This window comes from Manis pentadactyla, chromosome X, assembly GCF_030020395.1.
Source record: "Manis pentadactyla isolate mManPen7 chromosome X, mManPen7.hap1, whole genome shotgun sequence".
NCBI classification, from domain to species: domain Eukaryota; kingdom Metazoa; phylum Chordata; class Mammalia; order Pholidota; family Manidae; genus Manis; species Manis pentadactyla.
Genome location: NC_080038.1, coordinates 147,564,655 through 147,708,833, shown reverse-complemented (window position 1 = coordinate 147,708,833; position 144,179 = coordinate 147,564,655). Strand labels below are relative to the sequence as shown.

The following is a 144,179-nucleotide window of genomic DNA, read 5'->3' as shown; positions in this document are numbered from 1 at the left end:
CTGAAAATGAGAAGGCTGTGCAGGCATAAAGGAGTGGATCTCAAAGTTTCTGCCTGATGCAAGTCCAGGATTTTTGAGGATATGAGTAATTCTGTGTCTTTTAAAGGGCAATCTATAAATATAGAAGTATCTGGCTAACAAAACTAGAATTTAAGGATGAAATTCATGGGTAGAAGCTATGACCTGTTGCCTTTGTGGGTCAAAGCCAGTCTGACCCCATGGCAGCCCTGAGGGCGTGTGTCTCATAAGAATCATTACCGGGATCAGAGGAAGATGAGTCTCAGGGTCATTGCCAGAGTTCTAGGAAATCCATAAACTAGGACTTGTCAGCCAAGTTATATATATTTTCTTAATTACCACAGGTACTATTTAAGGTGAGTATTGTTTTACTCATTTTTTTCCCATGCAAGAGATTTTATTATCTGAAAGAGAAAATGGCTGCCCCCAGAGAAAGGGAGCAGCCTGTTTTCCTCATTTTATATGTGAGAAAATTAAGGTTCATACAGGCAAAAGGAATTGCTCATAGTGAATAAATGGCAGGCTTTGAAGTTGAATTCATCCCATCTGACCTCAGAGCCGACCTCTTTACACCACACCTTTAACCATCATTTGGCTAAAAGAGCTTTGCTCCTTGAGTCACTTATGCTGGCTTCAGTGGTGGTGTCTGTCTGGGAGAAATGTATCACTGACCACAAAGCCTACCAATCATTAATCACATCAGGGTTCAGCCTGTCAGCTCCTCCACCCTGCCCTGCTCTGATGGGGGAGGCTCCGAGTCCTTCACTGTGAGATCAAGGACCTCAGCTTTTGGATGGTCTGAAACAGTCTGGCAGTGCTTGATTACCTGTTTCTCATCAAACTGTAATGACATAGACTTTAGCCAGTGACAACTCTGGCTAAACATTAAAAAACAAAAAAAGTATATACATCCCCACCCTCTCCAAACATACCCCAAGATAGATTCTGAGTTATTTATCCTGTGGTAGGTACTAGGATTCAGTATTTTTTTTAAGTTTCCTACATGATTCTAAAATCATGAGATTTGAGAACTGAGTTTTCCATTACAGCAATAAGTGCCCCGTCTTGTTTCAAAGCAACTATATTGGCAAATAAAATTGGTTAAAAGAATGCAAAAGGATTACTTTTAAGTCTGAGATAAGTTTTAGAAGACCATGGTATGTTAGTTGCTTCCCCATAGAAACAAATAAAACAAAATTGTGGAAATTTGATTCAATTCAATAAACATTTATAGGTACCACAGAGGATGCATAAACCAATAAGACTTTCTTTAAGGAACTTATAACCTAGTAGAGTAAATAAAATGTACACATAAACAGCTACACTTTTGTGTAAACTTCATCAAGCCTGCCAATAACTGTCCAGTGGATTCTAAGATGGACAATTATTGTTCCAAAGAGAAGGGAAGGCATGTGCAAAAGATGTGGGGAAGGTAGGTATGTTGGGAAAAGCCGCTAGGCCCATGCGGTGGGCATACAGGCGTCAAGGAGAAAGGCTGGAAAGGTCAGCACCAAGCACACCAGCTCCTGTGTTTTCTCTCTCTCATGTATCTATAAAGATTTCTTTCTCTTCCTTTTGCATGGTCTCATTTTTTCCTCTTCCATCTTCTCTCTCTCTTCTGTTTATAATAATTAGGTTATTAATAAAGACCAATAATAATATAATAATAGTAGTAACTTTTTCCTTGGCTCTTTCTAAGTGCCAGGCACTATTACCTCATCACATTTAATTCCCACAACAATCCTAAATATTACATAATATTATTATTCTCACTTGACATATGAGGAACCAGAGGCCCAGGGACACAGAGTCAATAGCAAGAACTGGGGAAGCGGGAAGCAGCTCAGGCTGTTCAGGGACCAGAGACCAGGCAGCATCTCAGGAAACAGGAGGACACCGGCCGTGCCCCTCCCCTGCCTGCCTGGCTCCCCCTCTCCGGGCTCCCCGGGCCGCAGTGGGAATGAGAGCACAGACCTGCATGCATTCTGGCATAAGTCGTGAGTCGGTTTTGTGACTGACATTTGACCCCAGCATATGTTAGCTCTTCGTGCTATGCCTGTATTGTACCGAAAGGAAGAGGACATTTTACTTTTATGGATGGCAGTTAATAAAATATAATTTGGAAGTATGTTGAGGTGTTAATGGGAACGAATGGCAGATGCAGTTGTATTGCTCTGAAGAGCAAAGAGCCTGTGGCCACCGGCCATCTGCCTCCTGCCTTCTAAGCCACAGCTGGGCTGAAGCCCAGTTCCAGCACTAACCAGTGGTCAACCACTGACTGCACGAGCTCATGAGGCTCGAGTTGTCCTCACTGTAAGGCGGGGACTTGACCATGTTCCCAGCATGGCACCATCAGGCCACCGCAGCCCATCCAGAACATAGGGGCCAGGGAATCGTGGCACCTCTTAGCTCAGGGCCACACACTGCACTGTATTGCTGTTTAAGCTCAGACCTCTAGGCCAATAACGAAGGAGGAGAGTCTCCACACGCCCCTTCTCTGAGTGCTAAAAGCCAAGAAGCAGAAGAACAAGAGCCTCTCATACCTCCTCTGGGGAACTCGATTCCTGACACTTTGCCTGACACTTGGCCGGACAAACTGATCTTCCTGATTGCGAACCAGCTGGTCCCAACCTGCAGCATGGACCCTCTGTGGAACCCAAGAGGAACCCAAGAAAGAAATAATATATTTGTTTTTCTAAGAAAAGAGGTATTTGACAAATGTCCCAGAAATAAGCTGCTATCATCTAGGGCCTCTGGCAGGTTAGCTCCAGGAGAACCCACTCAGACTTTGAGATAGCTCAAGTGTGGAAAAGTTGACAAAGATAGATGGGTCATGCAGCTGGCCCTTCAAATTGAGCTGCTTTGTGGCTGCCTTATACTTTAATAGCATATGAAGATATACATTTTAATTTTATTAAAATTTTAAAAATGTGTATTTTTATAGTATGTAAGTATGGAGTATTTTATAGTACTTTACAGTTTACAAAAGGTCTGCTTATACATTATTTATTCCCCTAAAAATTCCCAAGGGCGGAGCCAACATGGCGGCGTGAGTGGGACAGTGGGAATCTCCTCCCAAAAACATACATATTTTTGAAAATACAACAGATACAACTAATCCTAAAAGAGAGACCAGAAGACACAGGACAGCAGCCTGACTACAGCCATGTGTGCGAGAGCCCAGCACCTGGTGAAGGGAGTAAGATACAAGCCACGGCCCAGTGGGGCCTGAGCACATCTCCCCCCAGCTCCCAGTGGGAGGGAGAGGGAGCCCAGGACTGCTGGGCATCCAGCCCCGGCCACCCGCACCACAGCACAGACATAGTGCATGCGTGGAGGGCTGGAAACTGGAGAAACAGGGCAGCAGGACCTCTGAGTGGGTGCCGAAGCTGATTCTCCTGTGACAAGGAAAACCCATCACTTTTTGAAAGTCTTAAAGGGACAGGGATTTAACAGCTAGACAGAAACAACACAGGTCACAGCCCACTGGCTGGAAATTACAGCGAAAACCAGGTGCACTAACCCCCTGGGCAGCATCTCTGAGACCCCTCACAGAGGTAAACAAACAGCCCCCCCATCCATTACCCCTCCGGGCGCTGCGAAAGCAGAGAAACAGCCTAAGGCAAAACGCCCACAGAAAGGAAAATTCCGACACATCGGCCGGGCAAGACACAGAGACCCAACCTACACGCAATTGCCCAGCACAGGCCACTAGGGGTCGCAGTTGTCCCAATAGGGAAAGGCCAGTAGCAAGTGAAAAGTTTGACACTCCCAGATAACAGTCAATAGCACCTGTCAACATGAAAAGGCAAAGGGAAGTGGTCCAGACAAGACTAACCCAGACAGCTTCGGCATCTGCTACATCTTCTCCTGGGAGGGAACCTGGGGAGATAGATTTGGCCAGCCTTCCTGAAAAGGAATTCAAAATGAAAGTCATGACCATGCTGATGGACTTGCAGAGAAACATGCAAGAACTAAGGAAGGAGAATATAGAAATAAAATAAGCTCTGGAAGGGCTTCAGAACAGAATGGACGAGATGCAGGAGACCATTGATGGACTAGAAAACAGAGAACAGGAACACAGAGAAGCTGATGCAGAGAGAGATAAAAGGATCTCCAGGAATGAAAGAATTTGGGGAGAGCTGAGTGACCAATTGAAGAGGAACAATATATGCATTATAGGGATACCAGAAGAAGTAGAGAGAGAAAAAGGGATAGAAAGTGTCTTTGAAGAAATAATTGCCAGAAACTTCCCCAAACTAGGGGAAGAAATGGCCTCTCAGACCACAGAGGTACACAGAACTCCCATGACAAGGGATCGAAGGAGGGCAACACCAAGACACATAATAATTGAAATGGCAAACATAAAAGACAAGGACAAAGTATTAAAGGCAGCCAGAGAGAGGGAGGGGGTTACCAACAAAGGATAACCCATCAGGCTGTCATCAGACTTCTCAACAGAAACCCTACAGGCCACAAGAGAATGGCATGATATACTTAATGCAATGAAACAGAAGGGCCTTGAACAAGGACTACTGTATCCAGCACGAAATCACTTAAATATGAAGGAGGGATTAAACAACTCCCAGACAAGTAAAAGATGAGGAATTTGCCTCCCACAAACCAACTCTTCAGGGCATCCTACAGGAACTGCTCTAGATGGGAGCACTCCTAAGAATAGCACAGAGCAAAACACCAAACATATGAAGAAGGGAGGAAGAGGAATAAGAAGGGAGAGAAATAAAGAATCATCAGACCGTGTTTATAACAGCTCAACAAGCGAGTTAAGTTAGACAGTAAGATAGTAAAGAAGCTAACCCTGAACCTTTGGTAACAACAAACTTAAAGCCTGCAATGGTAATAAGTTCATACCTTTCAATAATCACCCTAAATGTAAATGGACTGAATGCACCAATCAAAAGACACAGAGTAATAGAATGGATAAAAAAGCAAGATCCATCCATAAGCTGCTTACAAGAGACTCACCTCAAAACCAAAGACACGCACAGACTTAAAGTCAAGGGATGGAAAAAGATATTTCAGGCAAACAATAGAGAGAAGAAAGCAGGTGTTGCAATTCTGGTATCAGACAAAACAGACTTCAAAATAAAGAAAGTAACAAAACACAAAGGACATTACATAATGATAAAGGGCTCAGTCCATCAAGAGGATATAACCATTATAAATATATATGCACCCAATACAGGAGCACCAACATACCTGAAACAAATATTAACAGAACTAAAGGAGGAAACAGAATGCAATGCATTCATTCTAGAAGACTTCAACACACCACTCACTCCAAAGGACAGATCCACCAGACAGAAAATAAGTAAGGACACAGAGGCACTGAACAACACACTAGAACAGATGGACCTAATAGACATCTACAGAACTCTACATCCGAAAGCAACAGGATACACATTCTTCTCAAGTGCACATGGAACATTCTCCAGAATAGACCACATACTAGGACACAAAAAGAGCCTCAGTAAATTCCAACAGATTGAAATCCTACCAACCAACTTTTCAGACCACAAAGGCATTAAACTAGAAATAAACTGTTCAAAGAAAGCAAAAAGGCTCACAAACACATGGAGGCTAAACAACACGCTCCTAAATAATCAATGGATCAATGACCAAATCAAAATGGAGATCCAGCAATATATGGAAACAAATGACAACAACAACACTAAGCCCCAACTTCTGTGGGACACAGCAAAAGCAGTCTTAAGAGGAAAGTATATAGCAATCCAAGCATATTTAAAAAAGAACAAGCCCAAATGAACGGTCTAATGTCATAATAATCGAAATTGGAAAAGGAAGAACAAATGAGGCCTAAGGTCAGCAGAAGGAGAGACATAAAAAAGATCAGAGAAGAAAAAAATAAAATTGAGAAGAATAAAACAATAGCAAAAATCAATGAAACCAAGAGCTGGTTCTTTGAGAAAATAAACAAAATGGATAAGCCTCTAGCCAGACTTATTAAGAGGAAAAGAGACTCAACACAAATCAACAGTATCAGAAACAAGAAAGTAAAAATCATGACGGACCACACAGAAATACAAAGAATTATTAGAGAATACTATGAAAATCTGTATGCTAACAAGCTGGGAAATCAAGGACAAATGGACAACTTCCTAGAAAAATACAACCTTCCAAGACTGACCCAGAAAGAAAAAGAAAATCTAAACAGACCAATTATCAGCAACGAAATTGAACAGGTAATCAAAAAATTGCCAATGAACAAAACAACTGGGCCAGAAGGATTCACCTCGGAATTTTATCAGACATACAGGGAAGACATAATACACATTCTCCATAAGGTTTTCCAAAGAATAGAAGAGGAGGGGATACTCCCAAACTCATTCTATGAAGCTAACATCACCCTAATACCAAAACCAGGCAAAGACCACACCAAAAAAGAAAACTACAGACCAATATCCCTGATGAACGTAGATGCAAAAATACTCAAGAAAATATTAGTAAACCGAACTGAAAAATACATCAAAAGGATCGTACACCATGACCAAGTGTGATTCATCTCAGGGATGCAAGGATGGCACAACATTCGAAAGTCCATCAACATCATCCTACCACATTAATAAAAAGAAAGACAAAACCACATTATCATCTCCATAGATGTTGAAAAAGCATTTGACAACGTTCAACATCCATTCATGATAAAAACTCTCAGCAAAATGGGAATAGAGGGCAAGTACCTCAACATAATAAAGGCCATCTATGAAAAACCCACAGCCAACATAATATTGAACAGCGAGAAGCTGAAAGCTTTTCCTCTGAGATCGGGAACTAGACAGGGATGCCCACTCTCCTCACTGTTACCTAGCATGGTAATGGAGGTCCTAGCCATGGCAATCAGACAAAACAAAAAAATACAAGGAATCCAGAATGGTAAAGAAGTTAAACTGTCACTATTTGCAGATGACATGATACTGTACATAAAAAACCCTAAAGACACCACCCCAAAACTACTAGAACTGATATCGGAATGCAGCAATGTTGCAGAATACAAAATCAACACACAGAAATCTGTGGTTTCCTATACACTAACAATGAACCAACAGAAAGAGAAATCAGGAAAACAACTCCATTCACAATTGCATCAAAAAAAGTAAAATACCTAGGAATAAACCTAACCAAAGAAGTGAAAGACCTATACCCTGAAAACTACAAGTCACTCTTAAGAGAAATTAAAGGGGACACTAACAGATGGAAACTCATCCCATGATCATGGCTAGGAAGAATTAATATCATCAAAATTGCCATCCTGCCCAAAGCAATATACAGATTTGATGCAATCCCAATGAAATTACCAGCAACATTCCTCAATGAACTGGTACAAATAATTCAAAAATTCATATGGAACAACCAAAGACCCCGAATAGCAAAAGCAATCCTGAGAAAGAAGAACAAAGTAGGGGGGATCTCACTGCCCAGCTTCAAGCTCTATTATAAAGCCATAGTAATCAAGACAATTTGGTACTGGCACAAGAACAGAGCCACAGACCAATGGAACAGACTAGACAATCCAGACATTAACCCAGACATATATGGTCAATTAATATTTGATAAAGGAGCCATGGACATACATTGGCGAAATGACAGTCCCTTCAACAGATGGTGCTGACAAAACTGGACAGCTACATGTAGGAGAATGAAACTGGACCACTGTCTAACCCCATAGACAAAAGTAAACTGAAAATGAATCGAAGACCTGAATGTAAGTCACGAAACCATTAAACTCTTGGAAAAAAACATAGGCAAAAACCTCTTAGACATAAACATGAGTGACCTCTTCTTGACCATATCTCCCCGGGCAAGGAAAACAACAGCAAAAATGAACAAGTGGGACTATATTAAGCTGAAAAGCTTCTGTACAGCAAAAGACACCATCAATAGAACAAAAAGGAACCCTACAGTATGGGAGAATATATTTGAAAATGACACATCCGATAAAGGCTTGACGTCCAGAATATATAAAGAGCACACACGCCTCAACAAACAAAAAACAAATAACCCAATTAAAAAATGGGCAGAGGAGCTGAACGGACGGTTTTCCAAAAAAGAAATACAGATGGCCAACAGACACATGAAAAGATGCTCCACATCGCTAATTATCAGAGAAATGTAAATTAAAACCACAATGAGGTATCACCTCACGCCAGTATGGATGGATGCCATCCAAAAGACAAACAACAACAAATGTTGGAGAGGCTGTGGAGAAAGGGGAACCCTGCTACACTGCTGGTGGGAATGTAAATTAGTTCAACCATTGTGGAAAGCAGTATGGAGGTACATCAAAATGCTCAAAACAGACCTACCATTTGACCCAGGAATTGCACTCCTAGGAATTTACCCTAAGAATGCAGCAATCAAGTATGAGAAAGACCAGTGCACCCCTATGTTTATTGCAGCACTATTTACAATAGCCAAGAATTGGAAGCAACCTAAATGTCCATCAATAGATGAAGGGATAAAGAAGATGTGGTACGTATACACAATGAAATACTACTCAGCCGTAAGAAAGGGGCAAATCCTACCAATTGCAGCAATGGATGGAGCTGGAGGTTATTATGCTCAGTGAGACAAGCCAAGCGGAGAAAGAGAAATACCAAATGATTTCACTCATCTGTGGAGTATAAGAACAAAGGAAAAACTGGAGGAACAAAACAGAAGCAGAACCATAGAACTGAAGAATGGACTAACAGGTACAAAAGGGAAAGGGACTGGGGAGGATGGGTGGGTAGGGAGGGAAAAGGGGGGGGAAGGGGTTTATTAAGATTAGCATGCATGGGGGTGTGGTAGAAAGGGGAGGGCTGTACAACACAGAGAAGACAAGTAGTGATTCCACAACAATTTGCTACGCTGATGGACAGTGACTGTAAAGGGGTTTATATGGGAGACCTGGTATAGGGGAGAGCCTAGTAAACAAAATATTCGTCATGTGTGTGTTAATAATAAAAAGAAAAGCAGTCCCTCTGTGGTGACCTCCAATGAGTTCTACAGAATGATATAAAGGGCATATAAAACTGTAGGCAAAGGGTCTTTTTGTGTTTATACAGAGGATCAAAGCCTAATTTGTCTATCCCGGAAATGAACTAAGATATGATATGAAAAAGAACTTCCAACATCAGCACTCTCGGGAAGACTCATGACAGAAGATGATCATCAAAATACCCCAACAAAGATCCACGCACTGCTACAGCTGTAGATGCACTCATCCCACCAGTTCCTGGACTTGCCATGGGAATGAGGAAGGAGATATCTAAGCTGGCCTGTGCATACAGTAAAACAACAAATTTGACTGGATTTATACTGTTGGAACTCAACCAAGAATTAGGAGAACTGAAAATTGTAGCTCTCCAAAATCTTACAACTACAGACTATTTACTGTTAAAAGAACATATGGGATGCGAACAGTCCCCAGGAATGGGTTGTTTTAATTTGTCTGATTTCTCTCAGACTGTTCAAGTTCAGTTGGATAATATCCACCATATCATAGATAAGTTTTCACAAATGCCTAAGTTGCCTTACTGGTTTTCTTGGTTTCACTGGAGATGGCTGGTAATTACAGATATGCTTTGTTTATGTAACTGTACTCCTATTATGTTAATGTGTGTGCACAATTTGATTAGTAGTTTCAAATCTATACATGCTGAAGTTACTCTACAAGAAGATATGTCAGAGAAATAATCAATCTTCCCATGTTTTCTTCTGCCTGCTACTTCTATAGCTTTTCTTCTTCCTTCCTAACTACATCCCTTAAATAGAATTCATGCCTCATATCGAATTTACCGAGTATCATAATTCTTCCAAGTGGTAAAGACACCTCAAGACAAATGCTGGGCATAGAAGCCACAGGGCATAAATATGCAAAGAAGAAAAACCTAACCTTTTCAAACAATAAGGCTTCTCTCTCACTTACCAACATAACATTTCCCTGTATTTCCCCGGAAGATGACTGGTTAGCCACAGATGGGTAAAATCCCTCAAGGGAGGAACAACCCAACACAGGCACAGTCGCAGGGGGGCCATCAGGTGAGAAAAAAGGGGGATCAACAGAGCTGAGGCTTAGAACCTCACCCCCCGTTCTGAGAGAAATCTTCTGCATACATGGATGTTTTATGGCCCTTGTCTAGCTTAGATTAACACATAGTCTACAGGCACACACCTGATCATCTACATTTGCTCTCTTACAACACTAAACTATGTTTTCTACCTTTATATGTATCTGCCTACCACTTCAGCATTTTATTAATAATAATAATAATAAAGAGAGAAATGTGGTATCCACATATAAATCAAGTATAAAAATCAAATGAGTATTCATATTTGGACTGACTGTTTATAGTTAATAATGCATGAGCAAAACCGAAAGCTTCTGTGATGACTGCCCTTGTACTGTTCACTATGTAACTTATTCACTATGTAAGAATTTGTTCTCCATGTAAGAACTTGTTTGTTATGCCTCGGAAGATTGGAGACTGAGGAAAATTAGGCTTGGGATTTATTAATGACTGTGCATTGAGCATTGACCCCCTTTACAGAATTTTATTGTTGTTAACAACCATTTGATCAATAAATATGAGAGATGCCCTCACACACACACACACAAAATATATATATATATATATATATATATATATATATATATATACATACACGCTTCCAATTGTAAAATAAATAAGTAACCGGGATGTAATATATAGCATAAGGAATATAGTCAAAATATTGCAACAACTTGCTATAGTGATAGCTGGTATCTAGAATTATCATGTATATAAATGTTGAATCACTGTGTTGTACACCTGAAACTAATGTAATACTGTGTGTCAACTACCCTTCAATAAGAAATAATTATCTAAAAAAAAAAAATTCCCAAGAAAGATGCAGGGAGGTGCAGGTGTGCCCTTTTAAATGAAGAGAGACTGAGGGAGGTTAGTAGATTTTTCTAGAGCATCTCAGCTCTAGAAAAAGGCTAAATAGGAAACTGGTGTATCTGGAAATGGAGCAATTTAATAATGTACTTGAGGTGCCTTTATTCTTTTTTGTTTTGCATTCCTGAAACTCTGAGAAATAAAAGGAAGATGACAAGAATCTCTCCTGTGTTACTAAAAACTACTGTTTGCATATAACATTACAAATTACAAGTCAAAGTAAAACCAAGCACACTTAGATTCATGTTGGACACTAGAAATAAACAGTGATTAATTTGCCTCAAATCAATTCACTGAAAGTCAGATGGCCAAATGATCATTTTACTGATTTTTATTAAATATTTCAACTGTGCTGTTTACCTAAAAGCTTTGAAAGGAATGAAGTCAAAATATAAAATACATTTTTTAAAACATTAACAAAAATGGTGCTTATGTGCTCTCAAAGAGAGGGAAGGAATGTAAAAATACATGTGCATATTAGTGTAACAGGATTCCATAAAAATAAATATGTCCCATAGCTAATGCTGTTTTTCCCACCTGGCTTTCAATGTTTATAGGGAATGGAAATATTTGAACTATTTCTAGCAAATTAAAACCAAATGTAACTAGAGAGCACAGAATTTATGTTGGCAAATATCTGAAAGGAATCAGAATTTTTAGTTTAATGTGTATTTAAATTTTCAACAAATTAGCCAAGCACTCTGGGAATACAAGAGACAAGCTTAGTCCCTCCTCCCATAGCTCAATAGTCTGCTGGAACAGGTAGATCTTAAACAGTCACCCCCATGCATGTGAAATCATAAATGGAGCAAAGGAGCAGCAGTGGCACAAAGAGGAAGGGGGATGGAGGTTTCCCTGCAGCAAGGACAGGCTGTGTGTGAGCTGACTGAGGGGGGCTGGAGACACATCCAGAGCATGAATTGGATTGACTTTTTAATCCTTTCCTTAGCTTGGTCTGGTAGCTTCACTGACACTTTATTTGTATTTATACTAAATAGTTCTTTCTATTCTGGCCAGCAGCACACACTTCTCCATTTTCTCTTTACCCAGGATTCTAAATGTAAATTCACTATGGATACTGGTAGAAATCATTTGCATTTCAGCAGGTAGGTTTCTCACAGGGCTGTACTAACTTGTTTAGACTCAACATGGAAAGGTAGACTGAACACATCTACTTGGCTGAATTAGATTCTGAAGTTTGATGATAATCAGTTCAACCACTGGTTTCTTTAAACCATACTCAAGCTTTATAAATTTTCTATATTTTTGCTTCTCACTTAAAATAGAGTTAAATGTATTCCTTTCAGATTTGTAAAAGTAATAAAACAAGGTATAGGTAACAAAATAAGGAAAACTGAGGCTTTATAAGAATTGTGTACCCATATTACCAGTAGGATATTTTGTCTATAATATTTGAATCCACAATCTTTTTTACTCAGGAAAAGAACTGTCTTTTTTAATTTAACATTCGGAGAATGAATTTTCTTTTATTTCCCTGAGTTTCAGGAACCCAAAACAAAAAAGGATAAAGGCACCTCAAGTACATTATTAAATTGCTCCATTTGCAGATACACTAGTTTCCTTTTTAGCCTTTTCCTAAAGCTAACTTGTCTTTAAAATAATCATCCTTTCATTGGCAAGATTAATGTTTACTGAAGTTTGCATGCCTTCTAGGCTTCCAGCAAACGTGAAATACAATTTTCTAAGGGAGAGGTTAGAACAATAACATAAAATACACTAGTGTGGGAGGGTGGAGCCAAGATGGCGGCGTGAGTACAGCAGCAGAAATCTCCTCCCAAAACCACATATATTTATAAAAATATAACAAAGACAACTCTTCCTAGAAGAGAGACCAGAAGACACAGGACAACATCCAGACCACATCCACACATGTGAGAACCCAGCACCACACAAAGGGGGTAAGATACAAGCCCCAGCCCGGTGGGAACTTAGCGCCCCTCACCCCAACTCCCAGTGGGAGGAGAGGAGTCAGAGCGGGACGGGGAGGGAGCCCAGGACTGCTGAACACCCAGCCCCAGCCATCCGGACCAGAGCACAGACAGAGTGAATGAGTGGGGTGCTGGATACCAGGGAAACAGAACAGCAAGTCCTGTGAGCAGGTCCCTGAGGCTGGCACCCTGGGGACAAAGAAAAGCGAGTGCTTTCTGGAAGTCTTAAAGGGACAGGGAACCCACGGCCGGACAGAAGCATCCTGGGACACTTAGTCCAGCAGCAGGGAATCTGGGGAACTCTGGGCACTCTAACGCCCTGGGCAGCAGGGAGCATGGAGGCCCTGCACAGAGATAAATAGCCTCCCAGCCGCTCCCCCTCCAATGCAGCTCCACCATATCAGAGCAGCAGCCTGAGGCAGGCCATGACCACAGCAACAGCAGAGATAAACTCCATAGCAGCTGGGCAGGAAGAAGAAACCCTGTCTGCACGCAGCTGCCCAGCACAAGCCACTAGAGGCCACTGTTCTCTCAGGAGAGGAGGGCCACACACCAACAAGAAGGGAAGTTCTTCCAGCCCGTCACTCGTCCCAGCTCTGTAAACTATCGCTATCATTATGAAAAGGCAAAATTTCAGGCAGACCAAGATAACAGAGTCAACACCTGAGAAGGAGACAGACCTAACCATTCTTCCTGAAAAATAATTCAAAATAAAAATAATAAACATGCTGACAGAGATGCAGAGAAATATACAAGAGCTAAGGGATGAAGTCCGGAGGGAGATCACAGATGCCAGAAAGGAGATTGCAGAAATGAAGCAAACTCTGGAAGGGTTTATAAGCAGAATGGATAAGATGCAAGAGGCCATTGATGGAATAGAAACCAGAGAACAGGAACGCATAGAACCTGACACAAAGAGAGATAAAAGGATCTCCAGTAATGAAACAATATTAAGAGAACTGTGTGACCAATCCAAAAGGAACAATATCCATATAATAGGGGTACCAGAAGAAGAAGAGAGAGAAAAAGGGATAGAAAGTGTCTATGAAGAAATAATTGCTGAAAACTTCCCCAAACTGGGGGAGGAAATAATCAAACAGACCACAGAAATACACAGAACTCCCAACAGAAAGGAACCAAGGAGGACAACACCAACACACATAATAATTAAAATGGCAAAGATCAAGGACAAGGAAAGAGTTTTAAAAGCAGCTAGAGAGAAAAAGGTCACCTATAAAGGAAAACTCATCAGGCTATCATCAGACTTCTCAACAGAAGCCTTACAGGCCTGAAGAGAATGGCATGATATATTTAATGCAATGAAACAGAAGGGCCTTGAACCAAGGATACTGTATCCAGCACGATTATCATTTAAATATGAAGGAGGGTTTAAACAATTCCCAGACAAGCAAAAGTTGAGGGAGTTTGCCTCCCACAAACCACCTCTAAAGGGTATTTTAGAGGGACTGTTCTAGACGGGAGCACTCCTAAGACTAAACAGATGTCACCAGAGAAAATAAAATCACAGCAAAGAAAGCAGACCAACCAAATACTAACTAAATGCAAAAAATAAAATCAACTACCCACTAAAACCAATAAAAAGGAAACACGAAAGAGCACAGAATAAAACAGTCAACATATAAAGAATGGACAAGGAGGAATAAGAAGGGAGAGAAGAAAAGAATCTCCAGACAGTGTATATAACAGCTCAATAAGCAAGCTAAGTTAGGCAGTAAGATACTAAAGAGTCTAACCTTGAACCATTGGTAACCACGAATCTAAAGCCTGCAATGGCAATAAGTGCATATTTTTCAATAGGCACCCTAAATGTAAATGGACTGAATGCGCCAATCAAAAGACAAAGAGTAATAGAATGGATAAAAAAGCAAGACCCATCTATATGCTGCTTGCAAGAAACTCACCTCAAACCCAAAGACATGCACAGACTAAAAGTCAAGGGATGGAAAAAGATATTTCAGGCAAATAACAGAGAGAAGAAAGCAGGGGTTGCAGTATTAGTATCACACAAAATAGACTTCAATACAAAGAAAGTAACGAGATAAAGAAGGACATTACATAATGATGAAGGGCTCAGTCCAACAAGAGGATATAACCATTCTAAATATATATGCACCCAACACAGGAGTACCAGCATATGTGAAACAAATACTAAGAGAACTAAAGGGGGAAATAGAATGCAATGCATTCATTTTAGGAAAGTTCAACATGCCACACACCCCAAAGAATAGATCCACTGGGCAGAAAATAAATAAGGACATGGAGGCACTGAACAACACACTAGAACAGATGGACCTAATAGACATCTATAGAACTCTATATCCAAAAGCAACTGGATACACATTCTTCTCAAGTGCACATGGAACATTCTCCAGAATAGACCACATACTAGGAAACAAAAAGAGCCTCAGTAAATTCCAAAAGATTGAAATTCTACCAACCAGATTTTCAGACCACAAAGACATAAAACTGGAAATAAATTCTACGAGAAAACAAAAAGGCTCACAAACACATGGAGGCTTAACAACATGCTCCTAAATAATCAATGGATCAGTGAACAAATTAAAATAGAGATCAAGGAATATATGGAAGCAAATGACAAAAACAACACAAAGCCCCAAATTCTGTGGGACGCAGCGAAAGCAGTCTTAAGAGGAAAGTATATAGTGATCCAGGCACACTTGAAGAAGGAAGAACAATCCCAAATGAATAGTCTAACATCACAATTATCGAAACTGGAAAAAGAAGAACAAATGAGGCCTAAAGTCAGCAGAAGGAGGGACATAATAAAGATAAGAGAAGAAATAAATAAAATTGAGAAGAATAAAACAATAGAAAAAATAAATGAAACCAACAGCTGGTTCCCTGAGAAAATAAACAAAATAGATAAGCCTCCAGCCAAACTTATTAAGAAAAAAGAGAATCAACACACATCAACAGAACCAGAAACGAGAATGGAAAAATCACGAGAGACTCCACAGAAATACCAAGAATTATTAAAGAATACTATGAAAACCTATATGCTAACAAGCTGGAAAACCTAGAAGAAATGGACAACTTCCTAGAAAAATACAACCTTCCAAGACTGACCAAGGAAGAAACACAAAAGTTAAACAAACCAATTACGAGCAAAGAAATTGAAGCAGTAATCAAAAAACTACCCAAGAACAAAACCCCCGTGCCAGACGGATTTACCTCAGAATTTTATCAGACATACAGAGAAGACATAATAACCATTCTCCTTAAAGTTTTCCAAAAAATAGAAGAGGAGGGAATACTCCCAAACTCATTCTATGAAGCCAACATCACCCTAATACCAAAACCAGGCAAAGACCACACCAAAGAAGAAAACTACAGACCAATATCTCTGATGAACGTAGACGCAAAAACACAGAATAAAATATTAGCAAACCGAATTCAAAAGTATATCAAAAGGATCATACACCATGACCAAGTGGGATTCATCCCAGGGATGCAAGGATGGTACAATATTCGAAAATCCATCAACATCATCCACCACATCAACAAAAAGAAAGACAAAAACCACATGATCATCTCCAAAGATGCTGAAAAAGCATTTGAAAAATTTCAACATCCATTCATGATAAAAACTCTCAGCAAAATGGGAATAGAGGGCAAGTACCTCAACATAATAAAGGCCACCTATGATAAACCCACAGCCAACATTATACTGAACAGCGAGAAGCTGAAAGCTTTTCCTCTGAGATCAGGAACTAGACAGGGATGCCCACTCTCCCCACTGTTATTTAACATAGTACTGGAGGTCCTAGCCACGGCAATCAGACACAACAAAGAAATACATGGAATCCAGATTGGTAAAGAAGAAGTTAAACTGTCACTATTTGCAGATGACATGATATTGTCCATAAAAAAACCTAAGACTCCACTCCAAAACTACTAGAACTGATATCGGAATTCAGCAAGTTGCAGGACACAAAATTAACACACAGAAATCTGTAGCTTTCCTATACACTAACAATGAACCAATAGAAAGAGAAATCAGGACAACAATTCCATTCACAACTGCATCAAAAAGAATAAAATACCTAGGAATAAACCTAACCAAAGAAGTGAAAGACCTATACCCTGAAAACTACAAGTCACTCTGAAGAGAAATTAAACCGGACACTAACAAATGGAAACTCATCCCATGCTGTTGGCTAGGAAGAATTAATATCATCAAAATGGCCATCCTGCCCAAAGCAATATACAGATTTGATGCAATCCCTATCAAATTACCAGCAACATTCTTCAATGAACTGGAACAAATAATTCAAAAATTCATATGGAAACACCAAAGACCCCGAATAGCCAAAGCAGTCTTGAGAAAGCAGAATAAAGTAAGGGGGATCTCACTCCCCAACATCTAGCTCTACTACAAAGCCATAGTAATCAAGATAATTTGGTACTGGCACAAGAACAGAGCCACAGACCAGTGGAACAGATTAGAGACTCCAGACATTAAGCCAAACATATATGGTCAATTAATATATGATAAAGGAGCCATGGACATGTAATGGGGAAATGAAAGTCTCTTCAAAAGATGGTGCTGGCAAAACTGGACAGCTACATGTAAAAGAATGAAACTGGATCACTGTCTAACCCCATACACAAAAATAAATTCAAAATGGATCAGTGACCCAAATGTAAGTCATGAAACCATAAATCTCTTAGAGAAAAACAAAGGCAAAAACCTCTTGACATAAACATTAGCAACTTCTTCATGAACATATCTCCCTGGGCAAGGAAAACAAAAGCAAAAATGAACAGGTGGGACTACATCAAGCTGAAAAGCTTCTGTACAGCAAAAGACACCATCAATAGAACAAAAAGAAACCCTACAGTATGGGAGAATATATTTGTAAATGACAGAGCTGTTAAAGGCTTGACGTCCAAAATATATAAAGAGCTCACCCACCTCAACAAAAAAAAACAAATAATCCAATTAAAAAATGGGCAGAGGAACTGAACAGACAGTTCTCCAGAAAAGAAATACAGATGGCCAACAGACACATGAAAAGATGCCCACATCGCTAATTATCAGAGAAATGCAAATTGAAACCACAGTGAGGTATCACCTCACACCAGTAAGGATGGCTGCCATCCAAAAGACAAACAACAACAAATGTTGTTGCGGCTGTGGAGAAAGGGGAACCCTCCTACACTGCTGGTGGGAATGTAAATTAGTTCACCCATTGTGGAAAGCAGTATGGAGGTTCCTCAAAATGCTCAAAATAGACTTACCATTTGACCCAGGAATACCACTCCTAGGAATTTACCCTAAGAACGCAGCACTCACGTTTGAAAAAGACAGATGCACCCCTATGTTTTTCACAGCACTGTTTACAATAGCCAAGAATTGGAAGCAACCTAAGTGTCCATCAGTAGATGAATGGATAAAGAAGATGTGGTACATATACGCAATGGAATATTACTCAGCCATAAGAAGGAAACAAATCCTACCATTTGCAACAACATGAATGGAGTTAGAGGTATTATGCTCAGTGAAATAAGCCAAGCAGAGAAAGAGAAATACCAAATGATTTCACTCATCTGTGGAGTATAAGAACAAAGGAAAAACTGAAGGAACAAAACAGCAGCAGAATCACAGAACCCAAGAATGGACTAACAGGTACCAAATGGAAAGGGCCTGGGGAGGATGGGTGGGTAGGGAGGTATAAGGGGGGGAAGAAAAAAGGGGGTATTATGATCAGCATGCATGGGGGGGTGGGAGAAAGGGTAGGGCTGTATAATACAGAGAAGACAAGTAGTGATTCTACAACATTTTGCTATGCTGATGGACAGTGACTGTAAAGGGGTTTATAGGGGGGACCTGGTATAGGGGAGAGCCTAGTAAACATAATATTCTTCATGTAATTGCAGATTAATGATAAAAAAAAAGGAAAGGAGGATTACTCCCTGATAGGATAATACTAACTGTAAACCAACGATTAATGCATGCTTTAAATATCCTTAACTTTGATCATTTAAAGGGTGTCAGATGATCAGCTATGGAAGTACATTTTTCTGATAATATTCCTTCCTCTTAAAAAAAAAGCAGTTCCTGTGTGGTGACCTCCAATAAGTTCTTCACAATGGTATAAAGGGCATATCAAAGGGTGAGCAAAGGGTCTGTTTGTGTTTATACAGAGGATCAAAGCCTAGTTTGGCTACCCAGAAAATGAATTAAGATACGATATGAAGAAGAACTTCCAACATCAACATTATCCGGAAGAGTCATTCCAGAAGATGATCATCAAAATCTTCAACAAAGATCCTGGCGCTGTTGCAGTTGTAGCTGCATTCATCCCACCGGTTCCTGGACTTGCCATTGGAATGAAGGAGATATCTAAGCTGGCCTGTGCATACAGTAAAACAACAAATTTGACTGGATCTATACTGTTGGAACTCAACCAAGAATTAGGAGAAGTGTAAGTTGCAGTGCTCCAAAATCTTGCGACTACAGACTATTTACTGTTAAAAGAACATATGGTATGTGAACAGTTCCCAGGAATGTGTTGTTTTAATTTGTCTCATTTTTCTCCAACTATTCAAATTTAGTTAGACAATATCCATCATATCATAGATAAGTTTTCACAAATGCCTAGGGTGCCTAACTGGTTTTCTTGGTTCCACTGGAGATGGCTGGTAATTGTAGGTCTGCTTTGGTTATGTAACTGTATTCCTGTTATATTAATGTGTGTGCACAATTTGTTTAGTAGTTTAAAACCTATACATGCTTAATTTACTCTACAAGAAGATATGTCAAAGAAATAATCAATCTTCCCATGTTTTCTTCCATCTGCTACTTCTATAGCTTTTCTTCTTCCTTCCTAATTACAATCCTTAAGTAGAAATTCGTGCCTCATATCGAATTTACCGAATATCATAATTCTTCCAAGTGGTAAAGATACCTCAAGACAAATGCTGGGCATAGAAGCCACAGGGCATAAATATGCAAAGAAGAAAAAGCTAATCTTTTCAAACAATATTACTTCTCTCTCACTTATCAACTTTACATTTCCCTGTATGGCCCCGGAAGATGACTGGTTAGCCAGAGATGGGTAAGATTCCTCAAGGGAGGAACAACCTAAGACAGGCACAGTCACAGGGGCGCCAGGTGAGAAATTGGGGATCCACAGAGGTGAGTCTAAGAACCTCACCCCCCCTGTTTTGAGAGAAATCTGCATCCGTGGATGTTTTGTTGCCCTTGTCTAGCTTGGATTAATACTTAGTCTACAGGCACACACCTGATCATCTACATTTGCTCTCTTACAGCACTAAACTATATTTTCTACCTTTATCTTGCATCTACCTACCACTTCAGCATTTTATTGCAAATAATAATAATAATAAAAAGGGACAAATGTGGGATTCACACATAAATCAAGTTTAAAAATCAAATTAATATTCATATTTGAACTGATTATAATTCACGATGCATGATCAAAACCAAAAGTTTCTGTGATATGACTGCCCTTGCACTGTTCACCATGTAAGAACTTAGTCACTATGTAAGAACTTGTTCACCATGTAAGAACTTGTTAGTTATGCTTCAGAAGATGGGAGACTGTTGAGGATTAGGCTTGGGGTTGATGAATGATTGCGCATCGAGTCCCCTCTACAGAATTTTATTGCTGTTAACAACCATTTGATGAATAGATAGGAGAGGTTCCCTCTCAAAAAAAAATACACTAGTGTGCTAAAATACATGGTATTATTGTATAAAATCACATTGTTTTTGCTTTTGTTATCTAGATTTTTAGCATTTATAATTGCATCTTTCAATGAAATCGTAGCTTCATAATTATCATGAGACTAAAATTTTAAATTCTATGCAAGACTATCAGTTTGTAATATATTTCTGGAGTTTAGCCTCATACTGAAGTTTTAAATTTTACAATATATTCCTTATTTGTGTAATTAAAGAATATTAATAGCACGACACCAGAACGCCTGAGACATCTTGCTGCCCATAGTCAGCAGGTGTTCATTACACGGGCAAGATGGCCCATGAGGAGTGAGGCCTGCTTTATAAGTGCCTACATTTCAGTTATATCTAAAGATCAATGTGGATTGCTGGGAAGCTGATTGATGCAGAAAGGACAATGCACAGGGAATAAAACTGTAATGTTTTTACTACTGTTGCAACCACTTGAAAAAAGTGTTCCATAAAAATCCTACCACAGAACCAAGATGCTAATGTTGTACTTCATTTATTGCCACCATATTCTGTGACATTTTATAATGTACATCTGTCATGCAGAGATATAAATGGATGAGGTGAACCATACAATTTACCCTCAGGAAGTTCCATTAGAGCCCCCGATATATATATAATATATATATACTATATATTATATAGTATATAATAATATATATAATATTTATGAGGTTGGAACCAATTAATCAGAGAGCTGTGTTTGTTTTTTTCAGCTCAGCAGGCTCTCTGCTCTACCAAACTGTTGCATTTGGAAATCTCGCATATTTGGCAAAAGAATGAGCTTGTGTGTCGTACATAAAAGCTATTTTTTAAATCAATTACTTTAGTAACAGAATGTAGTCAGTAGTAATTCATGGTCTAAGTGGAGAGAATGCAAAATGTGTTCTTATCAGAAATGTTTCATCTCAGCAGGGGCCCTGAATATTCTTTGTGAGCTACGGTGGTCTCACCTATCCCGCAGTTGACTGAATAAAAGGAGGTTATGAAAGAAATGCAGGCTTGTCTTTTTCAGCTCGGTAATTCAAACCCCAAGTGTGACAAGGTCACAGGTGATAGTGGTAGAAACAGCACATAATTGCTGTCAAAACAATCTGGGCAGAAATGGGCAAGCAGCATAAGAATTTTATAGTAGAAACGGCTGCTATTCTCATGAAGGAGAATAAGCACGTGGCAGTTGCTGTGTTTCTCACAATGAGCTTTTCACCCCAGAAAGCAGGCCTCAGAGCAATTTTAGAAATGGTTAATGAGTTGGAGGAATTCTGATAATAAAATATACTATCTCCTTTTTATATTTTAGTTGTTTGCATTAGAGAAGAGAGAACAGAGACCATGAGGACTGATGCCCTATTAACAAAAATCCTGGTAATAATTCTTTTCTATGGTTTGGCAACTCAGATGGACATTAAGAATTATGGAAAAGGATTGTACATAACAGAAAAATTTAGCTCAAAGACAGTATACTAACTTTATCAAGCCCACAAATTTACATCACACTCTTATTATTTGCTCAGCAGCCCTAGGTGTTGTGTGCGAGCGTGTGGAGGTTTGTGTATGGGTAGTTGGTGGCTGAGAACAGGATCTGTGAGCCCCAGCACTCATGGATGTCTCCAGTCTGTGGTCAATACAGCTTGCTCGCATAATGCAGATGCGCTGGGCTGCCTTATAATCACTCAGCATGTCACAGCATTAAAACAAAATGAAAAGCAAACACAAATGCCTTGTTAAAGAAGACAAACTGACATTCTCTCACCTGTCACCTTTGTGAAACAAGCTAAAAAACAGTAAAAAAAAAAAAAAAAAAGAGGAAAACCTGTCCTTCAATAAAGTAGGAATCCTTAAACTACAGCTTCCATCAAAGAATCTGTGAGTTTCGTGAGAGGACATCTTTTCCCCCTTTGGTTTTGCCGTGTTTCCCCGGGACCTGGAAGGTGGTGAGCAGGCATCTGGCAGACGGTGGGCAGCAGTCTGAAGCAGCACTTAGGGCTTTGAATCTCCTTTCATTGAACACAGCAGGAGGACAATCCTTTTCCTTACTCCCTTGACTTTCCCTTCTCCAAACAAATCTCTTGGTTTCCACTCAGAAGAGATGAAAGGACAAAACCGAAATGCAGAGAGAAACAGTCACAGTCAGTCATGCTCTTATCAGAGCCTACGTACTTATGTCCTGAAGACTTGGAAGTCACCGGAGTGTACCCAACTTTTGCCTGATGTGCTGACCTTAGTGCCTAACCTCACTTAAGCAGAGACAACACTTTGATACACAAGGATGGACACATGCTTAAACATGCAGCAGACAGGTTTCACCAAAACGAGGTGGCAGAAGTCTGAAGTCCCTGATACTTTAACCTTTTACTCAAAGGGCAACATTTAGAGGTTTTGAGTACCTTCTGAGCCTTGGCCTCGAGCCTTCCTACATACGGACCATGTTGGATGGTGGAGCTGATGAGGGAAGGGATGTCATCTGTGGGGAAAATGGAAGTTCCTATGGCTAGGAGCCTCACCTGACCCTAAGCTCCTTGATGATGCAACTGGCCTACTGCTAGGCTGCTGCTCCCACACCCGTAGGCAATGAGTTGTTACTGACTGAGTCACTGTATAAGGAGCTCTTCCCAGCGCTCTGGGGAGAGGCGGAGACAGAGGTGGGTTACAGACCTGCAGGCTGCTGTACGCAGGCTTGATTCTAGTGCTCGACCTATCCTCTGGGAGAACAAGCTGGGTATAGACCCTTTTACCCCAAGAATGTTCCATTATCACTCCTCGGTCTCCATAGTGAACCTGCCCAGGGCTCAAACCTGCAGGCAAGACATCCTCTCCCAAAGCAGAAGGCTGTCGGCATTGCAGGGAAGGCAGATCTCAGGCGCCAGCCAGCTTCCCCATGCTGAGGAGCAGAGGCCGAAAAGAGGGGGTTTAGGGCTAAATCACCACATGTACTCTGCACATACAACTCCGGATGCTGCCTGGCCACTACATCTCGCCACATGTGGGAAGCGTGGAGAACTGGCCCAATGCCTGCTGCCAGGGAAGGCACTGCCGGGCAGTTTGCACAGGTAAGAGGCCTACCAGATGGAGGCCCCTACTCATAGCTTTGGCCATCTTACACCCAGGGGAGGCTTGGATGCAAATGTCTCTGTTTTTAAATGTGCACACCAAGTTGTTTCCCTTACAGCAAAATATTCTGATCTTGAGGTGCTATGATTTTTCCAAATATTTTCAAGTTCCTGGCTGGAAAAATAATTAGCTTTCAGAGATGTTAGTATTTACTGTAGGGGAGACATCACATTTTTTTTTACCAGATGCTGTGATTCAAACTGTGTGGGTATCTTTCATGGTAAATTAGGTTATATTTCAATAGTTTTAACTTTTCCAAAACGAGTATGTCTTATTCTGTAGCAAGTATACAGTAACCCAGATTTGGCATGTTTTAATCTATTAAAATGTATAGGCTTGTATGAAGGTTTTCTACTCTGTCCCATTTGGAATTCTTTTTGCTTGTCCACATGCAGAAAGAAAACTTCTGGTGATGTGTCAAAGGTATGTGACGTTACTGCAGTGGCAGTGGTAGATGTCTAAATGAAAGGCCAGGATGGAACTGCTACCAACTGACCTCAGTGATCAAAATGCCAATGAGTGGGTGACATAAGGAAGGACAGAAAGTGGAGCTTCAGGAAGCAGCCCTGAGAGCCCACGTGCCAGCACTGTCTGTCCCCTGGTCCTTCACTAAGTAACAGAGAAACCCATGCGAGGACACCCTGGGCTCTCAGCCCACCAGGTGTGCCTGGGGTCAGGCAGGCATTTCCGTCTCTTTGCTGGACCTGGAGAATGTTTCCAGGTGGTCCTGACAGATGCGGTCGCCTTCACCTGTGGACTTTGGAGTCCATGTCAGGATGTGTGGGCCACAAGACAAAGGGGGTGATGGGAAGTGTAAGCTTTCTAAGGGCAGGGCGCTTGGGGTGGCACAGTGTGCAGAGGGCACATGAAGAGTGGTGGGGCAAAGAGGTGGCAGTCAAAAGGGCAGAAAAATTGGAGTGTCAAGCTTTTTTATCAGAGCAAGTTAAATAAAAGACTGAGTGAAGTTAGAGGTAATTTGAAAATGTCAATGTAAACTCGTGATCTGTCCTACAGGAAATATTCCCTCTGTTATGTTTTAGAGTAACTTGGTCCACTGCAAATACCTAATGGAAATTGCTTTCTTGCCACTGTTGACTCCCAAGTTTTGAACACTAACATCATTTACCGAGGCAACTCGAATGCCTGGGAGAATAGCTAATACTATTTCCTGAGGAAGAATAAATAAACATGGAGCTGAATTAAGACTGTGAGCAAGCAAAGACACTTTCAGAGCTGTTTGGGGTGGTGTTGCAAAGGACAAAGAGGCCAGGATGAAAAGAAGCCAGTGAGTGGCTCAGCTGTTAAAATCTGAGCATCAGAAAGACAAAAATCACAGCAGGTCGGAGCAGAGGATGTCAGAGAAGCCTGGGGCCCGGGATCGCACTGCGCTGGGGCAGTGCCACAGAGCACCGACGGGGTGGCAGTGCGCTGGGTCCTGAGGTCACCGCAGGAGGGGCTGGTGCCCTGCCAGCCCGAGGGCGTGCGGCTCATGCTGCAGTTTCAGTCAAAGGATTGTGAAATGCAGAGTTGGCTTTTTAAAATAGAAATTCAGAAAGACGTGACATACGGAGGGCGGCCTGTGGCGCGGAGAATCGGTCCCCTGGGCTGCCCGTGGCCGGCGTCTGGCCTGTGACCCCGCCGCCCTCCGTGCGATGAGAGCTGATGGTCTTGAGAAATGTCATCAGTTGTCTGGAAACTAGGGTTTCCTTGGAGAACCGGGCCCGGGACGGCGGGGCAGCGAGTGCACACCCGTCAGGGAGGGGCGGCCCATGGGCGCCGGGGCAGGGCCCCTGGGTGACAGCCTCTGGCCACGACAATCTCGCGGCCTCGTCCATAGGCTTGTGTAGCCGGAGTGCGCTCCGAGGCCGCGGGTCCCGGGGCAGCGCCCGTGGAAGGCAGAGCGTCTTGCAGGGAGGAGGGCAGTGGCACAGGGGGTACCCCGCGTCCTCCTGCTGACGGTTCCTTCCGAGGGAAGGGGCGCTCCTGCCGGCACATTCCTGCTCCCTCCCTGCCCTTCACTCCGTGCCTGGGGCCGGGGTGAGAGGCCTGCTGGGGCGGGGCGGAGGGTGCCCTCCAGGGGCGGACCACCGGAATGCCCAGCTCCCTGGGGGTGCCCTGCTCCAGCCCTGCTGTGGCCGCGCCCGGGCCGAGTCTGTGGCTCAGGGCAGGCAGGGGCGCCTTGCCAGGGACAGAAAACACTTTCTGCCGCCGATCCTTTGTCAGGAATACAGATGTCGGCGCACTTCAACCTCCATGATGTGCTTCTCACAGTCATCCTTTCTGACACTGCCAAACGCCGCACAGTCCTGAGGGTTTTGTTAGCTTTTTGAACATCAAGTATTTTGCTCTTTCACTTACCGCTTCATCTTACCTCACCACCTGTTCAGATCCAGAGAGGAATAAAGGCCGTGAAGGCTCCAACATGCCTGTGCAAGCGGTGCTAGTCAGGGAACCTGAGCGGTTTGCCTTGCAGGAGATTCTCCCCACACCGGGGGACGGCCCCAAGTAGCAAGAGAGCTTGAACGGATTCCCGCACAGCAATGGAAATACACCGGGAGACGCTGGAGGGAAATGCGGCCTGATGGGACACAGGGAAGACGAGCAGCCCCCATCTGTGGAATTCAAACAGCATTGCTTCCCAGTGAGAGAAGGGGCTGGTCAAGAGTATGCTACACGTTGGAGGGATGAATTGGGGCACTGATACTTTTTGTAGTTTACTAAGAGGATTACAATAATAGGGTATATGTTTTTTTCTATTAGCGTCAAACTAATATTGCAAAGTAATATTGTAAAAAAGTGAAGCAAGAGAACAGTTACAATATGCTTTTATGAATGGAGAGGTAATAAGAATGAAAGGACTTTCAGAGGTTGAGGCATATTGAATTGGGAAACTGATCAGATGTGAAATTCAGAGGGGGAATATGTTTTGTAGGGAGCATAAAAGGCATAAAGATTAGCTAGTGGAAATGTGTAAAGTTAAAAAGTAATTTATAAGTTCAGGGGAACTGTATATTCAGCCCCACCTTGAGGAAAGATAGAGAAGGGAGAAAACTCAAAACAACAACTGAATACACACCAACAGAGGAAATGGAAGCACAAGGGGGCCACCAGGTAACAGGCAGGACGTGTCGGCTCTTTGACCACACGCTCTGTGACTCTTACAGGCTCAGGGAGAGGTTTCAGTGGGACCCCGCTGGCCAAACCCTCACTGTCACTGGGCACAGGGGTCAGCCTGTGGCAGGGCCATCGTACCGAGGCAAACCGCCTGCAAACACTGAGAGCTGGAGTCCCAGGGGCCTCCTGCAACCCACCTGGGAAGTCCAAGTCTGTGCTTGGGAAGGAGTTTTGCCACAAAGGATGGAGTCATGAAGGAAAGACTGAGTGTGTAAAGCTGTCTACATAAAAACCCCTTGTGCCTCACAGACAAGGTCAGAATCACCTTGGACCTGCGAAGTCACACTGTTTTACCTCTTCTGTTCACTACCTGCATCTGGAAGGAAGATGGACCGAGCAGACAAGATCTCTGCTCAGTCACTTGATTGAGGACCAGAGGCGTAGAAACCACCTGCTTTTGCCCAGCAGGACCGAGTCAGCCAAGCATTTCCTCAGGGTAGGATGGAGCTTGCACAGAAATCACATCTCACTTAACTGGGTTGCTCCCAGAATGGCGTGTCATGGAAGTCGCAGTGAGTTAATGTATATCTGGTGATTTGACTTAGGTGTCAGCAACGGAAGCAGCACGCTGAGGGAGTTGGGAGCAGGCTCGTGTGCTTAGTGGTGGATGGAAGGCAGGGTCTGTTTGCAGGAGCAAGTGTCCCTGTAGCCCTGGCAGGTGGATGAACGTCACTGAGTGGGTGGGCTGTAACGTGTGTTCACCCTGCCTCTCTCACCTTTAACGAGGACCTGCTCACTGATGGGTCAAGGTAACTACTGTGTTTAAAATATCATCTCATCACTTTTAGAGAACCATAGAATCAGTAGTCAATGACCTTTTCCTGTAGGCAGGACTGTAGGCTTTCTGGGTTGAACAAAATGGGCAAAGCCATAGTGTGTAGAATGGAATTTGTAGGCAAACCATTTGACATTATAGCCAATTACAGTGTTTCTGGGGAATGGGAATTTTGGAGCAAGAGGTTGTATCTGGACAGAATGAGTTACTAGGAAAAAGAGGCTAGAAAGAAGGCTCCTTTTATGATTCTTCTTCAGGAAATTATTATTCGTTGGGAAAGATGTGTTTAAGACGTTTTTCTATTCTGCCATGGTTTCTGTTTTATAGGTCTTAACAATTCCTTTTTCCCCAATCTGATACCTCCCTTGCCACTGATCAATGAGATTTATAAAATAATCTTTGCCTGAACAGGGTTTAACACGGCTACAAAGTGCCATGTGAAGATACTCAACTCTGAATTTGTTGATAACATCAGTGAAACCAGAGCACTGATGTGAGAAAAAGGAGGAAGGGAGAGTCAAATCAGACCAAGAATGGAATGCTAAATACTGTCTATTTAGGATGCAGTTACATTGAATCAAGCTTGGTGATTGTGTTTTCCAAATCTTCGATATCCTTATTGACTTGTTTCCTGCTTATCTATTACTGATAGAAGTGTGTTAAAGTCTTTCTTTCACTATGATTGTGAATTTATCTGTTTCTCCTTGGCCTGCTATCAGTTTTTTTCTATATATACTTTCAGGCAACATTATTGAGTATCTTCATATTTATAATTGGTTTCTCTTTTTATGAGCTGAACATTTTATTCAGCAAATGTCTTTACATATAGTAATGTTTATTGTTTTTTAGAATACTTTTTAGCTGTTAATAATATCCTAATTGCTGCACTAATATTCTTTTGGCTAAAATTTGGCATAAACTTTTCTGTCACTTTATTTTCAACTGTTTTCTTAAGGTTTAGATGTACCTTCTCAAAATAGCATACAGTCGGATTTTTAAAATCTGGTCAGACAATCTTTTGAGCACTTAGTCTGCTTATATTAAGACTATTACCGATTTCTTTGGAGTTCCACATAAGGCTTTGTTCTGTGATCCATCATACACACCTGTCTCTTTGCCCAGAGTGCGCTGTGGCTCTTTGTTCTCTCTTCTTTCACTTTCTTTAGATTCCTTATTCTTAATTCCATTTCCCTCCTCTACTGGTTTGGAGGTTTTACACACTTACTCTTCATTTAGTGGTTATCCTAAAGTTACACACACAAATTCAACATATCAGAGTCTAAGTTAATAATAACAAAGGCCTTATTACTCAACGAATCCATTAACTTCTTCACGTTATGTGCAGTTGTTTTCATGTATTTTAAATCTGTCTTGTTGTTTTAAAGCTCACACTACATTATTATTTTTATGCACTGTTCCTTTACATTTTCTTTGCTTCTTATTCATCCTAGTATGTTGTATGACTTGCTATCTATTTGATACATATCTTTGAGAATTTCACTTAGTGAGAGTCTGCAGGTAGTAAACTTTTTGTTTATATTTTTTGGAAATTATGTTTATTTTCATTCTTAAAATTAATATTTCTGGGTATACAAATTTTGGTTGGTACTTTTTCTCACATTGAAGACCAGTACACTAATTGTCTCTAATTTATAATACAACTATTGGGAAGATAGTTTTACATCTATCATTTTTTTAAAGGTAATCTGTCCATTTACCTGGGAGTTTTCCAGATTTTCTCACTGTCTTTGATGGTCTTTTGTTTTATGATAAAATCTTGATACAGATTATTTTTAATATCCAACTTGAGATTCATTGGTTTCTCTGAATCTGTGGATTAATTTCATTCCTAAATTAGTACCCAATATTTCTTCAAATATTGCCTCTGCCATACTTACTGTTCATTTCCATGTAGACGTCAATTCAATGTATGTTACATTTTGTCCTTCAACTTTTGTGTCTTAACTCTATTCTCTTTCTCATCTTTGTGTTTTTCTAATGTTGTTTATTGGATAACTTCCTACTAAAACCACACTCCAATTTATTAATTCTCTTATCAGCTGTATCTAATCTGTTATAAATTTATACATTTAATTTTAAATTTCAGTTATGCTTTTTCTTATTTTGTTATTTTTATCTGTTATTATGCTTTTTTTATTTTGTTACTTTTATACACATTGTTTTAAACTTGTCTTTTGCCCCTTTAAAGTTTATCATGTAAAATTATTTTGTGTTTTATCCTTACTTTTTACAATGCTCAAAAATCTTTGTAGGGCCTCCTTTTACTTACTGTTTCTGTTGGTTCTCACTCAAGTCAAATTTTTCTCCTTTGCTTTCTGAATTTTAATTCAGAGGCACTCATTTTTCTTGGAAAAATATTTTTGAGTGTTTTTAAGAGCTAAGGTGGTATATTTTCTGCATATGATATTACATTTATTTCTACCTGGCACTTTTGGACAGTAAAAATTCAGAGATTTCTTTGAATTACTTAATGACTTGAGATTATTATGGGTGAACAGGTGATATGATTTGGAATTTCAAATCTTTTTGAGGGTCAACTTGTAGTTACAACTTTTCAGGTTGACACTTATATCCCAGAACCCAGCCATGTTCTAGTGCCAAGGCAATTTCCTTTGCTGTTTCCTGGATGAGGAATACATCTGGGTTTATTTCTGCCTCACATTTACACTGAGGTTACAGCATTTGGGGATTTCGGCTTTGTAATGCAGGATCTCCTTGTTAGAACTGCCATTTGGGGGCACTAAACATTGTCTTTCTAAGTATGATAAGAGACTCTTAAAATATGAAGCAAATTTATCTAGATTTGAAAAATGCTTTTAGATTGTACCTGACTTCAGAAACATGTTTTCCTTTCCCTGGATTTCTAGCCTTGTTGTACATTGTACAAGTCACTCCTTACATTTTGCAGCACTTTTAAGCTTTGAAAAGAAGGTGCATGTATTTTGTCTAGTCTGAGATTTCCATTGTCTTTGTTTAGCAGGAAGGTGTATCTAACAGTTCATATCGTCCCAGACAATGCTGGGGAATAGGAAGGTGGATGATGACAAGGAATCATTTCACTTAAATGAAAGTCTGCATTTTAGTGAGGATGTCAGTCAGGGCTTTTTCTCTTCTTAATCCTTCATTATTACAGATAATTGAATGCTGAAGCATTTTGATTAGCACAGAAGTGAAGAAGTGTCCTTCACTAATATTGGTCATCAATATAAAGGGCTTTTCTTAAATTTCTTATTCAAAACCTGTTTATTTCTTTAAATTATTTGTGTGGCCCAAGTTTAATCCTTCCTCATGTCTGCCTTTAACTCATTTGTCAAAAGAACCCAAACCTTCTGGAAAAGGGCAAGAGTTCCAGCAATATAGCATAGTATTGCCAACAAAGAGAACTCTATTTCTATGATTATCTGTTTGTAGGATTGTTAATATTGCATGTGTGCACTTTGTTCCTGGTGAATATGTCAATGTAAAAGGTTCTGTCATCTGTTTGTTTTTGCAAAAGATTTGCCCAGAATCTATGAGAACTTACATGGTTTGCCCTGGTCTATAATGGTTTTCTGCAAAATTATTCATTTCAGTTGTGATATATGTTTTCTATAACATGCAAGTCTTTGACTCATTTATCTTCATGTTCTTGACTTGTAGATATTTTCAAATAAAAATTTAAGTCTTTGTGGCAAGGAACATTGCTTTTTAGTTGTTAATATATTTGTCCAGAATAATCAACTAGAAGGGGATTTATTCCTTTTATTATTGCATTCAATTTCACTTTAACATTGCTCAGAAAGTAGACTTTGGTGTCTTGTTTTCATTCAGTCTGAAAACTCTTGGCCTTTTTCATTTGCTTTGTCCCCAGCCCTGTCATTCTCTAAGCTTCTTTAATTGCATCTTCTGCATTAATTTCCCATTGCTACTATAACAAAGTACCACAAACTTCGATGTTTAAGGCAACACATGTTTATCGTCTTATAGTTCTGGAGAATTCTGAAGTCAGCTTCTCTGGGCTAAAATCAAGGGCTCCCTTGGAGGTTCTGGGGGGATTCTGTTCCCTTGTCTTTTCTGTCTTCCAGAGTGGCATCCCTTGCCCCAGGCCCCTTTCTCTGTCACCAAAACCAGAAGTTCACACTGCCATCCTCTGTGTCAGATCTACACCTATAGAGATATTTGTTACTGAATTTAAGGACCACTTGAATAATCCAGAATAATCTACCCATCTCAGGATTCTTAACTTTTATGTATCTGCAGAGTCCCTCTGCCATATGAGGTAGCATGTACAGTTTCTAGGCTTAGGGCTTGTACTGTTTGGGGCCAGCATTCAGCAACATCCAGTTTGGCCCCGACACCACAGGTGCCAGCAATCCTTTCAGTTTGCTTTGTTCTAACAAGACAGAAAGCTGCTGTTAGAAGACAAACTTGCAGTAGTAAAAATTAACAATGATACCTTTATTTCCCCATTTCATCCTATGTGGAGCTACCTAGTTTTTTCTGTTCTCAGTTAATGTCTTATAATTTCAAAAATGGACTAGAATAGGTTTTAAAAGTTAAAATACTGAATACTACCTCCCCAATGTGGTTTCTGACTCCATTGATATCTATTACTGAAAACGGGGCTCAGAAAATCCAGCCACGATGCTCCTTTCCTCTCAGTTGAGACTCCTGCTTGTTTTGCATGCTCATGCCCAAGGAGTGGGTGCATGCAGGGCCGCGGTGTGTCTGTGCCAGGACGTGAACCTGGGGCAGGGTGCTATTAATGGGAGGTCAGGCACGGGCCCTGAGAGGAGGCGTGACAGCGGCATGTGCTGGCTTGGGTGTTGGCGTTCAAATCCACAATAAAAGTTTAACGATCTAGGTCCTTACTCCTCTGGGTGACATAGCAAAATGCAAACAACAGGAAGTCAGGTTTTCTAAAATACAGATTATTCATCCAAAAAACCAGAGAAGTTACTGGGCCAACTGAAACAAGTTGTTCACCTTTCTCATAACCCACTTTTCTTAACTTTCTGACAGCCTCAAATTCTAAAGTTCTCTAATTTTGTGAAAACAAAAACCATTCCATTTGGGAACTTGAGGGAAGGAGCCCAGATTCAAGGTTCTCAGGCAAGGCCTGGGGCGGGCTAGATCCTTGTGCCTGGTCATCTCTGCTGAGTCTGCGAGGAAGGTTTGGGCCCGTCTTCCTTTGCTGTTCAGGGCCTTTGGCCTTCCAAGAAGTCATGTAACTAGAGTAGTTTCTCATCAGAGCTTCTCTTTGTTATCTGGAAGAAACGACCCAGTTTGTCCAGAGTCAGTTATATATGTAACTCTACAGAGGGGTGATGTGGGGCATTAATGCTATAAAGCCAGAGTTAGAAGTGAATTTTCAGATCTCTAAGCCGCACTCTCCAATCTGCTTTTCCTAACTTCCTACCATCGAGTGTTGAAGAAAAGGGGTTCAATTCCTCCTGCATTTGATATCCTGCATTAAAGGCAGGATGTCTGCACATGTGAAAGGAAGACATTTAGTGTAGGAAGTAGAATATGGAAGCTTGGAAACCTTAACTGGAGTGGATTATGAATCAGTCCTGGGTTCTTGTTTTCCTTAATGGACATACTTTAACCTCACCTGCATTCCATTTATACTTGGAATGTTTCATGTGTGTTGAATTATTGTTAGCATAATACATACCTGAGAAAAATAATCATTCTTTTAAAATATATTTTATGTTTTGTTTTTATCTGAGAAAGCCACATTTGAAATTAGCTTATTCTGGTAAAGCTTGATGTTTTCTGTATCTTTAACTTCAGTTAATCTGACAAAACAGTTTAAAAGTGTTGGAAGTGAGTTTGAGAAAATGAAACAGGTATGATGATTGGAAAGGATAAAGGTATGTAGCTAAGGGGGACATAATAGAAAAGCCTTTGTCCTTAAGAATTTAGGAGGCCTCTCTGGTGATTGACATATTCCCATCCTTGCAAGTAGCTACATGGTGAGTAAATAGGTTCCAGGAAGAGGAGTGGGTTGTAGGCATAGATGGATATACCTACTTCTCCAGCCAGAAAACTACTCAGAATGGTCAGGAGTGTTGTTATCAGGTGGATGGTCTGTTTAAATGACTGTAATGTATTGTTGTCCATTTAAAGGGAAGAAAGGACATGTGGGTATCTAGCATTACACTGACTCATAGAAAACACTGACAAGTTATAAACAAATAAAAAATTTTCGTTTAAGGGATAGTATCTGGAAATGCTTTTCTTGGTAAGTTACGGGAGCTGACAGAAGGAATTTAATAAATAAATGCACTTTTATCATGATGGGTTTATTTCATTTTTGCCTGCATAATTAGCATGTATTAACAAGAGGGGATAGGTGACTAAGTGAGCTGTGTCAATATATGAAAATATACATTGACAGATAGAGAATATGATACATTGCCATGTATTTACCACTGCTATTCAACGCATTAACCAATGGATGCTAAAATGAATTCATTTTACTGCCGTTTTTATAGAACATTACTATTTGTTTCCATAAAATAATTTAAAATAATATTATAATTTAAGATTTAAATTGTTTACATATTTACACTTATTATTTAAATATGTAAAAAACATTTGATAGTATATTTAGGGGCCTTATAAAAATACCTTAGTATTATTTTCTTCTAATTACAAGCACTTACCCAGTGTACTTTTTAATTAATTAATTCCTTATTTGTTAATTTCTTATGAATCCAGTGTTCCTTCCATTGGACAGTATTTTTGCAAAAACAGATACTGGGTGGACTAAATGGACATTCAAATCTTCTCAAGGGACTTTTAAGAATGATTTTTCTTCACTAAAAGACCAAGTCCTCTTAGTTGTCGAGACTTAAATGCCTTTTCTACCCTGGCTTCAGCTCTCTAAAAAGCATGCTCAAGAGAGAAATATTAGTAGACTTCTTGAGATGTACATTAAGTTTATGTCTTCAAAATTTGACACAGTAAGAAAATTACATAGAGCATAATGTCTATTATGAATGTGTCTCTATTTAAAGATCAGAATAATTGCAAATTATAATTTAAAATAACCTCACAAATGATTTAATTTTACCAAGACCTACTGATATTAAATTATATGCCTAAGCATATAAGCTAGTTTGATCAGAGCTGGGAGTAAATCTCAAATTTTCTTATCCTTTAGTACAATGCTTTCCCCATTATGAGTGATTTGTATTTAAGTTGATCTGTGCATTGTTATATTTAACATTTTGAGATTATTGAGATTATGTACTTGAAAACAATTGTCATCACATAAAATGCAGGAGAACATGGGGTCTTGCAGGAATAAAAGCTGAGCAGATAAATATGCTTGGGTGACAGATTGTGCTCAGAGCTACTGGTAGTTACAACGGAGAGGGAAATTACACTGAATTACAGAGCTCTCGTTTTCTGATGACAGAGAATCTACACAGACAACTAATTTTCTTGAAAATAAATTCAAAGTAGAGGATATGAGAAAAGTGGGAAGATAACTCATGTTTTCAGAGCACCTATGACCTTCCAGGGATTCTTGGCTGGTATTAAATGCCATCTCCTTTAACTTTCATAAATACCCCACAAAGTAAACATAATCACAGTTTTCTATATGGAGAAACTGAGCCTTTGAGAGGTGAAATTAATTACCAGTTACTTTCCTCAACACCTACTAATCCCCATCACCAGTAAGTGGCAAACCCAAGATTGGGACTCCACGGTGTCAGGTGAGCAATGGGGAGGGAGGGAGAAAAGAGGGAGGTGCTGCGAGGTTTGCTCCAAGCAGTTCTCTATGTAATCAATTTGCCCGAAAGCATTTTCTCCTTATTTACAAAATAATTCTTACGTCTTACAGATGTATGTACTATTTTTCAATGCTATTTGGCTTTATAAAGGTGCATATTCTCTATATGCATAATTAATACCTAGATTTTTTATTGTGTATTTCCACAATTAAGGATATACAATTACACTTACACTTACATAGAGGGTCACAAGACTGTGATGCACCAGAGGAGTGCTCAGAGATTAAGTACTGTTCACAAACATTAATGGATTATTGGTCACCTATTGGGTACCTACTGAACTGTACTGGGCATTCTGGGTCGAGATTATTATGTGAGATTATTTCCTCAACAAAGGAAGCCTAACATCTAGGTGTTAATGTAATAAACAATTCAGAGATCCATGTCAGAAAACGTACCATCAGTACAAACTGCGTGGTGATTATCAGAAGTTTATTCGAAATGTGAGCAAGGAAGAGGACAGGACTTCCAGTTATGGGTCCGGCATGGAAGGAGCTCCGAAGTCATCACTCCGCCCTAACGATCAGGAGGAAGCTGAATGAACAAGCCTCCGTGCTTTGAGTAGAGGTGAGATCACGGGCAAACTGCCGCCCGCAACTGGAGGCTCGGACAGGCAGTGACTGAGAAGCACGGCTCACCCGAGCGGATACCTGGAGGGACCCAGTGCTGGGCAGGACAATCCCAACTGCAGCTGACATGTTGCCAGAGGCTCAGTGTGGGCAAGTCTCAGCGTTAGAACCTCCAGAGGTCCTCAGTGATGGGTGGCCCACAGCTCTGGGAGCTTTGCCTTCAAGAGCTCGACAAGATTCTTGCAGTGAAGCCGACAAAAATCCCTCTGTACTTTTGTTAGGGAAAGAGGAAAGGAGTTATTCTGAAATCCTACAGAGAATTCTGTTCTTGACAAGACTTGTCCTCAGGAGAAAGTATCTGACTGGAGCCTAATCTGCTGGGTTTTTTTTCACAGCCTAACCAATCTGTGGGAAGGAAATAACCTCAGCTGACTGCAGCCTTCCACATGTGAGGAGGGAAGCACCCAGCTCCAGCCTTCCAGCTGCCCTGGGTCACCTAGAGGGGGACGTGCGGGGCACTGATGAAGCTCACAGTTCAGGGGCTGGATTCACCCAAGGAGGGAGGCTGATCCTCAGACAGCAGAATGCTTCCCTGCCCCCCACACATTATCACTACATTGCTAAAGGCCTAAAATGTCCCTTAACCTAGTACATCATGTCCACCAAAAAGCCATACTGCAATAAAATACACAATTTGAAGAGACTAACAAACATCAGAATAGGAGTTAGAAATGGCAGGAATGCTGGAATTATCAGACCAAAAATTTAAAGAGCTAAGATTAATATGCTAAGGGCTTTAATGGAAAAGTAGTCAGCATGTGGGAACTGAGAGATAATGTAAGGAAGAACAAAAGAAGAGCACTGGGGACTCAGGCATCGCAGCAGAAATGCAGAGAGCCCCCAGCAGGCTCACCCCCAGGCATGACACGCTGGGAGAGAATCTCGGAGCCTGAGTATATCTCAAAAGAAACCTTTAAAACTAGAAAGGAAATAAACAAAAAAGACTGAAAAAAAAAATAACAGAGCAGAATATCCATGAACTGTGGGGCAACTACAAGAGGTGTAACTTGTATGTCCTGGAAACAGGGGGATGAGAAGAAAGAGGGGGAGGGAAAAAAGCGATATTTGAGATGATACTGAATGAAAATTTTCCCCAAATTACATCAGACACAAAACCACAGATCCAGGAACCTCAAAGAGCATCAAGTAAGATAAATATTACAAAAGAAAAACAAGCTACACCTAAGCATATCATTTATAAACCTCAGAAAATCAAAGATAAAAATATATATATTGAAAGAAGCCAGAGGAAAAATAACACACATGCATAGGAACAAAGATAAGAATTATATCAGATATTTTCTCAGAACTATAGAAGCGTGAAGAGCATGGAGTGAAATATTTATGGTGTTGACAGAATAAAACCCCTCTAGAATTCCATGCTGTGAAATTATTTTTTCCAAAGTACAGGGGAAATAAAGACCTTCTCAAACAAATAAAATTTGAGGAAATTCATTTCCAGTAGATTTGCCCTATAAGAAATGTTGAATGAAGCTTTTCAGGGAGGACAATGATATAGATCATAAATTTGGATCTACATGAAGAAAGGGAGAATATCAGAAAAGGAATAAATAAATGAAAGACAAAAACTTTTACTTTTTTATTAACTAATCTAACAACAGTTCAAAATAATAGCAAAAATGTATTCTATCATGGATATACATATATGCTTGTTATAAGTATGAGAATTCCCACAATGATAGATGGGATGGGGGAAAGAAGAATTAGGATTGTTTCCTTAGTATGAGGAACTTGAACTATCCATGAAGTAGTGTTGAGTTATTTGAAAGTGGACTTGGGTTACTTGTGACTGTGTATTACAAGCTGTGTAGACCATAACTACTAAAAAGAGTAAAAAAAGAAATAAATTGATATGTTATGAATGGGGGGGAAATGCAATCTAATAAAATTCTCAGAGCCATAAAAGGCAGGAAAATAGTGGAAGACAAAAATAGGAACAAAGAATAAGGGTAACAAATAGGACACAGTAACAAATATGGTGGCTATTAATCCAAATATATAATCACTTTGAACATCAGTGGCCTGGAGGCACCAATTAAAAGACAGGGACTGTCAAGGTGGATCAAAAAAACAAGACCTAACTACATGTTGTTTACAAGAAATCCTCTTAAAAATAAAGGCACTTACAGGTCAAAATAAATGCAAGGCAAAATTATACAACGCTAAAACAAATCAAAAGAAAACAGGAGTATCTATATATTCCAGGAAGAACAGATTACACAGAAAGGAAAATCATCAGGGGTAAAGAGGTCATTACATAATGATAAAGAGGTCATATCTCTGAGAATACATAACAATCCTTAATATTTATGTGCTAAACACCAAAATCAAAGTAAGTAAGGCAAAATGACAGAATTGCGAGAAGAAACAGAGGAGTCCACTGGAACACCCCTCTCTCAGGAATGGACAGATCCAGCAGGTAGGAGCTCCGGAAGGCACAGCTGGACTCAACAGCACCGTCGAGGCACTGGGTTTATGGGCGTCCGTGGACTATTTCACTCACTGTGGCGGAACACACATTCTTCTCAGACGCAGATGAGATACGCACCTATCTGCCACATTCTAGGCCGTGGACAACTTTGACAACAGCATACAATTTCTGCACCTGGACTGCAATGGAATTAAACTAGAAATGGGTAACAGAAAGATAACTGGAAACGCCCCAACTTCTCGGAGATTAAACCACACACTTGTAAGTAACAAAAGGGTCAAAGGAGACATCTAAAGAAACAGTAAAAAATACTTTTGAACTAAATGAAAATGAAAATACAACTTAACAAAAGTCATGAGATGCAACCAAAGCGTAAGACTTACCATAAAGCTACAGCAATCAAGACAATACGGTATTGGTTCAAAAAAAGATAAACGGATGGAGTAGAATAGAGATCCCAGAAATAGGCCTACTTAGATACAGTCATGTGATCTTCGACAAAGGAGTGAATGCAGCAAAGAATATTTTTCAACAGTTGGTGTTGGAACAACTGGATGTCCACCTGCAAAAAAAGAATCTAGACACAGACCTTACACCTTTCACAAAAATTAACCCAAAATGAATCAGACTTTAATGTAAAATGTAAAACTATGAAACCCCTAGAAGAAGACATAGGAGTAAACCCAGAAGACATTGGGTATGGAAATGAATTTTAGATACACCACAAAAGGTATGAGGCAGGAAAGGAATAAAAAGTTAGGCTTCATTAAAGTTTAAAACTGTTCTGTGAAAGACAGTGTCAAAAGAATAAGAAGACAAGCCACAGGCTCAGAGAAAATATTTTCAAGAGGCACATCTGACAAAGGACTATTTTCAAAACTTTGCAAAGAACACCTAAAACTCAACTATAAGAAAATAACCTGAATGATTAAAAATGGGTAAAAGATGTGAACAGACACCTCACTAAGGTGTCATTTGGGAAATGCAAATCAAAACAACAATGAGATACCACCATGCATGTATCAGAATGGCCAAAACTGAGCCACAAATACCACCTGTAGGGAGAACCTGGAGCAACAGGAACTCGGATTCAGAGAAGGAAGCAAAACTGGCAGAGCCACAGCAGAAGGCAGTTCAGGAGTTTACTAGTAAGCCACACACACACTTGCTACACAACCCAGCTATCACACTTCTTATTTACTCAAATTAACTGAGAATTCCTGTCCACACAAAAATCTGCACATAGATTTCTATAGATGTCTTGTTTGCGATTGTCAAAACTTGGAAGCAGCCAAGATGTCCCTCTTGGGTGATTGATGAATATACTGTGGTCCACCCAGGCAATGGGATATCACTTAGCACTAAAAAGAAATGAGCTGTCAATCCATGAGTAGATATGGAGGAAGCTTAAATGCATGCTATTAAGTGAAGAAAGTTAAACTGAAAGGTCTTCTTAGTGGTCTGTGACATTCTGGAAAAGGCAAAACGATGGAGACAGTAAAAAGATCAGTGGTTGCCAGGGCTTAAGGGAGAGGGCAGGACAGCCCAGCTGAGCAGAGGGAATTTCAGGGCTGCGAGCTATGCTGGGGGGGCCATCGTGGCCGATGCCTGTTAGTGCACATCAGTCAGGACCATGGAACGTGCAGCGCCAAGTGTGAACTCCAGCAACACGCCAGCATCGTTTGTGGCAAATGTGCCCCTCTGCGTGGGGTCGGCTCTGCAGTGGGGTGGTGGGTGTACGGGAGGCTCTCTGCACTTGCCCCTCAGTTTTGCTGTGAACCCAAAACTGCTCTAAAAACCACAGTTTATTTGTTTTTAAAGAGGGAGAGAACAAAGTGGACCAGAATTTTTGAGAAAAGTGTTTGTGAAGAAAGGGGGCCTGGGTGAGAAAGGAAGGAAGACTTTTTTAAGTTCAGGAAGCTGCTTGAGCAGAGGACTGGAGTGAGGCTGGGCACGAACACAAAGGAAGGGGCAGGAAAGGACCTTCAGTGGAACATCTGTCTTATGGAAAAGGTGAAGACTAGGAACTGAGGCCCGAATCCCTGTACCCACCCTCGCGGAGCAAAGACAAGTAAGGCCGTGCCCGAGGGGCGGGGGTGGGGGGGCAGACACGGGGCTGGCCCCGCCACCGTCGCGGGCCTCCTGCCGGATGCCGACGCCAGAGCACGTGGGAGCCCCAGACTCACCTCACGGCGGGTGTGGCTTCGTGCTGGGTGTCTGTGTACCAGGTGCCCAGAGTATGTTTGTAAAATGCAGTGATTACCTCCGGCAGGTTTAGTTGTTCTTTTTAGCAAAACTGCACTTGCTAACCTAATGACGCATCTGGTGTTTTATGGGGGCGTCACCCACAGTGCGATCGTCATTACAGGTCAACGACATCCAGCTTGTGTTCAGTTTTTGGGGCTCTTTGTTCGGCAGCATCAGAATAGCACAAAGAAGGAAAACGTCATGGAGGTTTTCCCCAGAGAATTGTGGATTTGCAGTAGTGCCGATTTATCATCCAGGAGACCAGTTCATAAAATAAAAACGTAATAGAACATAACGGGAGGGTTTTCCCTTATCTCTCCGCATAGCTGCTATTAACATTAATGGGGGCTGTATGTGAGTTTGGAAAGGGGAGGATGCCTGGTATTTCCAGAAGCTTTATGTTTAGACCAATTCACTGAGAGGGTGTCATGTGCATTATTCAAGCACAATATAGAATAAAAGGAAGGACACAGAGCCTCCCTTCTGAGAATACTGAGCTCTTTGTCAGGGTAATTTGATTTATTTTACTGTTCAGAGATGTGGAGACAGAGCAGGGGAACCACAAGATGCAGAGAAGCATGCTGAAGCCTGATGCACTGGGAATGAATTCACTTGTAATAATGATTTCAAAACACACCCTTGTAAAACAGATCTATTTCTTCTTGATTTAGTATTCCATGTGGTATATTTTTCTCTACCCTCAACTGACAACATACAAAAACCTCTCAGAAGGAAAAAAGAAGTAATGATTTTTTATAATTTGGTTATCATTAATCTGTAATTATATGAAGAACATTATGTTTACTAGGCTCCCCCCTTCACCAAGTCCCCCCCACAAACCCCATTACAGTCACTGTCCATCAGCATAGTAAGATGCTGTAGAATCACTACCTGTCTTCTCTGTGTTGCACAGCCCTCCCTGTGACCCCCCCCCCCCACATTATACATGCTAATCGAAATGCCCCCTTTCTGGCCCATTTGTGCCACTTCCTGGCTATGTCATCTCTGTGTGTATGTTTCCTTATGTGAATAGGAAAATGAATATCTTCTAGACCTATTGTATAGATTTTATAATTGAATCAGAACATGAATGTTAAGAATTTTGAAAAAATGTTAGTGCTTATTAAAAAGCTTTCTGTTGCTAAATTTTTTCCAATAAGGAAATAAAATATTTGAACAGGATGGGATCTCATGAGGTTAGAATCTACCCCTCCACCCTCTAGACTTAAAAAAAAACTCAGACAGATGAGATACTGTCTTAATATTAAAAACTCCAAAAATGGGATTCCATGACGTCTTTGGGAATTCACTGTAAGGTTTAATGGCCCTTGCTGCCAGACTTTTCTTACTTCTAAACTATATTTATGATCCTTTATTAGGAGCCCATTTTATCTTTCCACAAAATAAAGACTCCTCACTAAAAATGAGTGAAAACAGATGGATAAAGACTTCTCTGATCCCGAAGTGGCTTTCACCAAGTCTAGCCACAGTTTTCTCTTTTCCAAGTAAAATCCTAAACCTAAAATACTTTTTTTTCTAAAAGTTCCATTTGACATCCTGAGAAACTTCTTGATTCTTATGATTTTCCCAATCCACTTTATCCTCAGAGAAAAGAACTGAACCCACTTCACACCCAACTAAGTTTTTGGCTAAGGCATCATCTGACGGAACTAAGTCTATAGGTGTATTAGTGAACTCAGTAACATAGGGGGGGTTTGTGACATACACACAACCAGGAGTGAGTCTTGACTTTAGACCGAGTTCCATAAAAATTGATGCTAATCTGGTTTAACCCCTTCTAGCTAAGACCTTGACTATTATTTTTAGCTGTAGTTGCAAAGATCTTGGAGATTTATGAAGATAACAATTTATGAAAAATGATTGAGTCCATTCTCTAGTGATGAAAATTATGTTCACTCTACTACTCACATTCCATTCACCTTTTCTTGTCATAATAAATTTAAAAATTTAGATGAGACTGCTCTGACATCCTGGATCCCAGTGTGGAAATAAATATGAGTATGTCTCTTGCTCTCCTAAAATGGACATGTAGTGTGAGCATTGCTTAAGACAGTGAGGTTTGATGGTTATAGCCCATCCTTAGGGAGGAGGTTATGGATGGTTTCTGATGCAGACAGAAAACATATAGGCTTAAATGTACATGTTAAAATTTACACATATTTCCACATACAGTAAGGCTGCAGAAAGACATGAGAGCATTATGCCTATCATAATAATAAGGAGAGTCTGTCTGATATTAAACATTTATATTCTTTAGCCCATCATAGAGCTCAAGTTGCAAGGCAACCAGGTAAACTCAGTTCTGAGGTGATAAGACCTTCTAAGGAAAATGGGCCACGTGAATATTTTATGTTTGGCCACTATGGGAAGGCAGAAGGCAGCTGCCATGAAAGTGGGTAAGGAAGCTATGAATAAAATGTTAACTAATTATTGAAGACTGAGTATGAGCTAAAGTGTTAGATTACTTTCTCCAGAAGTACCACTCAAAAGGGGATTCTGTACCCACTTCCCAGCCCTACCAAAAGCCCTACACTGGGTGAACATCAACAGAAATACACCCAGAGGTAAGCGCAGGAGTGTGGAGGGAGACCGCGCCGAATTCTGGGGGTGGAGCAAAGAAAATTCCTTAGCATTCTAGGCCCCACAGTAAGAAAATCCAGTGGTAGTCTACCACTGGAGGAATTAAATTTGGAAGACTGAAATAATTAGAGAAGCAATACACCACACACAGTCTAACTATAGACTAGAATGATTGAGCCAAGTACAGTAATGGCTTGACAGAAGAGGTTTACCAATTTTCAAGAATAAATACTATTTTCCTCAGTTCCTGCTACTCTTCTACTCATCAAATATAGCATCCAATAAAAACTTATGAGAAATGCACACATGAAAATGGCAAAAAAAAAGTAACTAATTTTCAAGAGGCAAAAGCAATCAACAGGACCATATTCAGAAATGACCTAGTTGTTAGAGCAGGGATTTAAAACTAGAATTAATAAGTTAAATGATATGAGAAAAGATAAACAGTATACAGGAGCAGATGATGAATTTCAGCAGAGAGATTACAGTTATACAATGGATCAAATGAAATGCTACAAATGAAAAATACATCAGAGATGAATGATTTCATCAATTGGTTTGCAAGTAGATTGGACACTGTACAGTAAAACAAATAAGCGAACTTGAATTGGTTAATTAGGAATTAAAACAACTGTACCACAAGGAAGAGAATTGTTAAAAAAGAAACTGAGTAGAGTTTCCAAGAAGTGCAGGATAAAGGACTTGTCACCTTCAGACTTGAAGTTGCAAAAGGAGAAGATAAAAAGAATGGGAAAGAAGAAAACAACATATAAAGAGAAAAACATGAAAGTGGACAAAGAAAAAGAATTTTCACACACAAGTCAAAAGATGAGAATCAGTGAAGTCTTGTTAAACCAGAAAACAATAAAACAATTTAATGATATCACTAAAGAATAATAAATCAACTTATAAATCTATCTTGAGAAAATATGTTTCATAAATTAATACAAAATAAAATCTTTTCGGAAAACACAAGCAGAGAGGATTTATTGCCAAAAGGCTTGACTTACAAAAATGTTAAAGAAAGTTATTCAGTAGAAGGAAAATGATGTCCAGATGAGACTTTGGATGTATACAATAAACTGAAGTACACTAAAAATAGTAAAAATGTGGGTAAACATAAAGGAATTACTTTTAACTTACAGTCTGAAGTAAAATGAGTAACAATGGAATTTTATGAGATACAAAGCAGTAAAATTTGACAACAACCTCACAAGGAATGGAAACCAGTAATGGTTTTCACATTACGTGAAGTAATATAAAATAATAATATTTGAAAGTAGGCTATAAATATTAAACTTATATGTTATACATGTCTACAGAAACTACTGAAAAGAATAAAATAAAGGGATATAGTTTATAAACAAGTAGTGGAGAAAAGAATTGAATTATAAAGATACTCTGTCCAAAAGAAGGCATGGAAAAGGGACCTGGATACAGAATAAGTGTAACAGATGAAACTCAGATGTCATATGTAAGATTTAACCCAAGTGTGGTTGTGATTCCATTAAATGTAAATGTCCTAAACAGTACAATTAAAAGGCAGGAATGGATGAATAATAAAGACCTTACTCTATGTTAACAGGTTTTCTTTTTAAGACATAGATTAGTAGTAAGTAAAATGAAAGATAGACCATATATATTAGCTTCTTGTAGTTTCTGTAGCAAATTACCATAAACTTGGCTTAAAATTATAGAAACGTCTTCTCTCACAGTTCTGGAGGCCAGAAGTCTAAAATCAGGATCCCTGAGTCAAAATCAATGTTGCGTGGGTACAGTCCCTCCAGAGGCCCTGCAGAAGAGTCTGCTTCTCGCCTCTTCAGTTCTGATGACTTCCAGCATTCACTGATTTGTGGCTGCATTGCTCTCACCTCTGCCTCTGGGTCACATTGCCTTCATGTCATCTCTCTATGTCAGGCCTCCCTCAGTCTCTCTCCCATAAAGACTATTGTGATTGCATTTAGGACTCACCCACGTAATTCAGGGCAATCTCCCTGTTTCAAGATTTTTGACTTAATTACATCTGAAAAGTCTTTGCCACAAAAAGTGACATATGTTGTAATATCTATGGAGTTTTAGCTTGGGACACCATGTATTACCTAATTAAAGTAAAATTTTCTGATATTAATATCAGAAAAAGTAGACATAATATGAAAGAAAATCACCAAGGTCCATAGGGGACAATAAAAAGGTCAATATTAAGAAGTTACAATAATCCAAAATATGCATGCCTCTATAACAGAAATTATATAAGAAATAGAAAAATCCTCAAGTATAATTAGAGATTGCAGCAAGCCTATCTCAGTAACTGGTAGAATAAGGAGGCAGAAAATCAACCATATAAACTTCAAAAACACTGTCAACAAACTTGACCTATGTGACATTTATTAAACACTCTACCCAACAATAGTGGAATATGTATTCATTTTAAATGCAATGGAATATCTACCAAATTGAATCGCTTCGTGGGAAATAAAATTGAAAAAGTTGAAAAAAGATATAAATCACACAAAATGTGTTTTAGGATACCAAAGAAATAAAACTAAAAAGCAAAACCATAAAGATGTTAAAACAATCCATGGGCTGTACACACACACACACACACACACACACACACACACACACACACACACACATAGCTAAAGCAGTGAGCAAAGAAAAATTTATAAGTTAAATGCTTACATGAGAAAAGGATTTATGAAATTACTTAAGGTAATACCTATAGAAATTAGCAAAGGAAGAGTAATTAAATCCAAAACCATCAGAAAGAAGGCAATAAGAAAGGTAACAGCAAATACTTATTGAAATCAAATACAGAAAAACAATAGAGAAAAATCAAACAAGCAAATCTAGTTTTATGAAAAAATGCATTTGAAAATCTTCATAGAAACTAATCAAGAAAAAAGGGAAAAGCTGAAAGTAATATTGAGATTGAAAGGAAAAATTACAGAAAATGCAAATATTAAAAGGGCAATATGGGAGTTTTATAAACAATTTTTTGTTAATATATTCCACTATTGAAAGATACTTATGGAAAAAGTTTACTTATGAAGAAATAAATAGCTCAAATAGCCTAAGGCCATTATATAAACTGAATTTGTAATTTAAAACATTTCAAAAATAAAACTTCAGGTGTATATAACTTTACTGTTGAATTTATCTAATATTTAAGGAATAAATAATTACATGCAACTTTTTTTGAGATTATAAAAGATAATGGTAAACTTTCCAACTCATCAGGAGGCCAGGATTACCAAGATAACAAAATGAGACCAGGGCATTACAAGAAACGAAGACTACAGACACCACATGATTAGAAAGATTAAAAATATCCTTAGCAAAATGTTCTTAAATCATAATCAGCCATGTATAAAAATGATTACCTTTTGTGTCCAAATAGGATTTAGCTCAGAAATGCGAAGCAAAGTTAGTTTAACGTGTGAAAATCAACCAGTTGTTACATGCACAAACTAAAAAAGAAAGAAAAAACTTTTGTCAGTAGAGCCAGAAAATGTATTTGACAAAATTCAATATAGATTTGTGATTAAAAAAATAATAACTCTTCACAGATAATAAATAGAAGGGGACTTCCTCAACCTCGTAAAATACATGTAGAACTAACATACTAATGGTGAAAGACAAAATGTTGTCGCCCTAAAATCAGGAAAAAAGCAAGGATATGTCACTCACCACTTGTATTCAACACTGTGTTGGAGATCCTAGCTGGTTTTATAAAGTAAGAAAAATAAATATTAAAGAAATATTAAAGTGTAAGAAGAAATATTAAAAGAAATAAAGGGCAACCAGTTTGAAAGACAGAAACAAAACATTTTGTAGCAAGATTAATCTCTAATTAGAAAAAATTCTAAAGAATCTACAAAAACTTTCTGGGGCAATATGTAATTTTAGCAAGGTGACAAAAGCCCAGTTCATACAAAATTCAGTCATATTTCTATATCCTAGCAATGTCCAGTTGGAAATGGAAATGAGAATGAAAACATTGGAATACATAAAAGACACGAAGTATTTAAAGGTAAATCTAACAAAACACATGGACAATCTCCACAGTGGAAATGTCAAAATACTGCTGAGATAAATTAAAGAAAATTTAAATTAGCGGAGTCTTGTACTTTATTCATGCACTGAATGTCTCAAAATCGCTATAATTTAACTTCTTCTCAATCTTCTCTAAAGAGTCAAAACAACCCACATCAAAATCCAGGAAGACTTTTTTGTGGAAATGGATGGATTTATTTTAAATTTATAGGAAAACAGCAGTTTGATCAATATGTGCCTAAATGAGATTTTCTTTGTGTTGATTCTGCTTGGTGTTTGCTGAGATTTTTGAATCTGTAATTTTATACCTTTCATTGACTTTGGTGAGTTCCTAGCCATTATTTCTTCTAATGCGTTTTCGTTGTTCTTTTCTGCCTTTCTCTGGGGCTCCAGTCACATATTCGGTAGATCTTCCAAGCATCTTGCAGGCCACGGAGGGACCTCTCAAAGGTCTTTCCTTTCTGTCCTTCATTTCTATTGAAGTATCTGCAAATTCATGGACTCTTTCCTATGTCATCTTTATTTTTGCTTTTAACCACATCCACTGACATTTTTTATTTTAAATATAGTACTTCTCAGTTCTTTAATTTCCATTAGCTTTTTTATAGTTTCTGTTTTTCTGCTGAGATTCTGTCTCTATGAGATTTTCTTTTACAGCTGTGAACATACAAATACTATCTGCTTATGTCTAGTTTGGACAGCTATGAGTAGAGGTGGTCTCTATTCATTGTCTTTTTTGCATGGACTGGCTTATGTTTCCCTATTTCTTCTTATGTTGAGTCTTTTTGGCTTATATCTTAGGCATTGTGAATGACATCTCATTAAAACTCTAGGCCTATTATGTTCCTCTAAAGAGTTCTGTGTTTTTGTAGGCTAGTAAGTTAACTTCACCCAAACTGAAAATTCTGTTTTGTTTCCCTTCTAAGTTTATTTTTAACATCTTTCCAGGGCTGCTTGTTGTTCACACAATGCATGTGTTTGAGTCATACATGTGTCATGCAAGGGTCAGCCAGAGACTCAGAGAGAGTGTCTATATGGAATCTGAGGCTTCCCTTCTCTGACTCTCCTTTCTGAATTCCTTTCTGGAATCCCACTTTGCAAGGGATGTAGTTGCTCCAAACTCCATTCAGATTCATCAAGCCAGCAGTGTTGAGGTTTTTCTACTGGAATCATACTTGTCCCACATTGACTACTGGGGACAACTCTCAAGGTAAAAGCTGTTGAATAGGAAACTCAGACAGTATTATTCCTGAATTAGCTTCTTAGTATTGCCATGCATATCACCTTAAACATGGTGGCTCAGAAACTAAACTTATTCTCATGGTTTCAGAGACTAGAAGTCCCAAATCTGGGTGTCAGTAGGGCCTGGCCCTCCCCAAGGGCTCTAGGGGAGGACCCCTTGCCTTCTCCTGGCCCTGATGGTCGCTGGGCATTCTCAGTGCTCTTTGGCTCACAGACATGGCACTCCAATCCCTGCCTCCATCACCCCATGTCATTCTCTGTGTGTGTCTTCATGTCCACATGCCCCTCTTCTTCCAAGGAGATCAACTGTGCAGTTTTACTTCATCTGAACTTGAGTACACCTATAGATCAAGTGCAGAGGAATGGAGATTAGAGCATGGACATATCTTGGGGGACACAGGTCCACCCACTACAATCCTCTTCTTCAAATGCTCCTTCTCCAGGCTTTGTCTCTTTTTGTTTACTGTCTGGTGCATTCAAGCAGTTACTTTCTATTTTTTTCCAGAATTTATAGTTATTATCTCTAGAGGGTTGGTTTTATAGGAACTACTAGGCTACACTTGAAGTGGAACTTTCTTCCCTCACAGCTATGACTGCTTACCTATCAGCCACCTATGTAACTGTCTATCTATCTATCTATCATCTATCTCTATCTATCTCTATGTATCATCTATCTTTCTGTATCTACCTGTATCATCTATCTATCCATCTATCTACCTATCTATCATCATCATCATCATCTATCCATCAATCATCTATCTCTGTCATCAATCTGTCATGTATCTAATCTATCATCATTTGTCTTCTTTCTGTCTTAGTCATGCTGTGTGTGTCTCTTTCCCTCTCTCACCACCACACAAATATAAAATTCAGGCCCTTGTGACTTTGAATACAAGACTTATGATTTCATTTAGGGCTGGAATACAGCTAAAAACACACATATTTCTTAATGACTACATGCACCCACCCCCCTAAAAACCCCTCACTTTGAAAATTTCATGTTTGATTTGGAAGATGTACAGAGAACTAGGCAAAAAGCCCTGTCTATAAATGCTCATGACCTTCAGAGTTATTTGACTGTTGGAACCTCAGTGTCCACATCTACACAGGGGCTATTGTGAGGCTGAAGCACATCATTTCAGTTCATGTGTCACATCTGAGCAAAAGGACTTTGCTTGGCCTCATGTTGTCACTCATACTTTCTCCTTGCTTTCGCTTCTGCTTAATACATTCTGATGGGACTTTAAAAATTACAGCTTAATATACACCGCAGAATAACTAGTTGAGACAAATGGAATCTTTAGTACATACGACTTGAATCATCCTTTGGCTTTGTCTGGGTTTTCCCCCGAAAGCTGCCTCAGAATCACCCTGAGTCCTGCGCTCCATGCAGTGGGCCTGTACTGTGCCTCCATTCCAGGGGGCCCTCTCCAAAAAGTGAGATTTTTGTGTTTCCTCTTGAAGACCTAGGATTATGTGCAGCTATCTTCTCTGTAAGTTTGTCTTATTAGAAGTACAGCAAGTCTTTTGTTAATTTGTGTTTTCAGGATTTATAAGCAGAGATTCACTTTTTTTATCCCTAGGCACTCAACTTTGCTGTGCCTACAGTGTGGATAACATGTGCCTTATGCATGCTTCTGAGAAATGCAGCCAAGTTAATTAGGAAATGTCAAGCAGCTCTCCAAGATCCTCAGAGAGAAGAGCATCACATGACTACGGTGTATCATTAGTATAAAAATAAAATCTTTCCCAGTCCCGTAGCTCTTAAAGGGCCTTTACACACTGCTGGTGCTTTAAGAAACAAATTACAGACTCACGGAACTGGGAATAATCTCACGCAGTCATGTGGTCCATTCCCTGCTTAAGGGGAGATCCCAGTCATTCCATCCCATATGACTTTCTCACCTATTTTTAAGGCTTCTAAAGAGAAACATCCCAAAACCTCATTTGATAATTTGTTTCTACTGCTTAATATATCTCATCCACCCAAGAATATTCTTTTAATCTAGTTTTTAGGAAATGTAGTGGATTCTAGTTGAAGGGAATATGACTCAAGACAGAGATTGAGTTTCTTAGTCAAGAATCATGGGCCTCAACTCTTTTTACATAGCAGACACGCAGAGTGTATATAAGGCAGAGGGCAGAGATGGAGTCAACATCCAATCAGGTCATTGTTTTCATTATAAACCTCTTTTTAAAAATTTCTTTCAAAGTTTTAAGAATCTGTTTGCTACATGAAGTTGCAGAAGATGTGCATTCTGTTTTCAATTGCATTGGCTTTATAAGGATTATACAATAAAACTCATTTTTAAAAAGAAGTTATAATTAGACTTGAACCAAAAAACTAAGCAAAACATACTTCAAAGAACCTAATGAGCTGACATTTCCTCAAAATTGTCCCTAGAATAGTGGGGATTGTAGTTTAAACAGAAATATTTCTAAAAGGTTACCAGGTCACTTTATGCTGTAGCTTGGGGTTTGGGACAATATATACATGGACCAATGGATTTATTTAAGGAATGAACATGTTTATGCACAGTTTGATTTACAGGTATGCGTTATTTCAGGTGACATACATCTGAAACTATAAATGATTGAATATTTTTTTGTTTTTGTAAATTCTAAAGACACTGTCCAGTAGCTAGGAAACTCACCGGAATATTTGTGCAAAGTGGACAATATACCTCTCCTCTTATAACGGCTTGGTGTGCCCTTCAGCCATGTACTACCAGGTTGCTTCACCCCCTGTTATCTTTCCTACCAATTTCTATTTCCCTTTGGCCAATTTCATAATGCCGCTGAAGCCCATTTGCTGAATTTGAGAATTCCATAGTTTGATCCAGGAGAGATGCCAAGCACACAGTTGCAAAGACCTTCAAAATGTATTAATTCAACAGAAATTATAGACCTCCTTGAGGTTCTGTACCAGTCAGGATCCTCTTGCAACAAATGCCATCAGCACATGTTTGCATAACAAACTGCGTTCAAAGCTTAGTAACAGCTACTGCTTTGGAGCAGTTTGATATTAAAAAAGTGGTAATGCCACAATAAACTACACAATGTAAAATTTATTGGAGTTTACATTGGCACCATAGGACCTTAAACAGGACATTGCTTCCCAGCTCTTTAGCTTCTATTCCTAGTTTGGATTGTAGGGGCATTTACTCAAAGGATCCAGACATTTATTTTCTTATTTCTGTGCACCTCAATCCTCTTGAAAAAGTACACATTAGAGAGAAAAGAATGAAATAAATAGAAGTAGCTGAATACAGAAATGCATGTGACTTTTTTTTCTGATGATGATTTGGAACTGAATTTTTTGCCCAAAAGGACATCAAAACTCAAGTTGAGATTTTTCCAGTAGCAGTGATTTAAACAAACATGTGCTGGGACTTATTTTTAGACATAAAGGTACATGGCCAGAGGTTTTATTCAGGATTGCTATTAATGAACTGCCCCCTCAAGCATGACCGACCCCAGCAGAATCATGGTTCTCACCCACCAAAGACCCTGCTGCTGTGATAGTCACCAAGAAGCATTTTAGAACATGCTTGCAGGTTGGAAGGCTGCTGCACATATATCATCCTATTTAATTTTTGCAGCAATTCTAAGAATGGCAGGGCAGGGTTTTGCTTTTTTTCTAATTAAAAAGTATATATATATATATATATTACTGGCTTTCAAAAACATATCTTTTAAAAGTTACACAAAAAATACATGCTCTTCTTTAAGTAGGAAATATAAGTATTTATAACTCATGTTATAGTTCAGAAAATTGATGTTTAGATAAAATAATGTGGTTGAAGTCATACACTTTGTTACAGACCTAATTAGACTGTGCACTATTGATTTCCAGTGGCTTCTCATGAAGCAAGACCTTAATATGTGAAAGACGATAGATTTTTCATAGCTACTGAAAATAAATGGAAAGGTTTATGATTTGACTCAAATTCTAAGGGGGCATTAGGATTAGCATGTATAGTGTTGTGGGGGGGTATGGGGAGGGCTGTGCAGCACAGAGAAGACAGGTGGTGATTATACAGCATCTTGCTACGCTGATGGACAGTGACTGTAGTGGGGTTTATGGGGGGACTTGGTGAGGGGGGCAGCCTGGTAAACATAGTGTTCTTCATGTAATTGTAAATTAATGATACCAAAATTTAAAAAAACTATAAAAAATACATTTCTGTTTCTTGCTCAAATTATCTGTGATAAAATAACTTTATAAACTAATAGAAGTTCAAGCACCCTATAAGTTAGTTTTTCCTTTCTAAAAATAGAAATGAAATAAAATGCTTACATTTGATTAAATATATGCATTCAAGAAGCATCACCCATTTCACTCTATTAAATGCCTCAGCTAATGAAATAATTACGGACTGAAGTTCGCTGAGATGCCCCTCCTGAACAAGAGGAAAGATGATCTTTTTGCTGACTTAGTGATGTCCTCTCAGTTACTTCTGGGACTAACAAAACTACTGAACATTGGTAGGGAAATGCAATATAGGAGATTTGCTTTCGTTAAGCATGTCATTTCCTAAATAAACTGGTTTACACTACTCTTGAACCCCAATATCCCTTTCTTTAAACTAGCACTTAGAAAAACTCCTCTTAAGGTCCATGAACCTATAATTTCTCAAATGTTCTAAGGATGGTGATTTAAATTTACTTCAGAGTATTAATAGCTAGAGATTGAGAATAACCAAGTATGCAATAATCTTTGTCAAATGTATAAACAAACAATTTCAGGAGACTACAGAGAAAAGGACATGAGGCTCAGGTAGAGAAGGCTTTTTTACATTGTGGCCAAAATGTAAGAACACTGCCCATCTAGCATATATACATATTCCAGAAGTAAACTTGCCAGAGCAGGCTGCACTTGCCTTTATAACTTTACATGCTCCAGAAAACAATGAGAAATCTTCAAGCCATGTAGGCTTCATGAATGAGGGATTTGAAGCATCTCATGTCATGAAAAGACACTATAAAAATATAATGGAGGCATTTTCCCAAATGAAGTTTTAACCTAGTCCTTTAAAATATCACTCATTCTTTTTATTAGAAAAAAATTTGCTTCAAAAGCAAACAAAAGTCAGGAGAGCCTAGATTACAATATCTATCAAAACATACCATGCCTGGAATCCCACTATTACCTAGTTTTTTGGCTTGAGAACATCTTAATATAAACTCAGATGGCAGTTACGGGTTTTAGAGATGTTTCTCTTCCATGTAGACTGACTTTTCCTTTTCACTGCAAATTTTATTTCTAGATCATTCTCAGTAAAAGTAAACAGATTATCATCTTACCATTGTGATCTCTACACGGGTTTGATCTTTACAACAATCCACTCGTAATCCAATAATTTCAACTTCAACAAAATGATCAATAATCTATGTAAATAAAGAGTATTATTACAACTGATAGATTTCTACACATATGTTAATTAATTTGAGAATATTGTTCATGATGTCCATATTTCAACAGCAACCTATTTCATGTGGTACTTAGTGGGAAAGAATAACTGCAGCGGGTACAACAGATTCAGATATATGAAACAGAAATAAAAGATTAAATTTTTGTTTGCCACTATTTATTAATACTACATAAACTTTATTCAAGGAACATATAACTCCAGTTTAAGATATATATCCAACACAAATGAGAGCTTTTGTCTACGTTCAGAGCAGCTGTATTCATAATAAGAGTCACACACTAGGAACAATCTAAGTGTCTATGATGAGTAGGATGGATGAATTGTGGAATATTTATTTAATGAATAGTACACAACAAGGAAAAAGAACAAAGTTCTGTTACATAGATATAATGTTGAGCAATTTAAACATAAAAGAGAACATATCATAAACCCATTGGTTGGGTTGGGATTAGATACTGTGAAAATAGACAGAAAAATGACTCTAATTCCACGCACTATGTATTAATACAAAGGTAAAGAGATTTATACAATGGAAAAATCTGGAAGAAATCCCCTTCTCCAAGTAGCATTATCAATCACAGGACAAACTAAAATCGTCTGGCTCCTGATAAAATGCACTGAACACTGCCCATGTAGTATTCCTACCAGATATTTATTTTGATTCTAATGATGACAAAATAGTCAGGTAAATTCAAACTGAAGGACATTCTGGAAACAACTGGCTTGAGATCTGTTTCTCTTCCATGTAGACAAATTTTTCCTTTTCACTGCAAATTTTATTTCTAGATCATTCTCAGTAAAAGTAAACAGATTATCATCTTACATAAATTTTCAAATGTCATTATGATGAAAACAAAACAAAAAAGTTAGAGAACTGTTTTGGAATTTAAAAGACAAAAGATAAATTATAACTCATAGCAATATGTGACCCATGATTAGATTCTGAATTCAAAAAAAAAAGATACAAGGACAGTTTGGGGAAAACTGGGGAAAGTTGAATACAGAGTTTATATTAGTAATTTTATTACACCATATTACATATCATGAGTGTAATGACTGGTTATGCAGAATGTCCTTGTTTTTAAGAGATAAACACTAAACTATTTAGGGGTCAACGGTCATGATGTCAACAACTCACTCTCAAATGACTGCAAAGAAAAGGAAATGTGTGTGTGTATAATTAATTTTTAAAATGTGTTATATTTTTCTCTCTCTCATGGGTATGTGCACATATATACATAGGTGTACAGATGTGTATACACACCTACATATACAAGAGGAGAGAAAGCAAATGTAACAAAATTTAATAATTTTAACTGGTGAATCTAGGCACTGGAGATATGGTGCTCATTTTACCATTCTTGCAATTTTTCTGAGTTTTAAAAATTTTTTAAATAAAAAGTATGGGAGAGGAAAGACAAAGTGAGTCTTCCTTTTTGCAGAAAATAGAGAAAAGGGAGAAGTAAAGGTAAACTTCCTGATACTGCCAAGACAATTACTCCTGCTGTAAGAGAGAATGGAAGCAGAGAGCCCAGTGAACTGGGAGCCCACTGCAGATAAGAGATGGTGGCAGCTCAGGTTAGCTGGGGACAATAGAGACAGAAGAAATGGGCCCATAGGAAGCTCTTACTTTCTGAGCAGTAGGACATGGTGCCATACTTTGAAGATGAAAAAGAAAGAGATGAGATAAGTGTGAGAGAAGAGGGAAGGAAGTAGCCACTGTGGAGAAGGGGACAAGGGCTAATACAGTAGAGCCAGACGGCAGCGCAGCATGAGGGCCAGTTGAAATTTGAGGCAAGGAGTTTATGGTGGGACCAGACTTCGGAGCCACATGTTCCCTCATTAACACTCAAGATCCAGAAACGCTGGTTTAACAGGTGGGAGTGGCAAGGAAATGCAGTGATGGACCCCTCCTGAGAGGAAGGACACAAGCACAGGAGGGGCTGGCGGGTAGGGAGAAAACAGGCCAAGCCAGGTGTTATGGGAATAATGGGATGAAAGTTCTGGAAAATAGGAGGCTGTGGCTACAGAAGCAGACACTTTAAAATCCTGCCTAGAGGTGCTGCAAGTGATGACAAGGGTCAGCATGTGGCCAGGGGGCAGGTGGCTGCTGTGCAGATATGAGGGTCGAAGGGGTTGAGGACTGTAGATGGCAGATTAAGATGCTCAGCTTGCAGTGTTTCAGGTAATAATAGAATTGCCCTGTGCACCTCAATTTTCGCATCACCAGCATCAGTCTTGAATTGTAAATTGGAATGCATGCATTCATGCCTCCAAAACAGATGGTACGCTGCACTACAGAAAGCTTTGCGGTACTTTGCCAGTAAGTCAGTTAATATTGGAGAGGTGAGTGCACACAACCCAGAAGACATTTCTGATGAAATGTAAACACAATAAAATAGCTCAGACACGCACACACACACACACACAACCCGGAAGACATTTCTGATGAAATGTAAACACAATAAAATAACCACATAAAGAATCACTTGGCCATACAAAGCTTACCTCGCCTTGGTCTCCAAACATGGAATCTGGGGGTTTGGGGAGCTGCTGTCCACTGATCACTTTCAGGATGAGCTGCTTTTTGGGGTTGGCAGGAAGTGGATCACCAGAGAAAGGGTTGAAAGTACCTAAGCCAAGTAAAGTGGATGTCAAACTCTAAGGTTGCAACACACACTCTTTCAGCTGTAAAATGCAAATACTACAAATGCTGAATTACTAATGTTTCTTAGAGCAAAGAAATTATCACACAACTACTACTGTGGTTTGCTTAAAGGCAACGCCAGCTGGCATTTCCACCCCATGGTTTTTGTTAGAACCCATGCCCCCGAAGGTCCGAGGAATGCACCAGCACCAATTTCAATCAGGTGTCTGCGTGATTATGAGAGGCAAGGGGAAAGAGGAATAATTTATTTGAATAATATAGAGAAGAGTCAATAGTATTGAGAAGGGGAACAGTTATATCAGATTCAAATAATTTTCTAACCTAAACTATTTCAAGTACAGATAGCAAAGCAAAAAACATACATTTACAAAGCATACAACCCAGATGGCATATCTGTCAACAATTTTTTACCTGAATTGTTAAAAATCCCATTTGGAGAATTTTAATGAGAACCAGAAGAATGTGTTTTTTTTAATCTAACACTAAGTTATCTTTTCTTTCTTATTAGCACTGTTTTGTAATTGAACTACACTGACTAAAAAAGCTTGATAAAATTATTTCAGGTAGTTATTTTAATTTTGCCATCAGGCTTCAGACTCACACACCCTAAGAGAGCATTGCTTTTGTTTTTGTTTTTTCTAAGGGTAGCTATAAAACTTTTTCTTCTTAGTGTGATCTCTAGTTCAGGACTTTTCTTATAAGAGTCTCAGAAAGATACGACTCAGGCCTTAGGAGGCAGTATGATTTTGTAAGTAATGCCCAGTGAATATCATGCCTGGGCACTGGATTTCAGATAACATCCCATTGCTATCCTGTCCATATTTATATGCATAACTTAATGAAAGAATTTTAAACATAATGCTAAACAGTTGTGTGAAAGAGTTCTAATTTATATTCCAACACCTTAACCTATCTCTTTGGTAAAAAATCAGGTTGCAAAATACTGGGACATCATACTTTACAGAGAGTTCCTTCAATAGAGGGCCCCTGCACTCAGACAAATGACTGCAAAATTGACACACACCTTTGCACATTTGCTGGGGTTTGAGGACGTAGCCACAGGTGCCATTTGTCTTGAATTTGGCTTGATTTAACTGCATCATTCATCCTTCAGACTGGTAGTTCAGTGCCACTGTGCAAGTTCAAAGTTTGAGAGAATTAGGCAAGACAGCAGCACCGAGTCGAGACAGAGAACTGTTCCTTTGGGCGGCATACACACCGAGCTGGCAACCAGCATTCCAGGAGGGCAGAGGATTGAAGTTCCTGGATTCAATGCAGTAGACGGAGGGGTAAATCCTTGTGAGCGGCTTTTGGTTGTAAATCATGAATTGCTCTGATTTCTGCTGAACCACCTGATGTGCTCTCGTTTCACTGAATGATAACACATTTCCTGTGGTTCCTGGCAGTTTTTAATAAAGAAAAAAGCAAAGTGAGAACTACAGCCAAAGAAACACTAGTCACAAAAGACCTCATAATATGTCAGAGTATACCCATAGTAAAAGGCAGAGCAAAAGACTGAATTTGAACACAATAGAGGTAGCTCTTCACTAAGAAAGACCATAAAATCCCATCTTGTGACTCCTGCCATTTTGAGGCCATATCAGAGTTGTGCATTGTGCTGGGATAACTGCTTATTTTGGGGGTCCTTATTCTCTCAAGTGTTCAATCATCTCTCTCATTCATGTCTATCTGGCTAGTATGAAGAAGGCAGGCAGGAGAATTATTTTCTAGGTGTATGATTCTAACAGAACAGCTTTGATAGATATAGGCAGTTACGGATAAATAAAATTATCTTTGTAACTTATTCCTGATAATAGGAAGATATTCATTGAAGGCATTTATCTAAAAAGCACATATGTGAAACACATCATAACAGACAGCATTCAGGGTCCAAGAAAATAAAGATAAAAATAAAAGCAATTCCAAAAGTCAAATATTGAGGTTTAACATTAATTTGAATAGAATTATGGAATCAGTCAAAATTTGTTTGGGAGAAGGAATAATGATAGAAAAGGAGCTCAAAATAATACAAAAAAATACAGTTTCAAAACAAGAACAATCATCCGCCAAGCCAGGCTTATAAACAATGGAAAAAAGAAAGGAGGGAAAGTTAACAGGAAACCTATATTCAAGTTTCTGCCTGGACTATCATTGGGCAGGGTCAATCCAGGGCCAAGGAAGCTGAAAGTTTGCAGGTCATGATGGAGTATACCTCCATATATTTAATATTCTACCTTTTCGTCCAACCCCATTTTTTGTACCATGTCTACAATGCCTCACACCTCCAACCCCTTCACTAAAAATCAACAGTCCACCCCAAAAATGACCACAGGTATGTCCTCTGGACCAGTCCGAAGAGGACAGGCTTTTGGCATACAGACCCAAACTTTCCCAGAGCCCCATCCCATTCCAGCGCATACTATGACACGCTGAGAGTGACACGCTGAGAGTATCAACCCAGACTGAGGGACACGGCCCACGAAACCGGGGAGTTGAACTTGAATCTTGCTGGGCCTGAATTGTACCCAGACTGCATGCTTATTAGTGAAAATAGTCTCCCTTGGCCCCTAATACCTTCAGGGATATATCCCCTCAGACAGTAAATGCTGTCTAAATAACTAACCCTAACCCTAATCCTAACCCAACCCTAACCCTAACCCTAACCCAACCCTAACCCTAAGCATAACCCTCATAACCCAAACCCGAACCTGAACCCCGAACCCGAATCCTAAGCCACCTCTAAGTTACCCTAAACCTAACCCTCAGCCTAACCCTGAATGCTAAACCATGAACATGAACCCTAAGGTTCACCCTAACAACCATATCCCCTGACCCTGAACCTCACCAACATGTTAGCCCAAAGCTAATCATAACACTCACCCTAACCCTAACCCCTAATCCTAACTCAAACACTAATCATAACCTAAGCAGAACCCAAATCCTATCTGCAACCCTAATGGCAAACCAAACCCTCACCCATAATCTTCACCCTAACCCTCACCCACTTGTTATCCTAAAAATAATTCTAACACTCAGCAAAACTCTGAATGCTAAACCTAACTCTAAAAAGTAAACAGCTCACCCTCACATGAAGACTAAATCTCACCCTAACCCTAACCATATCCGCTGACCCTCCCCGTCACCCACACCTCAGTGAGCTGAAAGCTAAACTTAAAACTCAACCTAACCCTAATTCTGAACCCTATCTCATATCCCAACTTCACACTAGCCCCAACCCTATCCCTTACACTAACCCACTCACTCCAACCTTCACCCTCACCCACTTCTAATGGTTACTCTAAAACTAAACATAACCATCAATCTAACCCTGAACACCAAACCTAGCTCGAAGCCTAACCAGAAGCTCACTCTCACCCTAACCCTAACCCAACCCTGTCCCTATCTGTAACTGAAAATTTAGCCCCACACCTTTATCCTAACCCTAACCCACATCTAACCATTACCCTAAACCTAAACTTCCCCCAACCCTAACTCTAAGAGTAACCATAACCAAACAGTCACCCACACCCTTACCCTTAGCTTAACCTTAACCCTAACTATAACCGTTAACTCACCCTCACCCACACCTCAGTTAGCTGAAACTAAACTTAACCATCACTCTAACCCTAATCCCTAGCCCTAACTCAATCCATAAACATAACTTCACCGTAACCCCAACACTATCCCTAACCCAAACCCAAATCCTAGCCCCTCACCTTCACCCTCACCCTCAGCCACATCTAGCCATTAACCAAACCTAAACCTATCCCTCCTAACCCTAAATACTTATCCTAATTCTAAGCCTAACCATAACCTCACCCTATCTTATCCCTAACCCTAACCACCAAACCCAAACCCATATCCATACCCTAAACATACCCCTACTCTAACCCAAACTCCCAGTACTAACCCATAACCATAACCCTTATACCTAACCTTCTAAATGGAACCCTATCCCCTCCCACCCCTAACCTCAACCTCTTACCCCTATCCCATCCTCTGAACCATAACCCCTCCTCTAAATCCTACCCTCATCCTAATTAAAACCCCTAAAGCCAGATCCTAATCCTCACTGTGGTCCAAACCTCTATCCCTTAAAATCTAGGCATTAGTATGCAAATCCTAATCTAAATCATTAAATCCCAAAGCTCTGAACCCTTAAATTCCAAAATTTAAGCTAGTAAACTACCTGAGCAAAGTTACAATAAAAAAGACCAGGGCACAAGCATGTTTTATTGGTACACATTCACAACGAGTAATCTCAAAGGCAATTTATTTAAATTCCGTATTTTAAAACATCAACATTAATAAAATACTTAGGAATAGACTTAAGGTGCAAATCTTGTACACTGAAAATTACAGAACACTGATAATTTAAAAACTAAAGAAAGCTAAATAAATGAAAGGTCCACCAACAGTGATGGAACACTTAATATCACTATGATGGCAATGGCACAAATGCAAACTACAGATTCAGTGCAATTCCTGTGAAAATTCCCAAAGGCTTTTGGAAAGAAACATGCCAGCTGAACGTAACACATATGGAATTTCAAGGGACCCCAAATAGCCTTTGAAATCAATCTTGAAAAAGAAAATCAAAGCTGGAGGCTCATGCTTCCCAACCTCAAATCTTAGTACAAAGTAACAGTAAATAAAACACTGTGACACCAGCAAAAAGATACACAGTTGACCCTTGAAACAGTGTGGACTCCGCAGAAACTCAAACATAGAATTAACATATGATTTATTCCATTTCAGGGCATTCGCCCAAATGACACAAAAGCAGGGACTTAGATATTTGCACACCCATGTTCACAGCAGCATGATTCACAGCAGCCAAAAGGTGGAGACAACTGGGTGTCCTCAGGCAAAGAGGTGAACAAAGAATTGTCTCTACACAGTGGAGTAAACAAGGAAGTCCTGGCACCTGCTGCACGGATGGACCCTAAAACCACTATGCTCAAGGAAATGCACCCCTCACAGAAGGACAAATATGTGATCCCACTTACGTGAGGTGTCTAGAGTCCCATTGAGGTAAAGTCTGCAGAACAATTTCATAAAAAGGAAACATAATCAGAATGGAAAACTTGTGCATACAGTTGGGGTGGGCGGTCACAGCTGTGGTGGGTCTGTGCACTGGATCATCATGTGCTGACCCTAATGCTTCCCTCATTTGGGATCAGGTGGTGGCTGCCTGGGAGCATGTCCCTGCTTTGTGTAGACATTGCAGCATTTTTTGTGAAGCCGCAGGTGTGATAAATTGGGACAGCTGGGGAATTCAGAGATAAAGAGTATCTATATCGACACTGCAAGTCCTCTGTACACGTGAAATTCCCAGAAAATAAATTACTTTGCAAAACAACCATGTCAGCCCCGCCCCAGAAAAGCAGGGCAGACATCACACCCGGTCCGAGAGGCCAAGCCCTCTCTGGTCCAGTTCACCCAAAGTGGGGCGCTACTCACCTTGCAGGGGTCCAGGGGTCATTAGGAAGCACCTGGAAGGAGTCCCCTGTGACTACGAGATCTTGGGTGTTGGTAAGGCCTGGGGCAGAAACAGGACGCAGGGAGGCCCTTCCGCAGGGGAACGTTCTTTGGTGGTTTCGGGCCGCGGGGTGCGGCGTATCCAGGGTGAGGTTCGCGGCATCCAGCGCGTCTTCAGGAGCTCGTCTCTCCACGCCGCACACCCCAGACCCCAAGCAGGTCTGTTAGCCACACCTGCGGGTTGACTTCTGGGCTCTGGCTCCAAGGATCCGAGTTAAGCATCCCCGCCTCATCCCACACCCCGAACTCGCCAAAGACCCAGGTCTCCACTGCAGGCACTTCCTGCCCGGTCCCTCAAGGCGCTCAGGAAGCTTCTCCTCACATGCCTCACTTCTCCCCACTTCTCTTTTCCTCCCACGCAGGCACCTCCCTGTGTCCTGAGGAGACCAAACACCCGTCAGCACGACACGGCCCCCGATTGTCCCCAACCCGAAAGAAACCACGGGTCCTCAGGAGACAAACTGTCAGCCCAACGCAGAGCCAAGCCCGGGAACTGGGCGCATGCGCCGAGCTGATCAGCGACCTGGGGCGGGCGCCCCCTGCGGGCCCTGGGCGGCAGTACAGACTGGGCGATCCACAGCTCGGAGGAGGGGTCGCCCCTGCGAGCTGTGCACCTGAAGAAACGGGAAAATCAAACTGACAGGGAGTCAAACATCCTGTGCCTTCTACACATACAGTTGATGAACAACTCAGGGGAAGCCATATGGAATGAAATGAACGTAGACACAGACTTAACAACTTACACAAAAATTTACTCAAAACTATTCATACACACATTTAAATTGCGAAACTGCACAAATTCTACAAGAAAACCAAAAAGGAAAGCTGCAGGACCTTGGGCTTGGTGATGAGTTCTAAAACTCAACACCGAAAGCCTGTCCACAAAAGAGAAAAATAACATGGACTTTGTAAAATTAAAATGTATCTCTATAAAAGACGTTGTTTAGAGAACCTAAATACATGCCACAAACTGGAGGAAACTGTTTGCAAAACATATATGATAAAGGATTTGTACTCAGAATATATAAAGAACTTTAAAACAAACAACCCCATTAAAAATGGGTAAATATCTGAACACACACCTTGCCAAGGAGACACAGATGAAAACATGTTCAACATCACTTATCATTTGGGAATTACAGGTTAAATGGCAATCAGCACTGCACACCTGTGAGAACTGCTCATCTCAAAACCATGACACCGACTGATGGAGTCCCCCAACTGACAGCAGGGGCTACCCCCACTGCTGGTGGGGCTGCCTGCACGCACAGCCACCTCAAGGACAATGTGGAGCTTAGAATGCAACAATTGCACCTCAAGTATTTACACAACTGCTTTGAAAATTTGGTTCCATACAAAAACCAGTATGGATTTATGAACAGATCTGTTCAATGTGGCAAAAAAGGTAAAGTAAGGATGTCCTTCAATAGATGAATGCATAAATAAATTGGATACATCTGTTAGGGAGCAAGAATTTTCCTCTGCCTCTCAAGGTTCCTCTAGCTGGTGTTAAGAATCAAATTAACATGAGAAAAAATAAGTTTAATTGTATTTGTACAGGGAATCCACAGACATAGATTCCCAAGGCAGTTAGGAACAATGAGGTACTTTTGTCATCCTGAAGAAAGCAGAAGGGGGTAGGAGTCTGAGACTTCAAAGGAAAAGAGAAGCAATTCACAGGAATATGAAAGAGTAAATATTTGGTAAACAAATGTTTGCTGGGCCACACAGAAACCATGGGACACAGAGAGGAAATTCAGCACTCTGCCACATCCCTCCCAGATTACCACATCCAGGTAATAATATGATGTAGTTCTCTATGATGACAGCTCTCTTCCTGAAGCAGGTCCTCTATCAGAAATCTTTTCCTTCAGCTGAGGGAGGCATCTTCTTCTTTCTGAGTCTTTTGGGTCTTTATTGTTTTCAACTCTGAAATAATCTGCACATCACAATGGCATAAGTCAGGGCAGCATGCTCTTGGCCCCTACACATCCATGTGAAGGAGAGAAGACTATGCCACCCCAAAACAGGCCTCTGTGGCTTAAGAATTATTTTTGATCTGGTTAACTTTAAAAAATAGCAGACATGAGAATCTCTGAAAACCAAGTAGAAAATACCCTTTCGTCAGTGAAATCTACAACAGGGAAATCTCCCTTTTTAAAGGTGTCCCCCTCCCTAATCCAGGAGTAGAAGGGTGGCTGAATCTCAAGACACTCATCAATGGAGAAAGCCTAGATCTGCTTAACAACTATGTCCTGGTTTACTGTGCTTTGCCAGATAACCTCCCACAACTGGCTTCCCCTCCCTCCAACATATTTTTTTAGCTCAAAATGAAATTAAAGGTGATAGCTTGGGCTATTTCAGGGAGTTCCTAAGTTTTCCTGGGCACCTCTCACAAATACAGGGGGTATACATGTTATTAATCTTCTTACTGATGTAAAATAAATTAATAATATCTTTAAAAATAGAAGTGAACAACTGCAAAAGTCAAGTCTGACTGGATTTGGGCGTGGCAGGTCCAAGGGCTCACACTCTCCCAGTGTGAACTGGACCCTCTCCAACCCTCTGCCCTGCTAAGTGCCTTTGGGATGGCCACATTCACAGGCACAGTCTCTCTCTCTGCATCCGGGGCCTCCAGCAGTTCCAGGTTGACACTCACTCACCGTTCATTCTACCAGGAATGGTTTCTCTTTCCCTAGGGATCCATAAAAAGCCTTGGATTTAAAAGCCTTTTGCCTGGTTTTCACATCCCCATCCCTGAACCCATCAGGGAACCCAGAGGATGGAACATGGGGGTAGCTAAACTTGGATCACACACGCATCTTCAGGGCAAGCAGAACGTGGGGCAGAACTGCTTGGACTGGAGCAGGGAGACATAGTTCCCAGGAAGCTGAAGTACTGGAGTGGGCATGATAAAGATGCTGGGCGGGGAAAGCAGCAGACTGCACGTCACTGGCGGCCCAGTGCACATCTGAAGCCCAAGAGGAAGGACTCGCTTAGGGCTGTGGCTGCGGCCACCCATCTGCTGCTTCTGGTGTCCTCCCACAGCTGCAAGAAGCTGACTACAGAAAAAGCAGTGCTCCTGGTGGTGGTAAATACAAAACTCCTACCTCAGGTATAGGGTCCCGGCATCTGAAGATGGGCCCAGAATAGGCCCTGTGCCCTGGGAAGGCACAGACCTCATCCACATCCCTGGGAGCTAAAAACTCTGATCCCTGACACTTGACCCCAACCCAAATCCCTATTTCAACTAATTCTTGAAGCATAAAATCACTTCGGGGAGTGTCTTGCAAATGGATTTCAGCCCCGGGCAAGTTCACTATGGATTCAGTGTGACCAAAGAAATGACAGTACATTCTTGGGGTGAAAGGGTCATACCCAACTTTGTTCCCATGGTGTCAGGTCAAGCACTAAAATCCCACTCATTCAGAGCGAATCTACATGGAGCAAGCCGGTCTCTGCCCCTGGGCCTCTCTGCCTGCACAGCCGTCCCATGCTCTGTCCTCGGCGCTGCCACCACTCCAGCCTCTGCTCGGCTCTCCTACACTCTTACAGATGTGCCACCATGTGGCCCAGATCACTGGGCAGGGATCTTTATATATAGAGTGAATAACAATGCATTGTCCACACGTGTGTAGTGAGCTAGCCAACCAGGGCCAGGTGAGAATCCGGGCCACAGGAACCTTCATTTTATCCACACTCCACCCCTCCAGGATTCTTGCCTCTCAATTTATGTGCCCTCAGTCCTCTGCAACGGTCCCTGTGCAAGGAAGCTGGAACATTGTAACCAAATTCCATAATCTACTGCAATATACAAATAACAAAAATTACAACAAATTATAATAACCCTCAAGCCTGATGAGATCCACTGCCACCAAGTGGTTATCCTGGCTGTATTCAAACCAGTTCTACTCAAATGAGTTAACCAAAAGGACTATGGGTGGGCCTTACAATACCCACCTTCTCCAGCCTCTCCAGGAGAAAGTTATGCAGACACACAGGCCGATCTTGTTGCTTTATCTCTGCCTCTGCTTCATCCTCAGCAGCCAGAACCGCTGCTCTGGTCTGTTGTTGCCACAGCTCCAGTCATCCAATTTCTTTGTTTGCTCCTGCCTTTTTATCTGGGTCCTGGGGCCCTTTAAATTCCTTCAAGAAGCAGACCGTATTTCCTTTTGTGCTTGAGCTTGAGGATAGAAGCAGAGCATGGAGTGCTGCACAACCTGAGGAGAGGGCTGCACCTCTCCTGAAAGAAGCTGCAGTTGCCGAGTCCTTCTGGCTTTCCACCAGGTGGGGTCTCAACCAAGGAGGGGCCGATGCCTCTGGCACTGGCAAGGACTCCATCCCCACCTGTTAGTGAAACCTCCACTGCTCCACTTCTGGGGCTGACAGCTCCACTACATCTTTCTCTTGCCCCACAGCACCTGGCAGCCTGCACTCCCACACTGCTTCTTATGCTGCTCTTTCTCAGGCTGCTTCCTCTTGGGCCACAGAACTTCACAGTGACACCATTTCAGTTAGCTTTCTCTTGGGGTGGACCCCAGTCCTCCACCCCTTCACAGTACCACATGTCCACAGGGGATAGTCAAATGTCCTCCCGTCCATAGGTGCAGCCTGCTGAAGCACTCCTTCTAGGAGGGCAATCTGTTCTTTTTTCTTCGGTCACCAATGAGCCCTACCGATTGTCACCAATTGTCTTGCCAATGGGTTTCAGCCCTGGACAAGTTCACTATGGAATCAACGTAACCAAAGAAATGACAGCAGAATGTTCTTGGGGTGAAAGGGTTATACCCAACTTTATTTCTATGATGGCACATCAATCACTAGAATCCCGTTCACTCAGAGCAAGTCTGCATGCAGCCAGCCGGTCTCTGCCTTTGGGCCTCTCTGCCCACACAGCTGCCCCGTTCTCTGTCCCAGCACTGCCACCACTCCAGCCTCTGTTCTGCACTCCTGCAGCCTTGCAGCCATGCCACTGTGTCATCCAGAGCACTGGGCAGGGCTCTTTATATATATATAGAGTCAATAATGATACATTGCCCACACATGTAGTGAGCTAACCAACCAGCCCTAGGTGAGAATCTTGGCCACAGGAACCTTCATTTTATCCACAATGATGATCATATATCTGTTGTAGCATAACAACCCACCCCCAAATTTAGTGGCACAAGCTTGTCCACTCCAAGGCCAAGACACTACAACCAAGCAGAAGCTCTTCCCCAAGGCCAGGTGTTTGTGAGAGCTCACATGCATGGAACAGAATGGAGAAACTATACAACTGTTGCAAAGATTGCTTTACTTTCACAAATAAATCCAGGACATATCATTTTATGGAGAATAGGGCATGTGTTGTACGAGCAGAAAAGCAATGTCAGTCCGTCCCGTAAACATGTATTTCTCCATCATCATCATCCCACTTGAATGTACTGTCCTGCCCCTTCCTGAATTTTCCATGGAAATTTCCCATAGAATTTTAAAAATGAGGAAACCTACTGAGAATATTGAGGTCCTCGTCTCCTCCCTCTTGATGAATGCAGAATCATTCCATTTTAAACATTTCTACATGTTCCCCACCCCTAACCCTACACACTCTGGCCCACCTCTCTTGCTTTTTGTCTGGAAACAGACCAGGTAGTGATGTACGAGAGTCCCTGAGGTTTTGTCTCCTGAGTCCCTTTAAAGAGGACAAGGGAAATCACTCTGTCCTGGGGAAGGGCAGATAGAGACCTCCCGTCTACTACCCCTCTTACATCCTCAGAGCCTCCCGCTTATAAAGCAGACCCCAGTCTCAGGCTGAAAGCCCAGCCCTGGGCAGGGGAGCCCCAGTCTTCTTCTCACCAAGAGCCCCTCACAGGATGATAGGTGTCCTGAGGCTGCTTCCCAAGGTAAGTGTCTCTGGGATTTTAGGAAAGGGACCTGGGCATGCAGTTTATGGTGTGTTGACTGACAATGATGCTCCTTATTCCCAGGTATCCTGTCCCAGGTGCAGCTGCAGGAGTCAGAGTGTGGCCTGGTGAAGCCCTCACATACCTTCTCCTTCACCTCTCTGTCTCTTGGTTCTCTTTAACCATCTGTGGTGTGAGCTGGATCTGCCAGGCTCCAGGAAAAGACTGGATTGGGTTGGTGTGATATAGGGTGATAGAAGCCAAACTATAATCCCCCTTAAGTCCTGAATCAGCATCACCAGGGACCCTCCAAAAGCCACATTAATTTAACACCACACAGCCCCAGAATGGAGGACACAACTGTATGTCACTGTGAGAGACACAGTGCAGGGAAGTCAGTGTGAGTCCAGATGCAAACTTTGCAAGGAGACTACAGGGTGCTGGGCTGAAGTGGACACTCAGGATGAGGGGTATCTCAGGACCACCAGAAAGTATTCAGGACCACTAGGGTACACTCAATACTACCAGGTGAAGCTCAGGACACAGCAAACACAGAGACCAGCCCCAGAAGAGGTTTGGAGGGGAGTGAGCATTTCCTGTTGAAGTACTGGTTTTTCCTTGCTACTGAGCTACTTGTGAGGGCTTTCTTCCCATTTGATTAATGATTTCATGAATAGACTCAGTGCTTTCATCAATTTTTTGGACCCACTCCCTGTGCAGAGTGAGGGCCTCCTCCAGCCCATGTCTCCTCTTTCATTTCCTTCCTCCACACTAAAGGTCTAGTTGAATTTTAAGGGTACTTCCTAAATGTTTCCCAGATAATTGTATCTTTTTCCTTCCTACGTTTGCTCCAGTCATTCAGGCTTTACAAGTAACCTGAGTGTAATAAAATCCCCTACATCAATCATCTTCCATCCTCCTAGAGCAGAAATCCAACCTTCACACTGAAGGCAGTGTGAAATGATCATATATCGTGTGTACCTGGCCCATTCAGTCCTTTTACATTACCAGAGATAAGCATTTCTCCCTATTCTACATGCACATTCCCCCATCAAAATAGCCTGTCTAGGCATTGGTGACAGCCTCACTTTGAACAGACAGCACAGTGCAATGATGTTCACCTCTGACAAATGTTCAAAAACATGATCAAGGTGCATAGTCAAGCATCAGTGTGACCAACTCAGTGCAAACTTGTCTGAGTCTGTAGTGGGCTCCCTCAGACCTCATATCAAGTAAGGGATCATAGGATCCTGCCTCAGGGAGATGATCTTAGCAGACCACAACTGAATGGAGAAGCCTCTGGATGAGACCTATGAGACCTTGACATGAGAAGACACTGGGGCCAGGACAGCTGTGTGGAAATGCCTGGTATGCAAAGACCCTGAGATGGTGAGAGGAGAGCTTGCCCTCCATCTGAGCATCACCATTCCTTCAATTCTAGTTTCTGGGCCTCCAGCACTTCCAACGCCACCCCAGCTTCATGTATTTTTGTCTCTGAAGCTCAGGGATAACACACCTTCAGAAAGTCAGTATCTCTGCCAATTAGTAGAAAAAGAAATGATGCTTACTGCCATAGCCTCATGCTCTCTGATCCTTCTGTTCTGGAAGGATCTGTGAAAACAGAAGCTGTGTTCACCCTGAATCACAGCTAGCACCCTCCTCCCCAGACAGTCCCAGACAAAGGGACCAACCACTAACCCTTCCAGGCTTTATATACAAACATGCCATCCCACACAAATAATGCTCTGGGACCCATGGTGAAAACAAAGTACCTCTGCTACTCAGTCATCTTCCTGGATAAAGTTCTCTGGCTTCCATGTGATTTATCCAAAAGAACATGAAATGCTTCTGTTTATTCCTCCTCTTGGTAACACATCTCAACCGTGAGCAACTCTGGATCCTAAGAATGGTGGTGAAGATAAAATCTGTCAAGTGGGTGGCTCAGTGTTTCTCCTGTTCTGCCTGTTCTGTTCCAAGTACAGTTGTAGGAGGTGGGCCCAGGACTGGTGAAGTCCTCCAGACTCCCTCACCTACTGTCTCTGGAGTTCCCGTGACAGTAAGTGATTACTGTTGGCATTGGATCTCCTAGCCACCAGGGAAGGGACTGAAGTGGATGGAGTGCATGGGTGCCAATGGAGGGAATACTTTAGCCCATGCTTCCAGAACCACACCTCCATCTCTACAGCCATACCCAAGAACTATTTATCCCCACAGCTGAACTCTACCACTGCTGAGGACATGGTATCTTGTATTATTGTACAAGATACACATGAAGGGACATCAGTGTGAGCCCAGACACACCCTGCAGGGACCTAGGAGGGGTGAGCTGCAGGGGGCGCTCAAGACCCACCAGGGAGTTCAGGACTACCAAACACAGGGGCCCAGCTCAGGAGCAGGTGCCCAGAAGCAATGGGGAGGGACTTCCTATAAGGATCATTGGCTTCCTCCCCACTTGTAGCTCTCAACTGCATCCTGAGACATTTCACGGTTTTTTCTTTGTGTCTCTAATTTCTCACACTCTCAATGTACCCATTAAAGTACAATAACTCTGCCTGCATTTGACTGCTCACTAGGGTCCTTATTTTCACCATATTCCTATGTTATGTTTTTCCTGACTGACAAACCATTCTACGGATTCTCAGAGTGTTCATTGTGAAATATTTCCCCAAGCTACAGAGCAGTGCTGTGCCATGCATCTGTGACTGTGTATGCTGAGCTCACACTCTTCCTTCAGGAAGGCAAATAACCCCACATGAGCAGGATCAGCCCCCACAATTTCTGCCCCGAGGATCTCTGTCCTTCTGGGGGCACTTTAGCCTCTTGCTTTTCACCCACAAGGATGAACATTGATGCTCAGGGTTTGACACTTTTAGTGGCTGTCCCTCAGTCTCTTGGATGGAGAAGGATTGAACTTGAGAACCTCACACAGCTCTGAGAATTCTCCATGAAGCAGTCAGAAGGGCAACAACTGCAAAATGAAAACCTATCACAGTCCTGCTGGGCCATGTTCTGAGACAGGTAAAAAGCAGTCCTGGGGACGGAGCCCTAAGACAAGTCTCTCAGCTTGGAGAATCCACATGGATAATGGGAACTAGCTGGAATAGATTTCTGATGCCTGCCTACCTTTTGCTGTCCCTCAGAACACCCGCCCCAAAATCATCCTGTTTTCTACTGTCCAAACTCTCACTAAATCTGCCACTGAGCTCCATGAGGTTGGAGCCCTTCTCCCTTCTTCCCAACTTTCCCTTGAGTGCCAGGTACAGAGGGGAGCCTTGCTAAAGTTGGGGCATAAAGGTATCCCCACTTCATCCCGTAATATCCATCTCATGCAGTTGTCTATCCCTGAGCTCCCCAGGGCAGGCTACACTCAGGTGGCCTGCAAATGGCCTCTACCACCTTACTGAGCCCACATTTTGTGCACACATGATTCCTGGTCACATAGCTTCTATTGCAGAATAGGCTTGTGTTAGGTGGAGACAGAGACGGCTGCTGATCTCAGGGCACCTCTAACTACTCACACATTATTCTGCTGAGAGAACCTCCAGACTGTCCCATGAACTGCAGAGCATCAAGGGTGGACAACCCCATTGGTGACTGAGGTCTGACAGAGGTCAGAGAATGGTCTGGGTGGCCTCATTCCAACATCATCGATGTCCCTATTGACCATAGCCCAAATACACGGGCAAATATCTGTAAGCCTGGAAGTGTAGGAACAGACCTAAAGTGGAACTGATAGGAATCCACAGATTAAAAACCTGTTAGGGAAAATTTAATAAATAGCAAAAAGAAATGATCTAAGAAATGAGCTCTAAGAAGCTGGACAAAAGATAAGGTGTATTAATGAGTGCATGTCTTAGTTTAAACAGTAATCCTGTTGCTTTTTATTTATACTCACATTCTCTGAAAGTACCAAATAAGTTATACACCTACATTGCAAAAATGAAATCAGATACTTCCACTAGTGTAACTAATAAAAACACTACAAATGTTGCAAGGTATTCATCCTTTTCGACCTCCTGTTCCTCTCCTCTTCACAGAGTCTGCGGTAGAGGGTAAGGCACCTGGGTCTCACACATCTGCATGTCTCATAGTGACCCCTAGGGGACACTGTCACCTCCAAAATCCTGTACCTGCACATCTCCAGAGTGGTTTTATTAGCAACCTACCCTGGAGAGCTTCAAAATCCCACTTCTTATCGAAGTGATAAGTATCTACTACTCTTCATAGACAAACTACTAGAGTTGAATAAGCAGCAGAGTTAACCCTCAGCATCCAGTCCCAAGAATCCTTTGCCACCTGTAACTCCCTGTAATCCCGAGGCAGTGGAGGCACAAGCCTTGCTGGGCAGCGCATACAGGTCCCACCGGGGAAAGACATGCAAATGTCCCCCCGATTCATGAAAATCAGCTCACCTCCTGTCCCTGAAGATCCTGCTGAGCACTCATTCCCAAGTCTGTGCCCTTCCTCAGTGTCCATTCCATTGGGTCTGTGCTGACCTGGGCTTCCTTTCTCATCACTGTCAAAAGTGAGTTCTCTGAGCCTCTCATACAGAGGGTACACAGGTCTGCCAGGCTTCAGGGCAGGGACTGGAATGGGTGGCACGAGTAGCCAACCAACCAGAAAAAGTCCATGGTAAGCTCCATCAGTTCAAGGAAGATTCACAATTTCCAGAGACAACCATACAAGCAGTTTCTCTTAAAACAAATAACTTGAAATCTGAACACAGATATGTATTACTGTGTTAGAAGCATGGTGAGGGAAACAGACACAAACCTCTCTGCAGGGAGAGAAGAGGGGGCTGGGCTGCATGGGGTGCTCACATTCACCAAGGAGGCTCAGGATCCCCAGGGGGAGATCAAGAACACCAGGGGTGCTCAGGACACACTGAACACAGGAGCAGGTACAGTGTATATGCAAGGCTTCATTTTACACTCTGGTGTTTCCTGTCTCTTAAGCAAAAGTTTTATCCAGAATTCTTGTTTTCTCCATTGGTAACCCTGGTTTCCCACTTTACAGTGGATACTGTAGAACAAAAATTAAATTCAATTCTCTTTATATAATGATGAAAGTCATATACCATTAGGTTCAATATTTAACCATTTAAAATTGTACAATTCAATGGTCCTTAATATACTGATACCATTCTGTTACTATCACCACTATCTACCTGCAAAAAAATTTCTTCCTCCTCAAAATGAAATGTCATACTGTACAAGCAATCACTTCCCATTCCTCTCGCCCAAGCCTCTGGAAACCATTCATCTGCTTTCTTTCTCTAGGGATTTGCCTCTTCAGGATATTTATATGTGACCTTTTGCATCTGCTTGCAACCAGTATGTTTTCAAGGTTGTCCATACTATAAGCTATGCCTGACCCCTAACCCAGACTCTAGCACTGACCTCGACCTGGACCCTGAGTATCTGTTTCCAAGAGCCAACAGTGCCAAGGATCAGAAACCCTGGTCTAAGCAAGACCTTTTCTACTCTACCTAATACCATGTGAGTCATGAAGTTTTCCAGTCCATCTGGTAGGTACAGGCAATATTCCTGGTCCTGCATGAGTGTAGGATGCTGGTCCAACCTTTTCTGAGTTCCTTCCTTGGCACTGGGTAGTTTCTTTAGATCTCAAGTCCTCTCTCTGCAGCTCTCTCCTCTCCAGTGCCCTGCATGCGAAGACAATAGTCTTGGAAATCTCAGTCATGTGTCAACCAAGGGAATTTGCCAGGCTCTTCCTGGATTCTTCCTTACTAGATCATGGCCTGGATACTCTCTCAACATACTAAGCTGTGGCTATTGTTGGGTTCACCTCTTTAAAGTATCACTGCCCTTCACAGCCAGGAGTCCAGTGTCTTAAAAAGTGCTGTTTCATATATTTTGTTATTTTTTTAAGTTACTTAAGGCAGGAGGGTAAATACAATCCCTGTTTCACTCCCTCTTGACCAGAAGTGAAAGTACAAAAGGGGTGTACTCTTGAATTTAATGTTTTCTCCTTGTGCATGAAACTCTTTATAAAGTTTTCTTTATGCTGTTCTAAAGTTGGAATCAGAATAAAAAAGGTAAGTCAGGGTATAAACCTGTAAATATGAGTTTCTTATATTGTCATGGTTTTCATTCTCTTTGGAAAAGAGATGTAAAGAGTTACAACATATTTCAGATTTAGGTAATGTTTTGGTTTAATAAATAATAATCCACGAATCCAAAATAATTTTGTACAATGTACTCTAAAAGACAATGTTTCAACTTACCCACAGGGTCCCTCTCTTTCTCAGAGATAAAAGCAGTTGAACTGATCTAATGAAGAAATTAGATTCCAGGAAGAAATTCTAAAACAAAAACTCACTGTATTACTCTTAAATTTTATTAGTGCCTTCAGTATGTGCATCATTTAAAACAAGATATGTGCTTTCAAAAGCATTCTTATACATAGATAGACCAAGGGACGGTTAAGTAACTTATCCCTAAAACATGCACATCATTTTTAGTCAGGTGTGTATAAGAAAGGGAAATAAACTTGAAGGTATTTTCTTTGGATTAAAGACATTTGGGAATTCTTATTCAGGAATGCCAAATGTTTTCCTGGAACAAACGTGTTTTCCAATAGGAAATGGTAATGTAATTAAAAAGCATTAGTGTTGATAAAAAAAGACTGAAAAATATTTTCACTATGCATGATCATCAGGAAAAGTTCCACAGGGCCTAAAATATATGTCAAATAAATCAATCAGGTGGTATGAACTGAAAGGTTTGGATGGAAGAACAGGTAACATGAGCCAGATTATGTATTCAAGGCACATGACTAGGCTAAACAGGTGGGTAGGTTTTATAGACTAAGTTATTCTTTCATTGGGAAAATAGTCAAATGTAATATAATTTCCATTTACTGGCATTTATTCATAAATAAATGCAATTACATCTAGGGTAGCAAATGTTCTCCATTCAGATACACACCAAAAATACATACTAGCTAACAGATGCAACAGTTGCTGAAGCAGCATGATTATACTCGTTTTCTCACACTGCAGTTAAACAGATGTTAAACTGTCTTACATTTCTTCTATACATCATACTGTCTACTCTCAAGTTTCACAAAAGAAGTCTTCAGATTAGGCAGATTAGAGAACTTATTCAACCACAAAAGGATGCTCAAACTAGTATTCAACAGCAGTCAAATACAAACCTTGCAGCTGACTGTTAACTATGCTCAGTTTGGACCTTGCCCAGACTGAAAAAATTTCCCTCACTACCTCCCTTCATACATCTAAAATGTTAGCACATCCTGTGTTTCTCTTCTTTTCCTTTGGTGAGCCAGAGGAATTTGCCTCTCTACCTCCTCCAATACCTTAATACCCACCAAAGAAAAAGAAATTAAAAAAAAACACAACCTTCAACAATATTTAAACCATCATCTCCTCAACTCAACTGCAATAGGGAAACAGAAGAAATCAAGTTCCACAGGTTGTAAATGGTCAAAACTTTCTTCCTGAAAGTGAATATTAGAACAAGGATAATTCTGTGTGCTTCTAAGGGACTAGTGAAATGTTCCCCATCTGACTGAGATAAAATGTTGAATACTTACCTGTTTGGGCTCTTAGAAATAAGCAGCACCAGCAACTCAATTACAATTCCCCAAATAACGATTCTCCATTTATATTGTTTTCAAGCACCTAAAACTCTTCAATAACAAAAGACATTAAGATGAGATGTTAACAGTTTTATCTCTCCTGAATACTTCTGTGTGCACATACAAAGTTCATCCACAATTTAGCTCTTAAGACTGGTGGTTTCTATCTTGGTGCTAGCTTTGTGCAATGACAAACAAAAATGTTTCTCTAAGCAGATGACACTAGTTAACAAACTCAAGAAACAAACAAAAAGCCTTTTTAAGAATATCGCCACAATAAATGGTTCAATCTGAAGTGCACTGGAGTAAATTGGTTAACAGGGCAAAGATAAATCTGGAGGCATAGAACAAGATTTAAAAAAATAAAAAGAAGAGGGTTGAAGAGACTGGCAGATACCATCTGTCAGTATCAAAAGGCTTGAATCACAAGGATTGCTTTTAACTCCTCATTCTCTCATATCCTTGGTTAAGGAGAACTTTCTCTTATTTTTATTTCTTCACACAGCTTGGCCACGTAAATCCACCACACAGAGGTGACACAATGATATAGATGAACACCTAGAGGGAGGGGGAAGGCAATTTTATTTTCTTGCATCTATCACATGTTCTTAAATAATACATAAAGCAAAAACCTATTAATAAATACTGATTCCAATAGAGTAGCAGTTGTATAATAATACAAATACACTACTCAAGTATTTTCAAAGGTAGAAGTCGAGTTAAAATTATCCTTTCTGACACAACTCTCACCCACTTGAATTCCACTGTGCTTTCTTCAGTTGCAGAGAAAGCAATGGGGTTGCTTTTCTTCACTGGGAACTAGGCAAAATCAAGGTATATGAGCAACTCTTACCAATAACAGAATTAATAGTCATCAAGATCACAAGTGACCAAAGCTCCCTGAAGAATTATTTTATTATTAAGTACATTTTTACTTTTATACATGGATTAATTTTTCGTTATTGGAACGATAACATTAAAAAGCATGAGTAGAGACTCTACATCTCTATCACCTATGAGCAAGAATGTTGCTATGAACATTTCAGTGACACAATAATTATAGTTACCAAATCAAAGGAAAGCTGATGATACAAATAACACAGCAAAAATGCCAGTCCTATTATAGATGTGTTAGCTTTTAAATTATAGTATTGTAATTTAAAATTATGATATCTGAAAGTTATATACTTGTGCACATTAATATATTCCAAAAAATTGATTTATTTTAAACATAAGGTTCATTAAATTAGTCATTTTATTTTGCTTGACATTACAACTTTTGAGATCTTTAAGTGACTGGTTTCATTACTCACATGCTTGGAAAAAAATAGTTATGAATTCCATGACCCCTCACAAAAGTCAGCAAGGTGGTTTGCCTTACTTCTCTATAAATGTTGGGGGTAGGGGTGGGAGTTACAGCAAATTCTGGTCATTAATGAATGAACAGAATAATATGTCATATTCATGTATGCGTGCATGCATGCATACGGCGGGCGTGCACACACACACATGCACATACACAGATAATCTGATTGGATATAAAGCCATCTGCCACAGTTGAAAATACAAGGATTTTTAAAGCTGAAGTACAAGCTAAAGTGACAACACCTTATGGCAAAGATTGATAGTGCATGTAGAGCAGTCTTCTGCATGTAATAAGTAATAAATATAATCTGAATTTAACAATAATCCAGCTTCACAAATCAATCTAAATTCTCAGATCAAAGAAGAAAGAAAAAGGTAACCTGAGAAAGCCTAGAAAGTACCACCTGAGTATTCTGAGCAAGAAGACATTCAAGGCCATGGCATAATTTCCAGTATAACATTCACAGATCTATGGCTTCCCCTCTCTGTTAGGTAGACCCAGCTGTCTAAGGTGGAGGACCTTCAAGGGGGAGTTGAGAAGTGGAGCTGAGTCAGAGGTACCTGCCCAGAGTTAACTTTGGGCTTCTGCAAATGACAAGAGGACAGGGAGGGAAGGCTGCTTTGTCCAGCCACAAAGTACTCCCAAGGAAAAGCACATACCCTTGTTTAGACCAGCAGCTCTCACTTTTGGTTTGGGACCTCCTTACACTCTTAAAAATTAGGACTCCAAAGAGCTCTTATATTTAGGTGGGTTATAACTATCAACACTTACCACATTTGAAATGAAAATTTAAAACATACCTATATAATTCATTTAAAAATAAAAATAATAAATCTATCACATATAAACATAACTGTATTTCTGTGAGGTCAGTTTTATCTACCACCTTGGCTAGGCTACAGTGTGCAGTTATCCAATCAAACACTACTCTAGGTGTTGCTGTATTTTGTAGATTTGATTAAAGCTCATAATCAGTTGATTTTAAATCAGGCAGAGTAGCCTACATAATCTGAATGAGCCTGATTCAATCAGAAGGCCTTAAGAGCAGAGCTGATGATTCCTCAATGAAGAAGAAATTTTACTTGTGAATTACAGCTCTGCTCCTGCCCTACAAGTCCAGCCTGCCCTTCCTAACAGCCTGCCCTACAGATTTCAGACTTACCTAGCCAGCTCCCACTATCATGTAAGCTAATTTCCTGTAATATATATCTCTTAATATATGTCCAGAGAAATTCAAGAGGGCACATCTGTTAACAAGAACAAGTTCCATGAAAAAAAGGTTAAACTAAGAGTTCTTAGAAAGTTAAAGCATGGCTGTGAAAAATAAATAAGCAGAAGAGTTGGACAGCAGAATGAACAGAGCTAAAACTAAAATCACTTTGCTGGAAGAGTTAGTGGAATGATTCTTCCAGAATGCAATGCAAAAAAAGGAGTGTAAACATATTAAAAAGGTTATTAGACATGCAAGATAGTTCCAGAGGTTCAATATCTGTTCATGTAGGGGTTCCAATAGGATAATAGCATATAGACTAATGTATATTTAAAGACAAGAGAACTACTAAATAATTAGCAAACTGAACTCATAATGAATTAAAAGACTACATAATGACCTCTTAGTATTTATTCCAGAAAGTTAACTACATTTATTAAAGTTATTGAATACAATAATATCAAATGTAAAAAGCCACATTATCAGTTCATTGGGTAGAGAACTATCATTTCCTAAAATCAAATGCCCAACCCTGATAAAAACTTTTAGCAATGTAAATAGAAAAGTAAAGTTCTTTAACTTGGCAATAAAAATCTAACAAGAATTTATAGTAAGTATCACTCTTACAAATGAAATATTAGAACCATTCCAATTAAAAGCAGGAACTAAATAAAGATGTTCATTGACACCGCAATTATTCAACATTGCTAGTAAATGCAATATATATGTATGCAATTATAAAAAATTATATATACTGTGTGCAGGTATGTGTGTGTACATATATAAAATCATTAACAGACTTATCATAATTTCATGTACCTATAGCGCTGGGGTCAGCTAACTACAGCTCTTGGTCTACGAGCTAAGAATGGTTTTTATATTTTTAAAGGGTTATTTTAAAAAAAAAGACTATGTAACAGAGACTGTATGCAGCACTCAAAGCCTGAAATATTTACTATCTGGCACTTTACAGAATGTTTGCTGACTGCTGACCTATAGCATACAGAAGAATCAACTGACAAAACTATTAAAAGTAGTAAGAGTTTTGCAAGGTTGCCAAACACAAACAGATCAACTATAAAAGATAAAACAGAAATAGAGAATGGAGTCAACTAGAAAATATAAATACAATTTAAAAATATGGAGTCATTTAGAAAATGTAACTTTTAAAGATTCCCACTTTGGTAGAGACAACATTAAATATCCAGGTATATTTGAAAAGCCTTGCATGACTCCTTACATACATACAAGAATTTTCAGTAGGGAAATGGGGTTTAAAGTAGTGATAGTATTTCGTAGTGACTTCATAGAAAAGCTACTGCTTGGTTCATGTATTTCACCACTAAAAGTTATATGTAGCTCATTTTATAGTGCTAATCATTGAGAAAGAATTCCATAACCTAATTTCTTAGAGATTGAAAAAATAAACTCGCACACCAAAAGAACAAAAACTTACGACTGATACAATGATGACAATGATAGTGAGCTTGAGATTCTTCATACACATGGCTCGGGCAAGATTTCTGCTGGTTGTTTTGAAGGTGACAGACTAGAAAAGAAGCAAGAATTGTTTGATCTCTGGCACTGACTATATGATTGATTCACAGTAATACCTGTTAAATTTCTACTTTTGTTAGTTCTGTTGAAGTCTTAACATTCTTGACCCCTTTTCTTTCTTCACAGTTACAGACTGGCCATTCATAATCATTGGTTCCCCAAAGCAGGACTCCGCCGGTCTCTGGCAAGCAATATGAGCCCACTGAAAAGGCTTCCCTCCTTTTGCTTCACCACTGAAGCAATACACATGACTGATGTTAAGCAACAGAAACGGCTCTTCCTGCTACTGGAATCCTTTTCCTCTTTATGCTTACAACAGGAAAGGCTCCTTCTAAGCCAGCTGCCTGCAAATACATTTGCTTCTTCTGCTCAGTATAATCCTGGAATTTTGAGCCATAAAAACGTGTTCAGTTTCCATAGAAAGATATGTATGTACTTGTATGAGGGCCAAAACCCAAAGAACATCACTCCTTCAGTTATCCATTTTCTTTTGCAACATGAATTTCTCAACATCTGAACTACTCTCACCACGACATACACAATTTAAAACAAATAAACAGTAAAAACCCTAATAGCCCAGCAAGTCCACTCCTAGGTGTATATCCAACAGAGATACATGCTGAAGTTCACCAAAAGACACATATAAAATGTTTGTAACTGCACTATTTGTATTATTTCAAAATTCAAAAAGACCCAAATGCCCATCAACTGCACTGTGTACTAGAGAACTTAACCTTGCCCAAAAAGGGGTCTCACTTTTACCCTCAGCTCGTAAGAGGTAATCTTTGCTGTTGTGGGGGCCATGGGAAAACCAAATAGTAACAATGTGACAGTGTAGGGACTAGGCACTCCAGAAATACCAACTTAGGGTACAGGATTTGGGTCACACCTAGAGGAGCTAGAGACTGGGACTGAGATCAAGCAAGTGGGCAGTGAATCATCCCTATGATCCCTATATAATTACACCTCAATAAAAACTGAATGAGGATTAGGCAAGCTTCCTAACTGGACAGTACTCTGTGATACTGCCACACCTCTATGCTGGAAGAGTTATGCGTCCTGACTCCACAGGGACAGGACAACAGAAGTTCTGGGTTTGGTACCTCCCCAAACTTCACCCTGTGTGCTTCTTCCCTTGGCTGAGCTGAATCTGTATCCTTTGCCTGTAATAAAGCACACCTGTGAGTATAAAAGCTTTCATAGTAGCCTGTGAGTCCTTCTAGTAAATTATTAAACCTGTGGGAGGTTTGGGGAAGAAAAAAACTTGTAGTTGGTATTAGAATTGAGGGTAGCTTTGGGGACTGTGCCCTCTAAACTGTATATATGGTGAACTTCTTAGTTGCCTAAACCCTGCAATTACTCACAAACTAAACCACAGTAAAGAACCCAAGAAAAAGGAAAATAATGTGGATGAGAAATAGTAGTGAGCAATGAAAGTCATAAAACTAAATATAGTCATGTGATTCAATAGGTTGAGGTAACAATTCCTCCACAATCCTTAGGTCAATATTTGAACATTGGCAAATCACCTATATAAAACCAGTTCAGCTATAAAGTGCAAGTGTTACACCTTACCAAAGCTTCCCTTGGGGATGGGGGGGATGGGTAGAAGAGAACAAGATAGAAAAATAACTGTGAGAATGACAAGGGCAAGCTGACCAGCCTAATGGCCTCTTCAATTCTTGTAGATAGTTTCATTAGCACCTGATGATACCCTATTAAAAAACAGGCAAAGGACTTGAATAACTTCTCCAACAAAGATGTACAAATGGCCAATAAGCACATGGAAAGATCCTCAACATCATTAGTCATCAGGGAAAATGCAAGACAAAACCACAATAACATACCACTTCATACCTACCAGAATGGCTATAATAAAAAGATGGAAAATATCAAGTGTTGGTGAAGATGTAGAAAAACTGGTACCCTTGCACATTGTTGGTGGGAATATAAAACAATGCAGCAACTACGGAAAACAGTTTGGCAGTTCCTCAAAAGCTAAACAGAATTATCATATGACCCAGCAATTCAATTCCTAGGAACAGACCCAAAGGAACTGAAAGCAGTGACTCCTACAGATACTTGCACACTAATGTCCATAGCAGCATTATTCACAATAGCCCAGAGATAAAAACAACCCAAAGGTCCATCAGCAGATGAATACATAAAATGTGGTATAGCCATACAATGGAATATTATTTGCCCATAAAAAGAAATGAAGTTCTCATACATGCTACAACATGGATGAAACTTGAAAATATTGTGCTAAGTGAAATAAGCCAGATGTAAAAGGTCAACTACTGCAGGAATTCACTTACATCAGGTACCTAGAAAAGGCAAATTCATAGAGACAGGAAGTAGATTAGACGTTACAAGGGGCTGGGGTACAGGAAACAGGGAGTAATTATTTAATGGATGCAGAGGGTACATCTAGGGTGAAGAAGTTCTGGAAATAGATGGGTGTTGGTTGCACACCACTGTGACTGTAACTAATGTCACTGAATTATATGTTTAAAAATGGTTAAAATGGCAAATTTTGTTATATATATTTTACTACAATTTTAAAGGTTATAATGTAATATAACAAAATCCACTGAACTGTACACTTTAAATGGGTCCACTGTATGTTCTGTGAATTATTTATCAATAAAGAAATAATTCAATAAGGCAGTTAAAAAACCAAAAGGTGATAAAATTACACATTTTAAAATGAAAAAGAAAGAAAAATAAGGACAAAGAGGACAGGACAAATAAAAATCAAAGAGCAACAAAACTTCTTAAATTCAAGTCTATCAATATTTACATTACATGTAAGTAGAATAAACATTTCAATTATAAATCTACTTCATATATTCAAGAAGGTAGGGGAAAGCATGCACCTGGTAAGGAAACACATGGGAGATCCAGATCAAACTTCTAGAGATGAAAAACACATGAAATGGGAGTAATAGCATATTATAAACTACAGAAGACAAGATAAGTAAACTTGAAAACAGCAATAGAAACTATCCTAGATGAAACACAGAAAGACAAAAGAGGAAAATGGAAAAATTATAGTAGATTTATACAATGGAATAGTACAATAAAAAGAAATAAACTATCAGTATATTCAACATGGATGAATCTCATAGGAACAATGGTGAGTGAAAGCAACCAGACATGAAAGTATGTAACATATGATTCTATATACATTTTAAGAATAGGCAAAGCATTATCTAGGATGATGTAAGTCAGAAAAATGGTTACCTCTTTGGGGGATTATTAACTAGAAGGGGTATGAAGGAGCATTCTAATGTATTAGAAATGTTTTATACCTTGACCTCGGTGGCGAATACATGGGTATAGACATATGTAAAAAAAATTACTGAGCTGCACAATTAAAAGTAGCATACTTGCTGTATTTTATTGTATGTATGTTATTCCTTCATAAAGAGAAACACCTGTTAGTTAATGACTACCTTTTATTATTCTGTTTCATGTAGTCAACAAAATTAAAGTGATTTTTCTTTGGAAAGTACAGAATATATACTACTACTAGTCAAGCACAGACCATTCCACTTAAACAGGGTAATCTTCAGGGATTAAGAGTAGCTAAGAAATGGACTGGAATTACCAAAGAATTTAGTCTAAAGATCTGGGATCAGAGACATCTTTGCCCTCTTTGCCCCCCAGCAATGGGTTACAAAGTGAGCCATTATAGAACCCCAGTGTTTTGACTTGCTGTATGGTGCCATCCTTCTTCCAATGACCATGTGGTTTGATGAAAAAAACTGTTATTCTCCTAGGACCTACTGTTAATAGATGTCCCTGTGAAATCGACAATAACAGTAAACATTTAAATGGTTCTTACTGTATTTTACATGCATTATCTGATTTAAACCTCAAAACACTATGAAGTAGGTACATTTCCATTTTACTAAGGCATAAAGAGGTTAAGTAACTTGTCTAAGGTCACATAACTAGTTAAGTGGCAGAGATTGGATTCAATTACAGGCAGCCTAACTCTAAAACTTGTGCTCATAACCTTGAAAAACTCACTGATCAGTTTCAAAGTGTAAATTTCTCTGCATTTAAATTTTTAATTGTGTATACCTAAGCTATAACTGATCTATATGCCCTCCTTCTATTTACTCTACATCTATCATCTTTCTTAAAAACCTTCATCCACTTAAACCAGATGGAAAATGCAAAGACACATCTAACTGTAGCATAAGTAGGTCACAGGGACACAATGATTCCTTTAAGACTCATCGGCCCTTCCTAATCTCTGACTCTTGCTTGATACAAGGAAAGCTCAAGCTATCACAGTAAGCAAAAGACTGAGTGAACTGACCAGTTTTCAGGATTCACAGTGGGTGGTAACTTTCTTTTGTTTCGTGTTTTACAAGATGTACAGAAACAGCAGTGTATGCAACTTAACTGCTAAATTATGTAAGCACCATTCCAAAGCTTACAAAAATTGTTTCTGTATATTGAGTATGTTTTCCACAAAAAAAACTTTCTTAATGGTTTGTGGCTTTTTTTTTCTATTCCTCATTATTGTCCTCATTATCACAATTTAAATCACATAATGGAGGTTAGAAAGAAAAAAAGCAGTATTAAATTTAACACATTTTCCTATTAAGTTATAGCCATCAACAATAGTTTCTCTACTTCACAACCTGAAAAGTGTTATCATATCCCATACTTACTGAATCCATGAGATTTTCTGTTTTATCTATCAGTAATTCCAATCTTTCTCCTCGCTGAGCTACCAGATCTGAAAATGTTGGAAAAACAGAAAGTATCATGTTCATATTACAAACCTGCTACTTTTGTCATTAAGCAAACTCTGATTTTAGTTACAGTTGGTATTCTTGACAACTCACATTTACTACAAAAGCACTTATATATTTAAGTAATAAAAGACTTTGTTAAAGACTATCAACTAAAGTATGATTAGCAGTTTTTTTCCCTGTAAAGGGCCAGATACTAAAGATTTTTGGCTTTGTGTGACAGTCTTGGTCACAATTACTCAACTCTGTCAGACATAAACAGTATGTGAATAAGTGGGCATGACTGCTTTCCTATGAACCTTTATGTAGATTTGACCCACAAACTATAGTTTGCAAACCTCTACATTAAAAAGGTATGATCTATGACTAAAAAAATATATATATATGTATATGGAACCCTGAAAATGAGTGAGAGTTGTGCACTTCTGGAATCGCAGTGTGACGACACTCCACCAATCCTCTCTCCAACAAAACCACCATAACTGGCCAAAATTATAAAAACAAACAGCCACCATTTAAAGTCTCTGAAAACCATGAATGTCCTAAGGGCATTCAGCAAGTAAGAAACATTTATACAAGAAAATCAACTAACTCTCAGTAAGAACAGTGAAAACTCTGTGGCATTTGAGCCATGACCTGCTCCATCCCTTAGCTCAGTGAGATGGAAGCTTAAATTGCAAGTAAAGCCTAAGGGCTCTCTTCCCCCCCAAGGTCCCAGTCAAGGACTTCTTTCTCCCCAGGATGGCAAAGTCAGCGGCATTTCTCCTCCCACCTCACCCCATCCTCAGCCCCATGATGCAGAAGCTCTATTCCAGGCAGGCATGACTGATAGATACATCTGGGGTTCTCTTCCTCCACCAAGCCCCTACACACAGGGCAGAGGCTCTACCTCTGGTGGCAAGCCAAGAATACTGGGCCTTGATTGCCCCTGCACCAACTTACTCATGGAGTGGAGATATCATGCAGGGAAAGGCAAACCATGGTTACCCAGCACTCCACTGGTAGATCATGGGTGTCATTCCCACAGAAACAGTCCACTGTCCCTATCCACAGCTCTAGAGCAGTGGCTCAGAAGTTGTTCCCAGGGGAAGAGGCAGGCCTTAGTAATAGAGAGCTTTCACCAGAAATACAGACTTTATTTTGAGAAGAGTATGGGGACATTCAAGCCTAAGGGTTGGATGGAGACCCTGAAGGTAAGCAGTTAAGATGAGATGAGGAGCTTCAAGAGAACTAGCTAAACCACAAGCCAGCTAAAACTTTAACTGAGAGTACAAGGGGAAAAGAGAGCTAAGAACTCTCCTGCGGTCAGAACAAGCATCTAAGATTGGCCTCAAAGACAAAGGAGCCCAAATCTAATTAGATCAGACTGGAGCAATTTATGTCTAGGGACCTGTCAGGGAAAAAATAGAGCAATTAGACTGTAATTAGCAGAGGCTAACAGCTGAATAAGACACCAAGAGAGGCAGACCAGCTAGAAGTTTAACAGAAAGATCAGGAAAAGAGATACTCAAAGAGAGTTGTCATTCCAAGGTGACCATGCACATGCTCGAGGCTGTTCCCTTTGAAAATTGACATTAAAGGCTATATACTATGGAAAAATTTACTTCAAGAAAAATGTCCAGTCCAGTCACAAAATAATAAACAGGCACACAACAAACTGTGGGGGTTGGGAATCAGTATCTAGAGTTGCTATAACACATTATCTAAAATGTCCAGTTTTCATCAAAGAATTATGAGGTATAAGAAGAAACAGGAAAGTGTAACCAATACACAGGAGAAAGAGCAAATAAATTTACTTTGAGGGGCCTCAGCTGTTGGAATTGGCAATGGAATGAAATTAGAAATTACTAATAAAAGGAAAACCTATGGGATGAAGCAAAAGCAGTAACAGAAGGACATTTATAGCAGTAAACACTGATGTTAGAGACTGGATCATGTCCCCACAAATTCATATATTGAATCGCTAACCCCCAATGTGATGGTATGTGAAGATGGGGGCTTTGAGAAATTATTAGATTTAGATAAGGCCATGAGGGCTTATGACAGGATTAGTGCCCTTAGACACCAGAGAACTTGCTCTCTGTCTCACTTTCTGTCATGTGAGGACAGTGAGAAGGTACCATCTGCAAGCTGAGAAGAGGGCTATCACCAGAATCTGACCATGCAGGCACCCTGATCTCAGACTTCCAGCCTCCAGAACTGTGAGAAAATAAGTTTCTGTTGTTTACGCCACCCAGTTTATAGTAATTTCTTATAGCAGTCTGAGAAGACAAAGACAAAAGATCTCAAATTCTACCTTAATGTACTTGAAAAAGAAGAGCAAACTACATCCAAAGCTAACAGAGGGAAGGAAATAGTGATTAGAGCAGAAAAAAATACAGAAGAACAATAGAGAAAATAAATGAAACCAAAAATAAGTTTTTTGAAAATATCAACAAAATTAACACACACCTTTGCATAAATTAACCAAGAAAAATAAAGACTCAAATTACTAAAGTAATCACTATTAATTTCATACAAATGAAAGTGATCATAAGAGAATACTATGAATTAAGAGTATGGTCAAGAAATTAGGTAACTTAAATGAAATGGATAAATTCCTAGAAAGACACACAACAGATTCAAGAAGAAATAGAAAATCTGAAAAGAGCTACAACAAACAGACTGAATCAGTCATTTTTAAACTTTGCACAAACAAAATCCGAGGCCCAAATGGCTTCAATGGTGAATTCTACCAAACATTTCAAGAAGAATACCTCTTTTTCACAAACTCTTCCAAAAATAGAAAAGGAAGGAACACATCTCAAGTCATCCTATCAGACCATTAATACTCTGATAACAAAAACAAAATACATCACAGCAAAAGAAATCAACAGATCTCTTGTAAATACAGACATAAAAGAATCCTCAATTCCCTAAATTGACCTATAGATTCAACACAATCCCTATCAAAATTTCAGCTACTATTTTTGCAGAAACTGAAAAGATCATCCTAAAAGTGTTCTGGAAATCAAAGGTACCCAGAATCCTCAACAAGTATAACAACAAAGCAAAACTGAAGGAACAAAATAGCAGCAGACTCAAAGATTCCAAGGTACTAGCAGTTACCAAAGGGGAGCGGGGGAGAGGGAGGGAGAAGGGGATTGTGGGGTATCATGATTAGTGCACATGGTGTGTGTGGGGTCACAGGGAAGACAGTGTAGGTCAGAGAAGACAAATAGGGTCTCTGTGGCATCTTACTACACTGATGGACAGTGACTGCAATGGGGTATTTGGGGGGACTCAAAAATAAGTGTGAATGTAATAACCACATCATTTTTCTTGTGAATCCTTCATAAGAGTGTATATCAATGATATCTTAAAAAAAAAAGAATCCTCAACAAAATACTTGCAGAACGAATCCAGCAATATATAAAAAGGGTTATACACCATAAGAAGTGCCATTTATTTCATAAATGCAAGGTTGATTCAACATCCAAAAATCAATTATTGTAATATGCTGTATTAACAGAATAAAGGACAAAAACCGTATGATCATTTCAATTTGTTGTATGATTTTCCAACAAATGCAAAAAAGTACTTGACAAATCCAACACCTTTTCACTATAAAACCACTCAAAACAAAACAAGAAATAGAAGGAAAATTCCTTAACCTGATAAAGGGCATCTATGAAAGACCCACATCTGACATCCTAATTTACTATAAAAGACTCCCCCTAAGATCAAGAAAAGACAAGCATGTCTACTCTTGCCATTTTTATTCAACATTGTACTGGAGATGCTAGCCAGAGCAATTAGGCAGGAGAAAGAAATGAAAGGCATACAGACTGGAAATGAAGAATTAGAATAATCTCTTTTCAGATGGCATAATCCTGTACATAAAAAATCAGAAGGAACTGACTAAAAAGCTATTAGAAGAAACAAATTCAACAGGGTTGTACACTACAGGATCAATATACAGAAATCAATTTTATTTCTATACATTAGCAATGAACAATTCAAAAATGAAAGAAAAAATACATTTACAATAGCATAAAAAATACTTGGGAAGAAAAGTAAGAAAGATGTTCAAAGAGGGACACTATTAAATAGAAATTATTTTGACACTCCTCAAAAATTGTAAGGAAGGAAACAATAATGATACATTCAAAGTGTTCAAAGCAAAAACTGCCAACCAAGACTACCATAAGCAACAAAGTTATCCTTCAGATATGAGGGAGAAATAAAGATGTTCCTAGGCAAACAAAAAAAATGAATTCAACAACAGATTAATATGATCATATGCCATGACCAAGTGGGATTTATCCCTGGGATAGAAGGGTAGTTCAACATATACAAATTAATATATGTGAGATATACCACATTAATAAAACAGAAGATAAAAATGTATGACTATCTTAATAGGTACGATATAGAAAAATTGACAAAATACATCACTTCACAATAAAAATCCTCTAAAACTTGATCATAGAAGGACATAATTTAATATAATAAAGGCCATATATGACAAATCCAGTTAATATACTCAACAGTGAAATATAAGGCCAAGGACTTACACATCAAACGTAGACAATGAGGAACCTGATCAGCCATCAAGGGTGATCGGCTATCAAGGGTATGGGATTAACTTAGCTGGATTCTTTGATAACATGGGGCTTAGGCAAGCCAAAGACAAAGTCAAAGAATTAGGCCTAATCAAAATGACAGCTAAGAGAGGCCTAATGCTTGGTGAAGAAGAAAGTTTTTCTCATGTAAGACCTGTACATTGAAAACTACAAAACACTGTGAAAAAAATTAAAGATGACCTAAAGAAATTAAAAGACATCTCATGTTCACAGATCAGAAGTTTGATATTGTTACACTGGCAATGTTCCCTAAATTTATCTACAGATTCAACACAATTCCTATCAAAATTTCAGCTACTATTTTTTCAGAAACTGACAAGACCATCCTAAAAGTCTTCTGGAAATGAAAGGTACCCAGAATAGACAAAGCAATCTTGAGAAAGATTCATACTTCCAAATTTTTAAAACTTACTATAAACCTATAATAATCATACAGTGTAGTACTGGCATAAGGACAGACATATACATAAATGACACAGGACTGAGGTACAGAAATAAACCAATGGATAATAGAAATATTATCTACTATATTATCTATTATATTATCTATATTATCTATTATCTATAAATATTATCTATCTATAATAGAACTAAACCTATGGGTAACTGATTTTTCATAAGGATGATAAGAACATTCAGTAGGGAAAGAAGTCTTTTAAACAAATGTTGCTGGGACAACTGGATATACATATTTGAGGGAATTAAGTTGGAACCCTTCCTTACCTTATAGACAAACATTAATTCAAAATAGATCATAGACCTAAATGTAAGAACTGAAACTACAAAACTCTCTGAAGAAAACACAGGAGTCCATCTTTGTGACCCTGGCTTAGGCAATAGTTTCTTACATATGACATCAAAAAACAGAGAGAAAAAAAATTAATTGAACATCAAGATTTAAAACTTTGTCCTCCAAAGTTCACTATCAAAAAAGTGAAAAGACAACCAATAGACTGAGAGAAAATATTTGCATATCATGTATCTGGTAAGAGTCTAGCATCCAGAATATACGAAGTAGTCTTACAGCTCAACAATAAGACAACCCACTTAAAAAATGACAATGGATTTTGAACAAATATTTCTCCAAAGATATACAAATGGCCCATAGATCATGAAAAGATGCTTAACATCATTAGTCATCAGGGAAATGCAAATCAAAACCACAATAAGCTACCATTTCATACATACTAGATTGGTTATAATAAAAAAGACAGATAATAAATTTTGGTAAGGATGTGGAGAAATTGAAATTCAAACACTGCTATTGGGAATGCACAATGATGCAGTCACATTAGGAAAGTATGGCCTTATTCAAAATGTTAAACATGGAGTTCCCACGTGACCCAGCAATTATACTCCCAGGTATAGACCCAAGAGAACTGAAAACATATGCTCACCCAAACACTTGACAAATGTTCACAGAAGCACTATTCATATTACCCAGAAAGTGGAAACTACCAAAATGCCAAACAAATGATAAATGCCTAAATAAGACATATCAATATATGAAATACTATTTAACCATAACAAGGAATCAAGTACTGAAACATACTACAACATGAATGAATCTCAAAATCATTATGTTAAATAAAAGAAGCCAAGATACAAAAGGCCACATATTATATGATTCCATTTATATGAAATGTTCAGAGTAGGCAAATCTATTGAGACAGAAAGATTAATTGTTGCTAAGGTCTGGAGATTGAAGGAAAGAGGAATGATTATAAATGATTATTGGATTTCTCTTTTTGGGGTGATGTTCAAAATGTTCTAAAACTGATTATGGTGATGGTTGCAGAATTCTGTGTATTTACTAAAAACCACTGGACTGTATACTTTAAAGGGGTGAATTGTATGGTATGTGAATTATACCTTACTAAAGCTGTTGAAAAGTCTAAGGGAGATGATTAAAAATGTTTCTGCTACATTTTTAATTTGCTGTTTTTGTAACTATAAAAATAAATAAGTTGTTTAAAACAAGTTGATTAAAAAATTAACTTTCGGAGATTCAAGATGGTGGCATGAGAGTTGAGACAGAGAACTCCCTCCAAAACCACAAATAGTATGAAAATATAGTAAATTAATACAACTAACCCTAAAACAGCAACAGGAAAGAAGGCTGAACCAGACTGCATACAGACCTCACGAAAAGAGCAGACCTCACGAAACAGGGTAACGTACCAAAGCCTTAATATGGCGGGATCCAGGCCCTTCCTCCACCCCAGCTCACCAGCGGGAGGAAGAGAAATGAAGCGGGGAGGGGGTGGAAGCCTGGGACGGCTGAACACCTAGCCCTGGAGGTCTGCTTTGGAGCACAGACCTACACTGTGTGGTGCTCTGGAGGTTGGTGGGGTTGGGGAGCTGGGACAGGCAGAGTGCTTGAGAGACTGAGATTCCAGCCGTTTGTGGAGGATGGGGATCCACATCTGGCCACTCTGGGACAAAGGAAAGGTGGGCGGCCTGAGAGGATTCCTAGCAGCTAGGCAGCTACTGAAGGGGTGGGGTTTGCACAGAGCTTGCAATGTGGGGGAGGGGAGACCTGAACAAGGTTGCCTGGGCGAGCTCTGCCCAGCTGGTTGGGAACTTTCAGGAGCTTCAGGCACCCATCCCCCTGGCTGCTCAGCTCCAAGGCCCCCCACTGTGACATGCAGCCTGCTGCACCTTCCTCCTAGCCTGCTGGCACCAGTACGCAAACCAGCAATCACTGCACTGGCATCAGACTAGCCAGAGGGAGGCCCCACCTACAACAGCTAGAGATGCAAAGTGCAGAGGCTTACACCTGTGTGCTCGGCCCACTGGCTCTGACACTGGAGACAAGAACTGCAGAGAGGAATCAAGAAACAGCTCTTTCCTCCCCCCAGGCACCAGCTCCACTCACCTACAACCCCAACCTCACTCTAGGAGCTGAGCAGCTTCAGAGACTGGAGCTTCTGGGCACTAGTCGGCACCATACAGAATTATGAAATGTCAAAAGAACATGGTCCTGACCAAAATCTCACAAACCCAAGAAAAATGGCCTAATGAAACTGAACTCACCAATCTGCCTGAAAGAGAGTTCAAGATAAAAATCATAAACATGCTTATGGAGGTACAGAAAAATGTTTGAAAACTCAGGAACAAAATTAAGACGGAGATTCAATCATTAAGAAATTCCATATCTGAAATGAAAGATACAATGGAGGAACTTAAAAGCAGATTAGATGTAGTAGAAGAGACGGTAAATGGAAGAGAAATTAGAGAACAGGAATACAAAGAAGCTGAGGCACAGAGAGAAAAAAGAATCTCTAAGAATGAAAGAATATTGAGAGAATTATATGACCAATCCAAATGGAACAATATGCACAATATAGGGATTCCAGAAAAAGAAGAGAGAGGAAAATGGATAGAAAGTGTCTTTGAGGAGGTAATTGCTGAAAACTTCCCAAATCTGGGGAAGGAGATAGTCTCTCAAGCCATGGAGGTGCACAGATCGCACAACACAAGGGACCCAAGGAAGACAACATCAAGACATATAATACTTAAAATGGCAAAGATCAAGGATAAGGACAGACTTTTAAAAGCAGCTAGAGAGAGAAAAAAGATCACATACAAAGGAAAACCACCAGGCTATCACCAGATTTCTCAACAGAAACCTTACAGGCCAGAAGGGAGTGGCATAATATATTTAATGCAATGAAACAGAATAGCCTTGAAACAAGAATACTCTACCCAGCAAGGATATCATTTAAATTTGAAAAAGGGGTTAAACAATTTTCAGATAAGCAAAAGCTGAGAGAATTTACCTCCCACAAACCACCTCTATAGTACATTTTAGAGGGATTCCTATATATGGAAATATTCCTAAGGCTAAAGAGATGTCACCCAAGGGACAAAGAGTACAGAATATGATTCATAACATACAAAGAATGGAGGAGTAAGGAAAAGGAGGGAAAAAAAAGAACCTTTTGGTTGTGTTTGTAATAGCATACGGAGTGAGTTAAATTAGAGTATTAAATAGTAAGGGAATTACCCTTAAACCTTTGGTAACCACGAATCTAAAGCCTGCAATGGCAATAAGTACACACCTATCAATAATCACCCTAAATGTAAATGGTCTGAATGCACCAATCAAAAGACAAAGTCGCTGAATGGATGAAAAAACAAGACCCATCTATATGCTGCTTACAAGAGACTCACTTCAAACCCAAAGACATACACAGACTGAAAGTAAAGGGATGGAAAAAGATATTTCATGCAACTAATAGCGAGAAAAAAGCAGGAGTTGCAGTACTTGTATCAGACAAAATAGACTTCAAAACAAATAAAGTAATAAGAGACAAAGAAGAACATTACATAATGATAAAGGGGTCAGTCCAACAAGAGGACATAACTATTATAAATATCTATGCACCCAACACAGGATCACCTACATATGTGAAACAAATACTAACAGAATTAAAGAGGGAAACAGAATGCAATGCATTCATTTTAGGAGACTCCAACACACCACTCAATCCAAAGGACAGATCAACCAGACAGAAAGTAAGTAAAGAGACAGAGGCACTGAGCAAATTATTAGAGCAGAAGGACTTAATGGACATCTACAGAACTCTACACCCAAAAGCACCAGGATACACATTCTTCTCAAGTGCACATGGAACATTTTCAAGAATAGATCATATACTAGGCAACAAAAAGAACCTCAGTAAATTCAAATTATTGAAATTGTAACAAACAGCTTCTCAGACCACAAAGGTATGGAACTAGACATAAATTACACAAAGAATATAAAAAATCCCAGAAACATATGGAGGCTTAATAACATGCTCCTAAATAATCAATGGATCAATGAACAAATAAAAACAGAGATCAAGCAATATATGGAGACAAATGACAAAAATAATTCAACCCAAAAATATCTGTGGTACGCAGTGAAGACCATGCTAAGAGGGAAGTATATTGCAATACAGGCCTGCCAAAGGAAAGAAGAACAATCCCAAATGAACAGTCTAAACTCACAATTAATGAAACTAGAAAAGGAAGAAAGATTGAGGCCCAAAGTAAGTAGAAGGAGGGACATAATAAAGATTAAAGGAGAAATAAATAAAATTGAGAAGAATAAAACAATAGAAATAAAAAATAAATAAAATAAATAAATAAATAAAAATAAAACAATGAAAGCAGGAGCTGGTTCTTTGAGAAAATAAACAAAAGAGATAAACCACTATTCAGACCTATCAAGAAAAAAAGAGAGTATACTCACATAAACAGAATCAGAAATGAGAAAGGAAAAATCACGACAGACACCACAGAAATACAAAGAATTATGAGAGAATACTATGAAAAATTATATGATAACACTGGATAACCTAGAATAGACAACTTTCTAGAAAAATACAACCTTCCAAGGCTGATCCAGGAATTAACAGAAAAACTGAATAGACCAATTACCAGCAAAGAAATTGAACTGGTAATCAGAAAACTACCTAAGAACAAAACCCCTGCACCAGATGGTTTCACTGCTGAATTTTATCAAACATTTAGTGATGACGTAATACCCATTCTCCTTAAAGTTTTCCAAAAAGTAGTAGAGAACGGAATACTCTCAAACTCATTCTACGAGGCCAGCATCACTCTAATACAAAAACCAGGCAAAGACACCACACAAAAAAGAAAATTACAGACCAATATCCCTGATGAACATAAATGCAAAAATACCCAACAAAATATTAGTGAACCAAACTCAAAAATACATCAAAAAGATCATCCATCAGGATCACATGGGATTCATCTCAGGGATGCAAGGATTGTACAACATTCAAAAATCCACCAACATCATACACTACATCAACAAAAAGAAGGACAAAAACCACATGATCATCTCCATAGATGCTGATAAAGCATTCAACAAAATTCAACATCCATTCATAAAAAAAACTCTCAACAAAATGGGTATAGAGGGCAAGTACCTTAACATAATAAAGGCCACATATGAAAAAACCACAGCCAATATCATACTTAACAGAGAGAAGCTGAAAGCCTTTCCTTTAAGATCGGGAACAAGACAAGGATGCCCACTCTCCCCACTTTAATTCAACATAGTTCTGGAGGTCCTAGCCACAGCAATCAGACAACACAAAGAAATAAAAAGCATCCAGATAGGCAAGGAAGAAGTCAAACTGTCTCTGTTTGAAGATGACATGATATTGTACATAAAAAACCCTAAAGACTCCATTCCAAAACTACTAGATCCAATATCTGAATTCAGTAAAGTTGCAGAAAACAAAATTCATACACAGAAATCTGTGGCATTCCTATACACTAACGATGAACTAGCAAAAAGAGAAATCAGGAAAACAATTCTATTCACATTTGCATCAAAAAGAATAAAACACCTAGGAATAAACCTAACCAAGGAAGTGAAAGACCTATACTCTGAAAACTATAAGACACCATGAGAGAAACTAAAGAAGAAACCAATAAATGGAAACACATCCATGCTCATGGATAGGAAGAATTAATATTGTCAAAATGGCCATCCTGCCTAAAGCAGTCTACAGATTCAATGCAATCCCTATCAAAATACCCACAGCATTCTTCAATGAACTAGAGAAAATAGTTCTAAAATTCATATGGAACCACAAAAAACCCCAAATTGCCAAAGCAATCCTAGGAAGGGAGAATAAAACGGGGGCAGATTATGCTCTCTGACTTCAAGCTCTACTACAAAGCCATAGTAATCCAGACAATTTGGTACTGGCACAAGAACAGAGTCACAGACCAGTGGAACAGAATAGACACTCTAGACATTAACCCAAACATATATGGTCAATTAATATACGATAAAGGAGACATGGATATACAATGGGGGAAATGACAGCCTCTTCAACAGCTGGTATTGGCAAAACTGGACAGCTATGTATAAGAGAATGAAACTGGATTACTGTCTAACCCCATACACAAAAGTAAATTCGAAATGGATCAAACACCTGAATGTAAGTCATGAAACCATAAAACTCTTAGAAAAAAACATAGGCAAAACTCTCTTGGACATAAACATGAGCAACTTCTTCATGAACATAGCTCCCCGGGCAAGGGAAACAAAAGCAAAAAATGAACAAGTGGGACTATATCAAACTATAAAGTTTCTGTACAGCAAAGGAAAATATCAGTAGAACAAAAAGATATCCTACAGTATGGGAGAATATATTCATAAATGACATATCTGATAAAGGATTGACATCCAAATTATATAAAAAGCTGACACACCTCAACAAACAAAAAGCAAATAAGCCAATTAAAAAATGGGCAGAGGAGCTGAACAGACACTTTTCCAAAGAAGAAATTCAGATGGCCAACAGGCACATAAAAGATGCTCCACATTGCTAATCATCAGAGAAATGCAAATTAAAACCACAAGGAGATAACATTTTACACAAGTTAGGATGGCCAACATCCAAAAGACAAACAACAAATGTTGGTGAGGATGTGGAGAAAGGGGAACCCTCCTACACTGCTAGTGGGACTGTACATTAATTCAAACATTGTGGAAAGCAGTATGGAGGTTCCTAAAAAAACTAAAAATAGAAATACGATTTGACCCAGGAAGTCCACTCCTAGAAATTTACCCTAAGAATGCAGGAGCCCAGTTTGAAAAAGACACATGCACCCCTATGTTTATTGCAGCACTGTTTACAATAGCCAAGAAATGGAAGCAACCTAAGTATCCATCAGTAGATGAATGGATAAAGAAGAGGTGGTACATATACAGAATGGAATATTATTCAGCCATAAGAACACAAATCCTACCATTTGCAACAACATGGATGGAGCTGGAGGACATTATGCTCAGTGAAATAAGCCAGGCAGAGAAAGACAAGTGCCAAATGATTTCACTCATCTATGGAGTATAAGAACAAAGCAAAAACTGAAGGAACAAAACAGCAGCAGACTCACAGAACCCAGGAATGGACTAACAGTTACCAAAGGGAAAGGGATTGGGGAGGATGGGTGGAAGGGAGGAATACAGGGGAAAAAAGGGTCATTAGCATGTATAATGTGGGGGGGGGGGGGACAGGGGAAAGCAGTATAACACAGAGAAGACAAGTGGTGATTCTATAGCATCTTACTATGCTGATGGACAGTGACTATAAAGGGGTATGTGGTGGGGACTTGATAATAGGGGCAGTCTAGTAACCATAATGTTGTTCATGTAACTGTACATTAATGATAGCAAAATAAAAAAAACACTGTTAAAAAAAATACTCATTTCCTGGGAACTTTGTGCATCTGAAGTAAACAATACTGTAAGCAGTTGGCTGCTTCCACTTTCAGGTAAAATAAATATATTTGGTGACTAAAAAATAGGGAAAAGAAGTATTAGTCTTTTTTTCAGTAAGATCTAGATTTAATCAAGAAGATCTAGATTCACGTCTACATCTAGATATACAATTAAAACTAAAATGAATTAAAGAAAATCACTCCAAATAGTCAAGAGACATATATATATCAAGAATTGCAAAAATGTTTCTGCCTTTTGATTATTAATCCATTTCTGGGAATTAATCTCAACAAAATAAGAAAAACACAATAGGCACAAAAACATTTTATAACAGTATGGTGTACTGTAACACAAACCTCTAATCAGTGCTACCTGTGTTTGCTACTGCTTCATTTAAGTTTCTAGCACACAATTTAGTCCATTTGACATTTTCATAGCAAGACGTTCTCAATGAAGGAAGCACAGCACTGAAGTACATTCTGGAGCCATCTCCCTATCTGGTTGTAAACAACATTCTGAGTAACCCTGCCCGAAAGAGCCAAAGTGCCCAAAATAAGGATATTATTGATAACTTAGGATATAACTCATGAAATACCATGTAAGTATAAAGTAGAGTAATGGCTAACAATCATTCACCTCTTACTATGTGCCAGACACTGAACAAAGTGCTTTACACACATTACCTCTTTTATCCTGGTAACCTTAGGTTCTTATTATCTTCTTTTTACAGATTAGGAAATAAAGCTCAGGGGGGTTAGAGGATCGGTTAAGGGCCAACAGCAAGCAGGAGATGAAATCAGGACTCAAACTCAGTCACATATGACTCCAAATCTTGATCACTGTATTATACTGCCTCCACAAAACTGACTATAATTACAACTATGTATACATATGTTGTATAGGCATAAATTTTGTGCCTATGTAGACAAAAATTTAAAGAAAATGGAAATGAATCTTTAGAATGGTGAGACCAAGAGTAAATTTTTTAAATGTCTTCTCATAATTTGTGATTGTTTAATAATAAATGTAAAGTAATTCAAATAGTAAATCCAAGATTCAAATTAAATGGACATTTATGAAATTAGACATCTCAGTTAAATATAAAGAAATTATACAGTCACACTTATTCAATATTTTAAGTTACTGTCTGTGAGATACTGCCGTTAGAAGATGTATTAAAAAGAGTGGTTCTCAAACTCAGGTATGCACTGGAATTCTCTGGAGGGCTTGTGAAAACAAAGATTGCAGAGCCCCACTCCCACTTCTGATTCAACAGGTCTGGGGTGGGGCCCAAAAACTTGCCTTTCTAACAAGTTGCTAGGAGGTACTGCACCAGGGGATGGCCTGGAGACTACAGGTAACAACCAGTGCTTTTAGAAAATGAGCATCATCCTAAGTCTAAACACAACTCTATAATCAAATCAAAAATAAACTTATGTACTTTTGTACATTATTTTAATGTGCTAAATAGGTTCTTGACAAAACATAAGCCAATGGAATTTATATCATAGTTCACTTTTTGAAGCATACAAGTCAATTCTTGGTCCAATTTGTTCTTTCAATCAAGAGCTACAAACTTTCTAAGGAGGTCAAATAGTTAATCTTTAAGTATCTACTGATAGTATCAGCTATCTAGGTAGCTCCAGCAAAAACTGACAAAATTATTCTTAATTGCTGAACTGTTGTAACAGTCTCAGAAATTTGTTTTACTAAGCAAACAAATTTAGAATGAAGAATAATCATAAGCACTGAGAAGAAATGATTCGTGCAGTAGTGACACAGGTAAGTAATCTCCACATTTCAGCTGACAATCGGCTTCCAATAGTAAGAGTAAGGAAGTGCTATTTATGTCTGTCTAGAATAATCTGACAACAGTCAAGTAATCTATTATCATTTTTGCCCATACACATGTGGACTATGCCATGAAACATACCTATGTTTCTGACCATGATTCCTTTCAGTTCATCCACTTGGGCTTGAGTCTCCATTACTTTGTCTAGGCCCTTATTCTCAGAATGATGCTTCTGTAAGAAAATAAGATTTAATTTATGGCATCTAGACAATATTTACAATGAGGAAGCAAAAAGAAAATGAATGGAATTGATGAATGCTATAAAATTATGTCTCTATTGATATAAAAGATATATGTCATTTCATTAAAAAATTGTTACCAGACCTAGGGAAAAATATAGACAGCAAAAAAATGGTATTACATGAAATAGTGGTGTCATAGCATAAGAATATCACTTTATTTTAAGCACAGCTAAATATATTATATCAGGAAGATTCAAAATGGAGGCATGAGCGGTAAGACAGAGAACTCCTCCCAAAACCACATATTATAAGAAAATATAGTTAATACAACTAATCCTAAAACATCAAAAGGAAAGAAGTCTTCACAAGACTGCTTACAGACCTCACGAACAGAACAGACCTCACAAAACAGGGTATAACGTACCAAAGCCTTGATCCGACGGGACCCAGGCCCTTCCCCCACCCCAGCTCACGGGCAGGAGGAAGAGAAACACAGCAGGGAGAGGGTGGAAGCCTAGAACTGCTGAACATCCAGCCCTGGAGGTCTGCTTTGGAAGCACAAACCTACATTGCATGCTGCTCTGGACTTTAGTGGGGTTGGAAAGATAAGACAGGCAGTATACTCGGAGAGACTGAGATTCCAGCCATTTGTGGAGGACTTGGATCCACATCTGGCCACTCTGGGACAAAGGAAAGGCGGGCACTCTGAGAGGCTTCCTAGCAGCAAGAGGGCTCCTGAAGGGGCGGAGTTGGCACGGAGCTTGCTGCGCAGGAGAAGGGATAGGTGGACAAGGTTGTGTGGGCACACTCTGCCCAGCAGGTTGGGAACTTTCAGGAGCTTCAGGGGCTCCAGCCACCTGGCTAGCAGCTCAGCTCCAATGCCCACCACTGTGATGCGCAGCCTGCTGCACCTTCCTCCTGGCCTGCCGGCACCAACTCGCAAACCGGTAGTACCTGTGCTGGTGTCAGCCAGAGGGAGGACCTGCCTACGGCAGCTACAGATGAAAAGCTCAGAGGCTTACACCTGTGTGCTCGGCCCACTGGTTCTGACAGTGGAGACAGGCACTGCAGCCAGGAAGCAGGAAACAGCTCTTTCCTCCACACAAGCACCACCACCGGTCCCCTGCAAACCCCAACATCACTCCAGGGGCTGAGCAGCTCCAGAGACTAGAGCTTCTGGGCACTAGAGGGAGCCACATACAAATATGAAATATCAAAAGAAACCTGGTTCAAACGAAAATCTCAGAAACACCAGAAAAAGAGCCAAATGAAACCGAACTTACCAATCTTCCTGAAAGAGGGTACAAAATAAAAATCATAAACATGCTCATGGAGGTACAGAAAAATATTCAAGAACTCAGGGATGAATTTAGGACAGAGATTCAATCATTAAGAAATTCCATATCTGAAATGAAACACACAATGGAGATATTTAAAAGCAGATTAGATGTAGTAGAAGAGACGGTAAATGGAAAAGAAATTAGAGAAGAGGAATACAAAGAAGCTGAGGCACAGAGAGAAAAAAGAATCTCTAAGAATGAAAGAATATTGAGAGAACTGTGTGACCAATCCAAACGGAACAATATTCACATTATAGGGGTACCAGAAGAAGAAGAGATAGGAAAAGGGTTAGAAAGTGTCTTTGGGGAGGTAACTGCTGAAAACTTCCCCAATCTGGGGAAGGAGATAGTCTCTCAAGCCATGCAGGTGCAAAGATCACCCAACACAAGGGACCCAAAGAAGCCAACACCAAGACATATAATTAAAATGGCAAAGATCAAGGATGAAGACAGACTTTTAAAAGCAGCTAGAGAAAGAAAAAAGATTACATACAAAGGAAAACCCATCAGGCCATCATCAGACTTTTCAACAGAAACCTTACAGACATGAAGGGAGTGGCATGATATATTTAATGCAATGAAGCAGAAGGACCTCAAACCAAGAACACTCTCCCCAGCAAGATTATCATTTAAATTTGAAGAAGGAATTAAACAATTTTCAGATAAGCAAAAACCATCTCTACAGTACATTTTGGATGGACTGCTAGAGATGAACTGTTCCTAAGGCTAAATAGCTCTCACCAGGGGAAATAAAACCACAGCAAAGAAAGTAGAACAATTAATTACTAAGTAACTGCAAAATCAAATTAAACTACCCCCAAAGTCAATCAAGGGATAGATGGAGTACAGAATAGGTTGTGTTTCTAATAGCATACTGAGTGAGTTAAATTAGAGTATTAGATAGTAAGGGAATTACCCTTATACCTTTGGTAACCACGAATCTAAAGCCTGCAATGGCAATAAGTACATACCTACTGATAATCACCCTAAATGTAAATGGTCTGAATGCACCAATCAAAAGACATAGAGTCACTGAATGGATAAAAAAACAAGAACCATCTATATGGTGCCTACAAGAGACTCACTTCAAACCCAAAGACATACACAGACTGAAAGTAAAGGGATGGAAAAAGATATTTCATGCAACTAAAAGGGAGAAAAAAGCAGGAGTTGCAGTACTTGTATCAGACAAAATAGACTTTAAAACAAAGAAAGTACCAAGAGACAAAGAAGGACATTACATAATGATAAAGGGGTCAGTCCAACAAGAAAGTATAACTATTATAAATATCTATGCACTCAACACAGGATCACGTACATATGTGAAACAAATACTAACAGAATTAAAGGGGGAAATAGAATGCAATGCTTTCGTTTTAGGAGACTTCAACATACCACTCACTCCAAAGGACAGATCAACCAGACAGTAACTAAAGAGACAGAGGCACTGAACAACACACTAGAACAGATGGTCCTAACAGACATCTACAGAACACTCCATCCAAAAGCAACAGGATACACATTCTTCTCAAGTGCACATGGAACATTTTCAAGAATCATATACTAGGCCACAAAAAGAACCTCCGTAAATTCAAAACAACTGAAATTGTACCAACCAGCTTCTCAGATGACAAAGGTATGAAACTAGAATTAAATTACACAAAGAAAATGAAAAATCCCACAAACACATGGAGGCTTAATAACATGCTCCTAAATAATCAATGGATCAATGACCAAGTAAAAACAGAGATCAAGCAATATATGGAGACAAATAACAACAATAATTCAATACCACAAAATCTGTGGGATGCAGCGAAGGCCGTGCTAAGAGGGAAGTATATTGCAATACAGGTGTACCTCAGGAAAGAACATCCCATATGAACAGTTTAAACTCACAATTAATGAAACTAGAAAAAGAAAAAATGAGGCCCAAAGTCAGTAGTAGGAGGACATAATAAAGATTAGATCAGAAAATTGAAAAGAATAAAACAATAGAAAGAATCAATGAAAGCAGGAGCTAATTCTTGGAGAAAATAAACAAAACAGATAAACTCCTAGCCAGACTTATCAAGAAAAAAAGAGAGTCTACACACATAAACAGAATCAGAAATGAGAAAGGAAAAATCATGACGGACACCACAGAAATACAAAGAATTATGAGAGAATGCTATGAAAAATTATATGGTAATAAACTGAAGAACCTAGAAGAAATGGACAACTTTCTAGAAAAATACAACGTTCCAAGGCTGACCCAGGAAGAAACAGAAAAACTGAATAGACCAATTAACAGCAACAAAATTGAATTGGTAATCAGAAAACTACCTAAAAACTAAACTCCTTTACCAGATAGTTTCACTTCTGATTTTTATCAAACATTTAGTGAAGACCTAATACCCATCCTCCTTAAAGTTTTCCAAAAAGTAGAAGAGGAGGGAATACTCTCAAACTCATTCTACGAGACCAGAATCACTCTAATACCAAAACCAGGCAAAGACCCCAGAAAAAAAGAAAATTACAGAGCAATACACCTGATGAACAGAGATGCAAAAATACTCAACAAAATATTAGTAAACTTAATTCAAAAATACATCAAAAAGATCATCCATCACGATCAAGTAGGATTTATTCCAGGGATGCAAGGATGGTACAACACTGGAAAATCCATCAATATAATCCACCACATCAACAAAAAGGACAAAAACCATATGATCATCTCCATAGATGCTGAAAAAGCCATTCAACAAAATTCAACATCCATTCATGATAAAAACTCTCAACAAAATGGGTATAGACAAGTACCTCAACATAATAAAGGCCATATACAACAAACCCACAGCCAACGTTATACTTAACAGCGAGAAGCTGAAAGCCTTTCCTTAAAGATTGGGAACAAGACAAGGATGTCCACTCTCCCCACTTTTATTCAACATAGTTCTGGAGGTCCTAGCCACAGCAATCAGATAACACGAAGAAATAAAAGGCATCCAGATTGGCAAAGAAGAAGTCAAAGTGTCCCTGTTTGCAGATGACATGGCAAACATAAAAAACCCTAAAGAATCCACTCCAAAACTACTAGATCTAACATCTGAATTCAGCAAAGCTGCAGGATACAAAATTAATATGCAGAAATCTGTTGCATTCCTATACACTAATGATTAACTAGCAGAAAGAGAATTCAGGTTAACAATTCCATTCACAATTTCATCAAAAAGAATAAAACACCTAGGAATAAACCTAAACAAGGAAGTGAAAGACCTATACTCTGAAAACTACAAGACACTCATGAGAGAAATTAAAGAAGATACCAATAAATGGAAACACATTTATTCAATCTGTAGGTTGCTTTAGGCAGGATGGCCATGTAACTACAGGGTTATATAATCTGTGTTCAAACAAGAAAGAAAGGACTAAAGAAGACTGTACTTGGGGCATGGGGAACAGAGCAGGGAATGGACACCCTAAATTATTCCCCATTTCTGGGTAAGATGAGGTAGGGGCTGGCCAGCTTCTGAGCATGTGTTGGGATCAGAAAATGTGTCCTCATTTTCACTGGTTTCTCATAAGATCTAGAAATCTAAGACAGTGATGACATGACTGCTCATGGATAGGAAGAATTAATATTGTCAAAATGGCCATCCTGCCTAAAGCAATCTATAGATTAAATGCAATCCTTATCAAAATACTAAGAGCAGAAGAAATTCAGATGGCCAACAGGCACATGAAAAGATGCTCTACATAGCTAATTATCAGAGAAATGCAAATTAAAACCACAGTGAGATATAACCTCATACCAGTTAGGATGGCCAACATAGAAAAGACTAGGCACAACAAATGCTGGTGAGTATGCGGAGAAAGGGGAACCCTTCTACACTGCTGGTGGGAATGTAAACTAGTTCAAGCATCATGGAAAGCAGTATGGAGGTTCTTCAAAAAATTAAAAATAAAAATACCATTTGACCCAGGAATTCCATTCCTAGAAATTTACCCTAATAATGTAGGATCACAGTTTCAAAATGACATATGCACCCGTATGTTTATCGCAGCACTATTTACAATAGCCAAGAAATGGAAGCAACCTAAGTATCCATCAGTAGATGAATGGATAAAGAAGATGTGGTACATATACACAATGGAATATTATTTAGCCATAAGAAGAAAACAAATCCTACCATTTGCAACAACATGGATGGAGCTAGAGGATATTATGCTCAGTGAAATAAGCCAGGCAGAGAAAGACAAGTACCAAATGATTTCACTCATCTGTGAAGCATAAGAACAAAGCAAAAATTGAAGGAACAAAACAGCAGCAGACTCACAGAACCCAAGAATGGATTCACAGATACCAAAGGGAAAGGGACTGGGGAGGGTTGGTGGGGAGGGAGAAGGGGAAAAAGGGGCTTTAGGATTAGCATACATAATGCAGGGGGGAACACGGGGAAGGCAGTATAGCACAGAGGAGACAAGTAATGACTCTATAGCATCTTACTATGCTGATGGACAGTGACTGAAATGGGGTATGTGGTGGGGGACTTGATAACAGGTGGAATCTAGTAACTACAATGTCACTCATGTGATTTTATATTAATGATACCAAAAGTGTGTGTCTGTGTGTGTATATTTATATATAATATCAAATATACAACTGAGACTCTTGGGGCAGAAATAGGGGGTTATATAATCTGTGCTCAAACAAGGAAGAAAGGACTAAAGAAGACTATACTTGGGGCATGGGGAACAGGGCAGGGAACGGGCACCCTAAATTATTCCCCACTTCTGGGTAAGATGAGGTAGGGGCTGGCCAGCTTCTGAGCATGTGTTGGGATCAGAAAATGTGTCCTGGAGAGGGGCGGAAGTTGGCGGCGTGAGTAGAGCAGCAGAAATCTCCTCCCAAAACCACATATATCTATGAAAATATAACAAAGACAACCCTTCCTAGAATAAAGACCAGAGGACACAGGACAATATCCAGACCACATCCGCACCTGAGAGAACCCAGCGCCTTGTGAAGGGGGTAAGATACAAGCCCCGGCCCGGCGGGAGCTGAGCGCCCATCCCCCCAGCTCCCGGCGGGAGAAGAGCAGGCAGAGCGGGAGGGAGACGGAGCCCAGGACTGCCGAACACCCAGCCCCAGCCATCCGTGCCAGAGTGCAGATACAGTACGTGCCCAGGGGGCCCTGGATGCTAGGGAAACAGGGCAGCAAGAACAGTGAGCAGGCACCGGTGGCCTGGCGCCGGAGGACACCAGAAAAACGCGTGACCACTTTTTTTTTTTTTTTTGCTGTTTTGTTCTGGTGAGCGCTTTTTGGAAGTCTTAAAGGGATAGGGTCCCCAATACTAGGGAAACAGGGCAGCAAGACCGGTGAGCAGATGCCTGAGGCTGGCGCCGGAGAATAAAGAAAAACGAGCGGCCACTTTTTTTTTTTTTTAATTAAAAAAAAATTTTTTACTTTTTTTAATTTAAATTTTTTTTTTTTTTTTGGTGGTCGCTGTTTTGTTTTGGCGGGTGCTTTTTGGAAGTCTTAAAGGGGCAGGGCGGGACACTTAATCCAGAGGTAGGGAATCCGGGGATCTCTGGGCAACCTAACCCCTGGGCTGCAGGGAGCACGGAGGCCCCTTACGGAGATAAATAGCCTCCCAGCCGCTCCTGCTCCAACGCGACTCCACCACTTTGGAGCAGCTGCCCAAGCCAGGCCACGCCCACAGCAACAGCGGAGATTAACTCCATAGCAGCCGGGCAGGAAGCAGAAACCCTGTCTGCACGCAGCTGCCCAGCACAAGCCACTAGAGGTCGCTGTTCTCCCAGGAGAGGAGGGCCACAAACCAACAAGAAAGGAAGTCCTTCCAGCTGTCACTCGTCCCAGTTCTGCAAACTATTCCTATCACCATGAAAAGGCAAAGCTACAGGCAGACAAAGATCACAGAGACAACACCAGAGAAGGAGACAGACCTAACCAGTCTTCCTGACAAAGAATTCAAAATAAGAATCATAAACATGCTGACAGAGATGCAGAGAAATACGCAAGAAAAATGGGATGAAGTCCGGAAAGAGATCACAGATGCCAGAAAGGAGATCGCAGAAATGAAACAAACTCTGGAAGGGTTTATAAGCAGAATGGACAGGAAGCAAGAGGCCATTGATGGAATTGAAATCAGAGAACAGGAACGCATAGAAGCTGACATAGAGAGAGACAAAAGGATCTCCAGGAATGAAACAATATTAAGAGAACTGTGTGACCAATCCAAAAGGAACAATATCCGTATTATAGGGGTTCCAGAAGAAGAAGAGAGAGGAAAAGAGATGGAAAGTATCTTAGAAGAAATAATTGCTGAAAACTTCCCCAAACTGGGGGAAGAAATAATCGAACAGACCACGGAAATACACAGAACCCCCAACAGAAAGGATCCAAGGAGGACAACACCAAGACACATAATAATTAAAATGGCAAAGATCAAGGACAAAGAAAGAATTTTAAAGGCAGCTAGAGAAAAAAAGGTCACCTATAAAGGAAAACCCATCAGGCTAACATCAGACTTCTCGACAGAAACCCTACAGGCCAGAAGAGAATGGCATGATATATTTAATACAATGAAACAGAAGGGCCTTGAACCAAGGATACTGTATCCAGCACGACTATCATTCAAATATGACAGTGGGATTAAACAATTCCCAGACAAACAAAAGCTGAGGGAATTTGCTTCCCACAAACCACCTCTACAGAACATCTTACAGGGACTGCTCTAGATGGGAGCACTCCTAGAAAGAGCACTCCTAGAAAGAGCACAGCACAAAACACCCAACATATGAAGAATCGAGGAGGAGGAATAAGAAGGGAGAGAAGAAAAGAATCTCCAGACAGTGTATATAACAGCTCAATAAGCGAGCTAAGTTAGGCAGTAAGATACTAAAGAGGCTAACCTTGAACCTTTGGTAACCACAAATTGAAAGCCTGCAATGGCAATAAGTACATATCTTTCAATAGTCACCCTAAATGTTAATGGGCTGAATGCACCAATCAAAAGACATAGAGTAATAGAATGGATAAAAAAGCAAGATCCATCTATATGCTGCTTAAAAGAAACTCACCTCAAACCCAAAGACATGTACAGACTAAAAGTCAAGGGATGGAAAAACATATTTCAATCAAACAACAGCGAGAAGAAAGGAGGGGTTGCAGTACTAATATCAGACAAAATAGACTTCAAAACAAAGAAAGTAACAAGAGATAAAGAAGGACACTACATAATGATAAAGGGCTCAGTCCAACAAGAGTATATAACCATTCTGAATATATATGCACCCAACACAGGAGCACCAGCATATGTGAAACAAATACTAACAGAACTAAAGGGGGAAAGAGACTTCAACACACCATTCACCCCAAAGGATAGATCCACTGGGCAGAAAATAAGTAAGGACACGGAAGCACTGAACAACACAGTAGAGCAGATGGACCAAACAGACATATATAGAACTCTACATCCAAAAGCAACAGGATATACATTCTTCCCAAGTGCACATGGAACATTCTCCAGAATAGACCACATACTAGGCCACAAAAAGAGCCTCAGTAAATTCCAACAGATTGAAATCCTACCAACCAACTTTTCAGACCACAAAGGCATAAAACTAGAAATAAACTGTACAAAGAAAGCAAAGAGGCCCACAAACACATGGAGGCTTAACAACACGCTCCTAAATAATCAATGGATCAATGACCAAATCAAAATGGAGATCCAGCAATATATGGAAACAAATGACAACAACAACACTAAGCCCCAACTTCTGTGGGACGCAGCAAAAGCAGTCTTAAGAGGAAAGTATATAGCAATCCAAGCATATTTTAAAAAGGGAGAACAATCCCAAATGAATGATCTAATGTCACAATTATCGAAATTGGAAAAAGAAGAACAAATGAGGCCTAAGGTCAGCAGAAGGAGGGACATAATAAAGATCAGAGAAGAAATAAATAAAATTGAGAAGAATAAAACAATAGCAAAAATCAATGAAACCAAGAGCTGGTTCTTCGAGAAAATAAACAAAATAGATAAGCCTCTAGCCAGACTTATTAAGAAGAAAAGAGTCAACACAAATCAACAGTATCAGAAACAAGACAGGAAAAATCACGATGGACCCCACAGAAATACAAAGAATTATTGGAGAATACTATGAAAACCTATATGCTAACAAGCTGGGAAACCTAGGAGAAATGGACAACTTCCTAGAAAAATACAACCTTCCACGATTGACCCAGAAAGAAACAGAAAATCTAAACAGACGAATTACCAGCAACGAAATTGAAGCGGTAATCAAAAAACTACCAAAGAACAAAACCCCCAGGCCAGATGGATTTACCTTGGAATTTTATCAGACATACAGGGAACACATAATACCCATTCTCCTTAGGGTTTTCCAAAAAATAGAGGAGGAGGAGATACTCCCAAACTCATTCTATGAAGCTAACATCACCCTAATACCAAAACCAGGCAAAGAGCCCATCCAAAAAAGAAAACTACAGACCAATATCCCTGATGAACGTAGATGCAAAAATACTCAACAAAATATTAGCAAACCGAATTCAAAAATACATCAAAAGGATCATACACCATGACCAAGTGGGATTCATCCCAGGGATGCAAGGATGGTACAACATTCGAAAGTCCATCAACATCATCCACCACATCAACAAAAAGAAAGACAAAAACCGCATTATCATCTCCACAGATGCTGAAAAAGCATTTGACAAAGTTCAACATCCATTCATGATAAAAACTCTCAGCAAAATCGGAATAGAGGGCAAGTACCTCAACATAATAAAGGCCATCTATGATAAACCCACAGCCAACATTATACTGAACAGCGAGAAGCTGAAAGCATTTCCTCTGAGATCGGGAACTAGACAGGGATGCCCACTCTCTCCACTGTTATTTAACATAGTACTGGAGGTCCTAGCCACGGCAATCAGACAAAACAAAGAAATACAAGGAATCCAGATTGGTAAAGAAGAAGTTAAACTGTCACTATTTGCAGATGACATGATACTGTACATAAAAAACCCTAAAGACTCCACCCCAAAACTACTAGAACTGATATCGGAATACAGCAAAGTTGCAGGATACAAAATCAACACACAGAAATCTGTGGCTTTCCTATACACTAACAATGAACCAACAGAAAGAGAAATCAGGGAAACAACTCCATTCACAAATGCATCAAAAAAAATAAAATACCTAGGAATAAACCTAACCAAGGAAGTGAAAGACTTATACTCTGAAAACTACAAGTCATTCTTAAGAGAAATTAAAGGGGACACTAACAGATGGAAACTCATCCCATGCTTGTGGCTAGGAAGAATTAATATCATCAAAATGGCCATCCTGCCCAAAGCAATATACAGATTTGATGCAATCCCTTTGAAACTACCAGCAACATTCTTCAATGAACTGGAACAAATAATTCAAAAATTCATATGGAAACACCAAAGACCCCGAATAGCCAAAGCAATCCTGAGAAAGAAGAATAAAGTAGGGGGGATCTCACTCCCCAACTTCAAGCTCTACTATAAAGCCATAGTAATCAAGACAATTTGGTACTGGCACAAGAGCAGAGCCACAGACCAATGGAACAGACTAGACAATCCAGACATTAACCCAGACATATATGGTCAATTAATATTTGATAAAGGAGCCATGGACATACAATGGCGAAATGACAGTCTCTTCAACAGATGGTGCTGGCAAAACTGGACAGCTACATGTAGGAGAATGAAACTGGACCATTGTCTAACCGCATATACAAAAGTAAACTCAAAATGGATCAAAGACCTGAAAGTAAGTCATGAAACCATTAAAGTCTTGGAAGAAAACATAGGCAAAAACCTCTTAGACATAAACATGAGTGACCTCTTCTTGAACATATCTCCCTGGGCAAGGAAAACAACAGCAAAAATGAATAAGTGGGACTATATTAAGCTGAAAAGCTTCTGTACAGCAAAAGACACCATCAATAGAACAAAAAGGTACCCTACAGTATGGGAGAATATATTTGAAAATGACACATCCGATAAACGCTTGACGTCCAGAATAAATAAAGAGCTCACATGCCTCAACAAACAAAAAACAAATAACCCAATTAAAAAATGGGCAGAGGAACTGAACAGACAGTTCTCCAAAAAAGAAATACAGATGGCCAACAGACACATGAAAAGATGCTCCACATCGCTAATTATCAGAGAAATGCAAATTAAAACTACAATGAGGTATCACCTCACACCAGTAAGGATGGCTGCCATCCAAAAGACAGAGAACAACAAATGTTGGCGAGGCTGTGGAGAAAGGGGAACCCTCCTACACTGCTGGTGGGAATGTAAGTTAGTTCAACCATTGTGGAAAGCAGTATGGAGGTACATCAAAATGCTCAAAACAGACCTACCATTTGACCCAGGAATTGCACTCCTAGGAATTTACCCTAAGAATGCAGCAATCAAGTATGAGAAAGATCAGTGCACCCCTATGTTTATCGCAGCACTATTTACAATAGCCAAGAATTGGAAGCAACCTAAATGTCCATCGATAGATGAATGGATAAAGAAGATGTGGTACATATACACAATGGAATACTACTCAGCCATAAGAAAAGGGCAAATCCAACCATTTGCAGCAACATGGATGGAGCTGGAGGGTATTATGCTCAGTGAAACAAGCCAAGCGGAGAAAGAGAAATACCAAATGATTTCACTTATCTGTGGAATATAGGAACAAAGGAAAAACTGAAGGAACAAAACAGCAGCAGAATCACAGAACTCAAGAATGGACTAACAGGTACCAAAGGGAAAGGGACTGGGGAGGATGGGTGGGTAGGGAGGGATAAGGGGGGGGAGAAGTAGGGGGGTATTAAGATTAGCATGCATGGGGGGGGTAGGAGAAAAGGGAGGGCTGTACAACACAGAGAAGGCAAGTAGGGATTCTACAACATTTTGCTATGCTGATGGACAGTGACTATAATGGGGTTTATAGGGGGGACCTGGTATAGGGGAGAGCCTAGTAAACATAATATTTGTCATGTAAGTGTAGATTAGTGATACCAAAAAAAAAAAAAGGGCAGTTCCTGTGTGGTAACCTCCAATGAGTTCTACACAAGAGTATAAAGGGCATATAAAAGTGTAGGCAAAGGGTCTGTTTGTGTTTATACAGAGGATCAAAGCCTAATTGGGCTACCCTGAAAATGAACTAAGATACGATATGAAAAAGAACTTCCAACATCAGCACTCTCGGGAAGACTCATGCCAGAAGATGATCATCAAAAAACCCCAACAAAGATCCACGCACTGCTACAGCTGTAGATGCACTTATCCCACCAGCTCCTGGACTTGCCATGGGAATGAGGAAGGAGATATCTAAGCTGGCCTGTGCATACAGTAAAACAACAAATTTGACTGGATCTATACTGTTGGAACTCAATCAAGAATTAGGAGAAGTGCAAATTGTAGCGCTCCAAAATCTTACAACTACAGACTATTTACTGTTAAAAGAACATAAGGGATGTGAACATTCCCCAGGAATGGGTTGTTTTAATTTGTCTCATTTCTCAGACTGTTCAAGTTCAGTTGGACAATATCCACCATATCATAGATAAGTTTTCACAAATGCCTAAGGTGCCTAACTGGTTTTCTTGGTTCCACTGGAGATGGCTGGTAATTACAGGTATGCTTTGGTTATGTAACTATATTCCTATTATGTTAATGTGTGTGCGCAATTTAAGTAGTAGCTTAAAACCTATACATGCTGAAGTTACTCTACAAGAAGATATGTCAAAGAAATAATCAATCTTCCCATGTTATCTGCCGCCTGCTACTTCTATAGCTTTTCTTCTTCCCTCCTAATTACAACCCTTAAATAGAATTCGTGCCTCATATCAAATTTACTGAGTATCATAATTCTTCCAAGTGGTAAAGACACCTCAAGACAAATGCTGGGCATAGAAGCTACAGGGCATAAATATGCAAAGGAGTAAAAAGCTAACCATTTCAAACAATAAGGCTTCTCTCTCACTTACCAACTTTACATTTCCCTGTATGGCCCCGGAAGATGACTGGTTAGCCAGAGACGGGTAAGATTCCTCAAGGGAGGAACAACCTAAGACAGGCACAGTCGCAGGGGGGTCATCAGGTGAGAAATTGGGGATCAACAGAGGTGAGGCTTAGAACCTCACCCCCCCCGTTCTGAGAGAAATCTTCTGCATACATGTATGTTTTATTGCCCTTGTCTAGCTTGGATTAACACATAGTCTACAGGCACACACCTGATCATCTACATTTGCTCTCTTACAACACTAAACTCTGTTTTCTACCTTTATCTTGTATCTACCTACCACTTCAGCATTTTATTAAAAATAATAATAATAAAGAGAGAAATGTGGTATCCACATATAAATCAAGTATAAAAATCAAATGGGTATTCATATTTGAACTGACTGTTTATAGTTCATAATGCATGAGCAAACCCGAAGGTTTCTGTGATGGCTCCCCTTGTACTCTTCACCATGTAAGAACTTATTCACTATGTAAGAATTTGTTCTCCATGTAAGAACTTGTTTGTTATGCCTCAGAAGATTGGAGACTGACGAAAATTAGGCTTGGGGTGGATTAATGATTGTGCATTGAGCATTGACTCCCCTACACAGAATTTTATTGTTGTTAACAACCATTTGATCAATAAATATGAGAGATGCCCTCACAAAAAAAAAAAAAGTATACTCTTCCAATGGTAAAATAATAAGTAACCGGGATGTAATGAATATAGTCAAGATATTGTAACAGCTTGGTATGGTGATAGCTGGTACCTAGAATTGTCATGTATATAAATGTTGAATCACTATGTTGTACACCTGAAACTAATGTAATGTAATACTGTGTGTCAACTACCCTTCAATAAAAAAATAATTATCTAAAAATAATAATAATAAAAAAAGAAAATGTGTCCTTATTTTCATTGGTTTCTTATAAGATCTAGAAATCTAAGACACTGATGATAATATATATTTTCAAATTATTATCCATCACTAAGAACTATGGTGTGCTTAATACACAGTACTCCAGTCACTTCACTGTGCTAAATGCTTTAGATAAGGGTTATTATTTAATTCACCTAAAAACTCTATGAAGATACTATTATTATCTCCATTTACAGACAAGAGTCCTGGTACAGACTTCTTCAGAGGGTCACAAACAGATCTAAAGCTAATGACAAACTGGCTAAGTTGAAGGTTTTGCTGCTAGCTGACTCTCTTCACTTCTCACTATGCATTGGTGTATTTTTATTGGTGATGTTTCAGTTTCATATATATGAATGTTGGCAATATGAAACAAACCAACTTACTGAATAATAAAGATTACAACTATTTAAAGAAACTTCACCCCCAGGGGAGTGCACATTTAGAAGTGTAAGACTCAAAAATACTATTAAAAAGAACACTTATAGGAAAAGTTAAAAGGAAGTTACTCAATTACAGTAAGTCTTTTTTTCACAACACAACCATAGAACGTATGTCTTTGCACTCAAATAGTTTCATGGATTAAATTTAGTAAGTAATTTTTAAAGGTCTCAACCATTAGTTATCAGGGAAATACAAATTAAAACCACAATGAGATACAACTACACACTCACTAGGATGGCTAAAATTTAAAAGACAGACCATAATAAGTGTTAGTAAGGATGTAGAAACACTAGAACTGCTAGAGGGAATGTAAATGGTACAACCACTTTGGAAAAATATTTAATAATGTATTATAAAATTAAATTTCATTCACCATATGAACCAGCCATTTCATTCTCAGGTATTTACCGAAGAGGAATAAAAAGACTTCTACATAGATGTTCATAAAAGCTTTGTTCATGATAGCTGAAAACTGGAAGCAACTCAAATATCCAAAAAAAGTGGATGGATAAACAAATTGTGATATATGCATACAATACTACTCAGCAAAAAAAGGAACTACTGATTTACACAACACAAATGAATATCAAAAGTCTTACAATGAGCACAACAAGATACAAAAGAATACATAATGTGTATGATTCCATTTATAGGAAATTCTAGAAAAGACAAAACTAATTTTTAGTGACAGAAAAGAGAGCAGTGGTTGCCTGGGGCAGAGTGTGAGGGAGGGGACTGACTGCAAAGGGACATGGAACTTTCAGGATCATGGACATGTTTTCTATCTTGAAAAGAGGGTATTTCACAGGTGTTTACATAAGTAAAACTTCACTGAGCTGACAATAAGGTATTCATACAGATGAATAGACTTTCAAATGACCAATCTGAGCTGTTCAAAAAATAATTCTGTCTCATGGGAGGGTAGGAGGTTAATATATACACAGGTTAAGAGATAATTTCGTATGGTGAGTGGACTTACACACTAGATCGGTAGTTGAAATAGACAGTCGTTAATGTTCCATCTCAACACACTCTGACCACTATTAATAGAGAATATCACCAATTATTAACTTCTCACCCTAAAATGGTGCCTTAATTTTTTTTTATCCTGTAAGTTTTATTAAGCTGGTATATAATAACACAGTCAGAAAAATATATTGCAGGTCAGGGTTCCCTATATTCATGGCACTTTAAGGTAATACAGAAGATATAAATCAAAATACTGCATCTTGAGAAATATCTTACCAGCTGTGCAGCCAAGACACTTGAGAACTCACTATTCATGGCATATGGGAGTGCTGTCTGTGCTCTTGAACCATATGTAGTCTGGAACCTCTTCCTTATCTCATTTAGAAAATTAAAGGCTCGGGAACGTTCAAAATCCTGAAAAGAGACCAACACAGAGTTCACATTAGAAAGGAAACAAAGATGATATGCATGCATGATTAACAACAACCGTAAGAACAAATAACATTTACTGAGCAATGGTTCTATAAAGAGGAAGTAGCACTGACCTCACTTTATAGATAAGGAAGCAAAGGTTCTGAAAAGAAAACTAACTTGCCAAAGGTCAAACAACTAGTAAATGAAAGAGCTGAGTGTCTACTCCAGATATGTTTGGTTATTGCCAACTGAAAATAACAGCACCTACGTTAGCTTCCTGACATATGGAATTGGGTTTTACTTCCTCCATATCTTTCACAGGATCTATTATTAGAAGGCCTAGCACAAGATGATTAATAAATCCATAATAATAGTCTTTCACACATTAAGATAACACTACTGTCATAAAGTGTGAAGTAATTTTTATCAATATTGTTGGTACATTTAAAAAGAACAAGTGATGTACTCTTGTCTACTCCCAGCCACTCAAAAAATGTGTGTGTGTGTGTGTGTGTGTGTGTGTGTGTATCAATCAAACAATAGCTCAGAAAATGTAAGGCTAATCCACCATCCCAAATTTAGTGATATTTATCATTTACTCTAATTTTTATATCAGTTATTTCAGATATGGCTGGATTTTTAAAATAATTGAATCCAGGAATAAACATCATTGAGATGATCACTGTGATTGACACTCATCTCCATTTCACCCAAGATGATTAGTCTAAGCCAAGGGTTCTTGAACTGGGGTCAATGGTCCAAATTCATGGGGCCCATATACTTAGATAGAAAAAAAATTACACTGTAATTTTCACCATCTTTAAATTTCAATTGTGAATGTAGGTAACAAATCATAGTATTACACAGTACCTATGATTCTGTCACCAACAGAAATCTTTTTTTCATACACTATCAGCTTTAGACATCTTGAAATATCATTTATACTCATTACCACTTCAAAATTATTAGTTACTAGACTCATAATTAGATCTTATTTAATGAATTCATAAAGAAGCATACACATCACCATATCAATTTTTAGAATACTTTGACTTCAATATAATTGGTTTCACTGATAAGCATGTGCTTTTTTTTATTAGGGTATAATTGAAATACACTCTTATGAAGGTTTCACATGAAAAACAATGTGGTTGCTACATTCATCCTTATTATCGAGTCCCCCCCTATATCCCATTGCAGTCACTGTCCATCAGTGTAGTAAGATTATAAGCATGTGTTTTATTTCAAACATTTTAAGACATTCTGGGAGGGGTCCATGAGTATCAAAGGGGTCTATGACAAAACAAAGGTTAAGAGCCCTGACCTATGGTAATCACACTAATTTCATGCCGCTTGTCAGTGATCAATTAAGAAATAAGCATGTAACCTATTCCCAGCCAATAAGACATGAAAGGAAGTCCATACTGAAGGCAGGCGTGTACACTGGGAGAAGTTTCCTCATTCATACAATAAGATACTTGGGAAGACATAGTCCCTCTTCTCTGGACATGAATAAATAAGCACGAAGCTCCATGCAACCATAAGGGGAATGTGTCTAGGAGGAAGCTGACACTAACGATACCAAAGAGAAAGGACCATGATGGTGCTGTTAAGTTTTTGAGCATTTTGGATCTAGAACCTACAAACATTCAAAAAACAACCTAACAATGTGACAGAATTATAAAGCTGACAATGTATTGTGATTTTGATTTCCCAAAATCTACATACATTAAAATATTCATTATTAATTAGAGTATGAAATAATATATTTAATATTTCAGATAAATTTAGAAATGATTTGATACCAAAGGGTCATAATTATGAACATCAATTCTTACTACATGAAAGGATAAATGTGGAAGCCACAAGAGGTTAAAGCTAAAATTCTACCGAAAGTGAGTTGATTTGCATATAACCAGATTATCAAATTTTCTTGTCATTTGCTGCTCTGTATGATAAATGCAAAGTATAGAAAAAAATTTCCAGCTATGGACAGTTACATTCACATCAGCTTTACCCACCATAGATATAGATAATTAGGAAACTGACTCTATTAACAGTAACATGTTAAACAGCAACATGTCTTCAAATTACTTACATCATCAGTGATACAAAGATACACAATCCTGTCTTGGCAGATGTAATGAAACAAGTAACTGTAGAATAAAAGACATAAAACTTATTGTGGTTATAAGCAATATCTCTTTCACTTCTATCTTTTATATTGTAAGCAAATTTAGGACTGTCAAGGTGACCATATTATTTACAGATATTGTCTATTCTCTTTCCCTCTCCTATATACCTGTCTCCCTCAAATCAAACTAATAGGAATAAGTAAGAAATTAAATGGTCTCTACCCTAGGTATATAGCACATCACCCATTAAAATGGTAGCTGAAAGTGTATAATTTGGACTCTGAAGGCCTGAACAAGAGACGACATTTCAGAAGGGACATATAATTAAAATTAATCTCCAATGGGCCATGAGGTCTTCCTTGCCTTCTTCTAAAATCTCAAAACAAAGACTCTTTCTACCAAATACTTAATAACATTTGTTTGGTATATACTTTGAGCCAGTTACTGGGCTGCATCTAAGGATACAAAATATGCAAAACCATCAGTCCCTGTCTTCACAGAGATCATGGTGAAGGGATTACAAAGAAGCATGGTAATGAGGATGATGAAGAGTTAAAAAGACAGTATGTGGAGCTCTGTGAACATACAGGAGGCACCTAACAAAGTTAAGGGTAACATGGAAGACATCCTGGAGCAAGTTTTGTCTGAGCTGAGCCCTGAAGAATGAGTAAGAGATAGCAAAGTGAAAAGCAAAAGAGTGTTCCAGAGTGAGAGACCAATAAGCATAAGGGCCTGTAGATAAAAGAGCACATAATGGGTTTAGAAAGTAAAACTAGTTTCCATTACTAGAGTATAGAGCTTTGACGAAAAAATTAATTGCCTGTGACACTAGAGAAGTAAGCAAATACCAGATTATACAAGACTATTAAACCTCACTATGCATTATCCTAACAATAATGAAAAAGCATCAAAAGGTTTCAGCCTGGGGAGAGTGTGATCATATTTGCCATATAAAAGAATACTTTGGCTAGAATGTAGAGAACTGACAGAAAGGAAGACCAGACAGGAGACTACTGCAGCACTGCAGGTAAGAAATGATAAGACAAATAAAGAAGAGACAGAGAAGAAACAGAACTGAACTTGGGGATTGGCTGTTGGAAGATGCAGAGAGATAACTCAAGTTTGCTTCCCAGATTGCTACCTTGGGCAAGTGGCTAGACAGGAGTACTTGTTGAATTCTATTATTAATGTTCACATTGAAGCTTGCTAAGAATTTCAAGGAAGTATGGGAACTCAGGCAAAATGTCTTCCCTTATTACTCTGAAACTGTTTACATCAGTTACACCAATGACTTCCACACTGCCGTATGGCTCTCTCTGAAACGTATAGAGTTCACTACTTCTTTCTTCTTCAAAGTATTTTTCTCTCCACTAGATTCTTTATACCAGGCTTGCCTGGTTTATGCAGTAGTCTCCCTCTTTGTTGATGTTTTCCAGTATCCTCAGCCCCCTGGCTTTTCTAACAAACACTCCCTGAGGGCAGCATCCTTGCTCATGTTTTATTGTTTGTTTTCAGCTACCACAATTACAATCATAATTCTCAAATCTATATCTGACTGAAAGGAAGACCAGACAGACGACTACTGCAGCACAGGAGACTACTCCTGAGCTCCAGGCCTGCATATGTTACTGTCTACTACCATATCCAACTGGGAATACCACAGACAACTTAAACACATGTCCAAAATGGAAGTCATCATTTTCCCCACAAAAGTTTTTTTGTCCTTCCTGGGAATAACTTGGTGCAAAGATACCAAAAGCAATGAGGTATGGTCCCTGCCATCAGGAAGCCTATAGTCAGGGAACAGAGACAAAAAATAAACATAGACTTCAATTCTAATACACAGTGGTAAGTGCTACAATATGAATAAACACAGGATGCTAGAGACACAAAAAGGATGCACCTGGCCCAGTATTTGAGTTCAGGGGTTTCTAGAAGAGGAAACATCTAAGCTCAGGAAGACAGTCAAGTTTTTAAAAAGTAAGTAAGATAAACATATTCTAGTAAAAGGTAATAGCTATTGCAAAGACTAGTTATAGAGAAAGAACCCAGCACTGAAAGGCAAATTAGTACATATGGGTGGAGAACAAAATTGAAGGCTAAAGTAGCAACAGTTGGGGCCAGAGAAGGAAACAGGGCCAGATCCTGAAGACTCTTTCAGGTCATGTTAAAGAACTTTATTTACCCCAAGGTTTGGGAGTACCTGCTTATGGGAGGACATGATCAGAATGGTCCTTTTAGAGGGATTAAAGTGATAATAAGAAAGTATTTCATTTGGGACTTATAAAATGAGAAAAAGTTTACCAGGAGGCCTAGGAAAGAAAACATATTCCAAGATGCAAAAGCATGAAAAAGCTATATCAAAGATCAAAATAACACAGCTAGGTCAGGGAATGGCAAGGAGTCCTACAGAGATAAGGATAAAAGGTCAGGAGCAGACAAAATGGTGAAGACCAAGTTTGGACTTTATTCTAAAAGCAATGGGTTTTAAGCAAGAGAGTATTATCATAGGAATGTGATATACAAATTTATGGAAGGAGTGACTAGAAGCAGAAAAAGCAGTTAAGAGGAAGCTATTAGAAATGAAAAACCATAAAGACCCAAACTAACAGTACAGTGAGGAGGGATAGAGAAGGACTGGATTGAAAATCCTCTTGTAGGAGATTGGCAAGGATTTGGTAAAGAAGTCAAATATGTTTCTGAAGTTTTAGGTGTAGCCAACTGAATGGCTGGTGGTGATACTGTTAAAGAAGAAATGAATAGCAAGTGGAAGGTCATATTTCAGGGGGGAAATCATTGTCATGCAGATGGATAACATCACTTTGTTGTACTGTAACATTTTCATTGGATTACATATTCTAGTTTCCCTGATAGCTACATTCAGCTATGTGACTAAGTTCTGGCTGATAAAATATGAGTGAAAGATGCACGCCCTATCTTCCAGTCTTGCCTCTAAAAGGACTTCATGTGCTCTCCCTAGGCATTTTCCTAGGAATTTACTAAAAACACAAAGATCATAAACCTAATGTTTTCGAAGAAACTATGAAGGCACAGTCACAAGAAACTGGGATTATTTACCCCTAAGGCAACCTCTGGGCCCCTAAACTATATCGCTAAGCAACAGACTAGAAAACCCGTACAGTTCCGAAAGATGACATATTCTCTAACTCCCACTCTGGATGTGGCCCGAGATGATAGTGGACCAGGAATATCCTCCTGGAAAACAAAGCCAGGAGTCAGGAGGAAAAGATGAAAGAGGTCCTCCAATAAAGCAGACCTACTACCCACTCCTGTATCAGAACACAGAATATTTGAAATTGCTGTGAAGTAGTTATTTGAACACTGCTAGGAAGCAGTGACCTCTATGTCCTTCTCATTCTTCCCTTTTCTAAGTAGGAGTTTATAACCTCCACTGTGATGATGATGTTCTTATTCCAGTAGCTATTGGGTTGGGCTGGAAGAACAGGGGAAACCTAGGATTTGTCTTTAGGTTGATGGTCAGTGGGCCACCGAAACAAGCCCAGGCACCTGTTGAAGAACCCAGACTCTGTGAACCTGGAGCTGGACACAGTGACCAGATGAATCTTTGGGATCACCTTCTACAGAAAGGAGGTATGTCCTATGTTTCGGAAGAACAGTACACCCAGGTATCTGGGTGAACCAGAAAAGTACACTGGAAGATTAAAAGCTGTCTCCTGATACCCTTTAACTTCTTGCAGAGTAACAAAATTTTAGCTGAGAATATGGCTACACAGCTATAAATGATAATTCCAGCCTCCCTTCCAGGTGGTTTAGATGTACAACTATGCAGAGAATAAAATGTAAACATGTAGCTTATGAACAATGAATTGTCAGGCTACTACTGGATTTTGCTTAAATATATATATACTTTTGTGTGTGCATACTGTAATGGGCAAACACTGAGAGATACCAAAAGCTGAAGGAGTTCCTTGGCCAGAGCTGGAAGATAGCAGAGTCATCCCCGCTAACCCCAAAGTACACATCTCTGGGATATCTCATTTAAGTTAACATTGTATTTTGGGGTCTCTCTGTTATAGTAACTTACACTAGATACTAAATTTACAAGGAGTTAGTCCCTGGAAAGCAGTAAGGAACTCTTTCTGAGATAAGAACCAAGGAAATGAGCATGGGTTAAATGACAGAAGTTTCTTAAGTATTGATGAGAAAGGTTGAGTCACTTTTTATCTGATTACTAAGATTCTCCATCTGTGCCCTTTCTGTTCCATTTTCCAACCAGTCACCAGGGTGATCTTTCTAAAGAAAAACCTGACCATATAACACCCTGGCTGAAAACCTTCATGCCTTCCCACTGTCCACAGGGTAAAGTCCAATTTCTTAACATGGCCTATGAGGCCCAACATGACCTCTCTCCACTCATCTCTGTAGCTTTATTTTCATCATGTTCTGTACCAGTCACAGAGAACCACCTGCAGTTACTAAAATATGCCCTATGATCTCATGCCTCCATACTTCACTACCAGCTGTTTTCTACCTAGAATGCCATCCCCCTGGTCTACTACCTCCTGCTATAATTATCTATGGATTTGACTGCTCCTTCATTAAAATATAACTTTGTGAGGGCAAATACTGTGTAATTTCTTATTGTATCCCCAGCACCAAGAAAAGTGCCTGGCAAGGACTCAATAAATAATCAAAGAGTGAAGGAGTATTATTTATCTTACCTGTATCAAGTTTCACATATCCTAGAGCTCTGTAACAGTCATTTTTACATCTAACGTTCCCATATCTTTAAAATATTAGTATCACTTCTATGATAGAATAAAATAATTTCAAGTTAAATTTATAATAGAACCAGACATTTTCCATGCCGATAAAAGTTACCATTTTGTCAACTTATTCAGGTTATCTTTACCAAGAATATTGTTTTCTAGTTTTCTACCGTTCTGATTATAGTAAAATTCACTTTTTTCACCCTCTACCCACACAGAGCAGAACTCACTTGCCATGTGAGTATGTTAGTTTGTTATTTTCAGAAGGTATCTTAGCCAGAATCTGCTCTGTCACCTCCAGGAAGTTTCCTCCACACCAAGCATGTTTGGCAAGGATAGTGGTTCCCCTGGCAACAACAGCAAAAAGAATGGCCATGACTTCAATCTATTAAAAGGAAAAAAAGACACACAAGACTTAGAATATTTCTTTGACATGATCTTTCAAAAGTAAGTTACTATCATTTACCAACATCTACCTGGAGACAGTATTGCCCAAGGCACTATAACATTAATATCACAGACTTGATAATGGGCTTAACAAGGTCACAGTCTTGTACAAATTTCTGACCTAAACCACACTGATATGCATACACACATAAACATACCAAATATGTATATGTATACTTTTGTGTGTGTATAATGTAATGCATATATTATACACACACATACATTTCATTAATAGGCTGCCTTTATAAATTGTACACCACAGACTAATATCACCCTTTGAAAAGTATTGACCATAGACAGGAAAGGGACATAACGATGTCTTCATTCCTTAATACAGTAATCCCCTCCTGATAAATTAATCCTAGGTTAACAGTTAAATGGAAGTTAGACTCTAGATTCACAAAGATACCTATTACCAGTAACAGCCCATATTTATTAAGTGCTTACTGTGTGCTAGATACCACTGTAAGCACTTCACAATTATTAACTCATTTAATTCTTACATCAATGAAATTATGGACTTTATGATACATTAAAATGAAGAAACTGAAGTATGGGTAACCTAAACAATTTGCCCAAAATTACACAGCTAATAAGTGCTAAGAGTTGGGATTGAAACCCAGGCTGTGTGGTTCCAGAACACACAATCTTATCACTATACTGTGCACTGCCTCTCTTCCAAAGGCATTATCCATAATACACACAAGTGAAAATAACCCAAAATTTCCACAAGAGAAATGGTTCTATAAATCATGGAAAAATCCTTCATTAAAAAACATTTCTAAAACAATAAACTGCATGAGTTTAAGATTACTTTTCTCATGTATATGAAATTGTACTATTTTTCCCATGCTCAGTTTTTCTTATGTTACAGTACAAACTTATAAAAAGAAATTAACAAATGCCTTCCTATTCTTCAACCTGTGTTTACATGTTCAGTTTCATTCAATAAACCAGTGGTTCTTAAACTGTACTGTGAATGAGTTATCTTAGGTGACAGAGTTAGAGTCACTCGGTAAAAAACAAAATTCTTGGCATCATCTCTTGAAATTCTGATTTAGTAGGCCTGAGGTGGGGTTCTAAAATAAGTATTTAAGGCAAGCCTGTCTGGATACATTTGATTCACACAACCATATTTTGTGAAACACCTTTACGTCAGGGAATCCACTGATTGCTTCTTGGAATCCCAGCACTGAAGGACAGCACACTATAAAAAATGCTCATCTGTCTCTTGAGCTGAACTCCTCTCAGGGTCTCTTCATTGAGGGTGTTCTCCATAATTATGTCCTCAGTCATCTTCTTTCTGGATTTATCCTTACACATATGTAGCGAGTTGTAATCTCCAAATCACTTCCTCATACATTATATTCCTTGATCCTAAAAGCCTCCAATGATCCTGTAACATTCTAGGCACTGCTCCATTTCTTAAAATCATCATCTGCACACTATCTCTGCTTATCTACCTCCTTTTAACTCTTCAACTTACTATAATCTGGCTTTTGCTCTCAACACTCCACAAAACCATCCTTACTAAGATCACCAACAGCCTCTATGCTGCAAAATTCAGTGGTCACTTCTCTGTTCTCACCTGACTTGACCTCTCAAGAATAGTCAACCCTGCTAAAGCTCCTTCTTGAAATACTCCTACATACCTAGCTGCTCCTTCTGTTTTCTTGCTGAGTCCTCCTGTAGCTGACCTCTAAATGTTGATTTGTGGGGAATGGTTCTGCACTCCTTGATCCTTAGATGAGCTCACCTAGACCTGCCATTTTAAACATTATTTACTTGCTAAAGATATATTGTATACAGAAAAAAACTAAAAGCACAACCAAAATTGAGGGAAAACCAAAGATAAAACCTAAAGTGCAATAGATAGTTGAGGGAAAGGCAGATGAATAGGGACCCACAAAGAAGACTGAGAAGCATCAACTGGAAAAGTTAAGAGGAAACCCAGAAGAGTATGATGGCCTGGAAGCCAAAGAGAAAAAAGATTCAAGAAGAAACAAGTGTCAGCTCCTAGCTATGTTCACTGATGCACAGAATGGAGACTGTAAAAGTCACTGAATTTTTTTTATGTACAAAAACTTTAATTGCAGAGCTATTTATCATAACAAAAATTAGGAAACAACCTAAATTTCCAACAAAAACAGACTAGGGAGCAGGTCCTAAATAGTTTTCCATATATCTTTTTTTTAATTTTGTTATCATTAATCTACAATTACATGCAGAACATTGTTTACTAGGCTACCCCCTTCACCAAGCAAAGAGCAGTGGAGTAGAACAAAAACACAAAGAGAAATAGGTAGAAGAAATCATATAGTCCCTGAGGCCTACAGATGAAAGAGTAGCAACCTCAGTCCCTTAGCCGCTTCGAGAGCTAAACTGAGTTTGGCAACAATACAAAAAGACCTAGTGTCTTATGAACTGAAATGAGGCAATTGCTTAAAATGCTTATGTAATCTTCAACTGTATTAAGAAATGTGGGTTTGTGCACAGGTGCCAGTGTGGAAGAAGAAGCGGCAGGCTGCTTATCGTGGTGGGGGGAACTCGGAGCTGCATTGCCAGCCAGGGGGATGGAGGGCCTGAAGCTCTTAAAAGTTCCCAACCTGCTGGGCTGAGTGTGCCATTATATTCTGTGCTATTAGAACACACGTGTAATACTGAGTTTAATTCCAGGTATAGCATTTCAAGACTGCACGAAAGAACAACAGCATAGGTAAAAGACATGGGCACTGTATCATTTGAAGAATAGCTAGAGGAACTAGAAATGTTTAACATGAAAAAAAGACTTAAGGGAACATGACAGCAGTCTTCAAGTTTATATAAAGCACAGACATATGGAGGAGGAAAAAAGATGGCGGCGTGAGAAGTGAGGCAGAAATCTCCTCCCCAAACCACATATAATACGGAAATACAGCAAATACAACTATTCCTAAAAGAGTGACCAGAAATAAGATTGCACCAGCCAGTCTACATCTGCAAAAAGAGAATATCTCACGGAAAAGGGCAGAAAAATAAAACTGCGACCCAGCAGGACCTGAGCACTCCCCCCACCCCAGCTCACCAGGGGTAGGAAGAGAATCAGTGCAGGGAGAGAGTAGAAGCCCAGGACTACTAAATATCCAGCCCTAGAAATCTACTCTGGGAGCACAAACCCACATTGCATGGTGCTCTGGAGATTAGAGGGGCTGAAAACCAAAGTCACAGACTACGACTGCGAACAGGTTCCCAACAACTGGCTGCCCTGGGAAAAAAAGAAATGTGGGTGCTTTGAAAGACTTCCCAACAGTGAGAGAGCTGCTTAAAGGGCAAGGATTCAGGAGAAGGAACAGGTGGAAAAAATCATCCCATCACACTCAGCCCAGCAGGTTGGGAACTTTCAATAGCTTCAGGTAGTCCATTCCCCTGGTGGGCAATGCAGCCCTGAGGCCCCTCACTGTGATCAAGCAGCCTGCTGCTTCTTCCTCCATGCCAGCAACTGTGTGAAAACCCACTGCCCGTCATCACTCCTGACCAGCTGGAGGGCAGCCCCACCTACAGCAACTACACGGCTTAACACAGAGGCTGCCCCCTGCATGTGGCTCACAGGTCCTGACAGTGGAGGCAGGTACTGTGGCGAGAAAGCAGGAAAGGGTTTTGCCCACCTGACAGACACCCACGCTGTTTGCCTGTGACCCCAGCCATCACTCCAGGCCAGCCGGAGGGCAGCCCTGCTTATGGTACCTTAGGGCCTTAATGCAGAGGCTGCTCCCTGACAGTAGGTCAGTGGCCCTGACAGAGGAGGCAGGAACTATGGCTGGGAAGCAGGAAAGGGCATGATTTTTAGGGCAGACACTGGCAGCACTCAGCTGCAACCAATGCCATCGCTCCAAGTACCAGGCAGCTCCGAAAAGCAGAGCTTCTGGGCCCTAGGGGGCACTGCCTAAACAAACCTAGTATTTCTCACTATCCAATACGATTATGAAAAGGCAGAAGAACCCTGTTAATTCAAAATGCCTGAAAAACCAGAAATAGGGCTCAGTGAGACTGAAATCTCCAATATTCCTGAAAAAGAACTCAAAATAAAAGGTATAAGTATGCTAATGGAGCTACAGGAAAATATTCAAGAGCTACAGGATGAATTCAGGAGGAAGATAAACACGTTAAAAAATACAGTAGATGAAACATAAAATGGACATATTTAAAAGAAGATTAGATGAGGTTGAGGAGACAGTAAATGAAATAGAAATGAGAGAACAGGAATACAAAGAAGCTGAGGCAGAGAAAGAAAAAAGGATCTCTAGGAATGAAAGAATATTAAGAGAACTGTGTGACCAATCCAAACGGAACAATATTCACATTATAGGGGTACCAGAAGAAGAAGAGACAGAAAAAGGGATAGAAAGTGTCTTTGAGGAGGTAATTGCTGAAAACTTACCCAATCTGGGGAAGGAGATAGTCTCTCAGGCCATGGAGATCCACAGATCCCCCTACACAAGGGACCCGAGGAAGACAACACCAAGACATATAATAATTAAAACGGCAAAGATCAAGGACAAGGACAGAGTATTAAAGGCAGGCAGAGAGAGAAAAAGATCACCTACAAAGGAAAATCCATCAGGCTATCAGACTTCTCAGCAGAAACCTTACAGGCCAGAAGGGAGTGGCATGATGTATTCAATGCAATGAAACAGAAGGGCCTAGAACCAAGATTACTCTACCCGGCAAGGTTACCATTTAAATTTGAAGGAGGGATTAAACAATTCCCAGATAAGCAAAATTTGAGGTAATTCACCTCCCACAAACCATCTCTACAGTGTATTTGAAAGGGACTGCTCTAGATGGAAGGGCTCCAAAGGCTAAATAGCTGTCACCATAAAAAATAAAACCACAGTAAAGGAAGTAGGCCAATTAATTACTAGCTAAATGCAAAATTAAATCAGCTACCCACAAAGTCAGTCAAAGGATACACAAAGAGTACAGAATATGACACCTAACATATAGAGAGTGGAGGAGAAACAAAAAGAAGGGAGAGAAAAAAGAATCTTCAGATTGTGTTAATAATAGCATAATAAGTGAGTTAAGTTATACGGTCAGATAGTAAAGAAGCTGTCCTTGAACCTTTGGTAACCACAAATCCAAAGCCTGCAAGGGCAATACCTACATATCTATCGATAATCACCTTAAATGTAAATGGACTGAATGCACCAATCAAAAGACATAGAGTCACTAAATGGATAAAAAAGCATGACCCATCTATATGCTGCCTACAAGAGACTCACTTCAAACCCAAAGACATACACAGACTAAAAGTGAAGGGATGGAAAAAGATATTTCATGCAAACAAACAAACAATAGGGAGAAAAAAGCAGGAGTTGCAATACTTGTACCACATAAAATAGACTTCAAAACAAATAAAGTACCAAGAGACAAAGAAGGACATTATATAATAATAAAGGGGTCAGTCCAACAAGAGGATACAGCCATTATAAATAGCTATGCACTGTAGATACCCCAGCAGTTAAACTCTCTCTAATTTAGTTCCTGCTTAAGCTTAATCTATAGTCAAAACCAATCTAAGAGAAAAGAACAATAGGTGCTGCATCTTGGAATCTGGTGTGAGTCATGAGTGGTGTGACAAGGACTGCAAACAGTTCTCGTGATCCTTTCTGAGGCAAACGCAGATAAGGAACACACCTTGAGACTCAAGTGGTGGATGACTTGAGGAGACAGAAACTTTAACAGGATTAGTTTGCAATTGTTATGATGATAAAACTTATCCTATAATCCTGTCTTTTGCTTGCTGTAACTTAATAAAAGTGCAGGGGAGCACTGACTTGGTACTTAGTCTCGAGAGGAAGTCTAAGCCCTCTGCATTAAATGTCATTCTGACTCGGTTTCTCATTTTCACGGTCCCTGACCGCAACAATGCACCCAACATAGGAGCACCCAAATATGTGCAACAAATACTAACAGAATAAAGGGGGAAATAGAATGCAATGCATTCATTTTAGGAGACTTAACACACCACTCACTCCAAAGGACAGATCACCAAGGCAGACAATAAATAAGGACACAGAGGCACTGAACAATGTATTAGAACAGATGGACCTAACAGACATCTACAGAACACTCCACTCAAAAGCAACAGGATACACAGTCTTCTCAAGTGCACATGGAACATTTTCCAGAACAGATAACATACTAGGCCACAAAAAGAGCCTCAGCAAATTCAGAAAGACAGAAATTGTACCAATCAACCTCTCAGGTCACAAAGGTATGAAACTAGAAATAAATTGTACTAAGAAAACAAAAAGGCTCACAAACACATGGAGGCTTAACAACATGCTCCAAAATAACTTCTGTGGGACGAAGTGAAGGCAGTTCTAAGAGGAAAGTATATAGCAATTCAGGCCTATTTAAAGAAGGAAGAACAATCCCAAGTGAACAGTTTAAATTCACAATTAATGAAACTTGAAAAAGAAGAAGAAATGGGGTCCAAAGTCAGTGGAAGAAAGGACATAATAAAGATCACAGAATAAATAAATAAAATTGAGAATAACAAAACAATACAAAGAACTAATAAAACCAAGAGCTAGTTCGTTTAAAAATCAACAAAATAGATAAACCCATAGCCAGATTTATCAAGAGAAAAAGAGAGTCTACATACATAAACAGAATCAGAAATGAGAAAGGAAAAATCACTATGGACACCATTGAAATACAAGGAATTATGAGAAAATACTATGAAAAATTATATGCTAACAACTTGAGTAACCTAGAAGAAATGGACAACTTTCTTGAAAAATACAACTTTCCAAGACTGACCCAGGAAGAAACAGAAAATCTGAACAAACCAATTACCAGCAATGAAATTGAGTCAGTAATCAAAAAACTACCCAAGAACAAAATTCCCGGACCAGATGGCTTTACCACTGAATTTTATCAGACATACCCATGCTCCTTAAAGTTTTCCAAAAAGTAGAACAGGAGGGAATACTTCCAAACTCATTCTATGAAGCCAGCATCACTCTAATACCAAAACCAGGCAAACACACCACAAAAAAAGAAAATTACACACCAATACCCCTGATGAACATAGATGCAAAAATACTCAACAAAATATTAGCAAACTGAATTCAAAATACATCAAAAAGATCATACACCATGATCAAGTTGGATTCATTCCAGGAATGTAAGGATGGTACAACATTGGAAAATCCATCAATATCATCCACCACATCAATAAAAAGAAGGACAGAAATCACACGATCATCTCCATAGATGCTGAAAAAGCATTTGACAAAATTCAACACCCATTCATGATAAAAAATTTCAATAAAATGGGTATAGAGGGCAAGTACATCAACATAATAAAGGCCATACATGACAAACCCACAGCCAACATCATACTTAACAGTGAAAAGCTGAAAGTTTTTCCTCTAATATCGGAAACAAGACAAGGATGCCCACTCTCCCCACTCTTATTCAACATAGTACTGGAGGTCCTAGCCATGGCAATCAGATAACACAAAGAAATAAAAGGCATCCAGATTGGTAAGGAAGAAGTTAAACTGTCCCTGTTTGCAGATGACATGATATTGTACATAAAAAAACCCTAAAGACTCCACTCCAAACTACTAGAACTAATATATGAATTCAGCAAAGTTGCAGAATACAAAATTAATACACAGAAATCTGTTGTACTCCTATACACTAACAATGAACTAACAGAAAGAGAAATCAGGGAAACAATTCCATTCACAATTGCATCAAAAAGAATAAAATACCTAGGAATAAACCTAACCAAGGAGGTAAAAGACCTATACTCTGAAAACTACAAGACACCCATGAGAGAAATTAAAGAGGACACTAATAAATGGAAATTCATCCCATACTCTTGGGTAGGAAGAATTAATATTGTCAAAATGGCCATCCTGCCTAAAGCAATCTACAAATTCAATGCAATCCCTAACAAAATACCAACAGCATTCTTCAAAAAACTAGAGCAATAGTTCTAAAATTCATTTGGAACCACAAAAGACCCCAAATAGCCAAAGAATAAAGCTGGGGGATTACACTCCCCAACTTCAACCTCTATTACAAAGCCACTATAATCAAGACAATTTGGTACTGGCACAAGAACAGACCCATAGACCAATGGAAAAGAGTAGAGAGCCCACATATAAACCCAAGCATATATGGTCAATTAATATATGATAAAGGAGCCATGGACATACAATGGAGAAATAAGAGCCTCTTCAACAACTATTACTGGGAAAACTGGACAACTACATGTGAGAGAATGAAACTGGATTGTCATCTAACTCCATACACAAAAGTAAACTCGAAATGGATCAAAGACCTGAACATAAGTCATGAAAACATAAAACTCTTAGAACATAGGCACCGAGGCTTTCCTGACCCCAGTGCTGCGCCCGGTCACCCAAAGGTATACCTGAAATCTTGTGGATCAAGGAAATGGAAAATTTAATCTAATGATTCTATGTTGGGGTGAAGGACATGGCAGCAGTATCCATGATCACGCAAACTCACACTGCTTTCTGAAGATGCTGCAGGGAAATCTGAAGGGAGACATTATTTGCCTGGCCTGACAAAAAGTCCAATGAGATGATCAAGAACTCTGAAAGAACCTTGAGGGAAAACCAGTGTGCCTACATCAATGATTCCATTGGTTTACATTGAGCAGAGAATATTAGCCATATGGAACCTGCTTTGACCCTTCACTTGTACAGCCCACCTTTTGATACATGCCATGCCTTTGATCAGAGAACAGGACATAAAAACAAAGTCACCATGACATTCCATAGCAAATTTGGAATCAGGACTCCATTTACAACTTCAGGATCACTGGAGAACAACTGAGGAGGACCAGATCCTCTGAGCTTTTACTTTAAGATCCGCTGAAAGTTTTGCCTTTGACAACAGGGCTTCCCACCATTTGCTGTCCAATAATATACTTTACAAAGCCAATACTTAGATCTTCAGTAAGGAAGATGCTAATTATAGGGCGTTAAGTAAGCAAATAGTGCCCTAAACTACTGCAGAAGAGAAATCCCATAAAAAAAAGAGGTTTGTGACTTTTAAATGCCAAATCAAGTGCTCTCCTGTAATTAGCAATAAATAAAAACCAGAAACTGCAGACATCAAATGCCAGCCTTATTACTTGGAGGACTAAATGTATTAATAACATACTTTGTATGTTATTAATATTTGAAGAGGATTTTTTGAATCTGTGGATTTTATTTTTTCAATCTTATTTTACAAGTTCCTCTTCTATAAATAATAGGGTATTGTAGATAAACTTCAGACTCTTTGCCATTTGGTAAGGAAATGAAGTCCAGAAGATTTAGAAAAGTACATGTACCCAAACCCACAACAAGCCAAATATATAAACTCGTATTTTTGTGTCCAGTGCTTACAAAGACTTTGTACTATTACCAAAATTGCCAAATAATTTTAATAAAGCTGGATTTGAACACACACACACACAAAAAAAAATAGGCAAAAATCTCCTGAATATAAACATGAGCAACTTTTTCCTGAACGCATCTCCTCGAGCAAGGGAAACAAAATAAAAAATGAACAAATGGGACTACATCATGCTAAAAAGCTTCTGTACAGCAAAGGACACTATCAGCAAAACAAAAAGGCATCCTACAGTATGGGAGAATATATTTGCAAATGACACATTTGACAAGGGGTTAACATCCAAAATATATAAAGAACTCACACGCCTCAACACCCAAAAAGCAAATAACCCTATTAAAAAAATGGGTGGTGGATATGAACAGACACTTCTCCAAAGAAGAAATTCAGATGGAAAACATGCACATGAAAAGATGCTTCACATCACTAATTATCAGGGAAATGCGAATTAAAACCACAATGAGATATAACCTCACACCAGTAAGGATGGTCAACATAAAAAAGACTAGGAACAACAAATGCTAGCAAGAATGAGGAGAAAGGGGAACCCTCCACTGCTGGTGGGAATGTAAAGTAGTTCAACCACTGTGGAAACATAGAGGTCCCTCAAAAAACTAAAAATAGAAATATCATTTGACCCAGGAATTCCATTCCTAGGAATTTACCCTAAGAATGTAGGATCCCAGTTTCAAAAAGACATATGCACCCCTATGTTTATTGCAGCACTATTTACAATAGCCAAGAAATGGAAGCAACCTAAGTGTCCATCAGTAGAGGAATGGATAAAGACGTGGTATATATACACAATGGAATATTATTCAGCCATAAGAAGAAAAAAAATCCTACCATTTGCAACAACATGGATGGAGCTAGAGGGTATTATGCTCAGTGAAATAAGGCAGGCAGAGAAAGACAAGTAACAAGTGATTTCACTCATCTGTGGAGTATAACAAAGCAAAAAGTGAAGGAACGAAACAGTAGCAGATTCACGGAAACCAAGAATGGACTAACAGTCATCAAAGGGAAGGGGGTTGGGGAGGGTGGGTGTGAAGGGAAGGAGAAGGGGATTAAGGGGTCTTATAATTAGCACACGTAATATGGTGGGTGCACGGGGAAGGAAGTATAGCACAGGAAAGACAAGTAGTAACTCTATAGCATCTTACTATGGTGATGGACAGTGACTGTAATGGGGTATGTGGTGGGGACTTGATAATAGGGGGAATGTAGTAACCACAATGTTGCTCATGTGACCCCTGAGCATAAGATTATATATCAATGATATCTTAATAAAAAAATACAGTCACCTGGAACATGGAGGTTATATGGAATATAAGTAGGAACAATGGATTTAAGTTATAGAGAAGCAGTGTTTTGTTCAATAAAAGTCGTCCCCAATTTAAAAATGCCTGTTAAACACTAGATACACAGCAAAGAGAAACTTTACTTTCCTCTTAGATGTCACTAATAGTAATTTCTTACTCTCTTCTATACTGTTAAAAATCCCACCTATATTCAAGTCTCACCTGCTTCCACTGTAACTCTCTCACAATAGAATCTGCAAATGTCTTAATGAGTACTGGAATAATAGAAACAATTGTGGCAGAAAGAATACTGCATTTAAAGTCAGAAAACCTGCCTCTGGCTAATTATTGGCAGTATGTGAATGTCTAACAAACCATAAAGTGCTATATAAATATAATATTCAAGAAGAAAAAAGGATGATGAGATAAGCCTGAGAGAAAAAAAAAAGATAATGGAATATAAAGGAAAGCTGTGTTCCAACAGTGTTCCTCCCTATTCTCTTATTCACTCCTCACTTGGTCCTAGAGCCACCATCCAATTCTACTTCATTCCTATCAAGAATCCTCTTTGAGTTTCCTGTGGCTGCTGTGCCAAGTGCCAAATGCTGCAAGGCTTAAAACAACAAATTTATTGTCTCACAGTTTTGTAGGCCAGAAGCCTCAAATCAAGATATTGGCAGGGCCATGCTTCGTCTGAAATCTGTAGGAGAGAATCCTTCCTTGTCTCTTCCTAGCTTCTGGTGGTTTGCTAACAATACCTGGTGTTCCTTGGATTGCATATCCATCTCTGACTCCATAGTCACATGGCATTCTCTGTGTCTCTTATCTTGTTATGAGGACATTCTGTTACTCGAGTATGACTTCATTTTAACTTACATCTGAATTACATCTGCAAAGACTCTATTTCCAAATAAGGAAATTACATACATTCACAGGTACCAGGGGTCAGAATTCAACATATCTTATTTGAGGACACAACAAACCCTCATCTTAGAAGCTCACCACTCCTCCCAAATCACTCCTACTCTCCCCTCTCCACATATTCATAACACCCCTACTTGCCTCCCTCTTCTCTCCAAAATCTCTCACTATCTCTTTCCTTAATCACAGTAGAAGTCTGCCCTTAGAGCTATGGGCCAGAAGGGCAACTTCCAACAGCTTGGAGTTAGAAAGGTATGTTTCTATTGCCCAGAAGGTTCCAAGAAAAGAATTTTTGTTCCAGTTGCCAGGATTCAAAAAATAGATGGTACGGGGGAATGCAGGTGAGAATTACGGATGCAGTTTTTTATAAAAGAACTATTATAAATTGTAGTAAAGTTTTTTAAGTCCATTAACTTAGCTGTTAAGTAAGGCATACTGATTGGCCTAACAACTGAAATGTCATGAACAGCATTATTTATAGAGGAAAATGCATCCAGAGTTTCAAACAATAATCTTACAAAGGAACTTTTGGAATATATCCATTTTTAAGCAAGGGACTGCCTGTTTTGAAGAAAAAAAATAGTAACAAAATAGTTTGGCAATGATGCAAACACTCCTCTTCAGTGGAGACCTCTTCATGTGGAGGACAGTTTCAGGGAACTGAGCAAAGAAAAAAAAACAAGTCAACATTTCTCACACTTAAGTCCATGTATTCTGAGAAATTTTTTAATTTTGTATTTTTATTTTGATAACATTAAAAATGTATATAAGTATTCTGGATCATCTATATTCATACCTTATGAATGAGCTAACACACACAATCTGGTGCTATATTTGTGTTACGAGGGCACAGGTGCCAAGAAATTCCCTAAAATGACAATGCTTAATTTTTAATGTTTCAGAAGCATGTCTGGCTGCTCTGAGGTTGGTACATCATAAAATCACGATAATCATGACTCAAACACTCTTGTATTCCTGTCGTACTTTTAAATCAGTTATAAAGACAAAATTTATCCATTGCCATAACAATTTACAATCGAAAAATATCTGCATGGGAAAAAACCTTTCAAGAACTGAGAACTTTTATCTGACATTCTGAAAATGATAGTGTGGCAGAATATCAACATGTAAGTTATCTCAGGCAAAGGAAAAAAGTAATACTCAAAGATGTGTTTATACCAGGTAGAAACCAAATGATACCATATTGTGCTGTATGAATAAACATTGTGAAACTGTTCAAACAGAAAAAAAGAAGTGTAAGAATCAACTTGTAACATACCATATGGCACTAGTCGATGCAAAATCAAAAGAAAGCTTTCTGAATCATTATTTATATTATTGCAAAGGGATGTATTATGTTAATTACATATGTTTAACATATGTGTTAAACATTCAGTTCATTAACAGAATGTTTCATAGGAAATACACAATGGAAATTAGATTTTTTCCACCCTTGCTTCATGGGGCATACTATTAGTCTGGTCAATTAAATTAAATGGGGGTAGAGGCATTGAAAGCTCTCAAGAAAGAAATGTGAACTCATTTTCGGGGAAGCTATGGAACAAGAGAAAGCATAGAAGTGAGAACAAGCTAGGGAAGGTAAATAAACCAGTCTGATGAGATAGAATGGTCCACATTTGGTGAATGAGAAGTTTAGGGATATGTTTAATGGCCTCATATACAGAAGACCTTGTATAAATTAATTTGGGTTGGATCAAATAGTTTTCCCACTTCAGTTTACCAATGCGTTATAAGGGTTTACTATACGGCAGCCAGTATAGTAGGCACTGGAGGTATGAAGGCCGCTAAGGACGGACCTCTGTAGTCAAGGGAGCCACAGTACAATAGGGAACACAGACATAAGTATATGCAATAAAGTATGAGTGGATAATCTAAAAATGTACACAACTGTTCAGGAGTTTCTTACAAGTTTGGTGGTTATCTCACCTTGGATGAAGGAATAAATAATGCAGGTGCCAGCCTACATATTAGGAATTTCCTCCATATACTGTTATAATTATTTCTCCTAGGAAGAGAGGTCAAAGTGTCTATTTCATCTTCACTACATTCCCAGTGCCCAGCACAGCACCTGGCATATAATAGTCCCTCAATTATTTGAATAAATGAATGAACCCTGAGCATGTTTTGGTTTTAAATATACTATAAATGATAGATAACTTTATATTCAGTAGGTAAGAAGAATATTTTCTATCTCCCCAAGTAAGACAAAGCAATTGAGCTGAGAGTAATCCAAACCCCAACCCTTCTGTCTGGGTTTTAGAAGGAAATATCACCAATTCAAATGTAATAACCTTAGAGAAGATAGAAGAATGAGAAGCAAACATTGATAATGACAGAGGAAAAGAGGTGTTTATGAAAAGCCTGAAGTCTGGTCACAGATCAAGACTATTCTTTTTGGTATTACAAATAGTCTTTTTCTGTGATGCTGTAAGACCAAACCCAATCCCTCTGATTTTCTCAGGATAGATGCCTACCCGGTCAAGTCACCTACCTGTTCAACTTTCCATTAACCACTAACACCATCTAATATCATGTTGATTATTCCTGTTTGCCCCCTCACACATACAAATACATAAACTACTGAGAATAGTGATCTCCTATGTCTTATTTTTAGCGATATCCCTTGCACTTAGAAGTGTCTAGCACCTATTAGCCATTCAATAAATACTTGTTAGACATATGAGTGGGTCTGCTCTCAGCCACAGCTATTCAAGTGTAAAGAATGCCCCAAACATGACAGCGTCCTCTGGGTTCAAGGGTGGGACAATGAAGGTACAGGTAGTCCAGAGCAATTAATAAGTAAGAAAAGAAAATAAAGAAAGGAAAGGAAGGAAGAGAGAAAAGGACTTGATAACTGATTGCTTGTGGGGGTTTTGGGAGAGTAAGATGTGAAGTGTTTACCAAAGACAGTACATGGTCAGAGTTTGTTAAATATTGGTCAATAATAACAAAAACATAAGGGTCTGATGCTGAGGGAAAACTGGACGGAGAGACACAGAGCCCCTATCCGAACTGAGAAAAAAGGAATGTCAACACTGGGCGGTGGAGGAGAGGCACACAGAGGGCTAGAAAACCACGAAGGATCTCAGAAGTAGGAGGTGAAGCAGAAAAGTGACGTCACTGAAGCAAGGGCGTAACGAGTTTTTGTAAGACTCCAGGGATTTTAACAGATTCAAATGCTACGGAAAGGTCTTGCACAATGCGAACGGAGGGGAAGTTAATTATTTTCCTCGTGTAACAAAAATTAAGTGACGCATTCTGACAGTCTTTAACTCGAGGCCATTTCCGCACCATCAAACGCACTTCGCCAAAACTAGACCTGGCCGACAATTCGAACAGTCGACACCACAGAAGCCCAAGTCACCCCTGCACTGCCACCTCACTCCACCCTAGCACCTTCTCCTTAACACCTCTGGCCACCCTCCGCCGTCGTCTCCCCGCCTCAGACCAAGAGTGCCCCACTCCATTACCTGTCCAGGCACCCTCTGAGAGCGCGCGGACTCGAAAGAGAAGTGAGCGGATCGACGTGGGGTCGCGAACTGCCCGCTCCCAAAGGAGGATGGGACCAGACGCCACCGGCTTCCGCATAAAGCGCCCCGCCGGCGCGCGGCCTCCTGGGAATGCGAGCGCTCCTCCAATGGGAGCGGGCGACGGGGCGGGGCCTATGCGTACCCAGCTCCTGCATGTCCCAAGAGCCGCACTGTATTCCGGGAATGGTAGTTCTGACTAGTATATCGCCGAGATCGCCGCACGTTGGGTCAATACCGCTTGTCGTAAACAACATCAAGCGCAGTTTCTCCGGAAAAAGAGAGAGTACAGGGCCAGAAGAAGTCCACCATCATTGAGTCGGCGTAGTAAATGAAGAGCGGAGCTTGTCCTGCCATCTCCACATTTAGTCTCAGAAGGTAATACCGCCTGTGACTTCACAAAACAGAATTGATCTGACCGTAACTCTCAATTCTTGCCACGAAATTTTCTAACCTCCGTGGACCCCTCAAAAACCCTTTCTCCCATCCTTGCAATAGTAATAATTATTAAATATTACAATATTATTATTTTATATTATACTGTTACTATTTTAAGAATTATTTTTTTAAAAACTACTCTCCTTTGATCTAAGCTCCCCGTGCCCTTTACATCCCTATTCTCTCTTGTCAGCTCAGAGTCTAGCTCTGATAAACCCTTTTAACTTGTCCATGGCTCCATACTTCCTGCTTCTTTATTATAAGTATTTTAAAAATGTCAAAGTTTCTCTCATCTAAAACATTCTGAAGTCTCCTTTCTCACCCCACATCCGCCAAACTCCTACCACGTGCAAACTTAACCGGGTGGTCTCTCTCCCACTTCTTTGCACTCAAAATTCTCAACAGTTTTATGAAAATAAATGGACAATTTTCAACCATTAACATACTTCATCTCTGCAGGATTTTACATTGATTATTCCCTCCTTGAAACCATCTGCTTTAGTTTGAGCTGCTTTGACAAAATACCATAGACCAGACGACTTAAGTAACAGAAATGTATTTCTCACAGTTCCGGAGGCTGAGAAGTTTTAGGCCAGGGTACCAGTATGATCTGGTTCTGGTGAAAACTTGCTTCCTGGCTTGCAGACTTAAGCCTACTTTCTGTATCCTCCATGGTGGAGAGACATCATCTCTCATAAAAGCACTAATCCTATTTATGAAGGCTCCAGCCTCATGACCTTATCACCTCCCAAAAGTCCTGAAGATCAGGGCTCCAACATAAAAATTTGGTGGGGAGGGGAAACCATATTCATTTCATAGCACTTTCTAAGATGCTACACTCTCCTGGTTCCCTTCCCATTTCTGTGGCAGCTCCTCATTTTCCTTTGAAATGTTAATGTTCTGTAGGGCTCTGCCCTACACACTGTTCCTATTCTTTACACTTTACTTGGGTAATCGTAACCATTCCCATTGCTTTGGTTGTCATCTGTATGGTGTTTTCCTCATACAGAAGCCCAGACAAGATATCTGTAACACAGACTGAAATACCTAGTGAGAGCTGAGCATCTTAAAACTTAAGGTAACCTCAATTGACCTAAAATGTTTCTACTCTTCCCTCTGCCATAACATGCTCCTTCTCCTGTAATGTCATCTCAGTGAATGGCACAACCATGCAATCAGTTGTCCACACCAGAAAACTGGGTATCATTTTGAATGCTTTCACTCCCTCAAAGCTTTTATCCAAGCAATCAGGAAACCATATTAATTCTATCTTCTAAATATCTCACTTGTCAAGCTTCAGTTTTCTCTTCATTAAAATGACTATAATAATAGTACCTTTTTTTGAAGATTGTTGCAATGGTTACTGAGCAATAGTGCCAGACAGAGAGTAAGCACTCAAGGACAACAAGTATTAATTGAACAAGCATCATGTTTGTCATGAGTTTTCCTTCATTAGGCTTTACATAATGTTAGCTAGCATTTACTTTTATTTAGCTCATATTTAGAAAGAAAAAAAATGAAAAACAAGAAATGGTGAGAAAATCAAGAAATTATGTAAAAATTACCCCCACTCAATTCCTCGGTGTTTTTCCAAGCATGACAAAATATAGTACTAGTCTTGAGGAACTATACACATGGTTCTACTCTAATATGTGTAGGATATACCTTAGTTATTGTTATCAGCTATGAGTGGGCTATAGAGACCCTGAAGTACATTCAAAGAATTGAGACTAAAATGATCTGGACACTAAACATCAGCAGAAATGCCTCTGTACTGTAGTATCTCCTTCACCATCTTCCCCCTCCCCAAACTCATTGTTACTTGAGATTGCTCTATCTAAAACAAAATCTGACCAACTCCAAACCTAGTTAAAACCTTCATTGGCTCCCCATTATATAGAAGGTAAAGTCTAGGATTCTCAAAAGAGAATACAAGGCCCTCTGTGATCTGACCTTTTTTTTTTTTACCTATCCTGCTTAATATTCTTCTCTCACCAACACACCCTATGTTCAAGCCATGTTCCTGTATGGTGGAATTCACCCATTCATCTATCCATTCCTTCAACACATACTAAGTGCCTGGTATGATCCAGGCCTGTTCTGGATACTGGAGATACATCAGTGAACAAGACAAACAATGCCCTTGCCTACATTGAGTTAACACTTCAGTAACATGCTCTTTCATGCCTCAGTGCTTTTGCACATGCTGCCTCTTCTGTCTAAATAGTATTTATTCTTCAAGACCTATCTCAGTATTGCTTCTTCATTTTACAGCAAGGTATGTTTCTTTTTTCAGCTCTATCTACTCAAAAGTAAAAAGGTTTGCTTTTCATATTAATATTGATTTAACTTAATATTCTACACAGCATAGTATCTTAAAATGAGTTTTGAAGCCAGACTGTCCTGAGTTAACAACTGTGTGAACCTTAACATTGCCTTAACTTAGAGGTTTTAGAGCTCTATCAAATCTCCTCTACTTACTCCATATTCCCTCCTAAAGTATCTCATCCATGCTCCAGAATTTGTATCTCTAGCACAAGCTTTTACATTGGGAAATCAGCGAAGGTCCCTGAGGAGGTAACATTTTAGCTGAAGGCTGAATGTCAGGAAGGAATCAGCCACAAGAAGAAAGGAGGGAAAAGAAATAAAGCCAGAGTGACTGTAAGGTAGTGGAAGTGAGGGGTGAGTGATAGGGGAGGAGCTCACACTGGCCTTCTTCCTGCTTCTCCAGAAAGTACTTCCCACTTTCTGATCTTCGCACCAGTTCTCTCTGCTTGGAATTCTTGTCTTGTGGCCAGAGAGTCTTGCGAGGCTGTGTAAGCCAGGAATAGGAGTTTGGATTTTATTCTAAGCATAATAGGGAATCACTAGAGAGGTTCAAGCAGAAGAGTGTTATGATATGATGTATGGGTTTAAAAAAAATTATCTGACTTTCTTTAGCATGGCAATACACTATCCTGGTAATAAATTAATGTGTACAATTTTCAAAATATGTTGGGTAGTTTCCAAGAAAAGTGCTTCTGAGCGTGTACACTGAACTGCATGTAGAGCCATTTAAATAGATGGCTTTATAATTTTACAATTTTCGAATTCAGGGGTTCTGTTACCATTTCTTCAAGTTGCTGAAGAATGGAAGCTCTTTCTTTATAATCCAGGCTTTTAGATTGAATTTGTTTCAACTTCATTTCATGTCCTGGAACTACGAAGCCTGCAATTATAGATGATGATGGTTTAGATGACCTAATCCAGTCTCATAATTGTGCACATGAGAAATATTCTGTCTTGACAAAGATTACAAAACTAAGAGATGGAGCTTGGATTACAAACCAGCTCTCATGTACTCAATGTTCCAGAAACGTCTGTTGGGCTAAAACAAGAGATTTATATCACTCAACTCCAGTGTCATATCAGACAGACCCTGGTTTTACATTCTACTTAACAGGATTGGATCCTGCTGTGTTATTTTGTAGTTGTAGTCACTGTTGCTTTAGCATGAAAATCATTCACATAATTGTAATTTATCATGACCACCAGAGCTGTGTATGCTTCTTTTCTCCTGGATATTTGGATTTGGGCAACTTTTCTTCCTGCTGTCTATGCTCAAAACAGATCTACCTCAAGAATGCCTGTTCTCCTTCGAAATCTGTTATCGGCAGAATGAACTAACATGTTATCAGTATTTACAAAATCAACATTTGAGTTTGAGATAGTTTGTTTCTCTTTGCAGCTCATTCTAGTCAAAGTCATTATGTATCCTGCTCTGTTCATCTGAGCCATCAGTGGTTCCAACATCAGCTTTGGCAAAGCAATTGTAGATTACATCTGAAGTGTGTATCCCACATAGCAATGAAATATTTTATCATCATATCAGGAACATGACATTTATTTACATCTGCAATACAACAATGCTACATAGCCATAATGCTGGTAGGGAAAAAAAATAAAAAAGACTACAGACTTGTTTTCACTTAAACCTCTAGTGTCTGTGTACAGCAATAAGTAATAGAATGTTCACATTCTGGTAAGACATTTTTCTCTCATTGCAGGAGCCATTTCACAAACAACCTGCCACACAATGCATTTTTGTTAACTTTATGTACACACAGGAAAGGTGTGCATACAAAGGGAGTTTTCAAATTTCCACATAAGTGATTCTGATTTCTTTGCTCCTCTAAGCACTGTAACTGAGGAAAGCCAAAGAACCATGTCTTTTTATAAAATATATTTATTTTTCTCCTGGACAACATTCTTCTGTCAGAGTATGCCTCTGGTTAGGCTTCAGACTGTAGAGGTGCATTGGATGTGCTCTCATGGACACATCTATTCTGATTTGGCTTCCCATTTTCAAGATGATCTTTGACAAACAAGGCTATTGCAGATGCGTCATTTTTTACATGAAGTGACATGATATTGTGATAATGCTGAAAACATTGTTACTATGTCCAAGCAACTTTCACAATAGTATGCAAAACACAGTCCCTGCCTTCTTAGGGATCACATTCCTTGAGTTCCTACTAAGTATCAGGCAAGCTTTCTTACATTCTGGGTTTTTTAAAAATATACATGGTCTCAGTTAATAGTCCAACAACTTTGGGTAGTATCCTCTTAAGGTCTATCTCTTGAAATTTCAGCAACAACTAGAACTTTTAAAAAAAATCCATAGACATCTCCTTATGTAGATATAAAAGGATGCACTGAAAAGTGGTGAGAAAACTTAGATTTAAACAGGTTAAGTACCTTGTTAAAGGTTAATAGCAAAGCTGAAATTCAAACGCAATGTCTCTTTTGACTCCAAAGTCCCCTGTATACCTTTATACAATGCAGCTTCCTGTGGGACCAAGCCCAGACTGACTTCACAACCAGCATCTTAAAGGATGACTGGGACAAGAGCATAATAGAGAAAAAGCTTGCTATTTATGTAATATATCCCACAGAAGGAACCTTTTTTTCAGTCAGAAAGGTAACATTATTCAGTTGTCTAGACTTATTGAGAGAGTTTTTATACAATTTTAGCCTGTCAAATTAGAAAGGCCAACATTCTAGGAATTTTTTTTTACTACCTGCAATTAAACAGAACAGTTCAGTTCAACAAACTTTTACTGAGGTATTATGTGCCAAGAAGTATGCTAAGTACTAGAGGTACATGTGCTCAAGAACTCAAATAATACACATAATTGGTGCATTAAAAAACATGCAAGTGTAAAAGTCACTGTGTCCTGGATTTTGTTACAACTCTGGTTTCAATACGATTCATATGACTTTACTTTTCTGACTCTGTAAAATTATGAGGTTGAATTGT

The 144,179-nt window shown here is 39.3% G+C and overlaps 1 protein-coding gene, 1 long non-coding RNA gene and 1 pseudogene across 6 annotated transcripts; 1 reads left to right on the top strand and 2 right to left on the bottom strand.

Annotated features, from left to right (window-relative positions):
• Positions 1-35,977: 35,977 nt before the first annotated feature.
• LOC130682048 (uncharacterized) lies at positions 35,978-48,780 on the bottom strand. The gene is made up of 3 exons (XR_008995369.1): positions 47,849-48,780; positions 46,868-46,954; positions 35,978-36,395 (listed from the first exon to the last, which is right to left on the bottom strand). It is a non-coding gene; the product is annotated as an uncharacterized LOC130682048 (long non-coding RNA).
• Positions 48,781-63,947: 15,167 nt separating this feature from the next.
• On the bottom strand, positions 63,948-138,531 carry LOC118929498 (vesicle-associated membrane protein 7). Of its 5 annotated transcripts, none has more exons than XR_008995368.1 (9): positions 138,386-138,531; positions 123,027-123,181; positions 118,009-118,066; positions 115,773-115,910; positions 99,655-99,745; positions 84,753-84,820; positions 79,961-80,053; positions 66,387-76,486; positions 63,948-64,365 (listed from the first exon to the last, which is right to left on the bottom strand). XR_008995368.1 is itself a non-coding variant. In XM_036919653.2 (8 exons), exons 2-8 carry the CDS (start codon positions 123,170-123,172, stop codon positions 76,418-76,420), a joined length of 663 nt encoding a protein of 220 aa, XP_036775548.1. In that variant the 5' UTR covers positions 123,173-123,181; positions 138,386-138,531; the 3' UTR covers positions 63,948-76,417. The 5 variants fall into 5 exon arrangements, 1 of the variants encoding a protein (XP_036775548.1); XR_008995367.1 differs by having other exon boundaries at positions 63,948-70,208; positions 71,827-76,486; XR_008995365.1 differs by having other exon boundaries at positions 63,948-72,037; positions 72,721-76,486.
• On the top strand, positions 131,035-133,154 carry LOC130682047 (cysteine dioxygenase type 1-like; annotated as a pseudogene).
• Positions 138,532-144,179: the final 5,648 nt, after the last annotated feature.

Coding starts and splice junctions, on each gene's coding strand:
- LOC118929498 (XM_036919653.2), bottom strand. CDS start 123,172: ATGGCCATTCTTTTTGCTGTTGTTGCCAGGGGAACCACTATCCTTGCC. Junction 115,911..118,008: donor ATCTTTGTATCACTGATGAT/GTAAGTAATTTG, acceptor GTCTCTTTTCAG/GATTTTGAACGTTCCCGAGC. Junction 76,487..79,960: donor TTGTCATCATTGTATCAGTC/GTAAGTTTTTGT, acceptor CCCTCCCTCTAG/GTGTTCATCTATATCATTGT.